This window comes from Biomphalaria glabrata, chromosome 11 (assembly GCF_947242115.1).
Source record: "Biomphalaria glabrata chromosome 11, xgBioGlab47.1, whole genome shotgun sequence".
Classification (NCBI taxonomy): domain Eukaryota; kingdom Metazoa; phylum Mollusca; class Gastropoda; family Planorbidae; genus Biomphalaria; species Biomphalaria glabrata.
This window is the reverse complement of record NC_074721.1, coordinates 38233046-38354941: the sequence shown is the minus strand read 5'-3', so window position 1 is coordinate 38354941 and position 121896 is coordinate 38233046. Positions and strand designations below refer to the sequence as shown.

General features: G+C 35.5%; 5 protein-coding genes and 1 long non-coding RNA gene across 7 annotated transcripts; 4 read left to right on the top strand and 2 right to left on the bottom strand.

Annotated features, from left to right (window-relative positions):
* Positions 1 to 449: 449 nt before the first annotated feature.
* On the bottom strand, positions 450 to 30648 carry LOC106052549 (metal cation symporter ZIP14-like). The gene is made up of 15 exons (XM_056045613.1): positions 30236 to 30648; positions 16670 to 16906; positions 13648 to 13722; positions 13009 to 13102; positions 11297 to 11398; positions 10589 to 10746; positions 9200 to 9365; positions 8481 to 8650; positions 8121 to 8229; positions 7287 to 7342; positions 6254 to 6328; positions 5363 to 5405; positions 4261 to 4413; positions 3765 to 3952; positions 450 to 2822 (listed from the first exon to the last, which is right to left on the bottom strand). The coding sequence occupies exons 1-15, from the start codon at positions 30455 to 30457 to the stop codon at positions 2703 to 2705; spliced, it is 1968 nt and encodes a 655-aa protein (XP_055901588.1). The 5' UTR covers positions 30458 to 30648; the 3' UTR covers positions 450 to 2702.
* Positions 30649 to 36390: 5742 nt separating this feature from the next.
* On the top strand, positions 36391 to 57740 carry LOC106058175 (fas apoptotic inhibitory molecule 1-like). Of its 2 annotated transcripts, none has more exons than XM_056045625.1 (5): positions 36391 to 36596; positions 52962 to 53088; positions 54492 to 54714; positions 55488 to 55537; positions 56486 to 57740. In XM_056045625.1, exons 2-5 carry the CDS (start codon positions 52978 to 52980, stop codon positions 56633 to 56635), a joined length of 534 nt encoding a protein of 177 aa, XP_055901600.1. In that variant the 5' UTR covers positions 36391 to 36596; positions 52962 to 52977; the 3' UTR covers positions 56636 to 57740. The 2 variants fall into 2 exon arrangements, with proteins under 2 accessions (XP_055901600.1, XP_013071009.2); XM_013215555.2 differs by lacking the exon at positions 36391 to 36596 and adding an exon at positions 49788 to 49990 and having other exon boundaries at positions 52955 to 53088.
* Positions 57741 to 58209: 469 nt separating this feature from the next.
* On the bottom strand, positions 58210 to 70054 carry LOC106058176 (metaxin-2-like). Its single transcript, XM_013215557.2, has 9 exons — positions 69938 to 70054; positions 67481 to 67528; positions 66362 to 66481; positions 66088 to 66164; positions 64939 to 65031; positions 62808 to 62846; positions 61826 to 61951; positions 61384 to 61460; positions 58210 to 60398 (listed from the first exon to the last, which is right to left on the bottom strand). The coding sequence occupies exons 1-9, from the start codon at positions 69975 to 69977 to the stop codon at positions 60236 to 60238; spliced, it is 783 nt and encodes a 260-aa protein (XP_013071011.1). The 5' UTR covers positions 69978 to 70054; the 3' UTR covers positions 58210 to 60235.
* Positions 70055 to 70558: 504 nt separating this feature from the next.
* LOC106058180 (uncharacterized) lies at positions 70559 to 76719 on the top strand. The gene is made up of 2 exons (XR_001215989.2): positions 70559 to 70643; positions 76417 to 76719. It is a non-coding gene; the product is annotated as an uncharacterized LOC106058180 (long non-coding RNA).
* Positions 76720 to 100778: 24059 nt separating this feature from the next.
* On the top strand, positions 100779 to 107337 carry LOC129928976 (perlucin-like protein). The gene is made up of 4 exons (XM_056045590.1): positions 100779 to 100971; positions 102310 to 102495; positions 104994 to 105173; positions 107213 to 107337. Exons 1-4 carry the CDS (start codon positions 100779 to 100781, stop codon positions 107335 to 107337), a joined length of 684 nt encoding a protein of 227 aa, XP_055901565.1.
* A 6219-nt stretch (positions 107338 to 113556) lies between these two features.
* LOC129928992 (CD209 antigen-like protein 2) lies at positions 113557 to 120653 on the top strand. Its single transcript, XM_056045624.1, has 4 exons — positions 113557 to 113742; positions 114586 to 114771; positions 116111 to 116290; positions 120080 to 120653. The coding sequence occupies exons 1-4, from the start codon at positions 113619 to 113621 to the stop codon at positions 120199 to 120201; spliced, it is 612 nt and encodes a 203-aa protein (XP_055901599.1). The 5' UTR covers positions 113557 to 113618; the 3' UTR covers positions 120202 to 120653.
* Positions 120654 to 121896: the final 1243 nt, after the last annotated feature.

Below are 121896 nucleotides of genomic sequence, written 5' to 3'. Positions count from 1 at the left end.
ATCTTAATAGGTAGGATTTTCCCCGCTAAGCATTTTTGTGTTGGCCTACAGCGCCATCTGGTGGAGAGTTGTAATCGTGTTTTGCCGCCACGCGCTTAACGTTTGGACGGCAAGTTATTCCGATTTGTTAAGAGCTAAATTGATTTAAAATTCTAAAATTTGAATTGTTTCTTGACACAAACTTGTAATAGGTAAAGTTAATATTAAAGAAAATATTTTAATAGCCGCTTGAAAAAAGTATCTTAAATTTATTCTGGTCTTTTTCTTTTAATCTTTGAAATAAGATAAAACCTTGAAATAAGAAAAACTTGATAAGATAAATTTTTGAGATAAGACTAAGACTAAGACTGCTTTATTGATCCTTACGGAAATTTGTTGTGATTACAAAGACTCTTTTCTCATATAAAGACAACACAACAGAAAAATACACATAAGATAAAACTTTAAAATTCACATTCTACCAAACAATATTGTGAAAGAATTTATGTTTTATTATTTTAATACAACAAATGTTATATATACACATCATTACAACAGTAAAGTTTTACAACAAGAACACTATACATAATAAAATACAACACAATATTGCGCAACATCAACCTCCATTGATTTTAGGGCGCCCTCTGAATCCACCCAACTCTAATGGATACCTGACTTTAGTTGGGGAAAATAAAGGCTGTTGGTTGGTGTGCTGGTCACATGACTCCCTTCTCCTTAACTATTGGCCAAAGAAACAAATCTGCCTTAAAAATATCAAGGTCTGAAAGGGGAACTTTATGATCAGTGCTGGGTTGACACCAGGTGTTAATTGTAACATAAAAGTCAAATTCTGTGAAGGTTAACATAATATTATTTTTTTTCTAGAACTGGTTGATATACTAAATTCTTCAAAAAGTTAAAGCCCATTACTAGTTGAAAATTATAATAATGGATATTGAACAGTTGCAAATTTATATTTATAGTTTATTTAAATAAAATAACCTACATTATTAAGCCCCCAGTTTATTTTTCAGTATACTAACAAATCTTGAACAATAACAGCGACTTGGAACATATTGTTCTTTAGGAATAATGAGAAATTCCTTACCGCTATAAAGCTAGTACATAACAAAATGGTCAGAACATTTCACAAGATCCTTGAGACCTAGAGAGACAATCCTACGAGGAATGTTTCCAGAGGCAAAGAAAACAAAAGTGAGATTAATTGGCAGGCATAAAGCTAGAAATGAATGGACAGATTTAATGTTAGAAGAGACGCTGGACAGGGCCAGTCTTAGGCATAGTCAAACCCCGATTGGTGGGTGGCCTCTCACAGGACTCAAAACAATGTTTAAGAGAAAAAATAGCGAAACTTTTGCCCTACGTTATTGTTGGAGTACATTAAGTTTTAAATAAATTGCGTCATTTTATTATTTCGCTTTTTATTTTTCAATTTCATTTGGGGCCACCAAACTCTCTTCACCTAGGGCCTCCAATTATCTAAAGCTGGCCTTGCACTTGGAATGAATTGACAGACCTAATGTTAGAAAACACATTGGGAATGAATGGACAGACCCAATGCTTTAACCTATAGGCAACATAAGCATCAGCTTAAAGCTCCCACTTGCCTGGGGGCCCCCCAAAACATTATTTTGAAGAAAAAGCATAGGAATAAACTACCTTACGTTGATACAAGGGGCCCTATATCTCAAATAGCTTAGGGTCTTATCAAGTCTAAATCTGGCCCTGGACAAACCAAATGTTAGAAGAAACATTGGGAATAAATGGACAGATTTAGTTTTAGTTGAGACACTCTGCATGGCAAGAAATAAAAAAGAAAATGTAAGGAGCTGGTCAACATATCAACATTAAGAGACAAGGTAAAGATACAGAGAAGGAAGTCTGTCCAGAAATGGCTATTAAAAAATCCCTTTTGCACCAGCATATCTTTAGATACACTAATGCTGATGACTTCTGCTAAGTAAGAGAAGATAACTTCAGTCCATACTTTCTGTTACGGAGTCAAAGGTCAAATAATATTGGTTCTGATAAATATACAAATTACATAATATGTATTGGGTTTACGTTTTTGCCTAATATATTTTTTAAAGCAAAAGAAAATTAATTTCAAATTTGTGCGATTTATTATTAGGTAAACAAGAAGTTTTCAGTTTTTTTAAAGCAAGTTTTCATACATATTTAATTATAACCTCTTGTTTTTTATCTTGAATATACCGTTATACAAATTCATCATGATAATTATATGGACATTATACATATGTTAAAACAGTTTTTTTTAATAAATGAAAGAATTTGTGTCTTGAAATGATCATTATGGTATAAATACAGTCATTTAAAGTAAGTAGGCTTATCTTTGCTTAGTTAATAAAGTTAATATTTTTTCTACAAACGCTTTTTATTGTTTAAATTTTAAAAAAAAATCCAACATAATTTTGTAAATATTTTTTTCAAAGATTTTCAGTAATAAAATAAACAACTATTTGAAAATATTTTATCATTTTTTTTTTCAGATTAAATTTTGTTTTTTGCTTTTGGACGGATTGATATAAAAGTGTATGAACATATTTCACACACAGTCTCTTAGTTACGTAACAACAAGCTCTGAAAGACTGGACACTCGCTGATATCTAAATGGTTCTGGAAACAAATTCAAGCCAGTAGAGCAAAGAAAAGTAGTGGTCCTTTTTTTTTTTTTTGAACAATTAAATTTTTATGTGTTCTTCAAATATGGCAATTATCAGCATAATTGCAAATCCTGTAAGAATGCCTATGTTACTCAAGACAAGATCCAATACATGTTTGCTTTTTATGAGAAGTGGCATCTGAAAAAGGAACATTAAAAAAAAAACATTTAAAAATTCAGTAGAAATAGAAACAATTTTTTTAAAAATAGTTATGAATTGGGGGCAGGGTGGTAAAGGGCTTTGATTCCAAACAGATAGGTCTTGAGTTTGAATCCCAGTAAAGACTTGGAGTTTGAACTTTTTAGGAAACCTCTAAGTCCATCCAACTCTAATGTTGGGGAAGTAACTGTCGACCAAAAAAAAAACTTTACATCATTTCCCTTCTGTCCCCATTGATAGCATTGTCTGAAAATGGTACTTAAGGCTTCTGCGTGGTGTTGATTCTTTGAAATATAACTAGTGTAGATCTAAGTCTGACTGGAAGTAACACTGAACTCAAACTACTTCAGTAACACTGGCGAAAGGCCGAAACAATCAAAATATGTAGTCGACGTTGATGTTAGTCTACAAATATGTTTAATAATCACGAAGGGAATCGTCTGATGTCAGCTATGTCCGTAAACTACTTCTTATTCTTTCTAGGATAGGAAAACGTCTTGTCTCTATCAAATCCTAAAGCGTTCTTGTTTTTTAAAGATCTGTCACGTCACTTGTCACTAAGTAAAACTTTTCCCTTATTCCCGAAACAAATACTAAATTCTAATCATGTCATAACACTGAATATGAAAAAATTAACAGAAAATATGATCCTTTGTCACTGATGAAGCCCTCATGGTAAAGCGTCCTTTAGTTATTGATTTTTTAAATTTAGTTGCTCATCAATGCAGTTTATTAATCTTAAAATTTTACTTTCTTACTGATACAACTACTTAACAAACTATTTATTCCATTACGCTGCCATTGAGAGTGAACTGTTCTACAAATAATGGGATTTAGTTATTGAAAGTGGGACTTAAAACAAAAAATCTTATGCTATCTTATAATATTATATCATATTAGACTTAAGCTAGAGGAACTTACCAAATCTACAAGGGCGATATATATAAACATGCCAGCAGTTATAGCAAATATCCAAGCTCTGACTACATCATTGGCTGAGACTACAATGCCAACATACAGGCCAATGAAAGCTGTAAGTGCAGACAGAAAGTTCAGGCCCAGTGCCTTCTTTATGCTCATTCCAGACTTGATCAACACAGCAAAATCACCTTGGTAACAAGATACATTTGGGGCATTAAAATATTTCTTATATGATTTTGTGTCTTGAAGAATTAACTTTCTAAAGATTAATAAAAAAATTTTGTTACACTTAAGCATTCTTCAAGCAGCTATTATTTAAAAAAGAGGGCAGTATTTAAACCAAAATTCTATTGTTAATTTAAAATGTGCCACATTAATACCACATCTCCATTGTTTGCAGCTCCAAAACAGCTAATTAAAAAAATGTGTTAAATTCAGCTATAAAAAAGGTATATGTGTTTAACAATGGTTTAGCATATAAACTTATTGTCATTACCAAGTTCATGTGGAAGCTCATGACAAAACACAGCAATAGAGGTGCCAACTCCAACAGATATGCTACCAGAGAATGCAGCACCAATGGCAAGACCATCAGCTAAGTTGTGAAGACCATCCCCAAGAATAATCATCACAGCCAAGGGTGTAACTCCTGAAGATTACAAAACCATGATTAGCTTAATAAAAGCATTAGGAATACAATTTTTAATGAATTTTACTTTTATTACATCTAAAAACTTATCTTATTTTATAGATTACAGACTTTGCTTCAAAAAAGAAGATAATTAAATCCTACATATTTCATGTGTCACAATCTAGTCAGGTATGTTAATCAATGCTTAGTTGTTTTTTTTTCCTGACTGATTCAGGCAACCCATTCCATTCACAAAGAAGGAGCACTTGTACAAATTTGTTCTAGCATATGGAATAAGAAATTTGCCTCTAACTTTGTGTCTTTCTGAGTATTTTATAAGGTTTTAATGATAATTCATTTATTTTTGTTAAAACAGTCACAAATCAAACTTTTCTACACAACAACTATCAGCAGTCTAATCAACTTTGCCATCACCTGCTGGCACAAAGACAAAGACTTAATAGACTAATTAAAAAAGGATTGTATATCACTCAAATACAGCTACCATCTCTTGAAGAGCTTTTTCAAGAAAGATGCATTTCCAAAACACTCATAATAATTCTTAAAGACAACCTGCATCCATTAAACCACTGTTACATAAGATCTGAACGAAGTGGTCATCTCCTTTCCATTAGGACTAAAACAGAAAGATTTTAAAACTCCTTTATCCCACTATCGGTCAGAGTGTTACAAGATCAGCTGTCGTCATCGAGAAGTACATAGAAGTCAAACTCATAAAGCGCTGGTTGTGAATGTTTATGTGTTTCGTGAGTGAAAGTTGTTTGAATTTTTCGTCCATATTGTTTTTTTAAAGTAGTTACACTGAGGTTGTCAATTGTAGTCAAACTGAATTTCCATTTGATTGGATCAATAAAATTATCTTATCTCTTATCTTAAATAAGAATTCCATATTATATTGATTTCTAAGAGCACATCAAAAGTCAAAGACATTTTAAATAATAAATACCATTTTTTGATGTCTTAATCCCATGGCTGTCATTTTCAGTTTTCTGAAAAAGCAAAAAATAAAACAATTATATCAAAGCATTAGCAACCAACCTGGTGTAAGTCAAGAGATATTAATATTATTTGTGCAGGGATCGCATAGGTAGAGTTAAATACTTAAAAATTAGTTTTTGAAGTGGTATGGTTACATTTTTCAAACTTCTATAGAGTTAGATGATAGAGCAAACAAGATACAAACAATGAAAACAAAATGATGTTTTGGCATAAATTTTTTTTTTAAGGATTTTACTCTTTCTCTCCTAACTGACGATACCAACGTTGATTCCACCAGAATGTGGTAAATAATTACGGAGAGAAAGAGTTAAATACAAAAATGTATATTTCAAAATTTTGCAAATGACCACGAACTGTTATTAGGTAATGAAGTCACAAATAATGTTAAACAAAAAATGGATTAAACATACTTAGAGTATTCTTTTGTTAGCGATTAGGGAGATAATGTCATCTGTCTTTATTTTTTATTTGTTCTTTGAAAATAAATATGACCAAAGAAATTAAACTAATAAAACCCAAGACATCTAAACTGTTACCCTTGGATGCCACATGGAAAATTATTTTAGATTCTAATTAAATTTCTACAAAGGTGGAAACCTAATATCAGATTTAGAGTTTTCTTTCACCTCCAAAACTTTAAACACAGTGTTTTTGCTTACATATAATATTAAAATGCAAATGTTGCATAAATGATTAAAAAATAATTGCTTGCTTTCTATTATTGTCTTTAATGTTTCAGGATGAAACGTATTTAGCAATCAAAATGTAAGATCAAATGCATTGTATTGTGCTTGATTATTTTCAAATATTTCCATAAAGTCATACACATATTTCTCACCAATTTGTCAGGCCCTTCAGAAATTTCAGTGACTTGATAACTATTCTCACTATGATCATGTTCACTGTGGCTGTGCTGAAAATAGATTTGATGAATTACAGATTATTAAATATTTGTTTAGAATGTGTATTTATGACAGATAAAAGATGTATTCTAATAATTCAGTGTTTCCTAGACTTTTTCCTTAACAGAACACTTCGCACATTCTTTGTATTTAGTAGAACACTTTGCTTATTTTTAGATAGATTAATTAAAATGGTGGCCTACTAGATAATTATTCAAGTAATTCATAGAATATCTAATTAAACCTCGCAATTCCCATTTTTGGGATTCAGATATTACATTTGGTGATATTAGAAACAGAAGTCAGGGTTCTGTAAAAAGTGTTACTCTGTGCTATAGAACAAAGGACATGATAATTGAAGCAATATTAATTTGGAAGCTACATTTCACAGATGGGTGTATAAATATGAATGCAGTTTTCATAATTTTTTTTTTAGAATTTATGATAATGATATATTTAAGCTATTTGAATTCAAAATAAATTTAAATAATATAAAGCAATAGTTTTATTTAAAAAAAAATGACCTTTCTAATTTTTCCATGTAAAAAATGTTGATTTTAACACATTGAGAAAATCTCTAGAGTTTTTCCCCTTTAAAAAACAAATCAATACAATGTTGTGACATTTTTTCCTATCAATAACACAAAAGGCTCTTGGACATTCTCCAGACCAAGCCATGAATAAAAGAAGATAGTTCAGGAGAAAATTAACAACTAATAAGCCAATAAGGGGTAATAATCTCATGAAACAACTATTTTTAAAATACTGCATTATTTCCCTTTATTAAATAATGGATTTACACAAACTATATTACTGCATATTTGTCTCTTTCAGGATGGCATCATTTACGGCTCTAATTTGGGATCATCACAACAACATTCTAAAAGGCATACCATATATACCCGATCAGCCAATAGGAAATGTAATGAGCTACTAAAATGTATATTTGACTAAAATGTTTTCACTTACTGAATGGTGACCCAGATTCTCCATCAGCAGTTCTATAATATAAAACAAGTAGAGACCTGAAGAACAATAATACAATTATTTTAAATGTTTATAAAATATAATGCAATATATGAATAATTTAAGACCCATGCCATTGGAAGCATTTTATAGATAGTGGAGTGCTTATATCCATAATCACTTTTGGCGATAACAACTTAACTGAGCCATTGCAACTTCTAGATGGCCCAACATGTGTGGCCCAAATATTGCTTTTGGTGGAACTGTTATCACTAACAGAACGGGTTGAATGCAATCAACTCTCACATGAACCTAAACCAGTAAACCAGTCATTAGCCTTGGCTGTCTACTCACTGAGTAGTAAGACTCAGAATCCAAACCTTTTCTCCCTTGCAGCTATACTCAAATAAGAGAAAGGCTTTGGGAGTCAACCCTGAAGAAAAATAAATTAAGAGCTGGCAGAACCTGCAACCTGCAATGGAATAATGGAAGCCAATACGAGGAAAGCACCAACAGGGACGTCCTTGTATTACTTGGCGACACACCTTCACGGAGGACCTCAGAACAGTGGACACCAGGTGGAGGCTTCAGACATTGCCAATGAAAGATCTTTATGGAGACAGCTTGCCGCCCAATGCGCAGAGGACCTAAGTCTAAGTCAGTTTATATAATTGAATCAGTTTTTAAAATCAAATTTTGTAACTGGCTATAGTTAAAAAGCATTCCATTTTAATAGTCTCTATACATGAAAAAACTAAGACCAAAGGTTATTAATTACAATACAAACCTGATCTGAACTAAAACTGAGTTATTAGAAAAAAAATTTTTTGTCAATACCTCCAATTATCACCAAGCCATATTTGACATATTCCTCCACAACTATTGCATCACTGTCTTCATGTGAGTGACCATGACCTTCTTCACCATGATCATGTATTCCCATTGCCTGAAGTTGAGGAAATAGGCATTTTATTGTATTACTGTCAATGTCTTCTGGTCTTCTTTGTAACTACAATTAAAACTAAGCTCATATTATATTAAACCAGCGTTTCTCAAACTGTGTTCTGCGGAACATTAGTGTTCCACGAGGCCTAATATTATATTAGAAATGATTGAGTATTCATTCTCTGGCACTGGCAGGGTTGAGTTTGGAGTAACAAAATTTGAACTTTTTTTTTTTACATTATATTTTCTTACCATAGGTATCAGATGTAATATAGCATCAGCAAATAGAGTGCCAACTGCCAAGCCAAGAAATGATGACAAAATAAAGTTATAAACTTTCTTGGATGCACATGGTACAACAATCAATCCAAGAACTGAACACAGACAGATGATGAATACTGCCAAGGTTCCATAGCCAAATTCTGTTTGAAGGCAAAGGTATAAACATATATGAAACTTATGTATTCTCAATAATGTCAACTTCAATTCTTAAATAAAATTAAGTATAATCTTTTAAGAAATATTTTCCTATATTGTGTTTTTGTATTAATGTTGATTTTTCCAAGTAATTAGGCCTATAACAAATTAAACAAATAATTTCACATCATCGTTAGTTTCTGACAAGTATGTAATGCAAACATGTGTCATCTTGACAATAAGGCATCACAGTTCTTACAAAAAATTAGCTAATCAAACTTAGCTAGGGTGGTAATGAACTGGACAATCCAAGGTAAAAAAAACATTAAGCTGCCAGTACATTTTATAATAACATATTTATAAACAGATAAATACAGATAATATTTCCATTCAGTAACTTTCAATATTATTACCTGTATAATAACACAACCTTTAAGATTACAAACTAATTATTATAAAACAAAAGTAAAGATAATTATTACAAAAACAATTTCAAAGTATAATGAAAATCTAAAACTAATTCTTGACTATGTGAAACTTCTTTTTATGCTCACTTTCAGCATCAGAAATATTGCTCACAGATGTCGACTCAGAGCAGGCACCATACAATTTTTGGTTGATCAAGGCAGGACATAGTAGCTCAAAATTAGTTTTATTCAGACCAGACTGGGAGTCAAAGATTGCCATCAACTGAGCAGGGGAAAAACATTCTTTGATTTCCTGTAAAGGAAACAAAATTAATTAGACATTTGACTAGAGTAACACCTTTAGTAAAATCACTATATTTAGGAAAGCCTTCAGGATAGAAGACTCAAAAGTAAAGTAGCAATTATACATAAAACACTGAATCATAATCTTCAAATACAAAAAAAAATTTAATAAAATACTCAAAAAGACATAAAGATAAAGGCGCATTCCTCATTCCGTATGCTAGGACAAATTAGTACAAATACTCCTTTTTCCCTAGTGCTATTAGAGCATGGAATGGGTTGCCTGAGCTAGCCAGAAAAACCAGTGACTTGGCAGAATTTAGGTCATTTGTTAATATGCATGACTGAATGTATGACGCGTAGGATGTAATCATCTTCTTTTTTGAAGTAAGGTCTGTATTATATAAGATAAGATAAAGTAGAGTAAGTAAAGTTAACTCTTTTGAACCTGGCAATTGATGTGGGCAAATGATGTAAAGCTTTTCTGTTTCTATGGTTAACAAGCGTGTCATGTGAATAGTAAAACAAACCACAAACCCCTTTTACACCCTCAGTGTATGTCAGGTACTCATATAGATGTATATAGATATATGGACTAAGAGGTATCCTTAAAATCCCTAAGTTTAAAATCCAAGTCCTTACCAAAATTTAAATAGAAACCCCTGGATTTATAAGAAATTTACCATTCTACCAACACTCACCTATTTCAGAACATAGACCTACATATATATAATAATGATTCTGATATGGCTATTGCACAGTATGTATATATGAAAACTAATTTTAATAAATGCTATCACTCCACCTATTTCAGAACATAGACATACATATATATATATATAATAGTAGTGCCAATATATATATAAAAAACACAGACATATGGACTAAGAGGTATCCTTAAAATCCCTAAGTTTAAAATCCCAGTGCTTACTTAAATTTAAATAGAAACCTCAGGATTTATAAGAACTTTACCATTCTACCAACACTCACCTATTTCAGAACATAGACCTACATATATATAATAATGATTCTGATATGGCTGTTGCACAACATGGATATAAGAAAACTAATTTTAATAAATGGTGAAAGTTTCATCTAAGCTGTCCAGAACAACATTGTAAAGGATTCAAATATAACACAATATTTGCATTATTACAACATAGCATGTATAAATTTACCCCACAAAAAACTAAAAGAGGTTTGTACACTACAGCTAGTGATATCTCTCCTTACAGAGCCAGTTTGTCGCCTGTGTCTTAAGTTTGAATTTTGAGACACCAGCTTGCCGTTAGTAGTGCTTCTCTTTTTCCTATCATGGCTGTGGCTTGATTCGTCAGCTGTAGAATGGGGGGTCGGCAAAATGCCTAGAGTTTCCATCAATTTACTCAATCCTGAAAAATTTATCAATCGAAAAATATTTTGTATTTTTTTAAAAATATCTTATTATAAAAATAACATTATTACCAGTTAATCTTTCGTAAGTAATATAATCAAAATCTGTCTTTTTTAAGATAAGTCATAGATCTGCCAAGGTAAAGTTCATAAAGGCAATTATGTTAATCAAAAGGCATATCCATTTTCAATAGGTTTCACTTGCATGCACAATTTGAATGCTAGACAATTAAAAGTAAAAAAAAAAAAGAAAAACCTTTTTAAAAACTTCTTAATGAATTAAAGACCAAATTAAATATTTAAAATGATTATAAAAACACATGAAAAAGAAATGAATTTATAAAGGGGGGAAAACTCTAAATTTGCTCAATATGTGAAATAAAAAAATTTAAACATAAACAACAAAATAATTAGCTCATCACTTAAAAGAAAAGAGTTGATCTCAATTAATTCCAATTTATGTTGAATTCCAAATTTTTAAGTATATGATAGCCATATTTTTTTAAGCTAACAACATTGATATGTATAAAAACCATCTGTACAACTGACCTTCTAAATTGATCATGCTACCATCCCCAAACTCTTTGATCAGCACAGCTGCAAAGGCATCCTTATCTGGGAGTAGTCGACACTTGTCCTCTATCTCATAATCTGTATACAACAATACACTTAAGTCTTCTCACAAAAAAGCTTATATTTAAATTTTGAAATTGTTCTTATTTAGAAACACCTTGTGTAAGTATGTTTTGTTTATGTTTTGAAAATGATTGCATAAAGAAGATAACAAATGAAAACCTCTACTTTTGACTTAGTACATGACAAATTATGGGAAGTGTTGATTTATGATGTAATGTTGTGTGAGAGTTAGTTCCCTTAACGGAGTAGGAAGTGTGTGTAGCTGTTCATTATCTAATATGGTGGAATAAAGCCTGTGTGTGTGTTTTGTATATCGGCCTAGTCGTTTATCTATTTCTACTTGTATTTATGAGTATATTAACAGGAAGTGAAGTAGATGAAAAATTATGGGATGTGTAGTACATGAAAAATTATGGGAAGTATAGTACATGACAAATTATGGGATGTGTAGTACATGACAAATTATGGGATGTGCAGTACTTGACAAATTATAGGATGTGTAGTACTTGACAAATTATGGGATGTGTAGTACTTGACAAATTATGGGATGTGCAGTACATGACAAATTATGGGATGTGTAGTACTTGACAAATTATGGGATGTGCAGTACTTGACAAATTATGGGAAGTGTAGTAGATGAAAAATTATGGAATGTGCAGTACATGACAAATTATGGGAAGTGTAGTAGATGAAAAATTATGGGATGTGTAGTACATGACAAATTATGGGAAGTGTAGTAGATGAAAAATTATGAGATGTGTTGTACAAGGCAAATTATGGGATGTGCAGTACATGACATATTATGGAATGTGTTGACTGAGTGGCAAGGCACTTGGCTTTCAAGCCAAGGGGTCTCAAATTAAGACTGGGATTTTCAATTTCAGGATCATTAGGATGTCCCTGAGTCCATCAAACCCTAATAAGTACATGACACTAGATGTGGAAAATAAAGGGGGTTGGTTGTTGTGCTGGTCATTTGACATCCTTGTTAACCATCGACCATAGAAACTGATGTTTACATAATCAAATGTCTGAAAAGGTTACTTTAATATACATGACAAATTGAACTCAAATATTTTTTATAAGAATGCTTTACGCCTGCTTTCCTGGTCGGGTGTCATGTGCTTCTGGCTGTTGTGACAAATGTTCATATGAGTTCTAGCCCTACCCACTTTCATTTCATGCCATCTTGCAGCAGGCTTGGACTAGATTAGAATAATCTTCATGTAAGAAGAACTCTTTGAAATGTATCAAAGCAAAATAAAACTCTCTCTGGTTTCTTTTTAATCTCCGCCAGTCATTATACTCATGTCTAAAAGTCCAAAGGATCTTAAATATCTGTAACTGCTGCAAGACTCAAAGATTAGGGCCCTGCTCATACAGTTTTTATTAAATTAAAAAAGGTATGCATAAATTTTACAACACTGAACAGGAAGTATTTATGACATACTATTCATCTCATAAAGTACTGCAGTAGTGTAAGCCAATTAGTTCTAAATGCTGGCTTCTTGGGATAAATCATAATACCACATGGTATTATGGTCATCACACTTGTATCCATTAACACATACATATATTCAAGAAATAGTTTTGTTTCTGGTCGAGCTACTTTGCATTAAATTTACCTGCATAAATCATATAGGAGAGCAGAGTGGCAAGCTGATCAATGTCTCTGTCATCTGACATCAGGTAGTAGCTGATGGCGTCTTCACTTAAACACTAGATGAATTACAAATACACACAACATTCATTTATATATGTAAATTAGAAGCTGTTAAAATTGTATTACAATTTTAAACATTTTTATTTTAATTGTATGTTTATACAAACGTATATTATAATTAATTGTGATTAATGTCTTAATAAAATAAAGATAGCGTAAAAGGAACATCTCTGAAATATGCAAGCAACATATTATTTGTATTGCAGGAGACTACCCTGAATTCATAATATATAGACACTATATATCTTTATCTATATATATATATATATATACACGACTTGTCTTTGAGTGGGAAGATTAATGAGAAGGGCAGTATTTCACATGGCTTATGCAGACTCAGCTAAGAACCACATAGTGCAGACCATTGTCTACCGGTAATCAATTTAGATTCTGTTTTAGCTGTCTACACCTGTGCTCAGCAATGGTGTGATTCGTGGGGGCCTTGCACAGAACTCTAACCCTCCCTCCAGTTAAGGATACAATAATTCTGTACAAAGAAAATTCTTTCATTCGTTTAAGAATATAAAGCTAAATTTCTTACCTTTTCTTTAAGAACTAAAGAATTGGTTTCACTTCCTTCTGACGTATGGTTGTGATTCGTTTCAGCAAGATGTTTCTGGAATAAACAATCTACATTTGAAATTGAAAGTCATGGGCCATTGCCTAACTAGGAGATACCTCACTGTGACTAAACCATTTCCCTCTGAACAATTTTGTTTCGTTTATTTACTGTATGTTTATAATCTTATATTAAATAAGGGAATATAACATAATATAATGTGATATATTGTAATTTAATGCATAGTTACATAACAAACAATGGAGGGACTTGATTTAGCAAACTGTCACAGCACCTCCTATGACAAAATTAAATTATATTGGAATGATATTTTGTTAAGTTCATCATTATTGTCTGTCCCTTGACTTTTGTCAGACAATGGTGTTGAACATAGCAGAATATAATACAATATACTATAATAACATGTGCAAATAATAATAATAATCTTTATTATCCATGAGGAGATTTGTCTTAAAATTTGGGCATTGAAAAATACATTATAACTTAAGAAACAAAATATCCAAACACACTAGATTCACTCGTAGGTAACATGTGAAATATTAACATTAGATAGATCCATTCTATTCAATGATTAGATTGTCAGGGGAAAATCGATTATCATTTCTTTGTTGTTATTTTTCACAATTAATATTAAAAAAATCATTGCAGTATTCTTCAGTGTTTTTTTAATTTTTTCCTAAGATGGTCATTTAGGTCTGAGCTCTTTGACAGCAGGTTTAGGAGATCCACATCATCATCAAATATTGTCAAAAAGTAAAAAAGACTCTGATTGAATATTATGTGTGCATAAAATGTACCACAATGGCATGTTTTAGAGGTCTCAAGTGTCAAAAATTCATTAGCCTATAGTATTATATATGTATGAACTATTTTGCAATGCTTTCAATTTTTTCAATAAGTAAATGAAGTTCTATGTTATTGAAAGCTGATGAGAAATCAATAAGAACAATCTTATGCAAGTGTTAGGTGTTTGTAGACACTATTTAAAGTATATAGTATAACATTGTATTCCCCTTTATCCATCTGGTAATCAGATTGTGAAGGATTTAACTTAGTACAAAGATCATTCAAAAGAAACACTTTAACAAACTTTTTTTAAAACACTTAGACACAATAGGAGTAAATGAAACAAGGCTCAAGTCATTCATTTCCTTTGGTTTGACAACCTTTGGTTCAGGAACAATAATAGCATTTTGCGATTGAGTAATGAAGTGGATAAAATCTCTAGAAAAGTGTCAGCTAGTTGTTTGGCACATTGTTTTAGGATTCGCCCTTTTATTCCATCAAGCCCACTAGCTTTCATTAGATTGACTTTTTTGAAAATGTTGCAGACTTGCTCTTAAATAGGCCTAATTACTATTTGTAATTTCATATGGAGATAGGCTTAGCTCAAGAATTAGTACTTACAAATAAATGCACTTTCTCCCCCCCCCTCCACACACACACCATTGACCGCATTCGTACCAATACATTTTAAGACTGTAAAGATGATTTTTACTTGGGTGCCATAACATTGCCAAATCATAGAAGTTGTTATTTGTTCATATATCACAAAGCTAGTCATTAACATCACTTGTCAAGTTTGTCTCTAACAACACTGCCAAATGTCACAACACTGTCAAGTGTGTCAGTAACAACAAAACTGCCAATTGTTTCTCTAACAACACTACCAATTGTGTCACTAACAACAACAATGACAAGTGTGTCACTAACAACAACACTGACAAGTGTGTCACTAACAACAAAACTGCCAATTGCATCACTAACAACAACACTGACAAGTGTGTCAATAACAACAACACTGACAAGTGTGTCACTAACAATGACACTGACAAGTGTGTCACTAACAACAACACTGACAAGTGTGTCAATAACATCAACACTGACAAATGTGTCACTAACAACAACACTGACAAGTGTGTCACTAACAACAACACTGACAAGTGTGTCACTAACAACAACACTGACAAGTGTGTCACTAACAACAACACTGACAAGTGTGTCACTAACAACAAAACTGCCAATTGTGTCACTAACAACAACACTGCCAATTGTGTCACTAACAACAACACTGCTGATTGTTTCACTAACTACAACACTGACAAGTGTGTCACTAACAACAACACTGACAAATGTGTCACTAACAACAACACTGACAAGTGTGTCACTAACAACAACACTGACAAGTGTGTCACTAACAACAACACTGACAAGTGTGTCACTAACAACAAAACTGCCAATTGTGTCACTAACAACAACACTGCCAATTGTGTCACTAACAACAACACTGCTGATTGTTTCACTAACTACAACACTGACAAGTGTGTCACTAACAACAACACTGACAAGTGTGTCAATAACCTCAACACTGACAAGTGTGTCACTAACAACAACACTGACAAGTGTGTCACTAACAACAACACTGACAAGTGTGTCACTAACAACAACACTGCCGATTGTTTCACTAACTACAACACTGACAAGTGTGTCACTAACAACAGCACTGACAAGTGTGTCACTAACAACAACACTACCTATTGTGCCACTAACTACAACACTGACAAGTGTGTCACTAACAACAACACTGCCTATTGTGTCACTAACAACAACACTGCCAATTGTGTCACTAACAACAACACTACCAATTGTGCCACTAACTACAACACTGACAAGTGTGTCACTAACAACAACACTGACAAGTGTGTCACTAACAACAGCACTGACAAGTGTGTCACTAACAACAACACTACCAATTGTGCCACTAACTACAACACTGACAAGTGTGTCACTAACAACAACACTGACAAGTGTGCAACAACACTGACAAGTGTGCAACAACCATGACAAGTGTGTCATTAACAACACTGAGAAGTGTGTCACTCAGTAGACAGGAAACAGGAAGCCAAATTACAAGAAATATTGTGTTGGTAAGATGAATTAGAAAGTACCAAAGGGTGATAACCAAGAGCTTGTTATGACTCACCTTGACAGAGTTAAGGAAGTCTCCAATTCCGTGTGGCGTGGCTGTCATGTTGGTCATATAGGCGTGAGCTGCGGCCACGGTAGTGTTGGTTGCATCCACCTTCGTACCACACTTTGAGTCGATGTGTCCGACATAGTAAATCAGTAGCACAGATAGATGGGCCAGCTGCTCCCTGGACACCTCAGTAGTGGAGACATGACCAGAAACCTGACCCAGTATCTCGGAGATGTTGTAACACTGAGTATAAAAAAAATATTGAGTGTTATTGTTGTAATAGTATCCCTCAATACAAACATTAACAAAGAAATAAAAGAAAAGCATGATAATGTTATATTTAAATAAGTAACCCCCAAAAAATTACTCGTTTTGGGCGCCTTAAATAGGTCTCATTGCCCCAGAGCTTTTTACCCTCATTTAGCTTGACATGGGAAGCGTGGTCTAGAGGTTAAGTACGCTTTAACTTGGCTTGTCTTGGCTACCTATGAAGGGGTCTAGACACCCTACTCGGGCAGAGTTGTGCTTACTGAGAGCCTAAAGGAATCCCCCCCCCCCCCAACTGGTCCACAAATGAGATTGGACCATAGCGCCCTGAGCATGCTATAAGCATGAAAGTAGCGCTATTTAGAAGCGATAATAATTATTATTATTCTGCTGACCAATACAGGCCTGCTTCAAGAGATCTGGATTAACATGGGATTTGGGAACTTGGGATTCACCAAACAAAGATATAGGCCTACTCACACTACATGTGCCTCGATTGTCACTCCCAGTTTATTGTCATCCTGTGTCTCACATCTTACTTTTATTCTACTAAATTTGATTTGAATTAATACAAAAATATGACTTGAAGATGTTAGAAAAATCCGTTTGTGACTCTAAGAATGCTTGACTCCCTAACAGGCCTAGTTGTCAAAGAGGAAGGTACCAACGTAATTAATTTTTTTTTTTGGGGGGGGGGCGAAAGTTGAGAAACACTGCTTAAAAAACAATATAGACCCCGCTTATTTTTTGTTCTTCGAATATAAACAGGGTTAGGGTTTTCCATGGTAGGATTTTGAAAAAAAACAAACACACACCCCCCACTCAAAAATTCTGGATCCTCTAGTATGGCCAGCTGATGTAAAATGTGCATGTCAATAAGGTCAAAGGTTAACGAGCATTATGTGGACAAAGTAACGACTAATCGCCTGGACAAAGTTAGGTGCTCCTCTGAGATGGGAGGAGTCATTGACTTTTTGAAACATTTTATAACTCTTGATTTGAGTTCGAGACACCCTCGGTTCAGAAACCAATTATATAACATCAATTAATTACATACTTACATTTTAATTCATTTTACAAACAGCATAGTACACATTAATGTTTTTCAATTATTTTTTTTTCCTTTTTCTGACATCAATTTGACCTTAAATTTACCAGACACTTTCCTTTTGGACGGAAGTTACAGTAGAAAGATGTGTGTTTATCTGTGTGTGTGTGTGTGTATGTGTAATAAAAAGAGGGAGCAGTCTAGCCCTGTGTAGGCGTCGAGGTATACACGTGTTCTCTATTTATTAATGTATTTTCTTAATGTAATGTTTCTAATTATGAAAACAATTCAGGCTTTAAAAAAAAAAGGGCTCGGGCCGGTCAGTACAAAGTGGTGGCCATTGCCGATCAAGTGCTAAAGCGCTTGGTTTCCAAAATAAAAGGGTCCCGGATACTGGTGAAGACATTGCGGGGAATCAGAAGAGACGGTGGCGCACGTCTTGCAAGAGTGCCCGCAGCTGCGGGAAGACGTATCCAGTGGTTCACTATGTTTGTATGGAAGCTATGAGGCACTACGCCAAACAGCAGAGTTCCTTACCAATTGGAGTTCATCTCAGGTGAAGACTAGAAGAATTTTTTTTTATTTCGGAAGTCAACCTAACCCTAATAGGCACCTCACATTAGTTGGGGAAAACTTAAGGCGGTTGTGCTGGCCACATGACACCCTAGTTAACCGTGGGCCCTAAGCTCTAGCTGGCATTGTGGTGGTGGTAATTATAAAGCCCCACTTCCCATCTTCCTTGCACCATGTTTTCATTAGTTTAAACTATTTAATTAATACTTGATGAGACGCTGTGGCTGAGAGGTAGAGCACTTGGCTTCCGAACCGGGGGTCCCGGACTTTGGCTGCCGAAACTGTCTATAACATTACTGATGAATTTCTTCTTGTCGCGACAGACAAACTAAGGATGAATGACTTCGGCTGCCGAAACTGTCTATAGCATTACTGATGAATTTCTTCTTGTCGCGACAGACAAACTAAGGATGAACGACTTTGGCTGCCGAAACTGTCTATAACATTACTGATGAATTTCTTCTTGTCGCGACAGACAAACTAAGGATGAACGACTTTGGCTGCCGAAACTGTCTATAACATTACTGATGAATTTCTTCTTGTCACGACAGACAAACTAAGGATGAACGACTTTGGCTGCCGAAACTGTCTATAACATTACTGATGAATTGCTTCTTGTCGCGACAGACAAACTAAGGATGAACGCTTATTGTGGCTTACAGTGGTGAGAGTCTTCTTCAAGTTCTAGCTCTTGCATTTTTTTTTAGGAAGAAAGACAAAACAACTCCTGATTAGCTTATTAGTTTATTACAATAACAGCATATCCTGGCAACTGTACTTCAGTGGTTAAGATGCTACTTTCAAGAAGCTAATTGATTTGAAGGTGCAAAAGATTGTCTAAAATGTAAAAAAAAAAAGTCAAGTTCCCCTTTCAGACCTTTACATCATCTGATTCTGTGGCCTACGGTTAACGAGGGTGTCATGTGGCCAGCACAACGACCAACCGCCTTTACTTTTCCCCAACTGGTGTCAGGTACCCATTAGAGCTGGGTGGACCCAGAGGCGCCCGAAGATCCAAAAATTAAAAATCCCATCCTTCACCAAGATTCGAACCCCGAATCCCGGTTCGGTAACCAAGCGCTTTACCGCTCAGCCACCACGCGTCCTTGTCTAAAATGTGGTTACTAAGAATTCAGGAAGGGAGAGGTACTTGGTCCGTGGGTGGGAAGCGTGGTCGAGAGGCCAAGTACGCTTGGCTACCTAGAAGGGGGAGGTTCGAGGTTCGACACCCGACTCGGGCAGAGTTGTGTTTACTGAGCGCCTAAAGGCAGCACGGAAAACCAACTCCTAGATACCCCCTCCCCACCACCGTTCCACAAATGAGATTGGACCAAAGCGCTCTGAGCATGCTATAAGCATGAAAGTAGCGCTATATAAAAGCTATAATAATAATAATAAGCCTAGAGTAGTTTTTGTTTGGAGTAAGGCACAAACTGTAAGACAAATTTCTTTATAGATTATAAAGATTATTGTTATTAATTGTAGTGGTACTTTTAGTCTAATAAACACTAATACAATAACCTATCCTTTACAACTGTAGGCCTACTTCAGTACAAGCACTACAGTTGCCACTCTGAAGAGTTTAATAGATATGAAGGTGTAAAAATGGTCTGAAATTCGGCTTCTCAGTATCCAAGGGGGGGGGGGGGGTTGCACTCTGCGGGCGCCCATGTTGATGGTATGATATATATTCGAACTGTTGTCCCCATGGTCCCTGGTTCGTGCTCCACTTTCCACATGCCCAGAGAAAAAAAAAAAAAGGTTGAGTAAACTGTCTTATATGGGCCACCAGGTTACGAAAGCAAATTTTTTTTTTTCTGTTTTTTTTTTACCCCCCAGGCCTTATGCGCTAATGATGTAAATGTCATAGGCTTGAAGTGTACTCTTTCAAAGGGTCCAGGTCAAACCCCAAGTCTACTGACATCTCTGTTTGTTGATCCTCCAGTGACGACGCAGCGCACTTAAAGGATCGTACGGAGTTATAAATGTCAACCAAAAATGGGGGGGGGGGGGGAAGGGGAAAAGGTCAAAGGGGAAAAGGGGAGGTAGAAACTTTTGACATTAAAAAAAATTCTTCAAATTTATTTCTAAATAACAAAATAAATAACAAAACAAAAAAAAACAACAACAACACAAAATTGAATATGTGTTTTAAATCTAATGAGTTTTGATTGCAAATAACAATCATGTGTCAAATGACAACCACGTGTCCAAACACGAGAGTATGTCAAATGACAACCACATGTCAAAAACACGACGAGGTATCAAATGACAACCACATGTCAAAACACCACGAACCAGTTGTAACGTAATAAGCAACAACATGTAGGCCTATCGTTGACTTACTGGGAACATCTCCACTGAACGAAAGTCTCTGGTCTTTATTTCAGTCCATTGCATGCACTTTAGGAGTGGGAACAAATTGTGTTAGGCATTACCCCATCAAAAAATTCTGACTACTGATATAACATTTAATGCAACAATCTTCATTCGGTGTTATACTATTTTTTAAATACAACATAATAACTTTTTTTATTTTTTTAAATTACAGTTCACATTTTCCGAAAAAAAAAAATCAGGGTCTATCAAAACATGCGGAGAACTCGAAACCGAGAATTGGCAGTTTAGAATACACACATAGCCTAAACATCATCTCTGATATTCATGGCATATAGAGAGTAGTTGTAATGTTAATTGCATTTATTATGCTTTATTATACATTATAACAAACTCTTTATACATATATATTGATGTTGTTGGCCTCCTTAAGTTATAAAGCGACTATGGTTCATCTCGAACTCTATATAAGATAACAAGCGAGATGATTTATGCTCACATCAGTGGAGAGGGGGGAACTGCTGTGTGGGCGACATCGTTCCGACCATACATATACATATATTTGTACAATATATATATATATATAAATGTGTACAATTGCTCCTTCTTCCCTAGTGTTACTAGAGCATGGAATGGGTTGCCTGGGCTAGCCAGGAAAACCATTCACTTAGTAGAACTTAGGTAATTGATTAATATGCATGACTAAATGCATGACGCGTAGGACTTCATCATCATCTTTTTTGAAGTAACGTCTGTATTTTATAAGATAAGATAAGTGAAACTAGATCTACGTTTACAGAAGAGAATCACTCAGCGTGTAAAGCGTGCACCTTATTCTTTCGAGTTGACAACACTTTCAACATGTCTCAACCACTGTCACCAGATTTACGAGAAATCTCAGAAATCGAGAATGTACCTATTCATTCTGAGTAGACACTCCACTTTCAACATGTCTCAACTGTCTGAACTTAACATTGCATTGAATCCGTAAGTGTTATTGAGACCTTATGACATCCAGACTTGGGTGACAGTATCGATACTAGAGAAGCACGCGTAAGACGTTAGCGACACGATTACTTGTAAGGGCCCTCCCTCTTTTCTGTGACTTCAGCAATAAACCTTTTATCGATTTCATAAACAATTTGATCGATTATATAATTATCAGAACGAGGCGCAGTGGTAAAGCGCTTGGCTTTAGAACTGGAGGTTCCCGGGTTTAAATCCTAGCCTTAAATAGGATTTTTACTTTCGGGATCTTTAAGGCTTCTCTGAGTCCACCCAGCTCTTATGGGTACCTTACAATAGTTGGGGGAAAGTAAATGCATTGGTCGTTATGCTGGCCACATAACACCCTCGTTAACCGTGGGCCAAAAAACAACAACACAACAACAGATGACCTTTACATCGTCTGCCCAATAGATCGCAATGTATGAAAGCGGAACCAACTTTTCTTCTAATACATCTCTAATCAGGTCATGGCCACATTCTTATATGCTGGAGAGCCTTGGACACTGACTGCAAAGCTAGAGATGGGGATCCTAGCAATGGAATTGAGATGCTACAGAAGGATCCTAGGTATCACATTTAAAGACCGCATCACAAAACGATGAGATTAGAGACAGGGTTACTACAGCGATTGGACCCCATGACGACCTGCTAACAATCTTAAATAAACGTAAACTAAAAATCTATGGCCACATTACAAGATCTTCGGGGCCTTCCTTCAGGGAACAGTAACAGGAAAATGAAGAAGAGGTAGACAGAGAAAGCGATGGGAAGACAACATATAAGAATGGGCAGGCTGACATTGAAAAATGTTCTATGCAAGGCAAAAGAAAGAGAGGAATGGGGCCCCAACGGTCCAACAGACTAAAGGATAGCTGAAGTTAGAGGGTAAACTACAAACAACAACCTCAATAATATATTTCCATCAAACTAAAAAACTGTAAAAAATGGTCACTAAAAGTTGTATTCGTTTTTGTTTTAAAACGAGTCTGTACAAGTGTTATTAGAATTCGGTATTTAAAGATTAATTCGCCTATAACAGTTTATATGGACTGTTTAGAGATACAAGATAAGATAAGATACTATAAAAATTGCAAAAAAAAAAAAAAAATTAAATTCAGTTTGACTACAACTGTCCACCTCAGACATACTGCTACAACAGTTCCGTACATCAAAACCCATGCTATCTTTCATTACTCTTTCTCAAAGGTAGACATAGATCAGATACTCGACACGCGCACGCACCTTCTTAACACCCCTGGAAGTATCGTTCGCACTTCCATGTAGCATTTTCGAACATAAAAATGTACAGAAAGAAGTGCATTTAAGGGTGTGAAACTCATAGACATCATCTTGGGCCATTTAGCATAACAATACCGAAACAGTCGTACTAACAAGAAAAAAAACAACAAAAAAAAAAACAAAAAAACTTATTAGAGAAGAACTTCATATTTACAACTATATATCTCAATAATGTATAATTTATTTACCTTTTTCAATATCAAACACAAGAATTAATCAACTACGTTAGGTGCAAAGTTTAAACTTGATCCGAGAATGGGCGTACGAGAAATAGCGTACACATTTATTAAGGAGAGGGAGAGTAACACATCACATATTTAGCCATATCTCTTAATACTGAAGGCTTAATCTCTTTTTTGGTATCAAACAAAATAAATTATATACCAGTAATTAATTGATAATCGGTTAATTCTTTTTTATTGATTCGTGTCAAGTGAAATAAATAATTGTGTTAAGTTTCAACTTGATCAGAGAAGTGTGCAGGAGAAATAATGTGTTTAAAATAAGAACAAGACAGAAGTTGATATCATCTTTGTAAAAAGCCCATAGACTCACAGCCTAGGCCACTAATCACCGTCGCCCTGTTGACATTTAACGCAAAGAGCTATACAGACATCAAGAGGGACAAGTAAAATCGCAGTACATTCCCCTTGTCTTCAACAGAAAGCCAATGAAAAGAAAAAGTCAATCCCTTCTTTGTGAAGTCATGTCCACACCGCAGCAGGTCAAAAAAACATCATTCAGGATGTTACTGTGGGGCAAGAACGTAACATCGTTACATACGTACATTCAAAAAAATACGTTCAGTGATTCTCAAACAGTATCAGCGTCCCGGGCATGAGGTGTTTGTGTCACGGGAAGGGAGAACTGAACCCTGACCTTACAGAGCGGTGAAAACATATAAGTCTAAATTTTTTTTTCAAAACTTTGCTGGATTTTGGCAGTTAATTTACCCTCCCCAGGGGGGGGGGCCCAATGATTCCCCACCCCACCCCCTTTTAGTTTTAAGAAATTGAATTTTTCGTTCGATATTTCTGTGAATCTTATTTACGTTCATAGATTGTCAGTTTGAGAACATGGTTGGGAGAGGGGGGGGGGAACTTCTACCTTTTTTTCTGGTTCCTGTTGTCAACAGGTGACACTAAGGCTAAGGCTATAGGGTTGGGTTTAGCGGTTACATATTAGACAATGCAGGCTGGACAGGATCTCTAGTTTGACAGATTGATAGTCAAACATTAATTTGAATGAGGCGGACAGAGAAGTGTTATAGTTTCAATTCTTAACAGAGGGTTCATTCAAATGTAATACCTTCATGCGTATGCACAGTATCATATCATTTATTGTTTTTAACAGGAGCAGAGACATGAGATTGATAAAGGGGGCGTTGTCAAGCAAAAAATAAAAAAAAACAACAACAATTATTCAATTAATTACTGATTTTTAATTATTTTGTTTGATACCAACAAGGGAAACTTATCTTACAGTATTCATAGATATAGTTAAATAGCTCAGGCTATGTCCCCTTACAAATAGTAGCTGATATTTCTCCCACGCATATTTTTCCCAGATCAAGTTGAAACTTTAAACATTTACTATACGTACAAAAGTATGAATACGTTAAAAAAATTAACCAAATATTAGATTTATCATTGGTAATTAATTATTTTAATTGATATCATAAACGGGAAATAGCTTATACATTCTTGAGTGATATAGTTGTAAGTGCGGAGTTCTTCCCTTTATATTACTTAACTTAGACTGAGATCCTCCCGCGCCGTTCGGCGCATTGGGCGGCAAGCTGTCTCCACAAAGATCTGTCACTGGCATAAATGTTCCTTAAATCATGGCGAGCCTTAAGTGTATGTTTAATGTCCCTCCCACAACTGGAATAATTGTGCGAAGTTTCAGCTTGATCCGAGATTGGGTGTGGGAGAAATAACGTGTACATACTTTTTGCCAGACAGACGGACAGAGTGAGTTGATATAAAAAAACAGAAAAAAAAAGGCACAGAGAGAAAGCGATATGAAGACAGCATAAAGGAATGGACGAGCCTGCCATTGTGGAAGATTCTGTCAAGGCCAAAGATAGAGAGGAATGGAGAAGGACGGTCAACAGATCTCGTGTGGTGCCCCTACGGCCCAACAGATTTATTGCATAAATAAGAAGCATTTTTCTTAGTGACAGCGACAACAGTAGAGGAGTCCTTTGTCTTTGATGGATTAAAATGTGTTTAATCTAAATCTGGTTGACGCAGTGGCTGAGCGGTAAAGCGCTTACTTTCAAACCGATGGGTCCCGGGTTTTAATCCTGCTGAAAACTGGGATTTTTTAATTCGTGATCTTTAGGGCGCCTCTGAGTCCACCCAGATTTAATGGGTACCTGACTTTAGTGAGGGAAAAGTAAAGGAGGTTGGTCTTTGTGCTGGCCACATGACAGTCTCGTTAACCGTGGACCACAGAAACATATGACCTTTACGTCATTTGACCTAGCGATCGTAAGATCTGATATGGGAACTTTAAAAAAATCTATATCTGACAGATTCAACTCATTTTTTTGATACAGATTTGCGATCATCTTATTGAGTTACCTTAGAGTTGCAATAATATCGACAACAGTTACCTCAACATACAGTCAACACAGTACACTGAACAAACGGTAGGTTTAACAGTAAACATGAAATTGGATTTCCATAAACATGTAAAAGTTTTTATTAAGAAATTCAGATTACAAATATGCCATTTTTCTTTATCGCTGACAATAAGTATTTTTAAATACACTTTTTCTTTAAAGAACCAACGCTATACATTATTCTCTGATCCTGCTACACTTGCAGACTGTTACATCTGCTCGTTGCTGTTAAGTAATGAATTAAAGGTTTAGGAATGGTGTCTACAGTCTAATTAAAAATCCCGAAGAAACATTAAAACATAGAAACTGGTCGTATGAACTTTCTCTCTAAAAAAAAAGTAAATTAAAGGGTAATTATAGACAAGGATGTCCCGGGTTTAAATCCTGGTGAAGACTCGGATTTTTAATTTCGGGATCTTTGGGTGCCTCTGAGTCCACCCAGCTCTAATGGATACCTGACATTAGTTGGGTGAAAGTAAAGGAGGTTGATCGTTGTGCTTGCCACATGACGCCCTCGTTAACCGTAGGCCACAGAAACAGATAACCTTTACATCATCTGCCCCATAGATCGCAAGGTCTGAAAGAGGAACTTTTTTTTTCACCTTAGACAAGGGAGATCAGCCTGCTTTATTTGTAACTTAATTCCGTGAACAACATTTCGCCCGGATCATATATCTCAGTGTTTCCCAAACTTTTTCCGTATCGGAACACTTCGCACTTTCTAAGTATTTAGCGGAACACTTTGTTTATTTTTTATTTTTTAGAGAGTTTAATTCACGTGATGACCTACTAGCTAGTTATTCCAATAGTTCGCGAAACACCTATTCAGGCCTCCTGGAACACCAAGGTTCCGCGGAACACAGTTTGGGAAACACGGATGTATCAGAACAAGACAACAAATACCTAAAATCTAAATATTGCTTCTCATAGTGACAATGGTAACGCGTTGTTATTAGATAGGCCCGTAGATAATTTTACACTTAAATCTAGTCATAAAATATCAAAGCGTAAGTCGAAGTTCCGTGAAGCAGTAGACCCATACAGCCGAGCAAAATATAGAAAAATCCCTTTAAAAAAAAACAACAAAGCTTATTTACGAAGAAAAACTCCGCACTTACAATTATATCACTCAATAATGTAGAAGCTATATCCCATTTTCGATATCAAGCAAAGTAATTTATTACCAATAATGAATTGACTAATTGTTTTGTTTTTTTGTTGTTTTTTTTGTGGGAGAAATAGCGTTTGTAATTATTTAAGGCAGTGTTTCTGCATAACTTCGACTCACATTTGACCCCACTGCCAAACTTCGACTCACATTTGACCCCACTGCCAAACTTCGACTCACATTTGACCCCACTGCCAAACTTCGACTCACATTTGACCCCACTGCCAAACTTCGACTCACATTTAATCCCACTGCCAAACTTCGACTCACATTTGACCCCACTGCCAAACTTCGACTCACATTTGACCCCACTGCCAAACTTCGACTCACATTTGACCCCACTGTCAAACTTCGACTCACATTTGACCCCACTGCCAAACTTCGACTCACATTTGACCCCACTGCCAAACTTCGACTCACATTTGATCCCACTGCCAAACTTCGACTCACATTTGACCCCACTGCCAAACTTCGACTCACATTTAATCCCACTGCCAAACTTCGACTCACATTTGACCCCACTGCCAAACTTCGACTCACATTTGACCCCACTGCCAAACTTCGACTCACATTTGACCCCACTGTCAAACTTCGACTCACATTTGACCCCACTGCCAAACTTCGACTCACATTTGACCCCACTGCCAAACTTCGACTCACATTTGACCCCACTGCCAAACTTCGACTCACATTTGACCCCACTGCCAAACTTCGACTCACATTTGACCCCACTGCCAAACTTCGACTCACATTTGACCCCACTGCTAAACTTCGACTCACATTTGACCCCACTGTCAAACTTCGACTCACATTTGACCCCACTGCCAAACTTCGACTCACATTTGACCCCACTGCCAAACTTCGACTCACATTTGACCCCACTGTCAAACTTCGACTTACATTTGACCCCACTTCCAAACTTCGACTCACATTTGACCCCACTGCCAAACTTCGACTCACATTTGACCCCACTGTCAAACTTCGACTCACATTTGACCCCACTGCCAAACTTCGACTCACATTTGACCCCACTGCCAAACTTCGACTCACATTTGACCCCACTGCCAAACTTCGACTCACATTTGACCCCACTGCCAAACTTCGACTCACATTTGACCCCACTGCCAAACTTCGACTCACATTTGACCCCACTGTCAAACTTCGACTCACATTTGACCCCACTGCCAAACTTCGACTCACATTTGATCCCACTGCCAAACTTCGACTCACATTTGACCCCACTGTCAAACTTCGACTCACATTTGACCCCACTGCCAAACTTCGACTCACATTTGACCCCACTGCCAAACTTCGACTCACATTTGACCCCACTGCTAAACTTCGACTCACATTTGACCCCACTGCCAAACTTCGACTCACATTTGACCCCACTGTCAAACTTCGACTCACATTTGACCCCACTGTCAAACTTCGACTCACATTTGACCCCACTGCCAAACTTCGACTCACATTTGACCCCACTGCCAAACTTCGACTCACATTTGACCCCACTGTCAAACTTCGACTCACATTTGACCCCACTTCCAAACTTCGACTCACATTTGACCCCACTGCCAAACTTCGACTCACATTTGACCCCACTGTCAAACTTCGACTCACATTTGACCCCACTGCCAAACTTCGACTCACATTTGACCCCACTGCCAAACTTCGACTCACATTTGACCCCACTGCCAAACTTCGACTCACATTTGACCCCACTGCCAAACTTCGACTAACATTTGACCCCACTTTGGGGAAAAGAGTTAACCGTTTTTCATAGTTATTTTGACTGCCCCCTACAGGTCTGGGAAACCAAAACTTCACGACCTGTTTTGTGACATATATGCACTACGTAAAACAGCTGGATTTCTGTCCAGGGCTGTTGTGAGAGGAAATCTGAAACTCTCAAGCCCTCACTTAAATGGAGATTAATGATGATGATTATATACCTAAATGAGTATATTCAAGTGATTCCAAAACTATCACCTGCGGGCAATATCTGACCCCTCAAAACTTCTGCCCACAGGAAGCTACAGAAGATTAACTCTTTCTTTCCGTAATTACTTTTTCATGTTTCGAAGGAATTCTTCATTTTGCTCATTACTATTCCACCACCCCCCTGTTATAATTAAGCTTCAGAAAATGTTTTATTTGGTCTAGAATTAAAGGGGAATGCATGCTCTTTTCATATAACATAAAGTAAAGTTTATAAAGTTAAACATTAATTTTATTTAGTGAGGTCAAATCAACGATGGTATCGTCAATTAGGAGAGAAAGAGTTAATTCTATTTGTTCCGTATCTAGTGATCCGTGAAAGGAAAGTCGGAAAGTTTTTATTGCTCCCGGATGGGAAAAAAATAGACATTACACATAAGAGATGTAACAGCAGATAAAGAGGTCTGGATAATCACACATCTAGTAGTGGATAAATAGTATTGGATATCATTACTACAGTAAGGGTCGTTGCGGCTCTGGGATAAAGCGCTTAGCTTCCGAAACGAGGGGGTCTTAGGTTCGAATCTCAGGTAAGACTGGGAAAAGAAAATCGTGATATTTAGGACGCCCCTAAGTCCATTCAACTCTAATGGGTACTTGACATTAATGGGGTAAAGTAAAGCGGTCTCTCATTGTGCTGGCCACATGACACCCTCGTGTCAGAAATAGATGACATGTATATCATCTGACCTATATGGATCGCAAGGTCTGAAATGGGTACATTACTACTTTTAATAGATAGTTTACTTTTTTTATAATAATAATTTAATATTAGACTAGTATTGGCACAGACTTAAGCTTATCTTGGGCTTCCAGTGTCTTAATCAAATAAGGCAAACTTCATAACTCCCCCACCAAACACACACACACGTTTTTAGCTATTAAGACATGCAGTAGTGTACCATGGCCTTGTAAAAAAAAAAGTCTATCAAAGATCTGTATTGCGCATGTCTATGGATAGCTGATTATAATATTTAAAAATCTCTATTAGTTCTATGATTAGTTCTAGGTCTATTTATAACGGCAGTAAAATAAGTATTTATCTACTTTTCTATGCTATTATAATATAATAATAATGTGGATGCTTGTAGGAGGTAGGTTGATGGGCTTAGGTGGTCCGAAGCGTCTGTTATAGATCTAGATATAGATCTAGTATTATTCGCACGAGCCTACGAGTGCAAATAGGTTAAAATGTATACCTTTAATTTTTTTTTTAAAAAGAGAGAAAATTTAAAAAGAACTTACTATTTTTCTGTTGCATCCTTCATCACTGGTCAGATTTCGGACTTCACAAGTAAGGCGACCAAACAAAGTGTCCGCAAAGTGATCAACATTTTCTACAGTTAAAAAGCTATTGCCTGCATGAAGTAATCTACTATAAACGTCAAGGCGTTGGCTGTTAGTAGGCTGACCTAATTTTAAAGTTACGACAGCCACAAAAATGATAAAAAATTTCATGTCAAACATTTTTTTTTAATTTACAGAATTTGTTTTTCGTGTGTCTATTTTCAAAACAATTGTTACAAAAACTTTTTTTTTTCAATAACGCGTAAATTGACGGACTAATCGTTGATTGATGGAAATGTTAAAGTGTCGTGTGCAGCCGGACTGCCTTTCAGAAACGTGTGCAAGGTGACTGGCTCAAGATGGCGGCGGAAGTAAGAGAAAAAAAAAAATAACGTGACTTCGCGACAACTTCACGCGACACGGTGCCCGGATAGGAAAGCTACACGCATAATCTCAACGCGTCTAATGGACATGATCCTCTACCGGTAGACCGAATCTGTAATTTAAAAGTTTTCAAAGAAGTTTAAAATTAATTTTTTTACTATATTATTTATAACTTAGCAATTTTAGCTACATCTAGATTTAATAGTATTTATTGTAGGCATAAATTAAAAAGTAAAAAAAAATTAACATGATGTGAGATTCTGTGAGCTTTAAACCGATTAAACAAAAATGCGTTTAAGCGGATTGTTGATATCTGGGATAAAAATACCTTATCGTGAAGTCACAGGTAGGACTGTATGGGGGCGGGCTGGCCAATGTTACTTGTGGCTTTAATGCCTTTGCGTCGCGCGACTGGAGATCTGGCGACACATCGCGTTGAAGAAGGGCAACTGGTCTAAGCTACGCTATCACAGTGTTAATGGAACACTAATAGGCTTAATTTGTAAGCTAAAAATATAAGTGCATGTAGGCCTCCAAAACTTGCACTTGCTGAATCTAAAGTCGCTGTTTTGTTTTGCATTTCCATACCAAAACAGACATCTGTTTTATTCAGCATTGGAAATGTGGGCGTTTTATTTCCCTGCAAACACGGACTGTACACTTTGTGGAATCGGTCAACCGTGCAGAACGACCTAGCTATTGTGAAGACTGGACACAGGATAACAGCACATTAAGCTAACTAACGGAGTGTTTGAAACTGACTAGCCAGCAATTTTTTTTTTGGTTTGGTTATCGCCTGAGTGTAGTGTTGAAACTAGAACAGACTAGAGCAGTACCTTTAGTAAAATCACTAAATTTAGAGACACTTCAGGAAAACAGACTCAAAAGTAGGCCTAAATTAGAAATCATACATAAAACTATGAACCGTAACATACAAATTCAATACACAACTTAACAAATTACCCAGAAAAATACAAAGATAAAGACACAATTTCTTATTTTTATGCCAGGACTAGTTCGTACAAATGCTTCTTCTAGAGTCTAGAACAGTGTTTCCCAAACTTTTGACCTATGTGTACCCCTTTTCTAATTTTTTGTAATGCTGAGTACCCCTTGCCCCCAACACTTTAATTTCTTAACATAGCATAGTTAATGAGGTGGAACACATACCCCCTCCAAAGACTTCGCGTACCCACTTTGGGAAACACTGTTCTAGAGCATGGGTTGGAATGCCTGAGTCAGCCTTGGAAACCACCAACTTAGCCGTGTTAAAGTATCCAATTAACCTGCACGAATAGATTGACACAGGGATACACATACGGCCAATAATAGAATGTGCATCCCCTATTTGAGACCCCTCAACTCAAGAAAACATTAAGAAACTGGAACAGACACAAAATAGAGCAGTGCGATTCATAACAAACAAATATTCACATTTGACTAGAGTAACACTTTTAGTAAAATCACTAAATTTAGAAAGCCTTTAGGTTAGAAGACTTAAAAGTAAAGAAGCAATTATACATAAAACACTAAACCATAATCTTTAAATACAAAAACAAAACCTAATAAAATAACTCAGAAAGACAAAGATTCCTCGTCCCATATGCTAGGACAAATTTGTACAAATACTCCTTCTTGCCTAGTGCTATTAGAGCATGGAATGGGTTGACTGAGCTAGCCAGGAAAACCACCGACTTGGGAGAATTTAAGTCATTGGTTAACATGCATGACGCATAGGACGTAATCTTCTTTTTTGAAGTAACGTTTGTATTTTATAAGATAAGATAAGGCGTAATTATCTTCTTTTTTTTTAAGCAAAGTTCGTAATAAAAAAAAAAAAAAAAGAAACGTTTAAATGCCTTTCTTCCTAGGCTTACGGCGGCCCTCCTACATGCTCTTTTTATAGCGGACATTTCAAATATAAAATTCATTAATTAAAAGCACATTCTCCTGTCAGTAACTCGCGTAAGGTTGTAAATTTCACTGGTGTGTCGAGAAATCTTTTGCTGTCTACCAGTTTTCACCATCTTGTTGTGTGAGTGTGTGCGCATGTAGATCTATGACTTCTTTGTGTCGCGGAAGACATTTCACACAGTAATTTTTTTTTTAATGGTCTTTTCAATTGCTAAACACAATTGTAAAAGGTGAAAAGGGAACCAGTTTATGTTACAATAAACCTTGAACTAAAACACAACAGACGACCACTGTCTAGACAAACGAGACAAAAGAGTCATTGTCAGCATATAAGATGATAGATCCAGCAAAATATGTAGGTCACAGCTGGGCCTGCGTAGCATTGTAGCAAGCACTGCATTCCTCATTAATCTTCGGACCCAAAGACAAGCCTTGTTTGTTTGTAAAATGTTTGTTTATAAAATGTTTTACATGTTTCGGATGTTCCTTCAGAGTTAAAGATAATTACCTCCTAGTCCAAACCTCCCGCAGGACGACGGGGGATGGGAGCGGGCAGGATTTGAACCCGGGACCATAGATAAATCCACACGACAGACCAGCGCGCAAACCGCACGACCAGACAGCCATCCAGTATTATTATCCAGCTTAATAAATGGAAATTATCAGATAGATCTTGGGACTCTTTGGGGTCATTCTTGGTGTAAAATAATTTGTTAACTAATCGAAAAAAATCAATATCTGCTAGCCTGTGAAAATATATTTTTTAAAAAAAAGGTTGTTTTTTTTGTTAAATATATTTATGGGAAGCAACGATCTTATAACTAGCTCGTTCGTGGCGGTATCTTATATGAGAAGGTACCTTGCAATTAGATATGATTGATTTTAGGCCTATATGTAACAAGAACGGTATCTATGCCATAGTAAAAAAAGTCCCAATATCGATGGGCGGGACACGTAGTCCGCATGATAGACAATCGCCTTCCCAAACAGCTCCTGTTCAGGGAGCTATGTGCAGGAAAGCGTCCCCCTGGGGGGAGGGGACAATAAAAGACACCCTTTTATTGTAAGATCCATTTCTTTATTTCAAAAGCAAATAAAGTTAATTAATTACCACTTTTGTTTATTGATCCATGTGTTGTTAAGGAAAATGATTAGTTGTGCAAAGTTTCGACTTGATCCGAGACTGGAAAGTGGGAGAAATAAAGTGTACAACATTTGTGACAGACAGACAGACAGACAGACGTTATGAATTCGTGTCAGCTTTGTAAAAACAGATCAGAAATTCAGGAAATTGACTGGAAAATAGAGGAAAAAAGAAACAGGGCGATTGCCACAGCTAGACTTATTTATTTATATATTTAGTTATTTATATAGAAATAATAGAAAAGTAACTTCAAATGTAAAGCAGGAGATAGAGTCAGAGTCCATTTTTCTTCTTCATCTTCATCGTTCTCATTGTTATGTTGGAGTGTTCATATGACTAGACCAATACATGAGATGAACTGCGCAGTGGTTTCCAAATCAGGGAGCTCTCCATATAGTTTTCTTTCTATTGGGGTGATTTGGGGACAATGTCTTATACGGGCCTCTTGGTAGAGAGAGCAGTTTTGGAGGACGTGGTCGGCAGTTTCTGGTGATACTCCACATGGGCAGATTTCACTGGTTCCAATTTTGAGCTTCCGGAACATGTGTTGTCGCATTCTGTTGTGTCCGGTCCTGAGTCGAAAGATTATACGTTGGTCTTGTCGGGATAGCTTATAGTAAGCGTCATCTTTCTTGTGATTTGGATGAGAGCTCGTCCATTTCTCATTTATTTTATCTACAATTAATTTCTTCATTTCTTCTGGATAGAGTGCAGAGTTTACTTGTGAGTTTGTTCTCCCACTCTTGGCGAGTGTGTCAGCCTTCTCATTTCCTGCTAGTTGTATGTGAGCTGGTATCCATTGAATGTCAGAGTCCATTAACTTTTAGAAGCTAAACATGTTGACATTCAAACTATAAACCAGAAAGAAAATAACAAAATTTAGAAAGCCTTCGGGGTAGAAGACTCAAAAGTAAAGTAGCAATTATACATAAAACACTGAACCATAATCTTCAAATACAAAAACAAAATCGAATAAAATACTCAGAAAGACACAAAGATAAAGGCACATTCCTCGTTTCATAAGCTATGACAAATTTGTACAAATGCTCCTTCTTCCCTAGTGCTATTAGAGCATGGAATGGGTTGCCTGAGCCAGCCAGAAAGACCAGTGACTTGGCAGAATTGAAGTCATTGGTTAACATGCATGATTAGATGGATGACGCGTAGGACGTAATCATCTTCTTTTTTGAAGTAACGTCTGTATTTTATAAGATAAGATAGGATAAGAAGATGAGACGGGCCCAAAGTTTTTCATCTGTGTTTCATCTGTTCCTTCAGAATTAAAGATCGTTACACCCTAGCCTAAACATCCCGCAGGACGACTGGGGATCGCGGCGGACACAGTTTAGAACCATGGACCATCGAGAGGACAGTTTGACAAGCCCGAACAAGACACTGGCCCCAGTATACCAGTCTGGAAGACAAAACCTTATGGATACCACAGAGCCATTCATCTCAGACATAGGACAGACTATCTAGAGTCTCCAACTTTACCTTGTCTTAAATATAACACAAGCTCCTTTCAAAATAATGGTAGATAATTATGACCTACTATTATCCATATGTTAATCAAGTCGTGCATGTTAATTAGAGACTTATACTCTCTAAGTCATAGTTTTCCTGACCCATTCAAACAACCAGTTACATGCTCTAATGACACAATGGAAGAAGGGGCACTTGTAGGAATCAGTCCTAGCGTATGGAATAAGAAATGTGCCTTTATCTTTATGTCTTTTTACTTTTTTTGGAAGGTAACACTTGTTCCGAAATGTAAAAATTGAATCAAACGAAACATGCCCTTGCAGAGTGTGTCCAGAGAATGCTGATCACATCTTCAAAAAGCTGCCTACATTATAATGATGACTTAATAAGAATTAATATATAATTGTAGTTTTATGTATTCCACACTAGATGACAAAGTGTAGGCCTATAGGCCTATGTAGCTGTATGTCCCAAATAAACCATGAACCCTTCGACTTTATAATGGGAACGCTAGGAAGAACAAATTGAATTGAATTTACGGTTGGGTTATATTAGGTTAAGAGTTAAAAATAACACTTAAATTGAGCTCAGAGAATAGGAGTTAATATACGTTACGTCAAGGATATTTGTCAATGAATGGATTATCGGAAATCGCCGATTTTTCCGTGTTGCTATTTTTAAATCTGAGCCTCAACCTCAACGATCTACGAAATACTACGAATGGATTATAGGAAACCGCTTGTCAGGTGTTGTCTATCTGTTTGCTTCTCTATCATAGGTCTATTTTTACATACGCATATAATCTGTACGTACAGACTTAATGTGACACCGCATTCTTATCTTTAAATAAACTGTAACGACACTTACAAAAAAAAAAACATCATAAAAATTGTACGCAGTGTTATTTGCGAAGTAAGCACGGGACACTGTTCACTACCTGCACGGGAGATTAAGCTCCGGTATAGCGCTGAACACAAACACACGCACATATATACACACACACACACACACAACACCATCGTTTGTTCTCCCCTTCCCTCTAACCATAGCCCCACACAATTAAGCTCCCCCCCCCCTCCTAATAAGGCCTAGTGAGCAGTAAAAAAGAATTAAAATCAAGTAATAGAAACAAATCTTTTTTGATCATAGACATAATATTATATCTAGACTGGAAATCGGAAACAAATTCTTATCCGCGATTGATCGATTCACGGACCTATATAGATCTATATAGTCTAGACTCAATGGCTAGACTACTTAGAGTACCTAGTCTATAGTCTAGATGTAGATTGATAGAGATAGAGATTCTAGATTTAATGGGTAGAACTAATTGGCTTACACTACTGCAGCGCTTTATGAGATGAATAGTAGACACACGTATAATGACTGACAGAGGTAAGCAGGAACTAGATAGTGTTGTATTTTGTTTTGATACGTTTCAAAGTGCCTTCGTATAAGGAGTCTATGTGTTTACTCTGTTCCGTGTATGTGCATTTGAGTCTGATATTGATGTGGTTTATATGCATAATATATATGATATCTATATATATATATAATATATATATATATATATTCAATAAATAATTTCATTTCTGGTCGAGCAACTTTGCATTAAATTTACCTGCATAAGTCATATAGAAAATGGCTGCCTGGTCGTGAGGTTTGCGCGCTGGACTGTCGTTCGGATTTATCGATGGTCGAGGGTTCAAATCCTGCCCGCTCCCATCCCCCGTCGTCCTGCGGGAGGTTTGGACTAGGAAGTAAACTATCTTCAACTCTGAAGGAACATCAGAAACATGTAAAACAAACAAACAAAACAAGAGCACAGTGGCAACTAGTGGCAAGCTGACCAATGTCCCAGTCATCGACACAAGAAGCTTTTGCCTGAGCAGCCAGGAAGGCATGGGGTAAAGCTAGTTTTATTCTAATAAGAAAGATTCTATTTAAATTTGCCAAGCCTAGCAAGGTAACCCCTTTCAGACTTTTGATGATGTAAACGTCCTTTGTTTCTATGGCCGATGGTTAGCAAGTATGTCACGTGACCAGCACAACAACCAACCGCCTTTATTTCCACAACCAGTGTCATGTAGGCCTACGCATTAGAGTTTGGTGGACGCAGGAGTCATTATCCTGAAATAGATAATCCCAGTCTTCACAGAGATTTGAACTTTGAGACCCCTTGGTTAGAAAGCTAAATGCCTTACCACTCAGCCACCACGTCCCATAATTTATCATGCACTACACATCCCAGAATTTGTCATGTACTAAGTCAAACGTAGAGGTTTTCATTCGCTATCTTGTTCATGCAATCATTCTCAAATCATGAACAAAATATACTTACTAAGCTGTTTTTAAATAAGAACAATTTTATAATTGATAGATGGATAGTTTGTGAAAAGACTAAATGTAATTGTTATTTACAGATTTTGAGGTAGTAGTTGAAAGTCGACTACTCCAGATACAAATGATATGTTGGAATGCTGAACAAAAAAGGTTTGGGGATGGTAGCATGATCAATTTAGAAGGTTAGTTGTGTAGATGGTTGATATAAATATCAATGTCATTTTGAGCTAATTAGTTACAAAAACTATGTCTATCATATATTTAAGCTGAGTTGAGATTCAACATACATTGGGATTGATCAATACTTTTTCTTTTAAGTAATGAACTAATTATTTTGTTGTTTATGTTTAGATTTTGATTTTACACGTTGAGCAAATTTAAAGTTTTATCCCCTTTATAAAAAAATTGAAATGTGCTTTTTGAAATGATTTTAAATAACACTGTATGGTCTATTGAAGAAGAAAAGTGTTTCATTGCCTTTATGATCTTAAGCTCTGCAGCTCCATGACGTCTTAAAAAAAAAAAGACAGACTTCTGATTTTATTACATAAGAAAAATTAAGAGAATGCTAATTTTATTATTCATTTAAAAAAATATTACAAAATAATACATATTTTGATTGATAAATCGTTTAGGATTGAGCATCTTGCCGACCCAACACTTCACAGCTGACGGATCGAGCCACAGCCATGAAAAGACAAAAGAGAGGCTTTACTAGCGGCCAGCTCGGTGTCTCAAAATTTAAACTCAAGACAAAGGCGACAAACTGACTCTGTGGCGTTAAAGTAGAAACTCTTCTTAGTTGTTTATATTATGTCGCATGTCTTAGTCATATCTTATATATTAGAGACGTCACTTCAAAATGTGTCCCTCTAGTGAATCTTGTCTAATCTTAAATGTACGGTAAAAGAAGAAAAAGATCCCTCCCTTTCAGGTCTTGCGATCTATAGAGCAGATGATGTAAAGGTTATCTATGGCTGACGGTTAATACATTCAATACACGAATCAATCAAAACAATTATCCAGTTAGTTAATTAGTGGAGATTAATTTAGTTTTATATAGAAAAAAAGGAGCTTATTCATGCGATAATAGGATATATGCTAGTGGTTCTACCAATAATGTACAAGCTGTTTCCCTTACTCGATATGAAAAAATTATAATTATCAATAATTAATTGACTAATTGAGTTGTTGTTTTTTTGTGTTTATTTATTCATGTTTTGATAGGTACAATAAATCATTTTTGAAAGTACCCACTTGAATACGTGAGGAAGAATAGGCGTTAACAATTATTTAAGGGGACTAAACCCAACAAATTTAGTCATATCATTGATTACTGAAATATTTGTTTGTTGCTATTAAACAAAATAGTAATTAATTTTCTAATTTGTTACTTTAATTTTATTGATTCATGTCTTTCTATGTCAATGAAGGTCAATGAATAAATGTTCAAAGTTTCAGATCGATCATAGAATGGACGTGGGGGAAATAACTTTTTTCCAGACAGACAGACAGACAGACAAAATGAGTTAAATATAAGCTTTGTAAAAATAAAATAAAAATGCAATAATGAAATAAAAGACATATGGAAACAACAACAAAATAACATAAGTTGTGTAAATTTATAGGCAGCCTCTGCGGGCAAGTTTTACTCGCATTCTATTACACACAATATCGATTCTAAATGCCTTTCACAAAATGAACCTTGAATGGAGTATCATTACACCAGACAAACTAACAGTATTTGTCATAATCAAATAGTATTTTTCATAGACATCTCTATGTTGATCTCTGCTTGATTAGGCGTAGGTTAAAAACGAGTTTCAATAACATTTGTAGTCTTCTTCAAAACTTGTATTAACTCACTCTGTTCGTCTTGCTGTCTGTCTGGTAAAAAGTGTGTACACGTTATGTCTCCGATACCCAATCTCGGTTCGAGCTGAAATTTTGAACAATCATGCCTTTCACCTAACAGCACAAGAATCAATTAAAAAAAAACAACAACAAGGTAATTAAATATAAGTAATTAACTATTTTGTTTGGTATCTTGAACAAGGGAAAGAAATTGTACTTGATTGAGGTGTTGGTATAAGGTGAATTAGTCCCCTTTATATTTTAACGCTTTAAAGTAAGTTTGAAACAAACAATAGACAACTATACAATCTTCTATATTCATATATACCTCATTAGCAGAGTGGTTAGAATGTAGACTTGAGGAGGCTTGAGTCATGAGTTCTAATTCAGGTCGTCCCCCCCCCTACAGTTTACGTTAAAATCTACCCAGATCTCCCTCTCCCCCCCCCCTCCCTTCCACCATTTTCCCAACTTGTTTGCATTTCCCAACTAGGATGGCTGCCTGGTCGTGCGGTTTGCGCGCTGGACTGTCGTTCGGATTTATCGACGGTCGAGGGTTCAAACCCTGCCCGCTCCCATACCCCGTCGTCCTGCGGGAGGTTTGGACTAGGAAGTAAACTATCTTCAGCTCTGAAGGAACATCCGAAACATGTAAAACATTTTTGTCCAGACAATGATAGGATCATAGCGTATTGAGAAAGCTAAAAGCACGCCATAGCGCTAAAACTAAAAACAATTAGTTCAAATATTTCTAATCGCACAGATTTATTATTGTTGGTCAAGATCTATTAGGCCTACATACTTAGCTACACGACCTGATCCAAACCGAATTGATACAACTACACTTCGTATATAACTAAATATTTCTTCTTTTTCTTTCTTCTTTTTTCTTGCTTTTTTATAACGGTGAAAGCGACGGACTGCAAACTAAAATTATTTTTTTTTTAAATAGCGGATTTGCCTGCGGGGATCGTTGAATATAACAGTCCAAGTTTCCGTCTTCCACTTCTAAAAAACAAAACATTCTAAATTTAGACTTACATTGTTTACATTTGAGCCTACCAGAGCCTTACTTAAAAAAGAAAAGATTTTATAACCCTCGTGCAGGAGCGTTGCAAGCTAACAGGAAGCCCAGGTTCAAGGTAAATACAATAAAAGCCAATTCATACATCCTGAATGAGTCAGTAAATTAAAACAAAAAATCATTCCCATGTAGGAACGAGTTGTTTTTTTTTTTTTTTTTTTTCAAAGTAGGCCTATTAATGTTAGTAGGGGCGAGGTGGCTGAATGATAAAGCGCTTGGCTTCCGAACCGGAGAGTCCCGCGTTCGAATCTTGGTGAAGACTGGAATTTTTAACTTCGAGATCTTTAGGGCGCCTCTGAGTCTACCGAGTTCTAATGGATACCTGACATTAATTGGGGAAAAGTAAAAGCGGTTGGTCATTGTGCTGGCCGCATGACATTCTCGTTAACCGTCAACTACACGGTCTGAAAGGGAAACTCTTCTTTATACTATTAACGTCAGTGCATTCAATTCAGTTGCGACGGAGAAGTACATGAATACGAGATGTAAATGTGTCAATTCATACGATCATTTTATGAGTAGTTTTTTTTTCAATGCCCAGTGTAGGTCATATAGGCCCCGGGCGCATAGAAGCCCTTTTTCTACGCCACTAGAAGTTGAGCTTGTTAGTTGAAGCTGACGAACCACGGAACATTCGACATTTTGTTTTCCGAGTAAATTCATTAGATTACGCTATTCACAGCTTTTAACTGCAATACCAACACTTTACTATAATAACTTAAGGCAGTGATGCCCTTCCTATGTTTCACGGGCCGTATCCGCTGTTCTCTATCTTATTTTAAAACAAACCTCCCATTATTATTACTTCAGGCAGCTATGCCCTAAGTTTCACCGACCATATCCGCTGTTCTATCTTATCTTATCTTATCTTATCTGATCTGATCTTATCTTATAAAATAGAGATGTTACTTCATAAAAAAAGATGATTACATCCACGCGTGTCTCTAGGTCAATCTAGTCATGCATATTAATAAAATTCTGCCAAGTCATTGGTTTTAATGGCTGACTCAAGCAACCCATTCACATATCTAACAATTCAAAATCTCTGCACACATAGTATAATGTAAGGGTCGGTTCTACAGAGTCCACGATTTTGAATGGTTAGGCGGCCCGTGGTCCATGTGTCAGAATTGTATGTGGCCTTCAGTTCGAAAATGGTTTCACACCGCTAACTTCCCACACACCTGCTCTATCCGAGTAAGGCCTTGACCCGGAAAGTATTTATAATTTGTAAGAATTACTGAACCAGAAACTTAGCTTAAGGGACAGTAACACAACAAAAATGTTATTTCTAATTTCACGTCGCGGCGTATTCTAATGGAAGTTATCTTCCTTGGATTGATATTCTTGTAAATAATGATTAAATAAATACAGTATTTTAAAACTTTGACAATCCACTCATTTTCTATCGCTATATTAAAGCATGAATGATCTCATCTCTGCCTATAGTCCCGTCTAGCTTCTTCCAGGCGCCTCGGTTCTGGGCGAGTCTCTCCAACTGTCCCCACGTCTTGCCCATCTGCTTCTGTTTCCAAATCGATGCGCCAAGTATTCCCGGACCGTCCCCTCTTCCTCTTTCCTTGGGGATTCCAGGCTAGGGCTTGCCTTGTTGAACAACCGTTTCCTACTTTCAACTGCACTTTTGAATTTAAGAGAATAAACTGATTTGCAGATTCTAGACACCACTTATATAGTTCTGAAGGGCAGTGGCTGAGTGGTTAAGCGCTTGGCTTTCCAACCTGTGGTCTTTGGTTTCAATCTCGGTGAAGACTGAGATTTTAAATCTCGGAGATTTTTAGGTTACCCCTGAGTACTCTAATGAGTACCTGACTTAAGTTGGAGAAAGTAACGGCGTTTGGTCGTTGTGCTGGTCACATGACACCCTGTACGTTAACCAGAATCCAAGGAAACAGAAGTACATCTATTGTCATCTATGTATGACCTATAGACTAATTATAATGTATGAACACTGTTAGCAGTTCTAAATTAAATTAGTTTTAGCAAGATTCAACTATTGCTTTGCTTTCCCCCAAATCTGTAATATGAAGAGTTAGTTTCGTGACCTCAGTTTTTTTTTTTATCATTTTCATGAGTGAAATGCTTGCAGACATCAGTATCTGACAAGCATAAGAAAATTACAGTTCCAGTAACTCTACCGGTCAGTGACAAATTAGCTTACTTTAGTTAACTTTATTCTATTGCTGATTCCCTAGACATAATTTTTGTTTCCTCAAATATGTCTAAAGATCTGGTTTTCCATTAGAGTGACTTACGCCAATAAGGTCTTTAAAAATTTTGAAATCGTTATCATTTTTTGTAATAATAAAAAGCTTAAATAGGTTACATAAAAATGTCTAAACCTAACGATAAGAAAGAGTATAATAATATTGAACATACAATGTAATCATACTAGATATAAAGTTCTAAATAATTACAACACTAAACCAACGTTTTTTTTTTTTAAGTTTAAAAAACATCTAGTCTAATTTGGGCATCGTAATAGCTAAGAAATTAAATTAATGTGATACGCTTTCCCCCCTAAAATTGGTAATTATCTTTTTTTGTCTTTCAGCAGCCCCTGAAAGGGGAAAAAGACGCTATTAGTTTTGTTGGAATGTCTGTCCGTCCGTCCGTCCGCCAATCCTTCCGTCCCGTTTAGATCTCGTAAACTACAAAACATAGTGAGAATCCGACATCATAATATTTTAGAACATTCAACGTTCTGATGCAACGTCTACTTTTTCTTTTCTGAAAGCGAAAAATCTAATTTTTAAAATCATTTATGCAAGCAGTTTTTTCATAACAATACACCATTTTTAGAACTATTCACTATTAATAAGCACAGGAGGCTTTTTAGAAGGGGAGATTAATATCCATCATATTGTTACGAATCTCACTATCCAGGCTCTCTGCAAACCGCACCATACACCACCAACTTAAAGAACTTGACAAGTCAGGGCTCCAAAATAACGTAAAGGTTTAATGTCCATAAATAACAGCCAATACTGTACAATTGGCAGCACGTAGAACAGTACAAATAGCTCTGCGATAACAAGTATCTCTCCGATAACACCGTTCCGCCGTATCAAGTCTTGCACTGGCCTCTCCGTCTCGTTCCGGGCTTGCACTGGGTTCAACAGTTCAGGACTGACTTCACACACTTGGGCTCGTTGTGTCGGACTCGATCACAGACCAAGATCAAGACGCCGTTCGTCTCAACTGTACTTGATAGTACTCCGCACTGAACCGTCGTAATGCTCCGTACAGAACCACACCGCTGAACTGTGCTGTAGTCGACCGTGTTCTGAACTCTTGTCGTGAACCTCCTTTCTGATCCGTCTTGACTTCGTCACCTCCGCTCTTATATAGGGTCCCTACTGGCCTTCTCGAACCGGACAGAACGCCGCTCGACGTTTCTAGGTGGTCAGATGACTACAACTCTCGTGACGCCCCTGAGCTCTGTTCACGTCGGCGATCCTTCCCGAACTCTCTTGTTGACACTCGTCTCGGCCGATCGTCGTAACTCGTCACGGTTGACCGCTCGTCTAGCGCTGGCCTGGGGCGATTTGCGTCGGCTGACTACACACACACCACTACCCCCGTTTGTGCCACCACCAGGTTTATAACAATATGTTTAACACATTTATTCAAATGATTTTATATTTTTTGAGAAAAAAAGTTTATCTTACAATTGTATTGCTAAGTTAAGTAAGTTCTGTCGTACTTACTACTACATTCACACAAAAAAAAATGTTTACTTTTTTTTTAAAGAGAAAAAAATCTATTTTGTATGCATATAAGTTGGACATAATTTAAAACGACAATTAATAAATAGTTTTTCATATTACCGCGTGAACTGGAGGTCGCCTACACCACTACAGTATACTAAACTAAAGGAAAAATTTTTAGTTTTTTTGTCTTACGGAAATGTTTTTTTCTTGAGGATTTTAATACGAGATTGACCCTTTACAAAACGATTAGATCAATTTGATTTTCATTATAAGACATCAGTTAGGCCAGTTTCGCATCTAACTTCACATTCACTTTCACCTATCCTTTGGTCTGCTGGACCGCTGGGGCACCACACAAGATCTGTCAACCTTCTTTCTCCATTCTTCTCTGTCATTTATATTTTATAGAATAACATTCTGATGTTCTTTCTAAAATATTAAAACCTGCCTGGGTGGACCACTTCGGGGGCCGATTATGATTTTGTGTTCCCACACAAACTGTCTTTGTAACCTTGTTTGTTTGTGTCTTTTTGCCTGTGTTGAACACCCCATTATTTACAATCTTTCTTACATTATTTTTTTTTTTGTTTTAGAAATGGTGGGTGCAGAGGATTTATTGAAGAACCAGAGATTTGCTCTGGTCCTTTATGCAATGGAAAACTAAACAGAGAAAGTCTATTCAACTACTGACTTACGAATAGCAGCGACGTTTATTTGGCGAGTAGAAAAATAGAGAGGGGAAAATCCGAGAAACACATTCAAGTTTCAGATCTGTATCTGTCATATAATAAACTCGTCATGGTCTCACGGGTTGTGTAAATATAGAATGATTACCACATATTGGCTTTGGGGCTGTTGAATACGTCGCTCATACTATTAAAAAGAGACGTATCCATTTACATACGTGTTAAAAATACATTTCCTGGTATTTCTTAGAATTTGGAGAAGTTAATTTTGGTAGGCCTATGTATATATGAATAAATAAATCTACACACAAGGGGCCGTTGAAATAAAGATGACTACCGTTGTGATTCTGCTATTGAAATAAAGTTATACTGTATGTTTAAAGTGTGAGTTCAATATTCTCTTGATCTCGATATGAGGCTCAACATCTTTTTGATCATGTACTAGATGATTTCTGTTCTCTCTTTATCTAAGCTAGTTTATCCGGCAACATGGTGGGGTTTCGTAATGAGCTACACATAGGACTTAACAACAAAACACGGCCGGATATAAGTTTGAGGAGGCCCCGGGGCAAAAAAAATATATTTGTGAAGGCTCCTAAACTTTTTTTTTTATAATCATTAACCCACGTATATACGAATATCTAAAAGCATGCCATAAAAGAAAGTGAGTACTTTTAAATTAAATTAAATTTTCTTTCGTTTAATAAAAAATATTTAATCTATCCTATTTTAGTAACCCCCACAAAAAAAAAACATCTTTAGGGCTTACGCAATGTAGGTGATTTGGAGTAAATTACGAGACTACGAACCTACCAATAGAAGGTCTAAAAGGGAAACTTTACTTTTTTTTTTACCTTTAATAAGAGGGCACTTATTTAGTCACGACAGTGTTACCAACTTTAAGATTTAAAGTAAAAAAAAATAAACATAAACTTTTAAGTTCGATTAAAATACAGATTTTTTTCTGTATTGAGGGGGCCCCTGGGCTGTTGCCCCACCTGCCCTCCTTTAAATCCGGCCCTGGTACACAATGTCATCGTAACATTATCCCTAAGCAAGCTCATATAGGCCTAACCGAAGTCCAAACTGCCTAGGATTGCACAAAGGTACATCAGCGCTTATAACGTTCTCTAATGTGCTATAAAGTAGGAGGGGAAAAAAAAAGACTTGGCACTTTATAGAGTCTATGGACCTTCATGAGAAAACAAAGAGCTGTTTACTTGACCATTAACAATGACCGGTAGCCCTTGGGCAGATAACGCTGATACGCAAGAATGAAAACAGTGAAAGAAACTTCCTTGCGGTCATTGATGGACTCGGAGGTAACAAACGCTACATGCAAGGTGTGTAGATCTCAAGGTTGAAAGGAGCTCCATGTTAAGTGGACTTGAGTAACACACAGTTTAAAAGCCTCAAGACATACAAGTAACCTCTAAACACACTAAGTCCCTCATAACGCCAAACATCGTTCTCCAGTAACGATGCTTGCACTGGTGTGGCATCATAGGGAAGAACTCTTTCGACGCCATGACATTCTGAATTCCAGTAAAACAAAACAATACATTTGTCTTCATATTTTAAATTTTGCCGACGTTACTTCAAAAATGAAGATAATTACATCCAAAGCATGTATCTTATCTCTGCTAAGTCTTTGATTTTCCTGGCTGATTCAGGAAATCCATTTCATTCTCCAACGGCAGTAGGGTTAAAAGGAGCACTTTTACGAATTTGTTCTAGCGTGTGGAATAAGAAAAGTGCCTATTATAGAGCATGGTCTACGAGTCCGAAGATTAATAAAGCCGATCTATTTAGAAGAAGTTGACTCATTTAAATACTAGGGTCAAACACTGCAAACGTTGGAGGATCAATAAAAGAGATAAAACCCCACTTAATGCTTGCCGTCTGCTGCCATGAGCAAACTGTGGGAAATCTGAAAGAGAAACATTAAAGCTGTATTCTTAGCTTGTGGTTTCTGTACTCTTATATGGTTGTGAAAGTTGGACAGTGAACACTGAAGCTGAAAGAAGAATTCAAGCCTTTGAGAGTACAGAAAAAATGTTGAGTATCAGATACTAGGAAAGAAGACAAATGAGTCTGTAGCCTACAGTTACACAACCAAAAATGGAGAAAATCCTCTTTCATTCTTCAATATACATGAAGGGAGCATGAAAAAAGGGTCGTCCAAAGAAAAGCTGGCTGAACAATGTAAAAGAATGGACCGGCCTCTCTCTTGATATTCTACTAAGAACAGCTGCTGACCGGGAAAAAAATGGCGGGATTTGGTTACGCAAACTGTCACAGCGCCCCCTTACGATGAAAGTTGAGATCATGGAGCTATTCAGCCTATGACGTCTTGAGAGAGTCTCGCCGTCTCTGAACGCTGCTGCCAACGAAGATGTAGCATTGAATAAACATCGACCAGAGAAAGGCTATTTCTGTATTTTCAAAATTAAAATTGTGAAAGTTGTTAAAGAAGTTTCTTTATTCTTAAAAGTTAACTCAACCATTCAATTAAAATGCGACCATCTTCTGTTGAATTTGCATACAAAGTATGAAGACTTAACTCTTTCTCTCCGTAATTATTTACCACATGCTGGTGGAATCAACGCTGGTATCGTTAGTTAGGAGAAAAAGAGTTAAATTAGCAAACTATTGCTACAAACAGCACTAACTGACTATTTCGTTAAAATTGCACTTTTATCAGAAGGAAAAACAATTTTTTTTTCCAATAGTTTTTTTTAGTAGAATATTAACATAAACAAATTAATAATAATAATAACAACAAGTAAGAGACAGAAATATGAGAAAAAATGACCAGGATCAGGCTCTATCATTTTTTTTCTGTCAATTGCGTTTAGTTCAGAATCGTTGAGCACAGCATTCGCAAAGCTCAAAACAATATGGAAAGATAAAGGCATTAAAATCAGACGGATACGCTCCCTGGACAGGGCAACATTCTAATATGCTTATACGCATCATAAACGAATAGATTAGAGGCATGATTAGTTCAACAATCGGACCCCACCATGATTTAATACCTTTACCTATCCCTTAGTCTGTTGGACCGTTGGGGCACCAAGCAAGACTTGTCAACCGTCTTTCTCCATTCCTCCCTGTCTTTTGCCTTGTTTAGAACCTCTTCCAATGGCAGGCCTGTCCATTCTTTAATGTCCTCCCATCGCTTTCTCTGACTGCCTATTGTTCTTTTTCCTGGTACTGTTCCCTGGAGGAACGTCTGCGAGCCCCGAAGATCTTGTAATATGGCCATATAGATTTTAAGCTTGCGTTATTTTACTATTATCATGGGGTCTTCATGGGGTTCGATCGCTGCAGTAATCCTGTCTCTAATCTCTTGGTTTGTGATGCGGTCTTTAAATGATTTAATAACTGATGTCCAAAAGCACAAACCTAAACTCTTTGGCCACATTACACCTGTGCAATAAACCAAGTCCATAGGCACGCCACTGTGACTTCTGGTACTCAATCGGCCCACTCGTCTCCTCTAACGTCCGTAGTTTCCATCCGGGCTCCACAATGAGGCCGTGTTCTAAGTATTAACTCTTTTTCTCCTAACTGACGATACTAGCGTTGATTCCACCAGAATGTGGTAAATAATTACGGAGAGAAAGAGTTAATCCCTACAAAAAAAAAAAAAAAAAAAAGTTTGCTATGCATTTAAAAGGATAATAATTGCTAGTGTAAAAGGGATATAACCCAATTTATTAGTATTATTTGGTTAGGATAGAAACATATGTTTCTTTTTTTTCCTGCATTGTCTATCTCCACTGTTAAACTACTGAACTAAAACTTTATTGCGCTAATACCCCATTTCATTATATAGGACCCCTGTAGCCTACTTTTGGCATTGTCTTCTTTTCACGTGAAGAAGATACGGATCATTAAATTCTATTTTTTTAAATTTATAATAATAATAATTAATCGAGTTATTTCCCTTTGACTCTAACCAACAAAAAGCTGAGAGAAAAAGCAGGCCTATCTGCAACTGACCAGACATACTCATGTCACGTATGTGGCCAGCTTTTTAAAGCAAGGATTGGACTTTACAGTCATCTTCGAGTCCATAGGATATGAGAAATGTGCTCATCTTCGATCACGAAGGAGGAGCTATGGATTGTTTGAAATTTGTTAATATTTCATTCGCAATTACCATCGTAGTAAAGATTGGACATTTTGACGTTTTAGGTCGGTAACTTCCAAGTGGAGGACATGACCTAAAAAGAGGACATGTATTTCTTTTGATGGACGTCTATAAACCCGTATCATAATGTTTCAAAGGCTCCTTGAAATTATTAGGCCTACATTGTAATTGTAGCCTAGATCTACAGCAGGAGTTTGCTGGCTGAAACAAAAAGATAATGTTCACTATAAGTATTCTTAGATAAGATCTAGAATATATAGACATATTGATCAAGTAGTCCTACATTTTGAAAGAGTGTGTGTTTTGAACTATGCATAGGCCTATATCTCTTCAGCCTAGATTCCCCATAGTCCAAGAATCTAAAATCCTCTTATCTGGTTAATATATAGGTCCACTGGCAACTGGGAAAAAGTAGCACTGGATAGATCTACATGGAGAGAGAGCATAAAGGAAGGGTCACGGATTGCCGATGTCATACACAACAGAAGCAGAAAGAAGGGTGAAAATGCAACGTCGCCTGGTGATTATATATGCCCAACCTGCGATCGTTGCTGTGTATCAAGGATTGGCCTCTTTAGTAACACAAGAAGTTGCAAAGGGAAAAGATCGTCTCTCGAGACGTAAAATGCCACAGAATATAGGTCCATAATCGATGACATTTCCCATTATTATATAGGTTTGTGATTGAAGAAAACTCTTCTGCCTGAAATATTAAGTTTGTTTACTAACCCGGAAGTACTTGTGTTGCTCGGCAGCAAACAACTTATTTGAGAGAAGAATCTAATTCTTGTCTAATTTTGATTAAAATGAGGAAGAAATAAAAACTCTTAAAATCTAGATTAAATTTTTGTTGGGTCGTTGCGACTATCACAACCTGACGATCTCCATCTAGAAATCTAAGGGATCAAGATCTAAAACTGATATTTATTTCCGTAAATGTCTTTATTAAAACTTTATTATTATATTTTATTTTTAAAAATTTTAGTATTTTTACTTTGAAAGTTTGAATTATAAATAAATATTATAATTAATTAGATCTAGAATCTACATTATTATTATGATTTTTTATTATTATCTTTTTAACTTTTATATCTTATGAAATGCAGACATTACTTCAAATAAATAGTAGTCACTATAGGAGTATAGACATGTATTACAGTAGAGTAGAGTAGTGTATAGTTGAATTAAGTGACTATATTAGCACAGTTTAAGTCATTGATTAACATGTAGGCCTATGACTAGAATCACTAGATTGACACATGAAAAGATTAGGACGTAATTATCTTCTTTTTTGAAGTAACTTCTCTAATACATAAAATAAGATATAGATATAGACTCTTACTTTAAACTATATCAGTATATATATGATTATTATAATTTATATGTATACTTTTTGACTCTATTTAGAGTTAATCTATAATAAATAATATGGCTTAATATTTCCCATGGCTATGCAGCCCCAGCTGTGATACATATTTTGCCACATCCAGTGCAAGCATTAATTATCTGCAAAGCTAGAAAAGCAGGTGCTTTCATATCAGCAAGTGCTTGTAAATTAAATTTTTAAAACACACTCTCTAAAGATATTGTTTGTCCTCATTTGGTTGAACACAATTATTATATAAAACAAAGGGATATTTTAATTTATTATAAAACATAAAATCTAATACCTGCATGGTAGTTTTGAAGTAAGCAAATGGGGAACAAATTTTCAATGAAAAAAAAAATCACGCTGGTCAATAACAATCTGTTAAATTTCTAGCTTTGGCTTTTTCGTTAAATGACATTGGTTGAGCTAAAATCTATAGTATTTTACAATATATAGAGAATTTAAATCCCTCAAATCTTTATATAGCTTGTCTAAACATTTACTAACTAGATCTAGAATTTTGATTAGAACTTGAGTACTCTAGATTTAGTTATGTATATAACTTTTCTATTAAAGACTTTGTGGAAATAATATTAGAAATTAAAAAAAGCTTGAAACTAAGTTAGGTTTTTAATGAGAAAAAATTATTGTCCAAAATATGACAATTGAATTCAGAGAAGGTTTAGTTTAAACTGTTTTAAAAAAATATGCATGTGACTTGCTTTTTTTCTTCTCTTCATTTTTCTCATTACATCTTAAATCAGTGTTTCTCAAACTGTGTTTATCGAAACACTAGTGTTTCACAAGGTTCCACAAACTATTGGAGTAATTAACTAGTAGGTTTACATGTGAATTAATTCCTAAGATAAATGCAAAACATAAAAAATTATCTTATTAGTTCTTCTCAGTAATGGGAATAAATTCTAACAACATCACTAGAAACTTTAAACTGATCTGGAGTCTGACTCTAATTTTAAACTAAGATACAAGGATCAGCTATGAAATAATTTCTGGTTGAGTTTTTCTGAAGAGTAACACAATATTTCAAGACAAGTTTTAGTTTCCTACTACTTATCTGTTTAAAGGAGAATTTTTATATGTTGCAACAAAGTCAAAGTATAGAAACAGGCTTTATGTCACACCAGATATTAGAATTTAGCTTACCTAGATATCCTGTTTCATATCATGAAGCTAAGCTCTTCAAATATATAATACTGTAAACATCATTAAACATTATTTATCATATGTTTTAGGCTATATCAACATCTCTATTCTATTAATAAATAATAATGCTAAATATACAATATGGTTTAATTTTTTAAAAAATTTAATCAAAAAGGAAATAATCCAACCTAAAAAAATAAGCAAAGGGAAGTGTTCAGTTAAATGAAAAGTCTTAGATGAACTGGGCAATGCTTGCTAATTCAGGCAGCTCGACATACACATACAGTTGTTTTTCTAAAGGGATGTTTTTCCCTTGCCAAAGAAAGGTGCATATTTATGTCAACTACTGCACTCATCCTAAATCTTGGTAATCGAAAATAGTCCATTATATTTTGTTCAAGCCTCTGCAGCTTTGAGGTCAATGTTCAGCACTCACTGAATACACTCCACAAGGACATTTGTTGTTAACAGTTGTTGACTTGTAGCACCAAACTGCTGGTAGACAATTAAACAACTGTAGGCACAGTATGTCTTAACTAATAAGCTTTAAATTACTTGAGTAACTCCTGTGTGAAGAATACGGTACTAAATATACATTTTATTATAATATAATATAGAAAAAATATAACATAAATGTACAAGACTTAAATAATAATATTCTTTAATAAAATTAAACTCACTACAATAATGCAACCTTTAAGTCTCATGTTCTGGAGTCATCTGTCTTAACTAAGACAAAATGACGACATTGTCACCTATGTAGTATCATTCACAACCAATCCTTAACTTGTTCTCACCACACCATAGAAACACACAAGCACACACACAGAACAATGGGATGGCTACCTGGTCATGGGTTTGCATGCTGGACTGTCAATCAGACTTATCGATGGTCTCAGGTTCAAACCCTGCCCACTCCTGACCTCCTGCAGGAGGTTTGCACTAGGAAGTAAATTATCGTCAACTCTGAAGGAACATCCAAAACATGTAAAACATTTTACAAACATTTATTTCACTAAATCTAATTTTAAGCTTCCAGAAATGTGTTGTCTCATTCTGTTATGTCCTGTTTGGAAGTGAAAAAATTATTCAACGTTGTGGAATAGGGTGTGCATGCGCATTGGTTTACTTTTAGATTCTTTTTGACTAGCATTTAGATAACTTTGTTTACCAGCATGAGAAACACTGCTTTACTCTCCATTTTCAAATCTGCCACATTAATAATTTTTAATTTTAATGTTTACATTTTTAAAAGTCATTTAATTAGTAACAAAATTATCTAACTTAGGCTTATTGTAGTTTTATCAATGTACTAGAGAATTATGAAATAATTAAAAAAAAAAAAGTCAAAATTGTTATTTAGGTTCAAGGTTCAAGTGAGGGACCATGTCTGACCTCGTAGCTACATGGGAGATAGCTCTGAGTGATGGAGTACATATAGTTGAATTTGAGCATGGCACAACTACAGGAAAACGAATTATACGAATAGATGGGAAGGTAATTATAATTATTACTAAAAAGAAAAAGTAAAGTTCTCCTTCCAGACCTTGTGGTCTATAGCTCAGATGGTGTTATGGTCATATTTCTTCGGCCAGCAGTTAATGAGCATGGTGTCATGTGGCCAGCACAACGAACATTCTTTTTACTTTCACCCAACTAAAGTCAGGTAGCCATAGGAATTTGGTGGACTCAAAGACATCCTAAAAATTCAAGTCTTTGCAGAGATTTGAATCTAGAACTCCAGGATAGGAAGCCAAGCACTTAACCTCTCAGCCACCATGCCCCCTTATATCATATTTATTGGTTATGAAGAAATCCAAATTTATTTCAAGACAACAAAAATGTTCAAATTTTGTTTGCTTCTAGAAAGCCTGTAAAAGAACAGCAACTTACTCCACAGAGCTGCTTCCAAAGCATCATTATTTATTTTGTTGTGGCCCGCCAGGATGTCATGTATTGTCACTGTATTTTTACTTATTTTTATTTTCATTGCTTTTATGTACTGGTAGTGCCTACTTCATGTATACAGCACGCTGAGTCTCAATCTCTTTTGTGGACCAGTAGGGGAGAGGTTTGAACTTGAGCCACCTTCTTGGTAGCCAAGCCTTAGCCAAGCAGTTTTGGGGCTCTCAGCCACACATCACACACTGAGATTTTTTTTTCTGCATTAGCTGAGTAATAAAATAAAGTGTTTTTTTTCTTTTAATATTTACTTATTTTACTGGTATTGCTGGTTGGCTGGAGGGAGAAGGCTCCAGTACAGCTCTTTCACTGCTTGGAGCCTATTTTTCTCTTTTCTTCATATAATTTCATGTTTATATTTACACAAATCTTCACCACATTATCTACTGTTGTACATTCAATATTATAAAACCCTTTAGACTTGTATACATTGTTTCCACATTTTGATCTTAGATCATATCGGTTTACAGGCTTTTCCAGTGCATGAACCAAAAGTTTTAGAGCTTGCTACCCATTGATTTCAGACAAACAAATGATTCACTACATTCAAGAAAAACACTAAGAACTATTTGTTCAAAACTTTTTAAGATTAGTTTGTCATTTAACTCTCGTGTTCATGTTGTTTATGTTATTAAAGCACCTTTATCCTTATACTTTATGTTTGTTAACTGAGCTATATAAATTTAAAATGAAAATTAAATGTCCCTCCTGTACCATGTAAGGTTTAAAATACGCCTCAAATTAACACCAAATTAACACAATGACCCTCTCTACAAAAAAACTCAATTATAACATCCATGAACTTTCAAATTCTATTTTCAAATTGCCAACAAGCAATTGCTTGTTGTTTTTTTTTATTTCGAAATTTAAGTTTTTAAAGATTTTTAATCAATGTCCTAAAAAATGTGATTATTTATTAATTTTTTGGATTAAACCAGGAGATCTACAGACAAGATTGGATGTTTAAACTTGTTGGAAAGGAACATTTTCAAGTTGGTAAAGCCAAATGTGTTATCACTATTGAGGCTGTGAGTGGATTTTCCTACGAGTACACACTTGATGTCAATGGGAAGCCGTTGAAGAAATTCATAGAAAACCAAAGTAAAGTAATGAAGGCTTGGGTCCATGTTATAGGTGGAAATGACATGAGGATAGTTTTAGGTAATCCTTGTTTAGTTTTGTCACTTACTTGATTAATCCTGTCAACTCTTGGGGGAGCTGCAACCATACCTCTCCACCGAACTCGGTTCTGAGCAGCTTTCTTCATCTGCTCCCATGTCATCGTCAGCTTCACTAATGACTGACTTCTTCCAAGTTTGCTTGGGATTGCCCACTTTCCTCTTTCCTTGCTGATTCCAATCAAGTGCCTGCCTTGCAACATTGGTAGCTGGTTTTTGCGGGGTGTGTGTTATCCAACTCCACTTTTGCTTTTTGATATCTTGGGCTATTGGTTTTTGTCTATTCCTCTTCTATAAATTGACAGTAGTTATCTTTTCAGGTTTAATTTTATATGTCTCTGATATTTTTTCCCTTTAGAAATAAAGATTATTTTGTTGTAGCTCAAGACTTCTGCAGGAAAGCAAGGGATGGAGGCGGACAACATGAAAAATTATTTCTATAAAATTAAAAAATTTCTTATGTAAAAAACCCCCCCACAAATTTCATGAATTCAAAATTTTGGACAGAAATTTAGAAACTTGATATGAAAAGAATTAATTTTCTTGCAAGAACAAATTATTTCCCTTTAATCCATTTACAATCAATCTATTTTATTCCAATATGATTTTATTATAAACAAATAACTTATAGCTAAATTTATTTATGCCATTAAAATATTTCTTACAATATTATTTACAAACTGAAGATAAATAAAAATTCCATTTGTATATTCATTTATTTTAAATGTAAACTCTTCTTCTTATATATTTGTGTAGAAAAAGATACACTAGATGTGTGGGTGAATGGATCAAGAGTAGAGACCACTGTAAGTCATAATCCTACTTCCTACTTGCAGGAACCTTCTCTTCCCCCAACTTATAATTATTTTTTTTTCCATCAAAAAATTTTTTTTTACTCTCATTCTCACATGTAATATCAAAATATTTCTTTCTTGAGTCCACTCTAACATTAGGCCTACCTATGTTTAGCCATATCTACTCCACCTTAATAACCTTGGTACATTAGTGCTGCTATTCTTGTATGTTTGATGCACTTGGCTTCTGAATCAGGGGTCCCGGGTTCAAATTGTGGTTAAGACTGGGATTTTAAATTTCTGGATCTTTTGTCACCTCTGAGTCCACCCAGCTCTAATGAGCACCTGACAAAAGTTGGTAAAAAGTAGAGGTTGAGGTCATTGTGCTGGCCACATGACACCCTTATTAACTGTGGGCCAGAAACAGATGACATTTACATCATTTTTATACCTCCAATATATTGATTCCTCCCTAACTACATGGTTACTGCTCTCATTCTAAATGGACATATTATCTCTGTACAAGCTACAGCTTGAATACTTGACGAATGACCACTGACTGTCTCACTGTCTAAAATCTTATTATCCCTTTCACCCATATTTCCAGTGATCTGATAACTAATGTTCATGTTTTCATGCTCTAATTTAAACTAAGTCACATTAAATAGAATAAAGTACACTGACTGTGACAGATGGACTATACCAGCATTTTCCCTTAACAGAACACTTCGTACATTCTCAGTATTTAGGTACATTCTAAGTATTTAGGTAAATTCTCAGTATTTTGGTATATTCTCAGTATTTAGGTGAACACCTTGTTTGTTATTTAGAGACGTTTATTCATTGGTAGGCTACTAATTAATTATTCCAGTAATTTGTGGACCACCTATTCAGAGAGTTCGCAGAACACAGCGAAACACTGGATTACACTATTATTTTATATGATTTTTTTTTTTGCAGGGGGAGTTTGTGGATGATGGCACAGAGACCCACTTTGAGATTGGCTCACACTCTGCTTACATTAAAGCAGTGACCACTGGCAAGAGGCGGACGGGAATACTGCATCAACTTTTTGTGGACGGTGTCGAAATTCCAGAAGCCAAAGAGTAGCCTTATGATTCTCTGTTTCTTAGTCATGTAAATATTTGTGAATGACGAGAGTTAAAAATACTGTTTAGCTGGATCAATGATAGAAGATGAATGCAAATACTTGCACCAGATGATAGTGTGTAAGGAACCTGTAGTGAAAGATTGTGCATAATTGCAATAATACATTCATAATAATTTTATGTCAGTGGTCCCATGATTAGCATACTGAACTTATGATCAGGGAGTCTTCTGAAACCCTGTGAAGAACCCTCTCACACAATAGATTTTGGTTATATTTAAGACCTACTTCTAATCAGTTAAATGAATGCCACTAACAATGAATTGGTTGTGAATCACTGATTTGCTTGCTCTCTTTGTGCCATTGTTTTTTTTTTTAAGATTAAATAGTTAAATTAACTATTTAATGTGCACAGTTAAATGTACATCTGGCTTTTTGTTATCAACTTGACATATGACTTCAAAACTGAAGAAATGTTATCATACACATCATCATCAGACCATGTGATTCAAGGCTTAAGTGGCAGAAGTGCACTATAAACCTGATTTTTTAAAAACAGTTATCAAAAAATTAATTTATGCAGAATATTCTACAATCATTCTTAATCTTTTGAAAAATATAATGTTTTGATCTTAGATTTGGCAGAAAAAAAAACAAGTACTAATTTTATGTCACATATTTTAATGTATCCTGTAACGTGTATTGGAACAAGGTGGTCCAGGATTTAAGTGCTTGGCTGTAGATTCAAAGGACCTGGTCTTGAGTTCAGGCTCTGATTCTGACAGTTAAACTACTTTGCTGCTGAGTCAAAGGTCACCAGTCTACACTGTGATGGATATTTATAATTTTAGGTCTAAGCAGATGTCATTGTATTCAAAGAGTTGGCCTAGAGACAGATGAACTGAACATCATCTTTCCCTAAGGACATACAAGGAGACTGAACTTTTTTTTAAGGTTACCAGGGTAGTTTTATAATATGTTAATATGTATCATTGTATATATACAAACATCCACATACAATTTGTTTGACCAAGATGAACTCAAATCTGTTTTAAGTATTTGTTGTTAATTATGGCATCAAAAAATAAAATTAGAAGCTGATTTAAACATTAATTTCCTGTTAATTATTTGGTTGCGATGTTAACTCATCTCAATATTCATGATTTTTTTATGAAATACTGTGCTTCAGTTTCTGGCAATTGTTAGACATAACTGTAAAACACATTGTGTGTTTCAAAAGCCCATAAAGAAACCCCCTTTCACTCCTTGGCATCTATGAGGTCAGATGATGAAAGGCTGATAGTTAACAAGGATATCATGTGGCTAGCACAACCACCATAAACCTTTACTTCCTCAAGTACCCATTACAGTTGGATGGACTTGAGAGCATCCTAAAAATGTCAAAATTCAACATTCCAGTCTTCTCCAGGATTTGACCCCCCCCCCCCCCCCCCAAGAAATTAATGTTATTATAAATGTGTGTGTGTGGTGAAATGCAAAGAGGCTTAAACTAATTGCTATGTCAGTTATGATTAGCATATTAAAAAAGAAAATAAATTGCAAGACCAGATCTAAATAAGTCACTAAGTTCACCAAGTATTTAATAAGTTAGATAAAATGATATGAACATAGTCAATCAATGGAAACAAATGTTAAAACTTTTCACAACGATTTGCTAATGATGGTATGAAGAAAGATTCATACATATTATTTCAATTATTCCTTATTTCAATACAACTCAATACATTTCAATTCTGTCACTTGTCGAGTGCTCAAAATTTAAAAGTAAGAAAATTTCTAGAAATTAATCTTTCTTCTAACTAACATTTAGCTGCCTGAAATCTAAGATCTTAGCAGTCACTGCCATCTACTAAATTTTTCATCTGCTCAGCACTGCCATAAAAGATGTTGGATATCTTGGTTCAGGAAACAAAAAGGATAGATTATTTGGGGCATTTAAAAAGATAAGCAATATGGTACAGGAATAAAGAAGGGCATTATTAGGCTTATTCCTTTAGTTTGGGCCCCAAATGTAATACAAATTTTAAAAAGCTCAAGCAAGAATGAACCACTGCCACATGTCATGGAAAAGAAATGCTTTTTTTTTTACTGTTCCCCACTGCCATACAAAATAGTTATCACTGCCACATCAGAGTGTTAATATACATTTGAGACCAAAAGAAAATCCTCTGCCGAGGATAGACGTAGACGACGAAAAGAAAATCTTAATTGACCACTGGCGGACAATGGTTATGCTTGCCCTGGATGTGGAAAAATATGTCAGTCACAGGTGGGCCTGACTGGCCAAAGGAAATACTGCATTCATCATTAATCTTTGGAATCAAAGACAAGACTTATTATTATTTAAAACTGAAAAGTTTATCCAGTTAAACAGGGACATGAAACAATTTTTTATTTGACAAATTATCCCCACTCTCAAAACTTAATGAAACTTATCATCAAAGCTTAGCCAACATTCTGTATGGTAGGGCTGGACAAACGAGGAAGGAAATTTGACCTTGTTTGACCACTGACTGCTGTCCAGAAGAAGATAGAGCATTCCTATAATCATTACAAATTCAATTACTGAAATATTTGAAGTCTGTATCATCTTGTTTAAATCTAAGTCTATATTTCATGCTTCTAATTCTAACTAAGCTAAGAAATATAATAAAATGCAATCAAACTAAATTTAGTAACTAGAAAATAGGCAATTTTTATAAATAATTAATGCACATTCCTGAGACATTACACTTTTTAAGACTAGTTAAATGGTCGTCACATGCTGCCAGTGGGTCTTTAGGATGACAAACTGTCTCAGAAAGAAAAAAAAGACCCACTAATATAAAAAATAAAAGTTAAAAAAATTTTCACTTATAAAATAAAATTGATCATGATTTTAGTGAACTACAAAGTCCAATGAGAACTTAACATCATGCAATGGGCTATTGAACATTGTCACATTTCAGTGTATAAGCTAAATCAGAACGAGTGGACTATGTCACGCTAGACAGCACACAATCAGCTGACCAGCAAGACGTCCAACAGGAAATACTTTTCTTTAATACTCTACTAACTTTAAAGTTACTAAATAAAATGATTTTGTTATAATAACATTCTAAGCTATCAACACAGCAGTGAATTAACCACGCGCTTCCATATAATTCATTTTCTCATATAATGTGCAATGCACAATTGTAAGGAAAATCTCCTCATGGATAATAAAGATTATTGTTTCTATTATTATTAATATGTCTTTAGTCTAAATGTCAATAAGATGATGACCTCTTTAGTATAATAATGAAACAAATGAACTGCCAATATTTATGTAACAACAATATGAAAGAGAATGTGTAAAAATGAGACTAACTTTTGTTATGTGTTTTTTTTATTGACCCAAGCTTTAACTAAACTGAGATACAGATCTAGATCCAGTACCTTTTGTATTAAATGCAGATATATAAATCTTATCAACTGTCACAAAGAAAAAAGGATCTTGATCTGAGATCACGTAAACAATAAATTAGTAAAAATTTTATTTTCATTTAACTTAAAATTCTTTACAAGCAGATCACAAAGGGATGACAAGAGCATGGAGTTTGCTACTGTTCAAAACCTAGCTTGAAATATTTATCTTCGATGCGTGTACAGAACTGAGCCAGGTTAGAGAACTCTTTTACGACTGATGTGAAGTGACCTCCAGGAAGTATTGTGGTCAGGATGGTGAATAGATGACCAAACACCATGGCATCCAACTCTGTTGGGCTACAAGACAGATTTTAAAAATATTTTATATGTACAAAAGAATCCTGTTCTAATTACTACATGCAAATCATTCAAATTAGATTTATTCTAGTAATTAAAAATGCAAACATTTACCCTAAAGAATATTTAAATTAAAGAGTTGCAAGTAATTTTTATGTTTGGGTGTAGATAGTAAAAGCTCCCCTTTCAGAACTTGCGATCTACAGAGGCAGATGATGTAAAAGTTTCTGTGGCCTACAATTAACAAGGGTGTCATGTGGCCAGCACAACGACCAACCTCCTTTACTTTTCCCATGCTAATGTTGGGTACCTAAAAATTTTGAAATTAATAATCCCAGTCGTTACCAGGATTTGAACTCTGACCCCTTGGTTCAGAAGCACAAGCACTTTACCACCCAGTCACCGGACTTCGTTAAGACGTAAAAGCCTAGTGTTTTTATCTTAAATGGTAACTAATTAAATAGAAGTAATTTAAACTATTCAATTAGCTCTGGTTTATAGTGAAAGTAAAAATACTCATCCATGCTTCTGTAGCTTTAAATTAAACCAGTACTTAGTGTTACAACTATGAAGATGAAAAAAAAAAATGTTGGAGAATAGTTTAGAGGGAAGATAGTAAGTCACTATTGTCCAACTTTTTTTTTTCTATTGATTGACAAAATTCATTCAATTATATGGTATGCCAAATTGCTTTTACAAGTTTCAAATTTGTATGTGCTATTCAATTTAAGATTGGGATACATTTTTCTAGGTATGTAGGGTAAGACATTGACTACTCTTTGTTGCTTGGCTGAATATTAATTTTAACATTTAATCGGTAACCCCCTAAAACAAGGTCTTGAAATCAACGACTGCTCTTAAACCCTTTTAAAATTATTTTTGGATAATTGACTTTGATGAGATCAAATGAAATGGTTAGGAAATTTGAAATAAAACTGGCTAAATATGAACTATTAAGTGCTATGATTAAATGCTTTTGACCAACCTGTCACCAAAAAAGAAAGACTTTTTCTCTAAGCGCTCGGAAAGGGCAAGACAGCAGATCTTAACTTCTTCACAAACCTGTCAAAAGCAACAGAGAGAAATACAAAGATAGAAACAGAAAGAAATACAAAGACAGAAACAGAGAGAAATACAAAGACAGAAACAGAGAGAAATACAAAGACAGAAACAGAAAGAAATACAAAGACAGAAACAGAGAGAAATACAAAGACAGAAACAGAGAGAAATACAAAGACAGAAACAGAGAGAAATATGAAGAAAAGACAGAAACAGAGAGAAAAACCTATTTTACAATCAAGAGACAGAAACTCATAAGCTACAAACAACAGACAGAAAAAACCTATGCTACAGACAACAGTGATAAACATTAAATGTTCAGATCTGTTAAAGTCAGATGAGAACTAACAAAATTGACGGCTGCTTACCTCTTCGATTGATTTATACGCCCAGTCATTGGCTTTCAACTTAGCTTTGACTTCCCTTTGCTTACGCCAAGGCAAAACCCAATTTAAAGGCCAAGGATATGAACATCCATAGCGTGGCTTTGTGACCTAATTTAACACAAGAAAGACCAAATACCATACTTAAATTATAAAATTTTATTTTCTAACATACATTTCAGAAAATATGAAATTTTAACAGCTAAGTTGGAAAGAGATGTTTAATATACAGAATTAAAATGCTTTAGGAAACTACCAGGAAGTAGGAATCCCCCATGCAGCATTCTGTGAACATGTCCAAGCCAGACAAGCCCTCTTCTAACACATAAGAAAATATATGACAGATCATTGTTTAAAAATGTGAACTTAGATTTGAAAGCCATATTGAAAAATCCCCACCAATTGTAAAGATCTTCCTGCATGGCACAAAAGCCATGAACAAGTAAAAGATATACTAGGAAGACAACATTATAGAAAATAATCTCTTGGGGTAACAGAGAAAATATATGGCAGATATTGTTTAAAAATGTGAACTTAGATTTGAGAGCCATATTGAAAAATCCCCACCAATTGCAAAGATCTTCCTGCATGGCACAAAGCCATGAACAAGTATAGAAAATAATCTCTTGGGGTAACAGCTTAAAGATGACAGAAAACAATGGAAATGGGAGAAGTAGTTTTCAGAAGAGTTGTTGGGCCCCAATGAACCAAAAGACAAGAGACAGTACCATTATTTGGAACAACGCTTTACTATCCCAATTATTAAATTATCTTTTTCCTGTCTAAAAAACCTTCAGAGATTTAAGTTATCTAGTACACAGCTGTGAACACAATTAATAATGTACCCCCCTTCCTTTTCACTTAGGTAAAATAAATGTTACAAATGTCACAGTACATAGTACAAATAAAAAAAAAAACATGGCTAAGTTTAATAATAAAACGATTCTAAAAGATAATTTTAATTTACCTCACTAGCTATGTCAGGATTCAGCCATGCCATGTACAACTGAAACATAAAAAAGAAAAAGTATAGAATTACTACTCTTCCCCACACGTATAGAATGACTACACTCCCCACACATATAGAATGACTACACTCCCAACATGTATAGAATGACTACACTCACCACACATATAGACTTACTATGCTCCCCACACATATAGATTTATTACGCTCCCCACACATATAGATTTATTACGCTCCCCACACATATAGACTTACTACACACCCCACATGTATAGAATGACTACACTCCTCACACATATAGAATGACTACACTCCCCACACATAGAATGACTACACTCCCCACACATAGAATGACTACACTCCCCACACATAGAATGACTACACTCCTCACACATATAGAATGACTACACTCCCCACACATAGAATGACTACACTCCCCACACATAGAATGACTACACTCCCCACACATAGAATGACTACACTCCTCACACATATAGAATGACTACACTCCCCACACATAGAATGACTACACTCCTCACACATATAGAATGACTACACTCCCCACACATAGAATGACTACACTCCTCACACATATACTTACTATGCTCCACACACATATAGACTTACTACACACCCCACACGTATAGAATGACTACACTCCCCACACATAGAATGACTACACTCCTCACACATAAAGAATGACTACACTCCCCACACATAGAATGACTACACTCCCCACACATATAGACTTACTATGCTCCCCACACATATAGACTTATTATGCTCCCCACACATATAGACTTACTACACACCCCACACATATAGAATGACTACACTCCTCACACACATAGAATGACTACACTCCCCACACATAGAATGACTACACTCCTCACACATATAGAATGACTACACTCCCCACACATAGAATGACTACACTCCCCACACATAGAATGACTACACTCCCCACATGTTTTGTAAGTAAGCCGAGATGTAACATGACTCTGTGGTATTTTATGTCTGAGAGACGGTCTTTTCCCTTTGCAACTTCTCATGTGACTAAAAAGGCCAATCCTTGATACACAACTCTGGTCACAGGTTGAGCATCTATAATCACCAGATACTGTAGCAATTTTATTCTTCTTATTACTTCTGGTGCTTGGTCATGCAGTTTGGGCACTGGACTGTAAATTATCTCCAAAGGAACATCCGAAACATGTAAAACAAACAAACAACGCCATCTACAATCTAGGAACCTTGTTTTATGCTTACTCTCCATCTGAATCTATCCAGTGCCTCATTTTTCCAATCGTTGGTGTAAAATCGGAAGAGTTTTATGTACCTTTTGTATATATTGGTATACCTTAGAATTGGGTGACCAGTGGCTTTTCTGCCTTTTATTAGATCACCATACAGAATCTCTTGTGCAAGTCAACCATGCTGCATTCTGTGAACATGTTCAAGCCAGACAAGGCGTTTACTGCTGATAACAGCGTAGATGTCCTGGCACCCTGATTTTGCCACCTTATTTTTAAAATCCTGTTTAAGCATCGGAGGTGGAAGATATTTAAAATAAAACAACAATATGACTTGCTTCTTGCCCTCTTGTAAAAACAGGCAATTTTATGATAGACCAATAGGGAAGATTATTTATGTTTTTTGAGAAATAACATTGGTATAGAATATGCTTAATAAATATTGGAAATATAACCCATTTGGATATAATGTTTTACCTCATCATTTGTTTTCCAAGATTGTAATGAAATAGGTAACAAAGACAATGAATATGACATTTATATAAAAATGTTACAGTAATAACACATTAGTTGTAGAAGGATATTGAGACTAGCTGTTGAGATCCTTTATTTCCCTGAGATCTAATACATTTTTTTATTCAATCAGCCACTGTAAGTTTCTGACACCAGTGTCTCAGTTTAAAAAAATATAAACATGAATAACATTGTTGATAAAAAAAAAATTGACTACCTTTTAAAAGTATTTTTCAGGCAACTTTCTATTAGTTTATATAATTTGTGACAGATAAGAAGTACATTCACAATAAAATAAATAAAAATACCGAGCAAGCTTTTTATTCTACCATGCATTATCTATAGAAAAAAAAAAATTTTTGTACCTCTGCGTTACCCATGATGCTATCAATCATTGACATGTAAGCTCTCATCTCAGATCTATCTGTTTCACTCATGTTTTTGGTCAATGTGAAACCCTGGTTACAATAATTTAAGTTGTTAGTTATTGTTAATTTCTTGGAGAGAAAAATAATTTAAAATTACATTAATAAAGAATGAGGTGCAGTGGCTGAGCTATAAAGTGCTTGGCTTCTCAACTGGAGATGCTGGGTTTGAATCCTGGTGAAAACAGCTCTAATGAGAACTTGATATTATTTGAGGAAAAGTAAAGACAGTTGGTCATTGTGCTGGCAACATGACACCCTTGTTAAATGAGGGCCACAGAAACAGAAAACTTTTACATCATCTGCCCTATAGATCACAAAGTCTGAAAGGGGAACTATTTTTTTAATAATAAAAAATTGAAAAAAAAAAACAACAAAAAAAAACAGCAATACAACTGTATAAACAGATAGGCATGAGTTCATATGTAATTTCTAAGACCTCAACTAAGCTAAATTTTTGGGATCCCCTCAAAGGTCAAGGGTCATGGTGGCCAAGTGTTAAAGTACTTGGATTTTTAACCAAGGGGGTTCCCAGATTTTAATTTCATTGAGTCCCTGAGTCCACCCAAATCTAATAAGTAACTACATTAATTAGAGTAAGTAAAGTGGTTCGGTGTTGTGCTGGCCATATGACACCCTCGTTAACCATCAGCGATAGAAACAGATGACCCTTACATCATCTGCCCTATAGATCAAAAGGTCTGAAAGGGATATACTTTACTTTTAAATAACCTTTCTCTTTCAGGTTCCAAATTATATCCCCCCCCCCCCGATCATTAATGTTGAAATGGCATTATTAGTTCAGTACAAAGTTAAACATAGATTCATTCTGTCTTACTTTAAGAAAAGATTTGAAGCATAGACGTCCAGGTTAATTGTGTAATTATTTTTAATGAGCATATAATAATGCAATTTTTACCTTTTTCTTTACCTAAGAAATAAAAATCTTAATCTGAACATTTTTTAAATATTTATACAATTATATTAAACTTTGATTGGTGTACATCTAAAATTGAGTAGGATCTCATATAATTTTTGAATACAAAGCAACTTTTATTGCTAATAAAATCCAAAATAGAATGCACTTACTTTTGTATTGACAAAGCCCACCACTGGTTCAAACTCTGACACAAGATATGGACCAACTTGAATGAATGGAACTTTTCCTGAAATATGTATTGAACAAAAATTGTACATTTATTCCCACACAAACAGAAGGTTTAGACTTAACGAAAACTAAGTTATCAGAATATCAAGAAATAAAAAAGTCTCTTAATATGATTTTGAGACAATACAATATCAAAACATTTTCGATAAATTTCCTAAAAAGTCAATACACTAGAGAGACATTTGTCCAACTTACCAGAAGGAGACATTTCTTCTGCATTAGTTCTTTGCTCCACCCTGAATTTAAGTCCACACATGTGTAAAAAAGTCTCCACAGCCAGAACTTGGGCATAATCTGGTAATGTTATCTGTTCCACTAAAACAATACAAAAATCATGTTTAAGACACTATTTAAACACGTATGCCTGAGCTCAATTTTCAAATTAAAACGGATAATTAAATTAAACCTAAACAGAAATGTTTTTATAGAATAAATTAAAGAATTTAGAAAATGCTGAAATTTACATCTTCTACTCTATAGATCGCATTTCTGAAAGGTAGTACTTTACTTAAGCTATAACAAACATAAGACCTTTACATCATCTGCCCTATAGATACCAAGGTCTGAAAGGAGTACTTTACTAAAGCTATAAAATAATTCTAAAAAATTGTTTAAAAAAAAAAACAGAAATATCTTAAAAAGATTAATAGGCCATATTAACTAATGGATTTTGAATAAAATAGGTACTGTCAAGAAAGTTCCTTGAAGAAATTTGTTTTTTGACAAGTGTACATGCCACTAAGATAAAACATATTCCATACAAAATTTGAAGGAAGGGATGTGAGGCAGCTTGACCTATCAAGTGGGCTAGAGTTTGAAACCTGACTTGAACAGAGTTGTGTTTGCTGAGCCCATGAAGCCCCACCCCAACCAAAAAAAAAAAAAAAAAAAAAAAAAAAAAGATTGGACCATAGTGCACTGAGAATGCTAAAATCATGAAAATTGCGCTATATAAAAGTGGTTTAAAAAAAAAAAAGGCCAAGAATTATGTAATCATCTAGAAAATACTGTTGAGAGAATATACATATATATATCTATAAAATGAAAATGAGACCAAGATATAGTAATTGTTGGTCATTTAATCAGTAGTCATTGGTTACTATGCACTATATTAAATTGAAATAAGTAGCACAACATCTATGTACAAGGATATGAGATATAAGTTTTGGGCAGAGAAAGATACCAATCTTGGACCAACCTAGCATGTCTAACATTAAATCAATGATTAAAGTTATTGAATTAAAGTGTGTCCCAAATTGTAGCAAGATTTGTGTATTACATATTATGCACTGTAAGAAAAATGTCTGTAATCACCTTGATACTGCTGGAACAACACCACATCATCAGGCCAAGGCTCATTGGCTTAAAAAAAAATAATTTAAAAACCAAATTTAATGAAATGGATTAAATAAGATCTATATTAAATATATATTTAAGGTTTTTAAGAGTATTGATTTTTGGCCCGGTACTGTTCACTATGTATGTGTCATACAGCCTATCAGTATTTTAAACCACTTCTATGCTGATGACTCAGTGTTGTACAATATTCAGTTCCTCCAGAGGTGCCGCATCTGGCAAGAAAAATCTGTGGAGTCCTTACAAGTGTGAGCAGCTGGATGGTTAAGAACAAGTTCAAGATGAACAGAGATAAAACAAAAGTCATGTAGATCGGCATTCGAAACCACATGACAAAAGTAAAGAGTACAGATTTACAACAACATGAACTGCCAGGTTTCTTTTGTAGTTGGTATTCTTGGAGTTTTGTATGAATCAACTCTTGTCTTTTCATCCACACATTTAAGTCAGTTCTGAAGGGTCTCTATCTATGTAGTTACACGCATTAGGACTGATTCGACCTATATTTGACAATGGAGTCAACAAAAAAGCTAAAGAAGAACATTTTAAAGACCTATCTGTTCAAAGCTTTTTTACATTAGTTTGTTATAAATGTTATCATTACGCCTTGAACTTACATCATTCAATGTTTGTTAACAGCACTATATAAATTAATATTATTATGAAATATGGTTTGCCTGAATGAACCTGGAAAACCAATGACTTGGCAGAGTTTGTTTCTGTATAACATGCACAACTAGATTAATGTTTATGGATAAATGTAAGATGTTCTTTTTTTTTTTTGAGGGGCTGCCTGTAATAAAATTTAGAAATTTATACTAAATTGTAGATATTAGATCTATAATTTAATCAACTTAAATTGACTTAAATCAATTTTTAACTTTAAAAAGTTTAAATTAAAGTGACAAAAAAAAAGTTTCATAGGGTTGAGTCTTTTCAGTTTAGAAATCATTCAATAAAGTTTTAGTATAGAATAGTAATATATTATTAGATCTAAATCTAGAATATATATATATATATATATATATATATATATATATATATATATATATATATATATATAATCATATCATGATTTTACCATAAAATTGCAATTTGCATCTCGAGATATATGGTAATATGCCTATAACTGTATAATATGCCTATTATAGTAAGGTTAAGATGTCTTAGATGTACTCTAGATTTAAATAGATCTAAGAATAATGAAGCCTACATTCTAGTACTTAGTACTAATATAATATTCTAATCATCTTATATAATATAAATCATGTCTAATGATAGATATCTAGATTTTAGAAGTTTAAGTTAGATCAGATCTAGATATATTATTATATATAGATCTTTCTAGATCTTAACAATATTTTTGTTACCAATCTTAAAATGTTAGATTAGATCTAGAATTAGTAGAATCTAGATTATTCTAGATCTAACTAAAATAGATTTAAATTTTAAATCTAGATCTAGAATCAATTAATTTAATTTTAAAATCTAGATCTAGACTCTAAATTAGACCAGTTTTAAGTTAAGTCTTGTATTAATTACTAGAATTTACTTTACTAGATCCATCTAGTCTAGTAAGTTAGCACACGAAGTACACTGTCACTGTGACTGTATAATTACTAGATGTCTAGATATATCTAATTGTGAGTTTGAGTTTTGAGTTCTTTGGCACATCGGCACACTTTAGGCCATGTCGTGCACGTAATCCCTAAAGGTTACTCTCCCTTCATACCAAAAGGGCTAAATTTTATTTCTAAAGTTAAGTTAGCTCTAATCACAGTAAAGACTAAAGTGGCCAAAAGGTAGTGAAAATTTAATAATTTTAAATTTAGTACAAATCTTTAGTAAATATTATATACCATGTACTTGTACACAATTTCACAAATCAAATCTTCGTAGACAGCCCCACCTCCCGGATAAAGCCCAGAACCTTCATACTTAAGTCCTAGAATAGATTTTTAGATCTAGATATTAGATAATAATAATCAATGTAATGAACAGTTAATTCTGAGTTACTAAGATATATAATAATAAGGCGCTACTGTGAGTTATTTTATTATTATTAATAGACATAGATCTAGTAGTCATAGTGAAGTGAGTTACACACTGACACTGTTAGTGTTACTGTTACACTTAGTGAGTTACCCACTAACTAGGCTATGCGGCCTATAAGCCTATATACCCCCCAGTTAGTGAGTTACAGGTATTACAGTGAACAGTGTTAATCGGAGTGACCGTTCAGTTACACTACTAGTCTAGTACTCAGTCTCAGCGGGCTAGTGACTAGGTTACAGGTACGGCTCAGTTGAACTTAGTCGAAGAGATGAAAGGAAACAAAAAATCAAAATTTGCCCATAAATCTACAATTATGGAAGAAGTTCAAAGAATTAGATCTATAATGAAAATGTAGATTACCCCCTAGAGTGGCCTGGAGAGCATATTCCACTAACGACATGACTTTCTAAGTTGGGTCGGACACCGGTGTCAACAATGACTCTTCAACGTTAGGAGTTTTGGATTGTAAATATTCACCCCCAGGCCTATATTTCTATGTATTTAACATAAATAGTTTTTAAAGGTCAGTGAACTCGATCAGACTTTCCTTTAATTATGGACGTTATTTTAATATTTTTTAAACAGAAATGTTTTGTTGATGTTGTTTTTTAACTTCTGCAATGATTAATTACTGAATAAAATTCAGTTTATTCAAATAAAGAAAAAATACTTTCGGCATATACAGTGAACCCGTGGCAAAGTGTTTTATTGCCGCCCCCCCCCCCTATTTTCCATGAACATCACATAGAAATATAGGCTGCGTGTGGCACACCCCTGAGGGCATCATGCCTGGAAGAGTTGAAAATCTAGGTTGAGCGCAACGTCATAGCACATCAAATTTTGAATTTAAAATGTAAAAAAAAATCGATTGAAATAAGCCTGAGAAGATTAAAATTCCTTTAAAGCAAAAGATAAAAAAAAAAACAAAAAAACATTTACTGAAAACATACTAGCGTGTTAGAACTTTTTATCTATTCACTACACAGTCACACACATACACAGTCACAATCATACACACAGTCACACACACATATATTTGAGCTGGATCTTTCGTTACACTAGAAAGGTATTTTTTAATAATTTTTTTCTTCTATTAAAGATACTGAAAAAAAAACTAATTGTTTAGATATAGGCTTAAGAGTCATTCACATATCGTCTCAATAAGATAGAATCAAGGTATCGAAAATGGCAAACTATTTTCAAAGGTTGATGGCCATGACCACGCAAGGTGCAATGCTTGTGTTTGGGCAAATATTTTTGTGTTGCCTTTAAGCCAAAGTTCTGGCATGCAGAAGACAGTCTGTAGACCAAGGTCTTAAGCTAAGTAGTAGATTCTACAGCTCGTCATCAACGTAGAGTAGTTCCCTAACTAACACCTATTTTTGTTTTGGCCCTCAATCTGGGTATATTGAAAAGATTTCGTTGATGTCAATTTAAACATATACAGACAACAAAAAAAAAAGAACATGCCACAGAAGGTGCTTGAACACATTCCTGTTTTAATACTGTGTGAGTCAAACGGTTTTGATTGTGCTATATTAAATTTCACTGTGCATTTACTTTTCTCTTTACAACATTCAATGAACTCTCTCTAATTCTCTCTCTCTCTCTTTCTCTCTCTCTCTTTCTCTCTGTCTCTCTCTCTCTCTTTCTCTCTCTCTCTCTCTCTCTTTCTCTCTCTCTCTCTCTTTCTCTCGAAATTCTTCTACAGAAAGCATAGAGAGGATAATCATGTTTAAAGTGGATCTACAACTTCTGAAACCACATTGAGATTCTGGGTTGACTCTGTAAGCTATCGCTTGCAGCATACTATATGTACTTATAATGTACAAGCTATTTCACTTATTCGATATACAACAAAACAATACATTACGAATAATTAATTGACTAATTGAGTATTTTTGTTTAATGATTCATGCATGGGCGTAGCCAGGGGGGGGGGGGTTCTTGGGGTTCAAACCCCCCCCGAAATGAAATCCCCCCCCCCTTGTGGGGGGGGGGGGAGTCGAAATTTAGTGACTGATTTTTTGCTTTGACTTTGTTTATTTTAGGTGAGATTTTAATACTAAACCATCACTTGCCCTAGCACAACCAAAGGGGTTTTGAGTTTAAAACCCCCTACCAGGGGGGTTCGAGTTTAAAAACCCCTACCAGGGGGGGTTCGAGTTTAACTCAATGAGTGCGGAGCGTCTATCCCATAGACGGTCTGTCTGCCCTAAACGCACGGAACGTCTATCCCATAGACGTTCTTACCCTACCTTTGTTTCGTTGCATTTTTAAATTAAAAATTTTAACTAACAACAGTGGAACTATTTTTAATTTATAAAAGAGTTCTTCATCCTTTGTTTACATAGAAATTAGAAGCTTTTGGCTTTATTTAGACATTTATTTATTACTTTTTTTACAATGTAAAAAAACGTCGCCATGACTACGCTAGTCCAAGACACACCCACAATGTTGACTACTGAAGAAACTTTATAATTATTCTAAAAATTATCACAAATAAATAGTAATAATGAAGAATTTGATCTAGATTAGATTCAGGTAGGTCTAAATTTAGCGTATTTATATGATTATATCTATATTATTAGTATTTAGATCTAAATCTATTATTGTCAGTAGGCTAGGTGTAGTCTGTAGATCGAGATTGACTAGATCTAAGCTTTTATCTCTAGACTTGGACTCTAGATCTAGATATATCTTTAGATCTAAGCTTTTGGTAAATAAAAAGAAAGGAAATGGTAGATCTACATCAAATAATCATCTACTGTACTGTGGGCATTTTTTCCCCATTTTCTTTTTTTTTTTTTTAGTATTGTTTATCTGTAAAAATCTACGTCTACAACATCATGGCTATGCTTGTCCAAGACACACCCACAATGTTTACTACTGAAGAAGCTTTATTATTGTTTTATTTATACTTCTATGAATTGTAATAATGAAGATCTTGATCAAGATTTAGCATAGAATGAAGCAGACTTGGACATTATTAGCATTTAGATTTAGATCTAGATCTAGTATTGCCTTATATGCTTAGGCTTAGGCCTTAGACTAGGGCTAGGTCTTGAATGTAGATCAAGGTTGACTAGATCTATGCTTTTATCTTTACACCTTTGTAGATTCCTATAGATCTAACCCTTAGATAAATGAAAACAACAGAAATGGCAGATCTAAATCCAATATTCATCCACCATGCTGGGCCTTTTCTTGGTATATTTTCTAGCAATTTTTTTTAGTATTGTTTTTTGGTAAAAATCATCACCATCACTATACTGGTTCAAGTTGCACTCCAAAAGGTTTACTACTAAATAAAAGTAAAATATAAAACTATTCTAAATCCATAATTTATCACAAAGGAACAGTAATAATGATCTATTCGATGTCTAAATCTTAGGTAAAATGAATTAGGATTTTTATTGTCCTTCATCTAGTTAGAGATTTAGGCTTTGATCTCTCGCTAGCCTATGTCTTGCACTGGTCTAGTATTAGAATGAAAGATGTTCTATGCAAATAAAAAGAAGACAAATCTAGATCTATATCCCATTGATTCAAATGTACATAATATTTGAGTGCATTTGGTTGATAGATTTAGTGCTGGTATCTATTGTTATTGGTAGTAATGAAAAGCGCAATAATTTTCACTTTTTTTTCTGACTAAAAAACCAGGTAAAAATAATAATATAATCAATGATTCATCATCTTTTATTGACTATTTTATCACATTTCTTTTTGAAAATATCACAAAGGAACAGTAATAATGATCTATTTGATGTCTAAATCTTAGGTAAAATGAATTAGGATTTTTATTGTCCTTCATCTAGTTAGAGATTTAGGCTTTGATCTCTCGCTAGCCTATGTCTTGCACTGGTCTAGTATTAGAATGAAAGATGTTCTATGCAAATAAAAAGAAGACAAATCTAGATCTATATCCCATTGATTCAAATGTACATAATATTTGAGTGCATTTGGTTGATAGATTTAGTACTGGTATCTATTGTTATTGGTAGTAATGAAAAGCGCAATAATTTCACTTTTTTTCTGACTAAAAAACAAGGTAAAAATAATAATATAATCAATGATTCATCATCTTTTATTGACTGTTTTATCACATTTCTTTTTGAAAATGCTGTAAATAGTCTAAATATGCTGTTTCAACAGTAATACAAAGAACAAAATCTAAATTTAGGTCTCAAAAGTTCTAAAGTTGGCATCCATTTTTTTTTTCTGAGTGTCATATTATTTAGATTATAATTTGTATCTTATATTTAAATAGAAAGATGTTTACATTTTCACATTCTCCATTCATTTACCTTTACTTTGATACCAAATTTGTTACTATAGCATCATTGGTACTTAAACAATAAATTTTTGTTTTAGCCATGTTTGGAACATTTTCTTATTTTTTTAAAAAAAGTAGCATTTTTTTGAAAACAAAACACAGCAGTCAAAGAGTTAAAACCCCTACCAGAGCGGTTCGAGTTTAAAAACCCCTACTAGGGGGTTTGAGTTTAAAACCCCCTACCAGGGGTTTTGAGTTTTAAACCATCTACCTGGGGTTTTTGCAGTTAACTCCCCCTCTTCTATAAAACAAAACAAAAAAAAATGCAAACAAAAATCCCCTAATTCCAAGAGCACAGTTAAGGAAGATTTTGATTTTAAAACTCCGTCTAAAATTTACGATAAACCCCCTCATTAATATAAAAAAAAAGCTAATTACGCACTCAAAATGTTATGCTAAATGGGTTTTGACTCAGTTTTGAGTTTAAACCCCACTTCAGTGGGGTTTGAAGGTAAAAAATACCTCTTTAATAATAAAAAAAAAGCAAATTATACACTAAAAATGTTATGAGTGTAGTCTATGGGGTTTTGAGTTTAAACTCCCCTTCAGTGGAGTTTGAAGCTAAAAAGTACCTCTTCAATATAAATAAAAGAAAATTACTCACTCTAAAATCTATGAGTGTAGTCAAAGGGGTTTTGAGTTTAACCCCCCCCCCCCCCCCCCCGCCATCTTCAGTGTAAGAAAGCAAATTACGCACTCAAAATGCTATAAGCGTTGCCGAAAGGGGTTTTGAGTTTAAACCCCCATTTAGAGGGGTTTGGTGCTAAAAATACATCTTCAATATAAAAAAAAAAGCAAATTACACACTAAAATTATTTGAGCGTAGCCAAGCCAATCGGGGGTTTTGAGTTTCTTCTACAGATGGCTTTTTTTTTTAAAGTTTAAACCCCCTCTAGTTTTGAGTCTAAGATCACCCTACAGAGCATTTTGAGGTGGAAAACCCCCAACAGAAGATTTTGACGATAAAACTTCTCTTTTCGATATAAAATCTAAAGCAAACTACAGTCACTTAATTCCAAGAGCGTATTCAAGAGAGGTTACACATTTTTACCAGTGGCAGGGCTCCATTAATAAACTGCAGTGAATAGTCATCTACCGAAATCGAAAAACACTAAATGTAGCTCAACAAAGATGGCTAAGACAGATTTTAGGAGTCAGTTATAAAGATCGGATCTAAATCAAGGAAATCCTATGCCGAACTGGGAGTCGACCCCTTAGTAAGATTGTGAGAGAACGACGCATGCGGTTTGCGGGACATGTTCTCCGACAAAATGAATTACGCATAAGAAGAGTTGCAATGATATCCTAGTACAACTTGACGCCACTCATTCATGGAGGTCCTCATGGTAGGTGGCAAGAGGCTTCAGACATTACCAGTGACAGATTTTTATGGAAACTGCTTGATGGCAAATGCTCCGAACGGCGTGGGAGGGTCTAAGTCAGTAAGAATAGCACATTAGGTTTTTGAAATAAAACTTTTTAATAGCATTAAAATGGACTGTAGATACCTCAGAATATGCATTTTGTTGGCCTTCAATATCAGAAATAGTGCTTGGCGGCGGGGCTTCGCCCCGCGCTGGGGAGCTCCTGGCGCTCCCCCAGAACCCCTTGCTGTTAATGGCGGGGAGTCCACAATTTTATGGAAACAGCTTGATGGCAAATGCACCGAACGACGAGGGAGGGTCTAAGTCAGTAAGAATAGCACATAAGGTTTTTGAAATAGAACTTTTTAATAGCAGGAAAATGCACTGTAGATACCTCAGAATATGCATTTTGTTGGTTTTCAATATCAGAAATAGTGCTTGGCGGCGGGGCTTCGCCCCGCGCTGGGGGAGCTCCTAGCGCTCTCCCAGACCTCTTTGCTGGTAATGTCAGGTAATCTACATTTTTTTCACTAACTCATGGAAGAACCTATTTTAGGGCACAATAAACGTCTTCCGTAAGAATGAAGGGTCAGAATGTAATAAAGATTATGTACACACACACATAAATACATATAATTTTTTTTCGCGGGGGGGGGGGGGGGGGGGGTCGGGGGGGGGGGGCAGAAAAAAATTCACCCCCCAAACCCCCCCCCCCCCCCCGAAAAAAAATCCTGGCTACGCCCATGGATTCATGTTTCGTTAGGAACGATAAATAATCTTTTCAAGTATCCACTTGAACGGAGAATGCGTGAGGGAGCAATAGCGTTAACAATTTTTTAAGGGGACAAAACCCAAAACATTTAGCCATAACTGCAAAATACTGAAGTATTAGTTTCCTTTGTTGTTATTAAACAAAATAAAAGAAATAATTGTGCAAAATTTAAGATTGATCTGAGATTGGGTGTCGGAAAAATAACGGGTACACATTTTTAACAGACAGACATACAGACAAACAGACACACAGACAGACAGAGCGAGTTGATACAATCTTTGTAAAAAAAAAAAGACCTGGATCTAAGCAGATTCAGATGTCTAATTACTTTATTTCTAAAAACCTTCAAAAACTTTGTCAACAGAACTGCTACAGTATCAGTCAGCATGCTGCAACTGCCGCCAACCTTGATGCTGTCTTTGATGACCATGCTTCTTGCAATGCTGCTGTGTGTCCAGGGCTTCTACGTCTGCGCCCCAGACTTTTGCTCATCAGTCGACTGCTCGGTGTATATGAAAAATCCTTGCCAAGGCACCGTGGTGCATCATGGGAGTTTTTGTGGATGTTGTGATTTTTGCTTTCCCGCCTAAATGGTTTAGGGACAATTGAAAATAAGAGAAAAAAAAAAGAAAATCTCGCGTTTTGTATTAAAACAGTGATTGAATTATTGAAGCCTTAAATTTTTCTTTGTACTTAAAAATTGTGCTAAAATAAAGAGATGAGAAAATTAAAAGATGCTTTAGTGCAGTGGTATTCAAACTTTTGCCATTGACGCTCCCCTAAGCTAGAATTTCGTTGACCCCTTATCTAGCTGGGGAATTTAGAGAGCGTTGTAGCCTCTCACATTGGGGCTCGAAAGCGCTTTAAGAATTTAGAATTTAAGGAAAAAGAAAAGAATGTTAAAGACATGATTATAAAACTATTTTTCGTTTTTATTTTTCATAAATATTTACACTATATTTGAAACCAAAATTTACTTGTTAAATGTTCATTCAAGCTAGTCCAATTAGTCTACACACACGGTAGGAATGATGATAGGTATTTGGTATACTAGAAAGCGTTCTTTTCGAGGATAGTATTGGAGTGACAGCAGGTTCCTCTTCATCCAGTAAGTGTTTTCTTGCCAAGGAACACGCTATTCATTCTAGTATAAAAAAGTCACAGATCAAATTATACTCTGTAACGCTGTCATTTTTATTGATCCAAAGCTACGCTTTTTCTAGACCTAAATCAAGAATTTAGAATCCAATGAATTGTCACCGTGAATGTAAAGGACTATTCACAGATCTGTTGGGTTATCAAATGTGTCTTAGGGGATAGAAGTTGGTGTAAAGGCGGTTGGTCGTTGTCCTGGCTACATGACACCCTCGTTAACCGTGGGCCACAGAAACAGATGACCTTTACATCATCTGCCCTATAGATCGAATGGTCTGAAAGGAGAACTTTACTTTAATAGAGTTGGGTCGACGCAGGAGCTCAAAAACGCAATTTTTGCCGGGATTTGAGCTCACAACCTTATTATTACTTATTCCTTTACCACCCATCAACCATAATTTACATTGACACAATATATTTATATAATATCAATTATTATATATGTGTCAACATTTATACAATCAAATATCATTGTGCATGCAGTTATTTATGTCTGATCATTTCTTTGACCGTCGTCCTGAATTTCTTGTTACACACTATATAAATGATAAAGTTGCTCGAAGCGTTCAGCATATCCAGTAAAATTGTAACTATACCCAGAGTCAAACGTAGGTTTACCACCTCAGCACTTGCCTGGTCGGTGTAGTCAACAACGTAGGCCATGACACTGGCGAACTTCGTCACCGAGAACACGATGCAGACGGTCAGAAGTGTCGTGGTAGTTTTGGAAGTCTTCGCGCTCGTTTTAGCAGACGCGGACACCATCGTCTGCCGTTTTTTCATTGTGACCTTGACACGCAAGGCGATGAGCAGAGAACCTCCAGTCACGAGAATAAAAGGGATGTAACTCCCAAGAGGTGTTACCAGATTTAACTCGATGAAAACGATTACGTCGTTTGGAAGAAATGACGCGTTACCAACATACAGGTCCCAGGCTACAATCTCTCTATATAAAAACCGGTAAAAAGTCGAAACGTACACAGGATATGGTATCCACAAAATGTAAGCCATAGCAACAGCCATCCAGGCTCTATTCTTAGTTACTATCGATGTAAAGCGCAGTGGATAAAATACCGCCACAAATCTCTCCATGGTAATCAAAGTCACAATTGTTGCACTCAGAGGTACACCAAAGAAAAAGCAGATCTGAAAAATAATGGCCAGTATATACAGCACATAAGACGCCTGCTCTGAGTACTCCCACATGTTATAGTCTGTCGGCCTCTTCCCTGGAAGGAAGGAAATTATGTTTGCAATATTCACAGCAGAAATCAAACAAAACGAGTCTGCCACACACAGAGATACTAAAAGTATGTTGGAGGATTTCTCGAGTCCTGACTTAATAAGTACCCGGATGCTGATGGCGTTTCCGATGAGGCCAAAAATAGCTATCAAAGGGTTTATTAATACTGTTGCATATAAGTTAAAAAGTATCACAAATCTGCTCACAATAATTGTATCCCTAATTACAGAACTGTTTTCTGCGTTCATATCTGAAGTAATGTTTGAACCAATCGTACTAACTTCCATTGTCGTGGTTTCAAAAGAAAATACACAAAGCGTTGGTTTCAACTGTTAAAAGTTTCCATCAAATACTTTTTGATTGGATATTATTTACTTTCTGTCAGACTAAGGGCTAAGCTTAGTCATGAATTTGAACTACTGAAATTGTAATATATTATTTAAAAGCTGCAGTGATTGAAATGGTCTCCAGAAGGCCTACAGTCTGTTCGATGTATTTCAAAGTTTTTGAAAAGATTGAACATTAGGTTACGACATTTTTAAAAAATTTTTCGTGTTGGAATCTTTGAGCATTGGAAAAAGTAGACCATACAGTGTTAGAATTGATCCGCTATTAATGAAGACATTTTAGACTATAGTTGTACCCTTGTCATTTTCACTTCTCAAAAGGTTTGATAACACCAGATCAGACAACAGAAGTCAACCGTAAATTTTTATAGTTTAGTGTTCTGTAGCCAAGTTCTATTAGTTTCTATAGTTGACGTATTAGAATTTTAGCTACCATGATGGCTCCTTGTATAGTCTTTAATAGTCACAACCATTCATAGGGAATTAAAGACTTTTAATTGTCGAGTTAGGGAAAAAAAGGAGAAATTGGAGAGTATATAGACCAGTTAATATAATACGGATCAAGGAAGTTAGGGTTGACTGTCGGATCTTCAGAAGAGATTTGAACATTACTTGGCCTAATTAAATAGATTACAAGTTGAAGAAGTATCCCTACGCACTGAGGTTAACTATTTATCCCTACGCACTAAGGTTGAATCATCTATGGGTTAAATATTTAGCCACTATTTCACCTGGGCATTATAGGTGTTAGCAAAGCTATTATAATAGTGAAATGATTTGTGTCAAAATCAATAAGGGCAAACGGACTGTGCTCACCATGATAGATAGATCTAATAATTTTGTTTAAATATCAACAGTTGAAAAATAAATGATTGCAGAAAAATGGTTCTGGGGTAAGAGAGAATAGCTACTCAAAAGCCTCGAGTAAACTCCCAGCACTCTTGGAGTTAATGACTTCACAAACCATTTAATGTTTCAATTGATGTCAATCAAACATCAAATTTTTCATAATTGTGTAAAACTTCGTACATTCACCATCTCAATATCTAACAACGTGACTTAAAAGATGACTTTACACCTGACTTCAATCATGACTTTTATGATTAAACACATTTTTATTTAGAATGTGAAATTATGTGATAATTTTAGTGGAAATTCGCAGCAATGGAAGACGTGATATAAATTTACATTTCTATTGACGTGGCTAAGAATACACAAGAAGCTAAATGCTCTGTGAGTTCTTACAAAACTCAAACATTCTAACTGCTACCAGAACACGCACAATTTATGTACAAATTGTTAAAGTTGCTTTATTGTCTCCCTGTAAATAGCGAGATAACAAAAGATCGTGAACTTTTGTAGAATGACCTCAACCTTGCATTGTTTTCATAGACAACATACCTGCTGTACCACAAAGTTTATATTTAGGTATGTAGTGGAAGGACAAAGGTTGTCATTGCCGGAAGTGGTAATGAATGTAAGCACTACACTATCTATAAAATGCTTCCTAATGGCATGCGTCTCAAATAGCCTCTGATAACCAGTCCAACTCCTGGCTTTCACGTGTGGCTCAGATATTGAGTTCGGCGGAACTGTTCTCACTAACAGGAGAAGGGGCAATAGCGAGTAACTGGCGTCTTAACCAGTAAGCTTCGGACAGGAGGGGCTCGTTAGCCATGGGTGGCTACCCACCTAGGAGAAGGAAAACTCTGAATTCAAACCTCTGTTGCCTTGCAGCTATACCCAATCATGGGAAAGACATCGGGAGTCAACCCTGAGGGAAAATCAGGAGCTGGCGACCCTAAGGCAGTTTGCAGCACCCAGTGCTTCACCCTGGGTGACCCTGCGACGCCGCTGACCCCAAACTGTATCGGCACTGCCGTTCCTCTGGATACATCAGCTGCGTGGAGAGGAGGGAACTGACGTGTGGGCGACATTGTTTCGACCACATCTAATGCCCAGGAATTCATCTCATTTCCATGACATAAAAAAAAAATAAAAGTTCCCCTTTCAGACCTTGTGGTCTATAGGGCAGATGATGTAAAGGTCATCTGTTTCTGTGGCCTACTGTTAACGAGGGTGTCATGTGGCCAGCACAACGACCTTTACTTTTCCCCAACTAGTGTCAGGTACCCATTAGAGCTGGGTGGACTCAGAGGCGCCCGAAGATCCCAAAATTAAATCCCAGTTTTCACCAGGATTCGAACACGGTAACCCCGGTTCAGAAACCAAGCGCTTTACCGCTCAGCCTCCGCGCCTCCATTTCCATGACATGATGATGAAGTCCACTGAAGTAGACCATAGACTGTGGCACAAAAGTTTTATTTAGATAGCCAGTACAAGAGATATCGTAAGTACAGTTTTAGATGTCCACATGCTTGTTGGGCTGCTTGTTACAATAACTTTCTAATTTTAAAAAAGACATTAAAATTCACAAATATTTATAAAATGCAGACACTTGAACACCCAAAGAGGAACAGAAAATAGGACAAAGCTTTATTAAGCAGGAAAGAAGGAGTGACATATACATGTAAACGATGACAGAAAGAGGACAAAGCTTTACAAAGGAGCACAGTAAAAATTACAAGAAGGATTAAACTTTACAAAGGAGGACAGTAAAAATTACAAAAAGGATTAAACTTTCAATCTAAGATTACAATTTATTTATTCGTATTTCTTACTTCCATGCACCGTCTTTACAACCAATTATATTGTCAAAAGGAGGCGTTCTTATTTCTTCCTCATAATTCTTGGGTAAGGCTGCAAGACGAACAGTATTAAAACAGGAATCAATTAAAAAAAACCAGTACAGTTGAATTAGCTCAATTTATACTTTTAGGTCTAGGCTATAAAGTCTAAAACAAACAACAGATTAGCATAAAAAATTTCTATTTCCATGCCTGTCAAAGTGGTTAGTACATTGGCTTAAATAGTCTTGAGGCCTCGAGCTCCATCTTTTTTTTTCGTTAATCAATTTGAAAAGCGATCGCGGAAACCTTCACATATCTATCCTCTTTTACCTACTGGTCCAGACAAGAGATAGGAACATAGCTATCATGACATTTCAATAAACAAAAACAATTGCTAAAAATATTTCTAATCGCACAGATCTATTAGTGTTAGTCTACATCAATTTTTTGAAAAATCGTTACAGCCGTTTTTGAGATCAGTGTTCGGGTTCCTATAAATTAAGTTGTGACTTGAATAAAGGTATTGAACAAACTGAGATCTTAATTTCTCTTCCAAACTCTCACATATTTCTAAAGCTTTATGTTCTTTTCGCTCTTGGAAATAAATATGAACATTGTAAATTTGGTTCTATCAACGACGTATGAAGATAGAAATCTTATGGCAGAAAAAAACAATTTAATTTAAAAAGTTTAATTAGGCCTATTGATTCATTACATCTTCTTCATGTTTGCAATGAAGTGTTTTAGTGTACTACTGCAAGCCAGTGACGCAAGCGGTGTCAAGTTTCCATTGCGTCATTCGAAAACACTTTCATTTAAAAAAATAAACAAATTTAAGCAAAACTTTTCATTGGGGCTTTTTTTACTAAACTTCTCAGCTTCGTTTGACATCAAATTATACCGAATCTTTAGGTTACAGAGTAAAGCATGGATTTTGTAATTAGATCTAGTTGAATTGCCGAACTTTTCTCTGATTGACTTGAATGTTTGTAAAATGTTTTACATGTTTCGGATGTTCCTTCAGAGTTGAAGATAATTACTTCCTAGTCCAAACCTCCCGCAGGACGACGGGTTATGGGAGCATGCAGGGTTTGAACCCGGGACCATCGATAAATCTGAATGACAGTCCAGCGCGCAAACCGCACGACCTTATTGTTTTAAAGAAGGTTTCATAAAATTCATTTTCGGACCTAAAAGTCAGAGAAGTAAAGTCTAACTTTAAAAGTAAAATTTATTTAAAAGTTTTGATTTGAATAAAAAAAAATTATTACACTGCATAGCCAGGAAAACCAGTGACTTGGCAGAATTTAAGTCATTGGTTAATATGCATGACTAAATGCATGACGCGTAGGACGTAATCATCTTCTTTTTTGAAGTAACTTCTGTATTATATAAGATAAGATAAGACTAAAGCTATGTCAATTGACATTTGAACTTATATTATACTACTCTGTAAAATGTGGAAGTAACGTCTGTATTTTATAAAATAAGATAGAATTAGCTCTATTAAAGAAACAGAATTTCACCAACAAAAAAATGATTTAATATTGTGATTAAAACAGGAATAATGAAACACGAAAAACATTTTAAAAATACTTTTAAAAAACAAAGCTTTTATTAGGCGTACTTGTATCAATTAGATTGGATCGGTCATGTAATTACATTTGTAGTAGATCTAGTATAACAATTAAAACAATAGCATTTATAAATAGGGGCTTATAAATAAATAAGGGTACGAACTTGTGGGCTAAAGCTATCTCAGGCTAATCAAACCAACGCGGTAACCACTCTGCTAGCGAAGTGTCTATAAACATGGAAGATTGTATAGTTATCTATGGTTTCTTTCTATTTGATGTTTGTGCTCACAAAGCTTAAGACGGCAGCCTAATATAAAGGGGACTAATTCAGCTTATACCACTAGTTGAGTCAAGTACTATTTCATTCATTTTTTTGAGTTGAAAATAAATTATTGCCAATAGGTCACTAATTGTTTATTTGGTTGATATAGATTCTCTACGACTGTCTTCGGCAGTGGATTTTTAATTGATTTCAAAGTGAATCCCGCGGCCTTTTGTAACAGATCTCCAGCTGTCTCGTTCTGAAGCCGTCTGCATCCAGGTGCGCTCTTCTATGTCAGGTAAAGCAAGTTGGCGCTTAAGCCGGTATCCAAAGTATTTCTTGACTCCTTTCAGCTCACCCAAAAAAAAATAAAAAAGACTGTCTCAGGCATACGTTCGTCCCCCATGCGGGATACTTCCCTTGCCAGCGTAACTGTCAAACTATAAGCAGTCCCTCTATACTGTCCATACCGGAATTCGCCAGAACATAGCCATTATATAGTGCGGTCTTGCCACCTTATGTTTATGATGGAGCTACTGCTAGATCAACTGTTCACTATTCCCACTCTACAAGCTGTTTTCTACAATCGGACACTTCTTAACTCTTAAGACACGTCTAGTCTCTGAAGATCAGAATTTTGTTTCTTTTAAGAGCTCAATGTAAAATAGCTCAGCATTTTAAGAGTTAATCAAGATAGTGTTGCCAACCGCAACATTTAAAATATTGTCGGTAAAAAGGCGAAAAAAAATTTGGACCCCCCCCCCCCTGAGAATTTGCTTACTGGTCGAAGTTTTGATATTTTTTAAACATCTTTTGTTAAGGCTCATGTCCGCCTGTGAAACCTAGATCCGGCCCTGTAAGTATTAGAATTATGAGTATTAGTGTTAGTATTAATAGTATTAGTATTAAAGTAATAAACAAATGTTCATTCTCTTGCGTTGCTTGTGGGTAGAACTTCTTTAAGGGGGAAACAAAGTTCATTATTTTACCACTGAGGAACTTTTCTGCTTATCCAACATCAAATGCACCTGCTAGATCAAATTGTAACAATTACATCAGTTGAGCAACAGGGTATTAGAGCAAGTGATATTAGTTATTTGTTATTCAGTGTACAATTAATAAAGCAACATTTACAGATAGAGCCTTTCTTTTATTTTAATAAAAAAAACAACAACAACAAACAAACAAAGCTATTTCTTAATAGAGTGTAAATAAAAAAAAATACAAAAGGTATTTCTTATTAGAGTGATTGTTTAGAAAATAATTATTATTGCAATCATCATAACTGTAAAAACAGAACGAGACAGCTGGAGGTCACAAAGGCCGCGGGATACACATTTGAATTCAAAAGAAAATTCGCTGCCGAGGACAGACGCAGACAGCGAAAGGAAAATCTTATTCGACCACCGGCGGACAATGGTTAGGCTTGCCCTGGATGTGGCAAAATATGTGGGTCAAAGCTGGGGCTGCGTAGCCACGGAAAATGCTACATTCCTCATTAATCTTCACTTTAATTGGTTGTCACATGTTATAGTCTACGATTGTTGCTACAACGAAATTTCTTTAATTCATTTCCCAACAAACCTAAGTAGCTCAAGGGAGATAATAACGCGAGACGCGTAGATGGGTCGATCGTGTGTACATACGTGTGAGAACTATATGTATGCTTATTGCTTAAAATATATATTGAAGTATTAAGAATATATTTGAAACTGTATATTTGTACAAAGCTTATATCAACTCATTCTTTCTGTCTGGTAAAAAGTTTGAACACGTTATTTCTCATGGTTCCATCCTCGGATCAAGTTGAAACTTTGCACAATTATTCATTGGCTTAGACTAGTGATACCGTACGCATACAGTGGAATAAACTATGTGTTATGTTTTCAAGTTTTTAGTAGACCCCCTGATTACCTAATTAAAATTTGTCTTTTTTTAACTGATTTCTAAGTCATAAATATTTATTAAATAAATTAAAATTCAATGGAATCGAAATAAATTTGAATATATATTATATGCAATCACCCGACAGAGAGTAAACCTTTATTAGTGGGCTGCTTATCATGATATAATTTGTTTCAAAATTGAGCTTGAATATAGCTACGTTTAATATTAAAACATCTCGGTTAGTGTTGTCCAGATTTTGATTTTTAATAACAAGATTGGAAACTTTTTTTAAAACCTTTTTCTACTAGATATGAAGATGGAAAAATGAGATATGTTATTTCTTGATCTTTGAGCCTGTTGGTTTAGAATTGATAGTACCGGGTATACAGATATATAGTTTGCCAAAAATTTTTTTTTTTAAATCAGCAGGTCAGATAATGCTATTTTGTAGGAGGCCACTTCAAATGTTAAAAAAGCTTTATAGCAAAAAATTACAATTATTTTGTGATAGCTTCAACAGTATCTGTTGGATACATTTGATATCTGTTGGATATCAAAATTAGGAAGTCTATAGGTATTAGACATATAAAGTGTTCATCATAGATTGTGATTTAATCTGGTTATAAATGAAACCCTAGGGCAAGGTTGATTATAGTTTGTCTTTTTGTATTGAAACTGTGTATAAGAATGTTATTGAAGTTTTATGTGTCAGTGTATATAGTTTTTGAGTAAAAGTTAAGAATTACAATGACCAGAGTATGCATGTGAGAGACAAAATGTTGATGACTAACAAATTGTTTAATAAATTTATATTTGAAAAAAAAAAAAAAAAAAAGATATCAGGTGCTTAAATCAGAGAAAAGAGGCCTAAGGCCCAAGGGATTCCTATGATGATAAAGCTAAAACTGAATAGCGCAAATTCTGAGGTTTCCTTTAAAAAAAAAAAAAATCAGTTTTTCAACTATCAACTATTCACCAATAGTGTGCGGTTTCACCGGACTTTTCCACATGTAGAGATATTGTAAAATGCTTTTTTCTGGGGGGGATGGGGGGGGGGCCTTGGGGGGGGGGGTCTATTCTGAACTTTATCTTTGAGTTTTCGAAAGTATTTACAATTTTTATTTTTAATGGTTTCAGGGCGTCATGCTTAAAACTTTATTACACAAAAGGAACATAGACACTGAGGGAAAGAATGAAGCTAAATAGAAAATAAAAATCAACACTCTACTGAACTTTTTTACATTTAATATAAGATATTTAAATAAGATGTTAACATTTTACAAATATACAAACATTTATTACCATGGTTTAAAAAAAAAAACAATTCAAGAATTAACTAAAGGTACAAATAATAAGTGCTAATTCCATTAATGGTAAATAAAATTTAAAATTTTCGACCTGCGACCTGAGATCCACTACTGTTGATACCCATTTGCATCTCATAGATCCCAAATTCATTTTTCACTCTCGTATACCACATGGGAGTCATCATAGACCCCTGAGGGTCTATACAGACTACTTTGGGAATCACTGGCTTAGACAATACATAAATTAAAAAAAAACAATAAGTAAATTAGTTGTTGGTAATTAATTATATTTATTGATACCAACAATGGAAAGTAATCCTTCAATATTCACAGATTTAGCCAAATCCCATACTCGGATCAAGTTGAAACCTTAATCAGTTAGCTAGTGTACCTAACATAACATGAATCTATAGTCAAATAATTATTGGTAATAAAGTATTTTGTTTTAATATCAAAGAACGGAAATACCTTCTCCATAATTTAGATATAAAGTTGTAAATGCGGAGTTCTTCCCATTAGGCAATCTTTGTTTTCTTAAAAGGATTTTAAAAAAAAATATTTTGCTTGCTTAATATACTGGAAGAATAATTTGTCTTATATGAATGTATTGTGCACATTAGGAAACCTCGCCAGACGTAACGTTTACCACTGGTATTCACTGATGTAATTTTCCTGTTCTTGATTCTTCAGTCCCTTCTTTAGTTGGGTAGCCAAGCGATGTCCTTAACCCTAACCTGCTGACTGTCAGTAGACCAACAATACGGTTTTCTTCATTATTAACATAAACAAACAGTGATGGATTCACGGTACGTGACGTTTTGGCGCCGCCGTTTTGGCGCCGCCGTTTTGGCGACGGGACGTTTTGGCGCGAGCCGTTTCGGCGACGGGACGTTTTGGCGCGAGATATCATTTGACGATAATTTAATAAGAACCTAGCTTTTATAACAATGTTTATTTCACTCTACCATAATATTGTATGTTCAGTATGAGTTCTAACACCGTTAAGCGAATTGTTTTTTTTTTAAATTATAAAGGTTTTTCTTATTTCATGACTATAGGCCTATAATAAGTCAGATTCCTGAATGGTAATGACATGCTATATTGAGTTCTGCTAATCGCACTGGGTGACATTTTTGGATTTCTTTCCAAAAGATTTTTTTTTATTTGACATTAGTGTAATATACGAACTAGCTAAGTGTCATACTTTAATATAACAAAAACCATGTTAACATCTAAAGCTCTATTACGCTGAATGACGACAATAACTCCACACATAGTAAAGATCAAGACACGGAATGTGGTCAGTACAAACGCTAACGTGAAAAGATATATTTTTAGAAATTGGGTAGGGGTGATTTGGGGGACACATCTCGTATTGACGCAGGTAGAGTTAAACAAATGAAGACAAGACCAGCACCGAGCACTGGTCGTTGGCGTCATGCGTCTGGCGATCACCTCCTTGGGAATGGTCATTACATGTGACACCTATCCCGGCCCCTCTCTTATGCTCACATTTCATTCCTTGTATATACTCTTTCCTCCACCCCTCGCCTCTCTCACGCGATTTTTGTTTTTAATTTTAAAGTAATATCTTAAAAACCTTTTTTGAAAATAAAAGTGTGCCTCTTAATAAACACACATACACAAGCCAAAATGTTTATTAAAGAAAATGATGTGACCTACTAACAGAAATAAAGGAAAGAATAGCAGCAGGCAACAGGGCATTTTATAGCACCCACCATTTACTTAAGAGCAAAATGATTTCAAGTAAAACCAAGAAAATAATATACAAAACTATAATAAGACAGCAGCAATGTATGGAAGTGAGACCTGCACACTGACAAAGACATCTGAAAATTTACTTAACACTTGGGAAAGAAAAATTCTTAGGAAAATCTATGGTGCCATACAGGATGAAACAGGGTGGAGGACACGCACTAACCATGAGTTATATCAATTATATGAAGACCCATCAATAGTGAACGAAATAAAAAAGAACACACTACGTTGGGCAGGTCACCTTGAAAGAATGTCAGACAACAGAGGGGCGAAAATCGTATACAGGCAAAAACCAAAAGGCAGGCGACCCAAAGGCAGACCCCGAATGCGATGGATAGATGACGTGGAAGCAGATCTGAAGCAGCTTGGGGTTAGGGCGTGGAGACGAAAGGCCCAGGAGAGATCTGAATGGAAGGATGTATTAAAGCAGGCCAGAGCCCTCCATGGGCTGTAGCGCCACTGGGATGGATGGATGTAAAAAACAAACACACATTTACATTTATTACGTGAAAAATATGTCTTAACACAAACACTCATGCAAAACATAGATTTGAATAATTCTTTTAAAAGAAATAATACAATAAACGTACATAATGTATTTCGCGCCAAAACGGCGGCGCCAAAACGTCCGGCTTCGGTGAATGCATTATTAATTGTACAAATGAACACACCTCACGCACGCACACTCAATTTCGGCCACAGTGCCCAGTAGCTCTATATACTACAACACGTAGACGTAAGGCTCAAACTAATCAAGGGTCATTCACAGCTCCAGGGGCGAGCTGAGAACCACACACTCCATAATTGTATCCCCAAGCCTAACACCCGTTAAAACAGGGAACTTGGAAAACTGTAGCGTAGAAGAAGGAATCTACAGAATGACCTCTCCAGTAAAAGAACATTACAGGAACTTAGCTATGACTACACACACACTATCTGTGACAATAAAACAATCTCAATACAAACTACTTCCTATACCTAATAGCACGACTATTGGACAAATAAAAAAAAACTACTCACACTGTCGCACACACAACATCCAATAGTATTGAAAGAGCTCTTTCAAATATAAAAACACTTTAAAATTATCTGGAAAATATTTTTAATAAAAAAAAACAAAAAAAAAAAAAAACAAGGTTACAAAGACAGTTTGTGTGGAAACACAAACTCAAAATCGGACCCCAAAGTGGTCCAAACAGGCAGGTAAAAGGCAGGTTTCAATATTTTCAGAAAGAATAACAGAATGAAATTCTATCAAATGCAAATGACAGAGAAAAATGGAGAAAGAAGGTTGACAGATCTTGTGTGGTGCCCCAACGGTCCAGCAGACCAACGGATAGGTGAAAGTGAATGTAAACTTAGATGTATTAACTGATGTCTTACAATGAATATCTTATTGATCTAATTGTTTTCTAAAGGGTCAATCTCTTATTCAAAGCCTCAAGAAAAAAACAACATTTCCGTAAAAATAAAATTAATATTTTCCTCTGTTTAAATTTTTTTTCTTTAGTTAAGTGCTCTATGATAATGATACGGCGCTGCATTTCACAAGATAATATGAAAAAACTACTTATTAATTGTTGCTTCAAATATGTTCGACTTATATGTACATAAAATAAATTTTTTCTCTTTTAAAAAAAGTAAGCATTTTGTGTGTGTGTGTGTGTAAATGTAGTAGTTTGTATGGACAGAACGTATTTAACTTAAAAATACAACAATACAAAAGTATTAAAAAAATACCTTTTTTTGACAAACATTCTAAAACCATTTGCATAAATGTGTTGAAAATATGGTAGATATTGATTACCTATACTAAAGAGCCTCCCGTGTTTGTTACAATTAATAGTGAATAGTTGTAAAAGTGGTGTATTTTTATGATAAAACTGCTTGCATAAATGATTTTAAAAATTTGATTTTTCGCTTTCAGAAAAGAAAAAAAATAGCTGTTGCAACAGAACTTTGAATGGTCTAAAATATTACGATGTCGGATTTTCACTATCTTTTCTACTTTACGAGATTGAACTGGGACGGATGGACGGACGGACAGACATTCCACACAAAAACAAATAGCGTCTTCTCCCCTTTCAGGGGCCGCTAAAAAATAAACACAAAAGTCTTAATGAATATTTAATATGTACATTAGGTGTTAATTGTTATGTTAATATTTATTCAAAATAAAAAAGTAATATTGTGATATAATTTTAGTTTTTTTTTCTTTCTTTCTCATTACATTCTTAAAAATTCTTTCGATACTCTGGGGGGAGTTTTCACATTTCGTAGAAGTTTTATCTTTAAAGAGTGAAGTAATTTGAGTAGTGATTAATCGAAAAAAACCTATTGCTCAATTACATTTGACTATTTCTTTAGCTATTTTCCGAAACCTATCGTTTAATATAAGATAAATGATAAAATTGCTAGAAGCATTCAGATAATCAATCAACGATACGATAATACCTAGATACAGTCGTAGATAAACATCAACGTCTGATGCAGACTGTGTAAGATCAATAAAAAAGCTCATCAAAGAGACTATCTTGGTGACTGAAAAGACTACACAAACAGTCAAAAGTGTCCTGGTTGTTCTAGACGTCTTTAATGATCTCTGGGAAGACACCATCGCCTGGCGTTTGACCATCGTCAGTCTCACACGAACAGCGATAAGCAATGATCCTACAGTGACGATCATAAATGGAATGTAAACTGCTATTGGACTGACTATATTTCTTTCAATAAAATCCATTACGCTATTGTAGATTAAAATGGGTCCTCCAGCATAGACGTCCCACATTGGATAGTAAAAATAAAAGAATCGATAGCATGTAGCGAGATAAACTGGATAAGGTAGCCACAGAATATAAGACAAGATAACAACCAGCCAAGTTCTCTTCTTTGTTACAATGATCTTGAAATGCAAGGGAAAGAACACTGCCAAAAATCTTTCCACTGTGATCAAAGTCACTAATGTTGAGCTTAGTTGCGTGCCGAAAAAGAAGCAAATTTGAAATGTTATGGCCAGGACATACAGAATAAAGGACGTCTCCATTGAATACTCCCACAGGTTATAACCAAAGGGTCGTTTTCCTGGAAAAAATGTGATGATGTTTGGAATATTTAAAGCGGAAATCAAACAAAACGAGTCAGCCACACAAAGGGACAATAACAGTATGTTTGAGGATTTATCTAGTCCCGACTTAATCAATATTCTGACACTAAGTATGTTTCCAATGAGGCCAGCTATAGCGATCAAAGGATGCACAAGTACTGCTGTGTACAGGTATAGATTAATAAGATTATTTTCTAGTACTAGCACTTTAAAGCTTGTACTTAAATTAGAACCATTTTTATTATGACCAAAGTCCGACGTAAGATTCATATTTATCGCATTATTGTCCATGAAGTAAAAGATAGTAATTAAAAACCTATAATAAAGTCTTAAGCATAACATTAAAACGAAACCTTCAGATTATTACTTAAAGATACTCTTTTAGCCAGATTGCTATCAACTTCTGCTTTATAATCTTCCGGTAAAAAGGTGTTAACTTTTCCCCTTTTCTTTTAAAGAAGAGTTCTCTTCCAACTTTAAGCTGAACAAGAATACTTTTTCCTTAACTCTTTAAACTCGTGTGGTAGTTTAGCCTCTAAACACTTGAATCGTAATTCCATTTTGTATGCGCTCTTGTGAAAAAAAGCTGAGCACTTTAAGGGTTAATCACACTACCCAGTTACATCGTCCAAAAGAACTTGGTTTTTTGAAAATTTTAATTCGTGTTTTTTAAGTTTTTTGAAACAGAAATGTACTTTTTTTTCCCTCTTCGGTTTTCTCTGTTCTGCACAAGTAGCCAATTAAATGTGACCCTAACGATGTCCTGCATCTACTCAAAAAATATCTTTTCATAGCAATTTTATTTTCTAGCCGGAACAGTGGAAGGTTAAAACTTTAATAAGGTTAAATATAACACGATGAAAGTGTAGCATCCTAAACTCTTTAAGGGGTGGAATTGCTTTTACTCTGAGTAAATTGCTGTGCAATGGTTATCAATTTGCTTTATTTAAAATGCAACTTGTTAAAACTGTATCGCAAATATCAACGCTTGTCGTCACGTAAAGCTAAAAAGCTGCACATTATTAATAGTTATATTCTATGAACGCAGAGATCATAGAGCTTGTATTTGATTTCACGAGTTAAACAAAAAACGATTTAACAATAATAATAGCACTATGTTGACTGACTTCTCTTTAACAGTGTTTATCTAGATTTTTTGTTTCAACATTGTTTCCAATTATTATCATTTTATATCGTGAACTGTCTTGGTAAAATGTGTCAAGAAATCGACCATTAGAAATCATTTCGAATTTGTTTTGTGTGATGGATAATTGTCAGAGATTTGTTTATTCTAATTCACCATAAGGATTTGTAAAGAAAAAAACAATTACACTTTCGGTCTTTAAGGAGACTGTTTCAATGTAAATGTAGTATACCTATTTCATGTTAAATGTAAGGCATATCAAATACGTATATATTATAAAAGTATCTCGCGCGTGCTACCGAGTACATTAGATTCAACAATGAAACATTTTGCCTTTTTACCCATAAAAGCATCTTATATTCATTGTCTTGCAGACAATGGATTTTGTGAAAGCTATGGTTAATTTGTTTAATGCACAACTTGTCTTTGATTTCAATGATTTCAATATCTGTATATGTTACAGATTTTTTTTTTATGAAATGGCAGCTACTCTTAGAGTTAATTGTGTCAATCGAAGCTACACGTTAAGACTTAGAAAAAAAAAAGATACTTATAAGCTATAGGTACTTTGCAATGTTGATTTGATCTTCTTGAAGCTTCCAAATCTTTAAAAAAAACAACTCGTTTGATGCAGACATCTTTCAGTATACAATTTACTAGCGAGGACCATCCTAAGTCATCTTACAAGTTCCAGAAATATGGATAGAAAAATATAAAAAGGAAGTAATAAACAAGTGTCTAGTATAATTGAAAGTGTATTCGCGTATGTTTAGATCTGTTTGTTAGACTGCATAAGTTAGAAGACCGTTGCTTCTTCCTTTTGGTGAAATGTCGTAACGTTATTTCAAGTCTGATGATTATGAATCGTCCATGAAGTACATTCGTGTTATTGGCGCTTTATAAATGGACATTATTAATTGATTTAGATATAAATACAAAAAGGTTTTTAATTCATTTCATATTTTTGGTCTTAATTTGTTTTTCTATTTTATTATGGATCACCCTATTCACTTTGTCTAGGGCCTCCAATTATCAATGGCTGCCTGATCGTGCGGTTTGCGCGCTGGACTGTCGTTCGGATTTATCGACGGTCGAGGGTTCAAACCCTTCCCGCTCCCATCCCCCGTCGTCCTGCGGGAGGTTTGGACTAGGAAGTAAACTCTGAAGAAACATCCAAAACATGTAAAACATTTTACAAAACATCCAAGGCTCACATATGAATATTAACAACATAATATTAATTATAACAACTTAAACATCAGTGGCGTAACTAGGAATTTGTCACGTCTTTAGGGATCCTAACATTTTGACATTCGACATCAAGACATGAGATAATGGCGAAATATTTAATAATTAATGTAAAAAAATTTAATTTCTCTCATTAGGGGGCCCCCTATCAAGCGGGGGCCCGGAGGATTTTCAAATTCTCCCTTCCATCCCCTCCCCCATCCTAGCTACGCCACTTTTCAGCAGTGCTAAAAATACGACCACGTCAGCCACACGTTCATACGAAACACGTCTATTAGGTATGGAAGAGGAAAATTAAGCTAATTTAATTAGATTTTAATGTGGTCGTTGTGCTGGCCACAGGCCACCTCGGGCCGCAGAAAAAGATGGCCTTCACATTATTATCCATATCGATTGCCAACGCATCTATTTTGTATGGAAGGAGAGAGGATTGTGGTCGTTGATAGTTTGTACTTCATAGCTTCGCATTTTCGTGTTGGAACTATTAAATTCTTCTTTTTTACCGGCATCATCATCATCATCATCATCATCATCATCAAACTCGATCTGAGTGAGGGCTTGAAAGGCTCAAATCCTCTCTTGCAAAAGCCCTGGACAGAAACCCTGCTGTCTTGCGTAGTGTATACATGTCACCATACAGGTCGAGAATTTTTGGTTTCCCAGACCAAACAGATGAACATGGGTGAACCTTTCAGAGCCTATGTTATGGATTTCTTTCCGATCTTATTTTGCATAAATATCGTTTGATTTGACTATTTCGAGTTAACTTGGCCATTTTGAACAGGTGCCAGATTAAATTGGGGAAAAGTAAAGGCGGCTGGTCGTTGTGCTGGCCACTTGTCACCCTCGTTAACCGAGCGCCACAGAAACGTAAAGCCCATACATTATTTGCTCTATACATTGCAAAGTCTGAAAAGGGAACTTTACTTTCTATATTAATGGCTATCTATTATTGAACTTAATCATAACTAAATAAATATTTAAATCAATCATCTATCGTTCACTTTGTTTTATTTGCATGAAAAAAAAAAGTCCGTGCACTGACGTATATAAATATCGCACCTATTGATTCGTGCGCCTTGTAAAAAGTACGTATTTGCAGACGATTAAAAAAAAATTGTGCATTAGAGTTGCCTCCGTTTACGATGGCCTTGACATAAGTCAGACGTTCAAACGGCAAACTAGTCTCAAAATTAACAATGGCTAGTCAAAAACAGTTTAACTTTGGGATTTGTTGTCAACCAAGTCAATTTCGGCTCATTATGTTCTATCATGTCTTCATGGAGGCTTCAAAGTACCTTGTATTGGAGAATTGGGTAATTTTTGTTTACCGTCCCAAATTTTCCCACCTATGGCCGGTTAGCTAAATTGAGAGAGCGTAACCCGAAAGTCTTCTGTTCGATCCTCTACTTGCAATATTTAACCTTAATTTTACAAAGACAAAAGAAAATATACATGATTAGTTTCTTATATTATTTGAAGGAATTCTTGTTGATAAACAAGCAAAATACTAAAAAAAATACTTTCTTAAAAACAAAGCTTATTTTAAACGTATCAATTAGTTTGGATCAGTCATGTTATTAAATTTGTAATAATTTCCAAACGACAATCAATAAAGGGGAATAATTTAGCTTATACCTACCACCTCAGTCAAGTACTATTTCTTTCGCTTGTTTAAGATACCAAACAAAGTAATTTAGGCTATTAGTTAATTAACTAATTGCAATAATTGTGCAGAATTTCAGCTTTATCCAAGGTTGGTTGTGTGTCGGAGCAATACGGTGTACAAACTTTTGGCCAGACAGACAGACAGACAGAGTTGATAAAACCTTTAAAAAAATAATATATGTAAAATATTTTACATGTTTCACACGTTCCTTCATGGTTGAAGATAATTAAAGTCCAGGTCTAAATCTACTTCCTAGTCCAAACTTCTCGCGGGCCGACGGGGTATGGCAGGGGGCAGTGCATAAGTCCGTGACGTTCGAGACGACCAAACGTAAGTCCGCACTACCAGACAACAATATTTATGTTAATTTGTCCCTACTCGCTACCCAACCATTTATCATTATGCAATTATCATCATCCCAAGTACACAATGCAAGGGACATAAATCTAGTTGATGTTTTGAACAATTCGATGAGGAGTGTAGGTGCAATAGTCAGAGTTGCGCAACTTTAGTTTCTAAAAGATTTTTGAAAAGGCTGTAAGAACCTTTCTTCTGGACGGATAAAATAGAAGACGATACGAAATTATGTCATTCAATTTTTAGACCTGCTCTGTTAAAAAAAATACCACAGAACAAATCTAAATTATAAAAGAAACCTACAAAGCAAGGAGTTCTCAAAATTTAGAAACAACAGCACAAAGTGCACACATCGAAAATATCGAAGCGGTAATAGCACAATCATGGAGATGCCCTATTGTAATGTGAAAGTAGAACTCCAGCTCATATAAAGTTTAGCAAAACAAATAGTGCTAAAAATAGCCATACCCTCAAGTGCTTAAAAATTTGGTTAGTTCATAGATTCTATATTAATCAGTTTTATTCAACCTCTTTAATGGAAGCGTAAACACAAAACAAATTGTCAAGGCAAAATAAAGAATGAACATTTTTTTTTTGTTCGAAGCGAAGAGAACGTGCTCTCAAACAAAGGAATTTAAATCCGATGAATATAAAAACAAATAACACTTACCTTTTTATGAACACAAAATACAACTATATAAAGTCATCTTTTAACATCAGATTCTAATGCAGAATCTGAAATTATCCACAAATGTCATTGACATTTGAATCGTGACTTCACTTAATCAGGTATTGGAAACTTGACTTATGCAGGTATAGAAGACTTAACTTACGCAGATATTGAAGACTTAATTTACGCAGGTATTGAAGATTTACGCAGATATTGAAGACTTAACTTACGCAGGTATTGAGGACTTAATTTACGCAGGTATTGAAGATTTACGCAGATATTGAAGACTTAACTTACGCAGGTATTGAGGACTTAATTTACGCAGGTATTGAAGATTTACGCAGATATTGAAGACTTAACTTACGCAGATATTGAAGACTTAATTTACGCAGGTATTGAAGATTTACGCAGATATTGAAGACTTAATTTACGCAGGTATTGAGGACTTAACTTACGCAGGTATTGAAGACTCAGCTTACGCAGGTATTGAATACTTAATTTATGCAGGTATTGGAAACTTAACATATGCAGGTATTGAAGACTTAACTTACGAAGATATTGATACTTACCTTAAGCAGGTATTGAAGAGTCACCTTTTTTAAGGTGAACATTCCATGAGGCTTTCGAGAGGCGACCTACAGCATATACACTATAGAACTGGCCTTTTGCACTCACCGTCTTTAAATTCAAAGTATAATTTCCATTCAAAATTGACGTTAACCCCTGGGCACTGAGTTCATACAGACGAGAATTCTAGTAACTAAGTCTTCCACAATTTTAAATAAACCCTCTAGCGGTTAACATGTTAACAGGTGAAACTCATTTTCTCAGGTTCTTTCACTCTGGCATTGAATGGTGGACGATAATGACTTAAACAAAAAAAGGCCAATGCTTTAAAGTATTAACTGGTGTTATTGTTGAAGAACAAGTTTCACTTAATTAAGTTTACCCGCATGACCTTCACATGAAAAGAAAAATCTTTATTTTTATACTTGATTTCCAGTTAAGAGACCCAGCCACATCATAGATTGACTGCCATGCTACTTTAATAGGCCATCAAATCACAATGGTGGTTTAGTATAAGGAAACATTTTATTTTCTTGAATACCTTCTTTTGCAAAGATATATATTTTTATGAGTATAATGTATATCGAAGTGGATTGTGTTATATTGGTGTCAGCAGCTAGGTAATTGGCAATGAGCAAAAATAATATACGAGACGCTAACATTATTACATATAACAGAGTCGCTAGAACTGTATAATGTACGCTCTAATGTTTTCAAGTTGGTTGTATATTTCGAACATAGGTGAGTCTCAGAACTGATTTGTTTCACGTTTGTCATTATCGATATAAGATAAGATAATTTTTATTGATCCAATCAAATGGAAATTCAGTTTGACTACAATTGACAACCTCGGAGTAACTGATGTACAATGACAATATAGATGAAAATACGAACAACATTCACACACGAAACAAATACACACTCACACACGAAACACAAACACACTCACAGCTATCTATATACGTATATGGCGTAATTATCTTTTTTTTAAAATTATATTAAACATAAATTAATAACAGCATCAGGGACCAAGTTTTTAAAAGAGAAAGGTTAGTTTCGCTTGGTGCGTTATCGCTAGGCGGTGGTGTCGAATCCGGAGTCACAGGTTCGAGCCTCGGTCGGCGCATGTCCTTATTTTCGTAGCATTTTAATTCACTACTTTCTGTCTTAAAAACTTGGTCCCTGGTGCTGTTATTCATTTATGTTTAATATATGTATGTATCATTTGTTTCAGCACCTAGCTTCAACTCTATGTTTTTATTTTAAAGTAACTCCTGTATCTTTAAAATAAGAAAAAAGGATTAAGGGTGTGGAGGTAAAAGCGCCGGGCTTCCGAAAGGAGGGGTCTCGGGTTCGAATCCTGGAATTTTAAATGTCGGAATTCTTTAGGAAGTCCCTGAGTCCACCCAACTCTAATGGGTACCTGACATTAGTTGGGGAAAAAAAACGGGTTGATCGTTGTGCTGGTCACATGACACCCTCGTTAACCGTTAGCAAAAGAAACATACTCTTGTCATCATCTGCCCTAAAGAACGCAACGTCAAAAAGCGGTACTTCACTTTTTTATAAAACCTTTATATAAATATCTGCTTCCCAGTAAAATTTAAACTATATTCGTCGCTAAAAGATCTCTGTACTCCTATATGGTTGTGAAAGTTGGACACTGAGCGCTGAGTCTGAAAGAAGAATCCAATCCTTTGAGAGTAAGTGCTACAGAAACATTGCAGGGTCTCAGATGCCTGGAAAAGAAGACAAAATAAGTTTTTGTTTTTACAAGTCAACACTTTAAAGAAGAAGGAACATCCTCAATACTGTGAAGACATGAAAGCTGAGCTGGTTTGGTTGTATTGTAAGACATGACTCACTGTCACCCTCCAAGGTAGTGTGGAAGAAGCACAAAGAAAGGGTCGTCCGAAAAAAAGCTGGCTGGACAATGTTAAAGAATGGACCGGCCTCTCTTTTGATATTCTGTTAAGAACAGCTGTGTCAGGGAAAAGTGGAAAGATTTGGTAACTCGAAGTGTCACAGCACCCCTACGACGTAAGTCAAAGGACAGATGAGATTTTATGAGAATATAACACACCACTACAGTTCATTTTAATTAAATAATGAACCTCTGTGAACTGTTTGGCTTCTATACTAACATTCTAGAAACAACAGTATGTAAAACTTACCTCGACTTATACTAGCATAAACATCTTATATCAGCTTTTTTTTTCATGTTTAAACATAAACTTCTTCTTCTTCTTGTTAGTATTTACATCTATTATATTTAAACTCAGATCGAATCTTACTCAAGAAAACTTAAAAACAATTTAAAAAAAAAACGCGATATTTATAACACAGGAATTATTCACATTTGACTAGAGTAGTTAAATAAGAACAAGTCAATAAATTGTAAGATTCTTCATGATAGAAGACAAACTAGTAAAGCACATTTAGCAATAATATAAAAAAACAACAATAAACCATAACTTACCTTAACCTTACCTATTCTTTAGTCTGTTGGACCATTGGGGCACCATGCAAGATTCGACGACCGTCTTTCTCCATCTCTCCCAGTCTTTTGCCTTAGTTAGGACCTCTTTCAATGGCAGGCCCATCCATTCTTTTATGTTGTCCTCCCATCGCTTTCTCTGTATGCCTCTTCTTCTTTTTCCTGGTACTGTTCCTTGAAGGAAAGTGGGGATGATCGTTAGAGAGGCTTTGATACAACGAACAGGCCTAGAAACTCTTCACTCCTGTCCTGTCTGAGGGCTCCCAGTAGTAGCGGCCATAGACTGGGCTAGTAAGTAGACCATACCACGTACACAGCGCACCGCCCCCGCTCCTGGGTCCAATCGCTATAAACCCCAACTTACAAATAAAATAAAAAACCTTATGAAATACTCAGAAAGACACAAAGATAAGCACATCCTTCTTTCCTAAAGCCAATGGAAAATGGAACGAGGTATCTGAATCAGCCAGGAAATCTCTACTTGACATGCACGCCTAGATTAAAACATGGATAAGAGCAGAATGTAATAATATTTATTGAATAAAAGTCTCTAATGAATAAGATACTAGTGCTATTAGAACATGGAATGAGTTGCCTGAGCTAGCAAGGAAAACCAGTGACTTGGCAGAATTTAAGTCATTGGTTAATATGCATGACTAAATGCATGACGGGTAGGACGTAATCATCTTCTTTTTTGAAGTAATGTCTAGCATATAAGATAAGATAAAATGCATGAAGCTCTTCAAAATCGACACTAGCAGCTGGAAAGAGGTGGCACTGGATAGATCCACATGGAGAAAGAGCATAAAGGAAGGGTCACAGATTGCAGATGCCATACACTACAGAAGCAGAAAGAAGGGTGAAAATGCAACGGCGCCTGGTGATTATATATGCCCAACCTGCGATCGCAGCTGTGTATCAAGGATTGGCCTCTTTAGTCACACGAGAAGTTGCAAAGGGAAAAGATCGTCTCTCGAGACCTAAAATGCCACAGATACATATGTTACTAAACAAACAGCAAATCCAACACGTGGTTGTCCCTTTTGAAACCTTACGGACACAAGTCTGGAAATTTATAATGAGCAAGGCCATAAAATAAATATCCATCATAAGATGACCCCTGATCCTTTAAGTCACTATTATTTAGAATAATTATTAACTTGCTATTGTAACTGTTATTTTTGTAAGCCTAATAAATAACTACTGCAACTCTTTTGTTTAGTTATGATTGCAACAGCTGATATAAAAGTCCTGAGGTTCAAACCGTTCCAAAATAACGGCAACTCAGTCAAAATGTGGTCCGTCGGTCCTGAGTTTGAAGCTTCTTCCGTCAGCGCATGCGCAACTCAGTGTTCAAAGTATGTTCCGATGTGTTACAGCTTCGTTTACAACCGGAAGTCAAAACGGTGTACACCAGGTGACGTCATAACTTTTGTTTGTCGTCTTTGTCGTCATTTTGTCTTTTTCGCAGACATTCTTTAGTTCCGGCATGTCAAACATAGCGTTCGCGGGCCGCATGCGACACGTGGACACATTGTATGCGGCCCGCTTGGTCACCAAGAATTATCAAAATAATGTTAAGTTATTAAACGTTTAACAGTTAGCACTTATTTTCAGGTAAAATATTTACTGAAAAAAAAAACGAAAAAAAAACTAAAATGTAACAATCAACTTATTGAACTTATTAAGTATTCTTTAGTGATAATATTTTGAAAATAAATAGTTTTTCGAAAATTTATTTAAATTTAATTAGATGTGGTAATTTCGTTTATTTATTAAACTTGGAATTATATTTCAAGTTATCTTATAAGTTTAGTGTTGATTTGTTATTTTTTTTAAACTATTATTAATAATCACATCATAAATAAGCCAATATATTAGTTAGACGTACAGAAAAATTATCAGTGATTAATATTGCAATTCTATTTTATTTTAGTGACCACCAGGCCCCCTATATCTTCAGTATATTCAGTACTGTCTGCGGTCACAAGACAATTTACACTAGTTTAATGACAATTTAATTTCCCAGAACAATGGGTTTAAGTACTGATGAAGAATCAGTTACTACAGCAGTAACTGCTACTAAAAGAAAAATTAAGAAAAAAAAAAAAGATCGTTTCAAGAAAGCTTGGAGTCAAATTATTCCTGAATATCGGTATTAAATATGATTCACTGCTTAATATAATAATCTATAGTGTAATAGTGTAATAATCTTTAACTTTGAAGGAACAGCCGAACATGTAAAACAAACAAAGCAATTGTTTTAATAAAATAATAAAGTAACGAAGTATATTTATCGGAAAAGTGTTTTTTTTTGGGGGGGAGGGGGGGGGAAGGTATACAGGTAATGATGTCAAGCCTAGATACGCCTCTGCTCCCACGTAGTAACATAAAAAATAATATTAACGTTGAATTTTTTTTTTTAAATTTTAGTTCCAGTAACTTGAGAGTCATTTTAAATATCTGTCAGAAAAGCTTTTGATCCGCGCGACATTAAACCTTTTGCTCGATTGTGTGGTAGAGATTATTTTCTGAGCTAATCAATCATAAAAGAACACATAAAGTTAAATTAACTACCGTCAGACATCGGCTTCGTTAGCGAAAGATATGACAAAATATATAGGTCAAAGCTGGGTCTGAATAACTAAATATACTAGTAAAGTCGTAATTAATCGGTAGATTCAAAGAAAATTTCTTGTTTATTTCACATGCCTTTTCTTTCGATGTTAACTAGATAAAATTGTATTTTCTACAGGATCATGGCTTATATCGTCTGACAAATCTTTTAATTCAACACTTGGAACTCTGTATTCTGTCCCTGGAACATTCTGTGACACCAGCAAAGTCAACTTCACTGTTGTAACTAAAGGCAGTGTCAGCTCGTGCATGTGGCTGTCCAACACAATGGCCACTTACAGGACTGCTGTCAACTTATGTAAAGGTAGTTACGTCATTAAGACGTTCGATAACTCTTGATGTATGAGACGTTCGATAACTCTTGTCTGTACAGTAGTGACCCGGTGACCAGATGCAGAAATAGTTACATTATGAAGTAAAGGTTATCTACCTTTTCAGACTGGTGTACCTCTTTTTAGTTGTGAATCTAGGTCGCAGACGTCACAGAAAGTGCCTTTAAATACAGTGGCGTAACGAAAGGATGGCGGAAGGGAGCAGCTACTCAGGGCGCCGGGGTGCTGAAGTGGGAGGGATGTAGCTGACAAGTCTTGCTGCCCCGGGCGCCTGGCTCGGTACGCTACTGTTAAAATGTTCGACGGTTTTATGTATTTCAAGTCATAATGCAAAGTTTAAACTCTAGAAAAATAGAACATGGCGATTAACTATAAGACAGCTTCTTTACTATTTATTGTTTTAAGACCTGTACTATGATGGCTGCCTTGTTGTGCAGTATTCGCGCTGGACTGTCATTCGGACTTATCGATGGTCCCGAGTTCAAACCCTGCCCACTGCCCCGTCGACCTACGGGAGGTTAGGACTAGGAAGTAAATTATCTTCAACTCTGAAGGAACATCCGAAACATGTAAAACACATTTTACAAATAAACATTTTTTTTTTTACTACTTCTTGCTTACGTCTGCAGAATTTAAAATTGCGACATAAAAATTTAGGGTCTGATAACCTAATGTTTATTATGTTGGGTAGCTTATAATATACAAACGAATTTAGTTTTAGTTTTAAATTAGGACCAGCTTTTAATCTGAAAACATTTCATAATTACAAAAACAGTTGTTACATTTTATTTCGAACCAAGGAAAGTGACTACCATCTCACAGGGAGCGCTATAAAGATCAACTAAGACGCATTTCGCCATCAAAGGCATGGAGAAATAAAGATGGCCTTTGAAAGACATACCTAGAGAACTCACAAGAAAGTTGTGGGACACATTTTAGACCCAAACCTGAAGAAAATATTTACGGAAGACAAGCGCAGAGGTTAGACGCGGTGGCTGAGCGGTAAAGCGCTTGGCTTCCGAACTGGGTTTTCGGGTTCAAATCCTGGTGAAGACTGGGATTTCTAACTTCGGGATCTTTGGGCGCCTCTGAGTCCACCCAGCTCTAATGGGTACCTGGGAAAAGTAAAGGTTGGTCGTTGGGCTGGCCACATGACACCCTCGTTAACCGTAGGGCACAGAAACAGATGACCTTTACATTATCTGCCCTATAGACCACAAGGTCTGAAAGGGGAACTTTACTTTACTTTTACAATAGACCACCGACGGACACTGACTTTATGCAGCTCGAGACAGGGTTTGCATGGTCACTTGAATTACTGCACTTTCTGCTCCATTGAAACGTCATTTTAGTAAGACAATGAACGGAGAGTTTTACTCATCAGCTTGGTCAAAGTAGAAAAAATTTCCGTGTCTTGTAGATTCAGCGTTAAGTAGTAAATAACTTCATTTCAAAGAGGTTCAAACTATTGAATGCTATTGGACAGTTGATATTAAGGTCATCTTTTTCTTTAGCCAACCGTTAATGAGCAGGTTGTCATGTGGCCAGCACAACGACCTACCGCCTTTACTTTCACCAATTTAAGTCAGGTACCAATTAGAGGTGGAAATTCATAATCCTAGTCTTCACAGAGGTTTCGAACCTAAGATCCCAGGTTGGGAAGTCTAGCGCTTAACCACACAGCCACTGGGTCCCCTGAGCTTCTTAACATTAATGAGTAGATCTTCAGTGTTCTATAACCAACATTTTCCACATTCTCTGAATTTTATTTGACGCTCCAGCGTTGAAAGTCTTCCGTCATCTAACAGAAAAAAAAAAGAACAAACGAATGCGTAACATTTCAATATAAATTCTTCCAGTCTGAATAAATCTTAAAGGCAGTGCTTCCCAAACTTTTTCCTTAATGGAAAACTTTTTACAGTTTGAGTATATAGCGGAGAGGTTAACTCTTTCTCTCCTAACTGACGATACCAGCGTTGATTCCACCAGAATGTGTTAAATAATTACGGAGAGAAAGAGTTAAATCACGTGGTGTGTAACAGATCAATGTGTCTAAGTTCTATTTGAAGTATTTCTAAGTACCTTGACAATCCTAGATGATTGGGTATCTTGTAAGGTGTATTACAAGTGCGAATTCTAAACATAAGCCGCTACGAGACAATAACGAACAGGATTAAAGGCTTAATGACTATGTCCGTTTTATCTATCTAAGATACAGTCTCGTTTTTAATTAATGTCGTCACAATTATGCGTTCACTATGTCACCTAAAGTGCATCTCTATAAGTGACCTACAAATGAATTATTCCAGTAGCTCGTGGAACACCTATTAGGGCCTTGCGGAAATGTAGGCTTCCTCGGAACACAGTTTGGGAACCACTGCCTTAATTAAGAAGTAAGTCTCCTATGACTGCCAGATGTTCAAACCAATTTTTATAAATCTTTTTATGTTTTTATTTTGAATTCTGAAAGACATGGGTTCCAGCCTCTACACTATAAAAGTGCCAGAGAAACTCAGCATTTTGTTGGACGCTGTCAAAACTTTCAATGTGGATCATTGGATAGGCCTGGATGACCTGTCAGAGGAAGGTGTCTTCAAATGGGTGGATGACGGATCTATCTGGACCAACGACTGGACGTTATTCGCACAACGTAAGTTCGATTGGTCAACGTAACATAGTGACAATGTTTATAATATTCAGTTTAAACCAAAGTTAGTTCGTAGCACGGAAACCTCCCACATAGCTGCTCCTCCATACAGCCCACTGGTTTTTGCTAAATGAAAACTGTTCATACAAATACTTCCAATCACACACATTTATTATTGTTAGTCAAGATATCAATGATGAGGCGCGGTGGCTGAGCGATAAAGCGCTTGGCTTCCAAACCGGGGACCGGGGTTCGAATCCTGGTGAAGACTTTTAATTTCGGGATCTTCGGGCGCCTCTGAGTCCACCCAGCTCTAATGGGTACCTGACATTAGTTAGGAAAAAGTAAAGGCTGTTGATCGTTGTGCTGGCCACATGACACTTTTGTTAACCGTAGGCCACAGAAACAGATGATCATCATCTGCCCTATAGACCACAAGGTCTGAAAGGGGAATTTTACTTTTTGTTTTTTAGATATCAATGAAAGTCTGTGGGAGGAAATAGCCCAAGACCAGACAGCATGGAGACAGACTGTGCGTGCTGGTACGAACCTCGCCGAGAACAAAAGAAACGAACCTGCCTTAGTGAAGAGATCGAAAAAGAAAGCTGCCCTATCAGCTAGCCCCGAGACAGATGCATATACATGCACGAACTGTGACAAACTGTGCCGCTCCAGCATTGGTTTGAATGGCCAGATTATGCACCGTCTCAAAACCAAACAAAAAACCAGTGAGTCATCTGGGCGCATCCATTGTCTTCCGAGATAGGAGCCATATGTAAAGTTCTAAAAACTGATTGGTTCGAAATAATTGATGCAATCTCAATCGATATACGTTTTTTTTTAATACACTTTTAAATTCCCTTTTTTAAACTAGGTTTTATTAAACCCTGATTATCACATGTTATTAGTTAAAGATAACTTTTTTTATATGAACAAGTTTGGTTTAAACTCAATATTATGCACAACTTTCATACTTATAGCTTGCTCAATACGCTATGGTCCAATTACTTTTTTTTGGAACATTGGGATGGGGTGGGGGTATGTGGGGGGAAGGTTTATGTGATGCCTTTTCAAAAACCTTTTTTTTTAGGTTGCGTGAGTCTGAATTTGGACTTGAGCTTCCACAATGTAAGTCCGACTTGTTAGCCACAGAGCTATCCAAGTACTTAAAAAATTAGGAGATTTTTATCAATTACAATTTTCATGTTATTCTCTACACAAGCCTTATCTCTTTTGCTTACTTAGCACAGTTCTAGATAAACAGAAATTAATATATTAGAATTAATTAATTAACTTTTTTTTTCATTGATTAATGTGTGTTGTCATCGACAATGAACAATTTTGCAAAGTCTCAACTTGTTATCAGACGCCTGGGCTGGCTTGGCCACGTTCGTAGATTGCCAGTAGGTCGACTTCCACAAGACATTCTGTATGGCGATCTTATAGCATGCAGGAGAGCCGCTGATCGTCCACTTTTACGTTATACATGAAGCTCTTCAAAATCGATACGCAGCTGGGAAGAGATGGCACTGGATAGATCCAAGTGGAGAGAGAGCATAAAGGAAGGGTCTCGGATTGCAGATGTCATACACAACAGAAGCAGAAAGAAGGGTGAAAATGCAACGGTGTCTGGTGATTATATATGCCCAACCTGCGATCGCAGCTGTGGATGAAGGATTGGCCTCTTTAGTCACACAAGAAGTTGCAAAGAAAAAGACCATCTCTCGAGACGTAAAATGGCACAGATATCTTCTTTAAATTAGCACTTCACTTGTGTTTCTATATACATCTGCTTTCAAGTTAAATCTGTGTCTATTTCTTTGTAAAAGTGATATTCAGGTTTGTTTTCAAAGAAACTTGTTCATGTTGATTTCAAGTTCTACATACACCTACATCGGTTTTGTTGTGCTAGCTGTTTGGGGCTACAAACCAATGACCGAGTTTTGACAGCATGCAATATGTCCCTGTATTATTTTTCAAGTCCCATGTTCATATAATATGTTCATGTCACATGTTCATGTCAGAAATTGTCTTTTTTTCAGATCAACCTGATGACATGTTAGGTGAAGATTGCGTACAGTACAGCCCAGTGTATTACCCAATCAACGATTACTCGTGTGATTACTTATCAAGATTTATCTGTGAGATGGAGCCTATGAACAAGTAGTTGATAGATTAAAAAAAAAAACCATAAAAACTTTTAAAACAAAAACAAACAAAAAACAACAACCGACAAAGCTTATATGAATTGAAGTTGTATCAGTTAGTTTGGATTAGTCATGTAATTAAATTTGTAATAGACCTAGACCAACAACAATAAATGTGTGCAATTTGAAATACTTGAAACAATTTTTTTTGTTTATCGTTATTCCATGCTTTAAGCTTTTCTCAATACGCTTTAATCGCATCACTTTTCATGGACCCGTTGAGAAATGGGTGTGCTGATAGATAAGGAGGAGGTGGTGAGAAAGAAGGGGGTCTCTGGATACATTTTTACCGCAATCGCTTTTTAAAAGTATAGATACAAAAGAAAAGGGGAGGCAACGTGCTGAAATCGAACCTAGATCTCAAGCTTCCAAATATAATACCTGCATCACATCGCTACTGAGGTAGGCGCGGTGGATGAGCGGTAAAGCGCTTGGCTTCCGAACCGGCGGTCCCTGGGACTTGGATTTCTAGCTTCGGGACCTTTGGGCGCCTCTGAGTCCACCCAGCTCTAATGGGTACCTGAATTAAGTTGGGGTAAAGTAAAGGCGGTTGGTCGTTGTGCTGGCCACATGACACCCTCGTTAACCGTTGGCCACAGAAACAGATGACCTTTACATCGTCTGCCCTATAGACCACAAGGTCTGGAAGGGTAATACTGTCACTCGTACAGTGCTAGTGAAGTGCTAATGATAAGAGAAGGTTTTATAGTTATCCACTGTTCGTTTCAAACTTTAAAGCATAGAATTATAAAAGAGGAGTAATTCAACTTATACCACCACTTCAGTCAAGTACAATCTATTTCCCTTGTTCCAGATACCAAACAAAATAAGTTTAAAAAAATAATGAATTAATTGTTTTTTTTTTTAATTGATTCTTGTGTTGTCAGGTAAACGAATTAATTGTGCGAAATTTTAACTTTATACGAGATTGGGTGTCGGAGAAATAACGTGTGCAAACTTTTAATAGACAGACAAACAGGATTTGTAAATAAACTTCACGGCGACAAATTAACTCTAAGAAAACATTTACGATTAACCAAAGGTTTGTTACATAATCAGGATCACGTCATTAAATTTTGAATAAATATACAATGGGAAACTAAAGTTATATCAAAATGCATTCTGAGTAAATTAAAATTCTTTGGCGATAATAAACACATGACTTTAGCATTTAGTTCAATTAACTTATTTTCAAGTGCGTTTTGTACGCTTAGGGCCAAGGGTAGGGCAGGCGGGGCTACAGCCTAGGACAATTCACAAGAGATAAAAAAAATATATTTCGACGGGTCAGCAACTTTAAATTATTTTAACTTTTTAAAAAAATAATAGTGCATGCTTTTAGATATTAGTTGTTGTTTTCTTGTTACTAGAAGGATTTTTATTCAAGCTTTTGAAAAAGTGTAGTAGCCTTCATAAAAATTGTGGTTCGGGGCCTCAACTTACTTAGATCCGGCCCTTTGTAGAGGTGGGTCAGTGAACAGTAGAGTGCTGAGCTGCACTGTCCGAACTATTTCACCAGTTCGTCTGGTTATTTATTTCTAACAGCGGCGTCTTTCTGATTGGGCAAATAAGGAGCACGTGATGAGCCCCCATAAACCAATGGCAGACGACAATGGCAGACGACAAAGATCATTTAGCTGGATGGGAGTCTTATTGATCTCTATGCCAAATGAGCAATACGCACTACAGTAAACTTACGGCTAAAACTTTTCTTTCGAGCTCTTTCTGCACACGAAGTGTTACTGGGTCAATATACTGTTTGTTTTTTTTGGTACTGACGTCCTGTCTTGATTTGTGGTCGATAATGTCTCATTAGTACGCTAAAGGGTAAATAACCGTAATGCAAGATGCTTTATTTGTTGATCAAATATTTTCGCAAGTTATAGCAGAGAAACACATTGTTGTGGTTTTCTGGGGCGCATACATTAAAAGAACATTTAAACAAGATTAGAGAGTTTGTGTGGAAACACAAACTCAGAATCGGCCCCCCGAAGTAGTCAACTCATGAACGCAAGCACTTAAAAAGACATTTAAATATTTTCAGCACGAATATCAAAAGCTATAAACTGCAAACTAATAAAAAAAAAACAACACAACTCTATCTCCGCCAATACAAAAAGAAGAGACGTGCACTATTCTATTGTTAGGCCGACTGACGAATCGATACCACACAATGCAGAGATTTATTAGTAAATGTTATTATTTTTATAATTTGTAATATTCATACGCATTCGATAAACTGATTATTGGAAGTTATGGTTCAATGTGAAACTGGCCTGAGCCTTGTCCAGCCATATTGTTTTTGTGTGTGTGAACAACCCAGTCTTTGGGCTTCTTCTACCGTACGTTGGAAAAATCTTTGACAGTGCGTCATGTCTTACAGCGAGACGAATCGTTATAGAAGGCTAAATAATAAAGCTCTGTACGACGTCGCAACGACCTATTGGTCTAAACTGCCCATAGGTTGTGACGTTGTGGCTCAATGTTCAGGCCTTCTATAATGGTCTCGCTTACAGTGTGACCGAATCAGCTCACCTTTCGTCTCTTCACACTTTTGAGCAGCTCGTCGTGTGTACCAGCCTGAGTGTTGACTATTAACAGCACAAACCTAGACATTAATTAATTGTTCTATTTGACATGGAATAAGGGAAATAACTTTCACAATATTGAGAGATATAGTTGTAACTGCGGAGTTCTATCCATTTTATATATTGTTTTTTATAAAAAGGATTTTTTATATACATTTTGATTGTTAAATTTATGTCCTAATTAAAAGTCGGTTAATTGGTCATTTAAAAATAAACGTCTACCCATGCACACAAAACGAGCTTTGCTAGTTTCTATCGATATGTACAAGGTTACTTAAAGTACCGATACTATTTATTTTAACGATCATCTGAAATGTATTTGATTTAAAACAGTGTCCATTATATCCGAGGTTCTCAAACTTTGATATACAGACCGCCAGGGGGTCCGCGAAACGACCCTAGGTGTTCGCAGATAGATGAATATTGTATACAATTAAAATAACTTCTTCGCTAAAATCCCGTTTATTTGATCTGAAAATTTGAATAAATCATCAACTTGAACCTCAAAAACCGTTTAATACGTCTATCACGTGCGATTCTTTGACGATCTAAATTTAAGATTCGAAGATACTCTTCACGGATGTTCACGGCTATGGATTAAACCGTTTTGTGCGTGGACATAATCAGATCCCAATTACGAGCTATTACATGGGTAGCTTATTGAACTATGTACAAACGAGGAACTTAACTAAATGTTTGAACAAGGGAGACCACAAATTCTGGTTGCAAAAACAGATTCCAATTTTATATCCATCATTATGGGTCATTGTACAGAATTTGTGGACTGATTTCCCGTCTTCTTGTTTGATACAAAGTAGATTCATTGACTTAATGAACCTCATCACAAACAAAAGAAACTTATTAGAAATTCGTGCTCTTTGAGATTTGCCACATATAAATATTGAGAGGGACAAAAATATATTCAAAAATCTATCCACCTCAACCAAGTCAAGATTGTATGGTATATAAACGTTTATAATTTTTTAATGAAAAGGGCAACGAACGCAATAGGTAGCGTTCTTTTTTTACATTTGTTAATTATATTCTATGCAAGTAGGAGTCGTGGTCAAGTTTTGACTATGTTAAAGTTCCCCGTGTCAAAAAAGATTGAGGACCTCGGAATTATATGAACGAAAACAATACAATGCAAAACATAAAAACACTTGCCTATAAATATGTTCTACGTAATTCAAGTACCATTCAAGCAGTTTAGATACAAAAGCTCAAAGATATGAGGCCACTTTGGTTTAACCTTGTCTTCATTGGTAAGAAATCTTTGTTCATTTCAACAGATGCAGCTGTAAGTCTCATATCCTTGCGTTTGACCTGATCCATGATAAAGTAATTTCCTGGAATACTACTGCCTATAAAACATGAAATTGTGCAATTGTGATATTAGTGCATTTATTTTAGATTCTTGGGGGTGCGGTGGATGAGTGGTTAAGCGCTTGGCTTCTGAACCTTGGGTCCTGGGTTCGAATCTCGATGAAGACTGGGATTTTGAATTTAAGGATTTTGAGGGTACCTAACTTTAGTTGATGAAAGAAAAGGCGTTAGGGTTAGTTGTGTTGTGCTGGCCACATGACACCCCGATTTTTGACCGTTGGCCAAAGAAACAGATAACCTTTACATGATTTATCTTTTGAATTTCGGTATCTGGGAGAGTAACTTCCCTCCAAAACATATATAAATATAGATATAAATAGATAGAGTAATGGGTAGAGAGATAGATACATTGATAGACGGATAGATAGGTGGAAATATAGGAATACATAAAGTTACTTCAAATTTGAATAATATAAGTTAGCAAGATGCCTTAGTGTGAATCACTATTAATAAGCGCTCCTAAATTTATTCTGTACCTTGTTTTTTTTTTTTTTTTACTAATGTGATGAAGTCATAGGACTAAAAAAAATATCAGTCAATAGTAAGAGGAGATCATTTGATAAGTTACAAGGGAGAAAAAAATTGTTAAGAAGCTAGTGACAAATACATTTTTTTTTAAATATTATTTTTCATTTTTTTTAATTTTTTTTTTTTTTTGTAATGAATTAACGCGTCAACCTCATAAATGTATCATAAAATTAGAGGCGCCGCTTTCAATATTCATTGGCTACATCTGCAATCTTGTATCATTTCTCAATACTGATGTATATCCCTTTTCCTAGATATAGATGAATGAGGAAATAATCATTATTATTTGGTACATTTTTTTTTATTAATGTATTGTCTTGGAAAATGAATATTTCTGAATAGTTTCAACTTGATCCGAGAATGGGAAGTGGGAGAAATAACGTGTACAAGATTTGTACCAGACAAGACAGACAGACAAAACTCTGTAAAAAAAAAAGGTAGGGGAGAATACTATTCCTATAAATTCTTATCCTAGTTTTTGTAATTGTCTACGCTCTTGAAGAGAGGCTAACATGACAAATTTACTTGTAGAATGAAGCAGTCGTCGTTCAAATAACTCAATAGTTACCAAAATCATGCAAAAATTCATCTTAAGTCTGGTTCAAGCCTTCACGTATGATATGAATTACCGTTTCCTCAAATTCTTGAAGGCGAGGTGGCTTTTTAGCTTGGGGTACTTGTTCGAATTCAGGGATTTTGTAATTTTGGCATCTTAGGGCGCCTCTGAGTTTACTCCTCTTTAAGGGGTTTGTACCAGACAGACAGACAGACTGACATTACTTGGGGAAAAGTAAAGGCAGTTGGTCGTTGTGCTGGCCATAAGACACCCTCGTTACCAGCAAGGTCTGAAAGAGGAACTATATTACTTTTTACGAATTCTTGGAAGACGCGACGTATCACCACATAGCACTCGTCATAAGCTATTGGTCTCCACTGACAACAGGTTGCCACGTCACAGGTCAGTGCTCAGGCCTGCTATGACGATTTGACTCTTTTTTACGAAAAGATAGAATCTCTAGTTTTGAAGGTAACAAAGGGATCATATTGTTACGACCTTCTCCTAATCAGGCCTTCTGTAAACACTGCTAAACACAACACAACACATCAACACATCAAGAACTTGACAACAAGGCTCCAAATAATCTGGTACTTTAATAAGGGTCAAATAAAACAGCCAATATGACACAATTGGCAACACAATCAACTACTACAAGGTTAGACTGTATATCACCGTACTAAACTCATAAACTCTACTGTCTCTGTTTCTTCCTGGACTCGTACATTCACTTCAGGACTCCACCAGCACCGACTTCACGGCAGACTAACAGTCCCGGTCTCCTCGCTGTCCTGTCTTGAACTGCCCTGCTTTTCACACACTGTGTCTCTGGTTATGATCAGATGACCATAACAGTGGTCATATTTGCGTGCAAAGTTCATGCCAGTACTGTCCCTTGCCCTTCGATATAGCACGCTAAACTGTATTACTGGCCTGTGTCACAAATGTCAGCTGATAACACACAGTTAACCCTATTGCATCGCGAATAGGGTTACAATAATATAATCTTTCTCCTTCTGTAATAATAATGTTCCCGAATTAGCTACTAGAGGGACTTTATATAACTCCTTTTGTTGCAGACTTGAATTGATAATAAAATAAATTATGTTCCTTAGCAGCGATCACAGGTTCTGAGATCAAAATCTTCAAGTTCAAACCATTTCCTTATAATGCTACAGTCAAAATGTTGTCCTCGGGTCCTGGATATCAAGCAACATCTGTCAGCGCATGCGCAACACTGTGCTCTAAGTACGTTCAAGACTGTTACAGTTTCACTTACAACCGGAAGTCAAAGCTCTGTACTCCAGGTGATGTAAAAAAAAAAAACAGCGTTTATCAAATTGTGGGGTGCCCAACTTTGATCGCCTAGGTGTTGACAAGGGGCACGAGGGCCTTTGCTTTTGAATGGGACAAAAGATCTATTTCTTTTAGAGACAGGGCAAGCTATACTTTATACCACAACTTATTTATATTCAATGTAATTTAACTATTGTTTCTAAGATCATTGCTTTTAAACTGTATGAATAGTTTTTTTGTTAAATTATCTTTCCTAATCATACTTTTATTTTAAACAATGCTCTAACAAATCCAATGATATGTAATGAACATAACTATATTTTAAAAAAACTGTGTACCCTCCCCTTTCTCAATTTTTAGTTTTCAGTTAATGCTCAAATTGAAAGTACATGTAATTAAATTATATTTACTATATCTATACAATATATATATGTATGCTGTGTTTATTTTAAATTAACAAAGAGCATGCAGAAATTTATATTCTATCAGAAAGTTTTATATCTAGATCACACTGAAGTTGTTAATTTCACACAGAATTATTTTCTAAATATCAGCTTCTCTCAGTAAATTTCATCTAAATAAATTCGTAAGTGACTTTCACTTGCTTGATACCATTATTACTGTTTTACATTCATTTATAGATTCTGTGCAATCTACACTAATATGTGAGGGTAATTGTTAGTAGGATATAAGGAATATTTTTTTCATTCAAAAAGGTAGTAATGTTTAAATAGGACTTTTATTTTCCTATTAGAGAGAATAAACATTAATAATTTAGAATTTTGAAGAACGTCTTATGGATTCTGTTGATATTCGTGACCCTAAATAATAAATAGAACAATTCTATCTCATAGGTTCTCGTCTGATTTCGTCTGCTACACTGTTTAACTCAACACTTGGAAGACTGTACTATGTACCTGGAAAGTACTGTGATACTAGCAAAGTCAACTTCACTATAGCAACCAATGGTAGTGTCAGCACGTGCTTGTGGCTCTCAGACATATTGGCCACTTATAATGATTCCTTATACAAATGTCAAGGTAATTCCGTCCTAAAACGAGACAGATCGTGCTACAGCCTATAAATAAATATTGAAGTTAAGAGTTCAAATGAAAAAAAAATTAAATAAAATACTCAGAAAAACACAAAGATAAAGGCACATTCCTCGTCCCATATGCTAGGACAAATGTGTACAAATACTCCTTATTCCCTAGTGATATTAAAGCATGGAATGGGTTGCCTGAGCTGGGCCAGGAAAGTCAGTGACTAGGCAGAATTGAAGTCATTGGTTAATATGCAAGACTGAATGCATGACGCGTAGGACGTAATCATCTTATTTTTTGAAGTAATGTCTGTGTTATATAAGATAAGATAAGATAAGATCCCAAATCTGTTTTTATACTTCAGAGTCGAGTGTCTACACAAACTCTAACGCTCTTCAATTTGAGGAGATATCTTTTAGTGACGTAAACAACATACATGTATTGTCACTGTGCACTATATTTTAGGCGTCAAGTTCAAAGTTCTTGTAGACACTGACATGAACTTCGTCTACTGAACTTTAAAATATTCTTGCGCCTGAAATCAATCTCTAACCGAAGTTATCTTGCCTGCAGCTTGCAACAAAATTTAGACCAAAATAAAATAATAAACTACGGGCTAATGTTATGAAAATTAAAAATAAAAAAAATATTTTATTGTTTGGCACATAGTAACCTCTATTATTACTTAAATAATATATAAAACTTAAATATTATATATATTATTTTAAAATGTTTTTTTAAATAACACGTATATTTTTAGTTTTCAATATATAACATTTCCCTTTCAAAGATAAAAAGTAAGTCTTGCATCTAAATTTTGCACATGCACAGTATCATGATATCAGATTTTCAATAGCTTTTCTACTTTTTGAGATCTAACCATGACAGACGGACGGACAGACCCTGAAAAACTAAGAGGGACTTTTCCCGTTTTGGGGGACGCTAAAATCTACATAATTACAAAAGGGCTTATTAACTCTTTCTCTCCTAACTGACGATGCCAACGTTGATTTGACCCCATTAAACTAAATTGATTTTTGGATTTATAAACTTTAATTTGTGCTGTGTAAAAAGAGCATGCATTTCCCTATAATTCGATACGAAATATAACATTTCCTGATTACAAACAAAAAAGTTATTGAAGTATAATTCAAACAGGGCAATGAAATACAATTGATAAAAATGAATAATTCTATCGGAACGAAGAAAAATAATTACGGAGAGAAAGAGTTAAATGAATGTTTCTAGATAATCTGGTCACTGGTCTAAAAAATTAAAGTTATAGATAAAGCCGTGAGTGAATAGTTGATAAACTATTTTTCTTTCTTTATATAAGATTTAGGCTCAAACCTCTTCACAATTAAAGTACCTGAGAAACTTAACATTTTGTTAAACGCTGTCAAAACTTTCAATGTTGAATATTGGATTGGTCTGAATGACCGGGACCAAGAAGGAGTCTTTAGATGGGTGGACGACGGCTCTGTCTGGACTAAAAGCTTTCCTTTATTTGCTCCATGTAAGTGTATTCTATATTCTAGCGCAGTGTATCAAAATAGTAAAAGTATGAGTCTGGTATTGATTTTTATATAATTTTTTGTTTAGTGACAATAGCATAATGTAATAACCAGTTCTGCAGTGTCTCTAAGGTTACTATTTTGCCCACTATAAAGAAATAAAATGAACGGAAAGAAAGGAAGAGAAAGTGTGGTGATTTATTGGTTGTGGATATTTGCATTGTTTTGTGATCTCTGTTAAACTTTGTATTGTCATTGTTCCTACGCGTTGATTTGCTTCCTTTAAAGGATATAACAATATTAAGGCTCTTTTTGTAGTGTAATTTGTTTTATGTTCCGATTAGCCTATATTTATAATTGTATCTTAAAATTTAAATCCCTGTAATCCGAACTGGCTAGGAACTGAGGATACAATTGGACTATAACAGTGATGCCCAAAATACGGCCCGCGGGCCACATCCGGCCCGCGACGTGATTATAACCGGCCCGCCGACACGTCGACACAAAGTGTAGAAAATTCCCTCTTCACAAAAAAAAAGTTAGAAAAAACATGTTTCCTTACGTTAGAGTAAATGGATTGGTCCCGATACTAAGCCAATATGTTAGTTGTATAAAGAAAGAGTCGCTCTTTTTAAAGAACATAACATTCAACAGCTTTAGGAAACTAAACACATAACTAAATAAGGCAGAATTCTTGGTTTAAGACGCAACTTTCAGATAACACCTAGAGTGGAGGACTGATGAGAATATTTACCAAAAAGAGACTAGAAAATGAGTGGGCTGTAAGTCTAGGATACAGAGTTACATTGTAAGTAGAGATATAAAGCCATTTTCCGATGGCTAATGCATAAAAAATGTTCTTGCTAGCAATGATGGGAGAACTCCGTCCTGAAAAGAAGAATGCTGTTGAAGCCGTCAGCCTTCCTCTTGACAAAAGACGAGAAAAAGTAATTGGTAAAAATCTACATTCAAAACTATAAGACAAACGAGATTTCGAAATGCTTTCTATTGCCGTTGACGAATCTGCCGACATATCTGATTAAATTGTTCTTGGTACAAACAGCAGTTTTGAAATCAGAGAAGTTAGTAGCTATGAGGACTAATGAACAGCATGTATGGGACCTCCACTGGCGAAGTCCTGTCTAATGATGGTACCATAAGTATTAGTTGGCAGCTAGAGTTTTTTTTTAGAAAAATTGTTAAGTCAAATGGAACTAAGTCTCTGAATTATTCCCCAACACAATCTATGGTGCAAGAAGTTCAGTCTGAACCATGAGATGATGATCGTGTTCAGATTGAACAATGTTTGTGGTTTCGAAAATTCATTTGCGGCCAATGTGTCAAGTGCCCAGACTGACAAAATCTCACCACAAAACAAGCATTAACGATGATCACAATATTTAACTGTACCTATTGTGAGGACAAACCTTTTCAGTGATGAAACCCATGCTATGTAATTCGTCTCTTGAACGAACATCTAGAATTATAGATTCGGTACTCATCTTATGCAGCCGGATATTTAAAAATGAACTAAAGTAAGTAATAGATTCACGGGTTTCTAATAAAAATGGTTCATTGTCTATTTCCTTTTTGTAAAACGTGGCCCGCGACAGGAGTGTTGGAAATTAAAATGGCCCGCCGGCCGAATAAGGTTGAGCATCACTGGACTATAACATTCTGACATAAATTCGACAAGGGAGCTAATAAGATTGATATTCTACAAAATTACTTCGTCATCATCTTTATCTTCCCTTTGCGTTCCTCGTAGAATACAAGACCTCCGTAAAAACGCACCACTCTCTAAGGTGCTACTTATTCTTAATGGCTGGTTCCTGTCTTCTCGGCTTCACCTAGTCTAGTGTCTATTGCATTTTTTTTTTGCTATATTTTTTTTTTTTTTGGGGGGGGGGGTCTTTTCATTTTTCGAAGACGTTTTCCGTTTCAATCTGTATTTCAATTTTTATTTCCTTCAACGGATTTGTAGGCGATTTTGTTTAGAACTTAGGAAATATCTATTTATATTAATATTAACTGATTATGATAACGACTCGATTGCATATTGTCTGTATTGTGACTGGTGTGTGGTTGATCAAGAGAGGATTGGAGGAGTTGTTTGTAGGGCCAGTCTTTATCTCTTGCTAGTCTCAATCATGCAGAATAGATCTGAAGTGAACACAGCAACAAATATATGTTTGTAAAAAAATCGAAAAATTATGTATACTTTTGACTTATAACCAGTAACCGAGCGTATAAGGCTCACAAATAACCAATTATTTCAACAAGGAAATCAAAAGGAAATCACAAGACCCTAAAGGCAGCACGGAAAACCAATTCCTAGATACCTCCTCCCCCCCCCCCCCCACTGGTCCACAAATGAGATTGGACCAAAAGCGCTCTGAGCATGCTATAAGCATGAAAGAAGCTCAATATAAAAAAGCAATAAAAAAAATAAGGTGAATCTGAATGAAGCGGAATTTATGCTAGTTATACCCATCAGGATTATACTTTGATTAATATTTTTATCCATACTTTCATTCTTTTTTAAAAAAATTGAATTGAGATACAATCCTTGGAGATTATACAATCATAAGAAAATGTAGTAGGAATGTATCATGGTGGCCGAGCTGTAAAGCGCTTGGCTTCCTAATCGATGAGTTCCAATCTCGGTCAAGACTGGGATTTTAAATTTCTGGACTTCTAGGACGCCCCTGAGATCACCCTAATCTAATAGTACCTGAAATAAGTTGGGGAAAAGTGGTCGATCGTTGAGCTGGCCACACGACACCCTCAGTCATAGAAACAGATTATCTTTATATCATTTGGCCTATAAATTAGCAATGTCTGAAAGGGACAATATACTTTACTTTTAGTCAGAATAAGACTATAATAAAACTAGAAGAATAATAGAATGTTTTGTGAGGTTGAATGGCCAACCCCCTCCCCCCACCTCTTAGCTCCCTACCAAGGAGGCTTGACATCGAATCCTTACTCGAGCTGAGTTGCGTCTGCTGAGCGCTTCAATGAAGCTTAGAAACCTTCTCCCAGATACCCCCTCCACCCATGGGTCCACAAAAGAGATTATACCAGAATGGAATGACCATGCGCTATGCAAAATACTTTTTAAAAAATATTTTATCCAAATACATCTCCACTATGAGCTTCATGTGTATAAGTTGGCATCCTTCAGTCGTATGGTTCATTTCGAACAGGGAGATGAAAGCCTTCACATTGTTTATGGTCGGAACGATGTCGCCCACACAGAAGTTCTCCCCTCTCCACGCAGCTGTTGTGACCAAAGGAACGGAATATCCGATACAGTTTGGGATCAGTAGCGCCGCAGAATCTGCCAGGCTGTAGCACGGTGTGCCACAGTCTGCCTAAGGGTCACCAGCTCCTGATTTTTCCTCAGAGTTGTCTCCTTTTCCTTGTTTCGATATAGCCGCAAGGCAGCTAACAAGCCCTGCCTGCCCGAAGCTTGCTGGTTTAGGCGCCAGTTGCTCGCCTTTGCCCCTTCATCTTTTGGTGGTAACGGTTCCGCCAGGCTCATTATCAGAATCACACATGAAGGTCAGGAGTTGGACTGGTTGTGAAAGGCTATTTGAGACGCGTGCCATTGGAAGCATTTTATAGGTAATGATCAGCTTAAGACCATTACCGCTTCCGGCGTTAACAACCTTGCATAAGTAACCTTGTATAAGTACAGCACTCATTTAGTATAATTTTTAAGATCGCACATACGAAACGGAAAGATGTTTTCTATTCAAAACAAATCATATTTTTCTTTTCTACAGATCAACCCGATAATATGCTAGGAGAGGACTGCATACAGTATCATCCCATTTTTTATCCCATCAATGATTATCTTTGCAGTCATGAATCAAGATTTATCTGTGAAATGAATTTAATTGGCTGACGTTTGCACATTTTTTTACGTATATATGAGTCTGAGTTAGCTATTGGCTAAATTACGATTTTACAGACACTAGTGTCCAGTCAAAAGAATATAATGAATGAAGTTAGTGGTGGCACGTAGATGAAGTTTGAATTTATCATTAATTTACAAAATTATTTGTATTATGGTATTTACTCTAATGTAAAGGGTATTTTTTAGTCCACCTTTTCATTAGTTTTCTGCTTGTAGTTTCCTATAGTTGATAAGCTTAAGAATAATCCCAAGCTGTCCAATCAACAATAAAGTCGGACTGAGGCGGAAATTCTACAACAGTACTTTATTCTAATGTGGATTACAGGGATTACTTAAACTTAAAGTAGAATGTCAATTACCCGGATTTATTAGGAACGGAGTCTGTCCGAATAATCCATCGTCTGGATAAACGAATGCGGATAACTGATATCTGGATAAACGACGTTCTGTTGTATCATAATTATTATATTTCTTTTTGATATGCATCATATAAACATTTTTTTAGCATAAATGTTAGAAGAATGTGTAAATGTAAGAATATTTCATCATTGAATCATCAAGCAAATATAGTTGTCTAATCAACGATAAATGTCATTTTTAAAGATTTTTTTCACTAAATCAAAAATAAAATTTATAATAATCACCATTATGAATAATGTTTTATTAGGTTATAATGATTTTATAGCTCTTTTTTTTTTACTATGACGTAACTATGGCCAATGAGATTGTCAGAAACATTTCCTAAATTCAGAAGAATTCTAAAAAAGTTTGTGTATTTTACTTTAACAAAGCTTATAAACACTCCATCTGTCTGGTACAATTTTTACATGTTATTTCTCCCATTTCCCACTAGCGTTTCAGGTTGCGACTTTACTAATGTATTTGATGTAACCTAACAAATTATGAATCAGTCAATAAACTAACTGATAAAATAATTTATGATTGGTGATTAATTAATTTGTTTGGTATCGAAAAAGGGAAATACATGCTACTTATTGAGATATATGACTGTATATGTGGAGTTATTCTCCTTATTACATTTCGTACACGTTTTTTTGTCCTACTTCCCACTCTCTGGAAATTTAGCATAAGTATGCATAGTCGATGGCAATAAAGGAATCAATTAAAAAAAGTTAACCAATTATTTAATCAATTAATGGAAGTAATTAGTACCGTTTTATAAAGAATAAAAGGAGACTATTCCGACACTATATTGCAGTGATTTTTGCGGTTAAACTTAAAAAAAATATTTTATATATTTTGTTTTTACATTTTGTTACATTTTGCATTTTTTTTTTTGTACATTCATTCATCTGGGAGATAACTACATTCAATTGTCGCTGAAAGAGTATCAAGCAGTTATGTTCCCTTGCAATTACCAAGGGTAATAACGATATACATAATGTCCTCCGTATTCTATGAACAGATATTTATAAATAGCACATTTTCTTAATAATAACTATGGTATGTGCATGCAGAGCCGGCCTACCACTGCAATCGATGCGACCGCAGTGGCCCCGCACTTTCATAGGCCCCGCGGTAAACCAATATAGCTTATAAGAGGGTTTTCGCAGGACCTCCTGATTTTTCAGGAGCTCCTGGAAATGTCCTGAAATTATTAAAATCTCCCGAAAACTCATAAAATATAAACAAATTTGTCATTTTAAGAGCCATTCATTAAGG

What these genes read in the sequence shown, in the direction of transcription:
- LOC106052549 (XM_056045613.1), bottom strand. Translation starts at nt 30,457, where the DNA reads ATGTTTGACATGAAATTTTTTATCATTTTTGTGGCTGTCGTAACTTTA. An exon ending in TAGCATGATCAATTTAGAAG is followed by an intron (nt 10,747 to 11,296) that starts GTCAGTTGTACA and finishes TAAATTTTTCAG; the next exon opens with GATTGAGTAAATTGATGGAA. An exon ending in ACAGGCGACAAACTGGCTCT is followed by an intron (nt 9,366 to 10,588) that starts GTAAGGAGAGAT and finishes TTTCCTTTACAG; the next exon opens with GAAATCAAAGAATGTTTTTC.
- LOC106058175 (XM_056045625.1), top strand. Translation starts at nt 52,978, where the DNA reads ATGTCTGACCTCGTAGCTACATGGGAGATAGCTCTGAGTGATGGAGTA. An exon ending in TTATACGAATAGATGGGAAG is followed by an intron (nt 53,089 to 54,491) that starts GTAATTATAATT and finishes GGATTAAACCAG; the next exon opens with GAGATCTACAGACAAGATTG. An exon ending in GATCAAGAGTAGAGACCACT is followed by an intron (nt 55,538 to 56,485) that starts GTAAGTCATAAT and finishes TTTTTTTTGCAG; the next exon opens with GGGGAGTTTGTGGATGATGG.
- LOC106058176 (XM_013215557.2), bottom strand. Translation starts at nt 69,977, where the DNA reads ATGTCGTTAGTGGAATATGCTCTCCAGGCCACTCTAGGGG. An exon ending in GTTGTTCCAGCAGTATCAAG is followed by an intron (nt 66,482 to 67,480) that starts GTGATTACAGAC and finishes GTATTGTTTTAG; the next exon opens with TGGAACAGATAACATTACCA. An exon ending in GCATCATGGGTAACGCAGAG is followed by an intron (nt 62,847 to 64,938) that starts GTACAAAAATTT and finishes TTTATGTTTCAG; the next exon opens with TTGTACATGGCATGGCTGAA.
- LOC129928976 (XM_056045590.1), top strand. Translation starts at nt 100,779, where the DNA reads ATGATTGCAACAGCTGATATAAAAGTCCTGAGGTTCAAACCGTTCCAA. An exon ending in TGCTGTCAACTTATGTAAAG is followed by an intron (nt 102,496 to 104,993) that starts GTAGTTACGTCA and finishes GAATTCTGAAAG; the next exon opens with ACATGGGTTCCAGCCTCTAC. An exon ending in CTGGACGTTATTCGCACAAC is followed by an intron (nt 105,174 to 107,212) that starts GTAAGTTCGATT and finishes TCTTTTTTTCAG; the next exon opens with ATCAACCTGATGACATGTTA.
- LOC129928992 (XM_056045624.1), top strand. Translation starts at nt 113,619, where the DNA reads ATGTTGTCCTCGGGTCCTGGATATCAAGCAACATCTGTCAGCGCATGC. An exon ending in GTCAAAGCTCTGTACTCCAG is followed by an intron (nt 113,743 to 114,585) that starts GTGATGTAAAAA and finishes TCTATCTCATAG; the next exon opens with GTTCTCGTCTGATTTCGTCT. An exon ending in TTCCTTATACAAATGTCAAG is followed by an intron (nt 114,772 to 116,110) that starts GTAATTCCGTCC and finishes TCTTTATATAAG; the next exon opens with ATTTAGGCTCAAACCTCTTC.